This window comes from Onychostoma macrolepis, chromosome 13, assembly GCF_012432095.1.
Source record: "Onychostoma macrolepis isolate SWU-2019 chromosome 13, ASM1243209v1, whole genome shotgun sequence".
NCBI lineage: Eukaryota > Metazoa > Chordata > Actinopteri > Cypriniformes > Cyprinidae > Onychostoma > Onychostoma macrolepis.
Window position 1 is genome coordinate 5,621,526 of NC_081167.1, and position 144,179 is coordinate 5,765,704.

At 38.9% G+C, this 144,179-nt stretch overlaps 1 protein-coding gene across 2 annotated transcripts; it reads right to left on the reverse strand.

Annotated features, from left to right (window-relative positions):
• Positions 1 to 44,881: 44,881 nt before the first annotated feature.
• meis1b (Meis homeobox 1 b) lies at positions 44,882 to 107,413 on the reverse strand. Of its 2 annotated transcripts, XM_058794814.1 has the most exons (13): positions 106,758 to 107,413; positions 105,142 to 105,362; positions 103,863 to 104,004; positions 103,587 to 103,637; positions 103,100 to 103,150; positions 102,035 to 102,181; positions 94,028 to 94,139; positions 78,936 to 79,081; positions 62,314 to 62,390; positions 51,186 to 51,244; positions 50,195 to 50,284; positions 49,602 to 49,695; positions 46,006 to 46,146 (listed from the first exon to the last, which is right to left on the reverse strand). In XM_058794814.1, exons 1-12 carry the CDS (start codon positions 106,767 to 106,769, stop codon positions 49,637 to 49,639), a joined length of 1,167 nt encoding a protein of 388 aa, XP_058650797.1. In that variant the 5' UTR covers positions 106,770 to 107,413; the 3' UTR covers positions 46,006 to 46,146; positions 49,602 to 49,636. The 2 variants fall into 2 exon arrangements, with proteins under 2 accessions (XP_058650796.1, XP_058650797.1); XM_058794813.1 differs by lacking the exon at positions 49,602 to 49,695 and having other exon boundaries at positions 44,882 to 46,146; positions 106,758 to 107,412.
• Positions 107,414 to 144,179: the final 36,766 nt, after the last annotated feature.

Here is a 144,179-nt window from a genome sequence, read left to right on the forward strand (position 1 = left end):
TTTTAATAGAGATAGAGAGAGAATAGAGACAGTTTGCTGTTTTAAGTTTTGAAACAGAGCCAAGGTCTTGCGATTCTTCATTTAGTAGTCTACCTGTTATTACCTCGCGGTGCATTGTGCACGTTGGGACGTTTGCAGTCTGATGTTTTCACCAGTTAATCTGAATGAAGCATTAAATCGGAGAGCCTTCCGCCATCCCCCAAATAACACTGGAATTATTGTAAAAGCTCTCTGGTAATTGGATCGGATGAGGCAGATAATCAAGACTGAAGTTTTTTGTTTGTTTTCCCTTGCTGGCCAAGTAGCGCAGTTGTGTTACAGCCTCCAGTTCGGCATTTCAAAGATGAGAGAAGAAAAAGCCTTTGACGTGACACTCAAAACCCAGAGCGTGAGCTGCCAGCATTGACAATGCTAGCGTGCTCGCTGTCTCGCCATCATAAAGCAGTTTGTTGATGGGCTACCTGCCCTAGTCTGTCTGGTGCAGGACCGTAATACAATCTGTCTCATTCAGACAAGAGGAGACTGCCCCCAGGCATCGTACTATGCCCTTAATCACGACAAAAGCTAAGATGGGACTTAGATAGCACATCAGCCTTCCCTCAGATTGCTAATTATGATATCATTTTTCAGCCACGGAGGCTGGAATGGGCAGTTCTCTGGTGGAAGAAGAGATTCCGAGCTCCGGGGGAGTCTGGGAGAAAAAGTTTACGGTCTCCAGCAGTGTCGTGTGCTGCAAATTATCCTTTCAGCGTAACCTGCGTTTGCCACTCGTAGTCGGCAATAGTCCTTAATCTCCCAAAGAAGCACTCGAGCCCTGACGTATTTTAGCTGCCTTCGCATGCGGCGCGGGGCTCAAAAACTCCCTGGAAGTAAGTCAGCCTCTGTAACACAAGCACTGAATCGGCCTTTGACAATGTAACCAATGTTGTTGTAAGAGGGCCCCCCTGAAAAAATGATTTAATCATTTTTCTCTTTCTCACTTATTTTCCCAGCATGGGAGCTGAGCAGCATTCCAAAACAGTGAGGGAAAGACATTACAGCAGCCATTTCCTGAGCGCAGGGGAGGAAAGCTCTTACAAGGCACTTCTTAATAGGATCGCTGAGCACTGAGGCCTTAAGCAGACTACTCGTCTCCAAACATCTTCAGGGATAAAATACAACCTTGGTTTTAGATGGCGTAAAACATCTTTCCATCCCCTTAGCAACAGAAACAGAGATGTAGTCAAAAGAGTAAACTGATTTAGATTTGTTTCAAAGGGAAATGTGTCATTTTTCAATGTTAATATTGCAGGTTTAACCAAATAATGGAATATTTGTTTGAGAAACCTGTTTGCTCTTCCATTTGCCACGGCAACACAGAAAAGGGCTAGTTCACCCAAAACTGAAAAATTCTGTTTTTTTAATAAAAAACCCAATAAAACCCTATGGATGTGTCTCCAGGGGACATTATCTGTACACTGAATGGAGAGGTAGGACAAGCTGTGCTGAACCTGGAAATAAAGATCAGCCTTTGAGGTCCAGTAGCGTCTCTATTCTTCTTCAAGCACATATTGTCTTATATAATCCTGCCTCTGTCAATAGCTGACATCCACTTGAAATCTTTGAAGTAGTGTGTATATATGCCACAAGTGGTCTTCGTGTTACAGTAGATCGCTTTACCCCATCCCATTACTTACAGGTTTGACAGGGCGACCTGCATTAGTCCAGAGCCGGTGTCAGGGTTTGAGTGGCACATTAATAGCGGCCCCTGCATGAGACTTATTGTATTCAGATGACTGCAGAAACTGAGTACTTATACATTGTAATTATACACCTGATGTTGATGGACGACGCCAGTGTTTAAACAGGAGAAGAATTTCCTTTGTAAATTAACACTGCTCTAATTGCATCGTCCTTAAAATAACTGGGGCGCTGACCCTGGCCAGAAGAATCCGGCAGTGTGAAACTCTCACTGATTTAATCACTTTGCCCTTAATAAGGTCTATTTTTAGAGGAAGGGTAAGTGTATGCATATGGAGGGTTTCCCAGATTCATCAGTCATAGAGATATAACGGCTCAAATGTATTCAAATATATATATATATATGTTAAACTAGGCTAGAGTTCTGAATTATACAAAAAACTCTTCTCAGATTTATCAAAGTAATAACTATTGTAGAATTTATTTTATGCTGATTTTAATACAAAACCTTTTATTCAAATACATAAATCAATAATTTTTTTTCAGTTTTCTTAATGCATATAACATATAATGAATTATATTGCAGTAATTTGAGATTAAATCTTAAATTGAGCGATATAACACTTGCAAAATTTGATATAACAAAAAAGTACTATGGTATCATTATGTTTTTGGTAATGATGCCATTTTTGGTATTCTGTTAATAGCATGGTACAGTGTGTGAATATGGTAATCACTTATTACTATGTTATTACCATTTGAAACTATGACTGTCATCATTTTTAGGTTACACTTTATTTTAAGGTGTCCTTGTTACAGTGTACTTATACTGTACATTTAAGAACTAAGTAGTATTAATTAACTAAATGTTCTTACTATATGGTTAGGGTTTGGTTTAGGGCTACTTGCATGTAATTATGCATAGTTTATTGTTATTATAATATTAAGTACATGTAACGTGTAACAAGGACACCTTAAAATAAAGTGTTACCCATTTTAATAACGAACTGTGTGAGTCTTGAAGTGTAAACAAGGGATATGACGCATTCTTTGACATGGTAACTGATTTGCTGTTAATTTTAATGGGCAAAGCTGATTTGCGTATTCATTCGGCATGTCTCATCTGTCTCTCCAGCATTCTCTGTGTCTATCCTGTGCTCATATAACCTGCATGATAATTCCATCAAACATCATTTATGCAAATGTAATTACTGCAGAAACATGATAGCTAGATGCGGGAAATTTATTGCTCAGAGGGGTTTGGCTCTAAACATTCAATTAAAATATTACGTTTCGTCAGATTTAATCAAAACATAATAAAATACAGAGGACAACTGGTCTACCAAGGAGGAGACGAGTTTCTCTGAGAGATTTTCCTGAGAAGTGAGTTTCTGTGCAATTCTTTGGTCATGTGCCATGTTAACTGGGGTGTGCGCCAGGGGACCGTGCCAGCTTTGGCCAAGGTTGACACAGATGTACTACAGTGGAAACCGCTGGATTCAGACGTAGATCAAAAGAAAAGACCTGAGATCAGATTTCATACTCATTCTGTCCACCTGCGCTTGCTTTTATCTAACAGCATCAAAGCTGCTTTAATTTTTCTTAACATTCCTCAATGTTGTCACAACACAAGAACTTTTGCAGCTGAGCAACAAACAGCTTTGCAGGCGCAGATGTAACTTTAAATTCGTGAGATATCTCTTCCCAGGCAAATAAAGCAAACACAATTAGGCAAGCCAACTGGTACCATAATTAAAGGAGAAACGCACTTTATTTACTTACTACATACACCATTTCTGGATGTTTAACACACCAGACTCGATGCTTACAGATGTGTTTTCACTTTGGAAGGTGACGCGTGCTCAGAGGCAGGGGTGCTTGAATCACGCTGTCATATACGCAGATGTCTCGGAGGCAGAGACCTGAGGAGGTGGAGGGCATGAAGACCCCGACCAACCCCCCTGTTAACAATTTACCAGCACCGAGAGGTGAACCATGCCACCTTTTTAATTACAATAGCTGTTTTTCATAGTACATGCAAAGCAATGCTTTGTAAGGTGATGAAACAACTGCAGAGTGAGAAGAGAAAAACAATTTACCAAGTTACCCCCTTGTCAAGCGCTCCCATATGTACCTTCCCAGGAGTCACTGCTGCGGTGTTACGCATGTAATGTAAGTTCAACTTCTGAGTAACAGAACAAAAACATCTATATTCTGCTTTTCAGTGTGCATTTAATGCTTTTTCATTTCATGACCCGTGACTAATTATGTGTATTTAAGGTTGAAACCCAATCTCTGTCAAAATTGTGTTATTAGTTTGGATTGCGCTGTATTGTTGCTGTGAAAATATCAATATGTTATGTTGATATTAGGCTGAGATTTGGACACCAGCAATGTAGTAACTGGTGTTATTCTAATCAAAAATCTAATTTAACATGCATGAATCAACCTGGCTTTTTTGGATTATTGAAATAAATGTAATTTCAGGTATAAATCCCCCCAACCGCGTAGTTTCAGCTTTTTTAGAAAAACACATTAAGTGTGTGACTTAGTGATGTAAGGTATAAATAATTTATATGTTTATAAATAATTGTAAAGTCTTACAGTAGCATGATTCTAAAGTGTTTTTGGATCATTTTTGCATTTTTTTCTTTCCACCAAGGAGATAAGTTATTCTCATTCTTCTTGTAGAGGATAATGAGACACTTTGTCCTAATTTCTTAAAATTCACATTTGAATTGCGTCTCAAAGGACAATTCATCTAAAATGCAAAAACATTCAATGTTTTATGAATACTGTTTCATACTGATTTGTGAGTCGTTTAGTAGTTTCTCCTCCTTTGCATTGTGAGTCTAATCCAGGAACATGACCTCATTTCTGTAGTTTTTATTCCCTGTGCTTCTTTGCAGCGTTTTCCACATTTAGAGTGCACCCAAAGCCCAGAGCGCACAGCTGAATGCAAAGATCTGCGGCAAAAAGATGGTGTATGGTGGGTGAATCCCATTAAAATGATGTAGTGTAGTGTATTTTAGGACATGCTCACTATTTATTGCACTTCTTGCTTTTTTAGGATCAAGTGGTCCGGCCACGGAAAACGAACAAGAGATTGCGGTGTTCAGTTCTAGATAAAATGTGAATATTACCATACTAAATCAATGGTTCTCAACTGGTGGGCTGCATACACAAAATGGGCTGTAGGCCTCTTCTAAAGCCCTGAACAGCAAGGAAAAGCAGTGCTAAATGTAAATAATAAAATGCACCTAACGACATAAATGTGTATATACCATATAGGACAGTAATAAACTGATCAACCTATCAAAGAGTCAACAGAAGGCCTATCACTGAATGTGCTTCCTGCACAGTACATCAGTGTTTCCCAGCCCAGCCAGCCTCCCACAGAGAAAAACAGTCGTTTTCTTATTAATGATCATCATTTCCTGTCGGTTGTGTTCCAGTAACCTGAGTGCATCGCAATAACATTGATCTGAAGATCCTTTAACCGAGCACTTGATCCCCTGCACTGCGCTACTGATAGTCAAATCATGTTTTATTCATCTCTAATTAACTATTTTCATTTCAGATCATGAAACTATACACTACAGGTGCAGACATTATTCAACCAAAGTAAACCACAATTTCTTTATTTAACAGCACCCATAAGGTTTAAAAAGTATGAAAGCGCTGATAGGGTATTGTTTTTATCTTCTTTTTTTTCTGAATTAATCAATAAGATTTGATAAGTATTGTTTTTCCCAGTTCTTTATTCAGAATTCTTTATTCATGAAATTTCAATTGTAATTTAAAGTATATTGTACTTTCTCTGTGATAACCTGGGTCATTCCCTTAAAATGGTACCATTTGTAGCATTTAGTTAGTTAGCTTAATTAACATTTTTATAGATGCTATTTTAGTTCAGTTTTAGTGTTGAATATTGATAAAAGCTTATTTTCTTACCTCATGCCCCAAACTTAATTTTACAGCATTATTTAAATCTTGTCAAAATGAGTTAAGAATTTCATAATGAACACATTATAATGAAAACAATGTTACTGACCTATGACTTATTGCTTGTTACTTATTACTGTTATTTATTTATTTATTGCATTTGAAATGTCATGAAAAAAATTCAGCATTTTCTCAAAACAAACAAAAAAAAAAAAACATTAAAATGTTAATGAACGGTCATATTCAAATTGTCTCATTTTAAAAGTCAAAGTTCTTTTGCATTGCATCAGATCATTTCACTAACTTCTGTATCTTGCAAATATACAAATATATCAGTATTAAGTCAGTACAGAGAGAAACATACACATATGGCCCAACCTCCTTCCAGAATAAAAAAAAAAAACACTGAGTAATTTTCAAATAAAAAATGTGAGCATCTGTTTTTTTGGGCGGGGTTTTCAAGCCTGTATATGTTATGTATATGTAAAGCTGGCTTAGTATGAATAAAATGTATAAAAATCTCTGAGGTGTGCATACTCGTTTCTCACATATCCAGTGCCAATATCCTGTGAATTGCAGATGCCTCACAGGCTCATTGAGGTTTGACAGGCTGGGATGTTCATCAAAGCAGTGGGGAAACTTCCATTTCATTTCAGTCTCTGCACACGTCCTAATTACTCTGCCACCACTAATTAATTTACATCACCTTGCAAGTTATGAAACTTCTTTATAGGAAACACCATACCTGAAGCTCAATATGAGGTTCACATTAATATAAGACCACACGCACACACAAAATAACATAAAAGTAAAAATAAAAACACACACATCCCAGACCAGACCTTAAAATACCCAGGGTGCATGTATCTCAGTGCTCAGTTGGTCTGCAGGACGCCCCGGGCGACAGACAGGCTTGCGTGTGTCTGGGAGTGGCGTGGGGTTATGGGGTTGAGAGCAGTAAGGCCCGTGTCGTGTTGTGTCAGCAGTGTGGACGCACCATCTTCCTGTTTTTGCGAGCAGGTTCACAGCACAGCAGGAGAATGTGCACACAATCTCCACCTATCACCCTCTTTCTCACACACACATATCATTAGCTACTACACTTTAAAGTAAACGGCGGCAAAAGGCGTCGACACTTTAAATTCGATTTAGCTGTGCATGTGAAAATGCTCTTTGTGCACTTGCTGCTTGAATAAATGAATGGGTAATTGTGCTGTCTATGTCGTTACGGAGAGGTTGATGGCAGCGCGGCAAAGTCAATGTCGAAACGAGGTCGTTTTCGCATACGGTGTCGTTGCTTGCGTTAGTCTGTCTACGAGATCTGTCCACACCTTTGCAGTCTTTTTGCGTCGGTGCCAAATTGCTGACACTGCAATTAATCACATCCTAATGAACATCCACCTCCCACCCGTGTTGCGTCGGCGAGCTTAATGAGCTTAAAATTCGGAGCGCATAAGAAGGATAGTTTTCATTTTCCCTCCTGTAAGCAGCGAAATAAATGATGCTGTGTCCACCGTGTTCTATTAAATTTCTCATGACCTCTTTTCAACGAGCCAAAGCCACAGCGCCGCGTTATGAGCCAAACAGGAGTGGCGAAAGGACGTTGATAGAGCCGCGGGTTGTTCATCTAGTGACACCCGGCGTGTATGATTCAGTGGTGTGGTGTTAAACACACAGTCCTCCACATACTGAGACATCCGCAGTGGCTCCTACAGGGAGCCTCTATATGGGATCTGGCTCCACTGTTGCCCAAATAAGGCCCTGTTGGTTGGCGAGGCCGTGTAACTCATTGGTGTTTATACCTCTGATGTGGAGATGGTTTTACCTGTGCCGGCTCATTTGCTGTATTTCATCCTGAAGTTCACTTCAAAGCAGTGATGACGGCTGGAAAGTAAGGAAGTCACTGAGTGAGTTATGCTGAGTTATTAAAGCACCTCCCTCATAAACACTGTGCTCATTTGTTCCTTCGATTCACTTTAAAATGGTGTAGTATGATGTGCTTGTTGTAATGACTAGCCTGTTAAGGAATAGTCCACCCGAAAATGAAAATCCAGTTATTTTTTACTCACCTTTATTGCGTTCCAAACCTGTACGCTCATTTGCAACACCATAGAAAATATTTTGAAGAAAAATAGATCAAATGACCACAATGCAATGACCACAGCTGCCTAGATTTAAAAAGGATAAAGCACCAGGAAAAAAGGTGCATGTGATACACTATACTGCAAGTCTGTTGACTGATATGTGTGAGGAACAGGCGGAAATGTAAGTTGTTATTGACTGAAAATCTCTCAAGTTTCATTCTGCACATTTAAACTACTATGGAAGCCCGTTTCCGCCACTGAATTAAAAAAAAAAAAAAAGGTTATTGCGACTTATTGCAATTGCGAGTTATAAAGTCAGAATTGCGAGATATAAAGTCAGAATTGCGAGATATAAACTCACAATTCTGACTTTTTTTCTTGCAATTGCGAGTTTATATCTCGCAATTCTGACTTTTTTTCACAGAATTGTGAGATATAAACTCGCAATTGCGAGTTATAAAGTCAGAATTGCGAGTTATAAAGTCAGAATTGCGTGACATAAACTCGCAATTGCAAGTTAAAGTTTTGAGGGGGGAAAAAAGACTGATATGTTCTCAGAATTGCGAGTTTGTATCACGCAATTATGAGAAAAAAAGTCAGAATTGTGAGATAAAAAGTCACAATAACTTTTATTTTTTTTTATTCAGTGGCGGAAACGGGCTTCCATAAACTACTGCATTAAGATATGTGAGAACTTATGTTGCTCCCACTTCTGAAGTTATAATTACGAGTTTGTCGTGTTCGAGTGTTTTGTTATCAGAAAGAACAGGACCCAAATTGTATTAAAGCCTAAATATATGATGTTCAACCAATATCCAATAGATTTTAGAATGTACTGTATAATCTCATTTGTTGACAACCATATAAACATTACTTGTGCTATTGTATTACGTTCACCACGCTGTTGGTAGTCATCTTGCTGACAATTCTTAGTTTCAGTCAAATAAATGCTATTTTAACTGAGTAAAATACATAAAATATGTATCAAATGATTATCAATATACATTACTATGGCAACACAATGTAATTTATATGAAAAATACTAAAACTTTACAGTACTAGAGTGCTTCTCTTCTATGCCATGTTTACAATTTACGGCCCGCCCAACTCAGAAACTCACCCAGTCGTGAATACAACGTAAGATGCCGTTCATGTACAATTTTTTAACTAGGAAACTTATATTTAACATAATTCCGATAGCACACGAAGGCAGCACAACAAGGCATCAGTTTACTATAGGGGACTTGACTCGTTGCATCTTGCAACACCACATCCAGTCTATAGTCTACATCGTGGATTGTTATAGCTTCTATTGGCTTTTGTCACGTCGCGCCACTCGCATCGAGAGCAGACACGGTGCAGTGGTGTTTGGCAATGTGTTTACATGTCCTTTTTTAGGTCTGTGCAAAAAACTGCATTATTATTTTACAACATTATTATTACCTGTAATCCAGAGCCTAAGGAAAACCGGGAAATCAGATTATTTTCTGCGAACTTGTTTCCATGAACATTTCCATGAACTGGCTCAATTACTTAGTTAACGTAATCACGCAATGACATGTATTATTAAATTTGATAAACGCGGATGTAAATAAAGCAAATGAAGTGAATTGATTAGTCTTCATCAGCTCACCAACAATGAGAAACCTTAAGAACTTTCATTTTGCCCCTCTATTCAAGTGCTTGGTTCACGCATGCGCATATCACCCACTCATCAGTCTTCGATCCAAGTTGGAATTGTTTTCTCAGTGCAGTGACTGTTGAAGTAATCGAATCACTGAAGGAGTTGGAAAAACCAGCATCATAGGATCATATACACTGGTATATTGGCTCATGTCGAGTCGGAATGACTTTCTGGCAGTTCAAAAGTGAGTTTTGATTGAGTAACTTGTAGATTGAGCCGTGAACTCTTTCAGACGTTTCAGTCCGATTTGGTGAACTGGTTCAACCGCTTAACTAAAAAGAACCGGTTCAAAAGAATGATTTGGACATTACTCTGGACTATTTTCCTGAGGCTATGGATTGCAGTTAAAAAATGTAGTAAACAATGTTCGGTTCCCTGCACAGACTGATCGTTTCACTTCTTAAGACCGCAATATATCGTCAGTAGTCAAAGGTATTAATTTTATGTTCATCTTGTTTCCTTTTTTAATAGTATTTATTATTTAAAAAAAATACTAATAAAATAATTTATAAATTATCTTTTTTTTTTTTTTTTGTGTTAAATTGAATCATTTATTTGCACGTGTAACTGGTAATACTGTACCATGGTTTAAAGTGACTTGGAGTACTGTGTAAATTCTCTGGTATATGAATATGTTAACACAAGGTAGGCTATATCAGGTTACTTGGTATTACCATCTGACAGCATCACTGTACTATATTGCTCAGCCACGAGCCCAGATATGTGTGTTGTGATGTGCAGGGTCACACCTGCAGCGTTCTGATTCTATTTGTTAAGTGCTTTTCACATTCTTTCCCATTAAGCTGATGTGAACAGGGCCGCAGGACTGCCAAAAGTTCTCCCTCCTCAAGCCAACAGAGCAAGGGTGCTGTCAGCTTATCTTGGGCTGGACTTCAATTAAAACTCAGGAGGGCTGGCCAGAAATACGCTCTTGTGTCAGGCTAAGAGAAATCTGAAGGAAAAAAAACAGGTGTGAAATGTACAAGACTCTAACCTTCAGTACCCTTGTGAATTCATTTCGGTGAGATTTTGACAGTGCTGGAGTGATGCAGTGTGCTCGCTGTATATCTAAGCATATCAAACAGAGCTGCATGTGGCAGAAATCTTTCGTGGAATGGCAGCACGACCCTTGAACCGCTACAAAAACAAACGTCCCTTACGTCAACTGATATGATGTATATGCAACGTGATTATTTTTTTTCTGTTAGACTGAAGTGGCGCGCTGAGTGTGTAACTCCACTGATGTGAAAAGAAAAGCAAAGTTTACCTCACACAGTAGATGGCTTTGAGTAAACCTGGCTGTCTTTTGGTTTGTATGACGCAACGCCACACTTTTCCTCGCAGTATAATCTTTTTATATTCAGTCTCTATTGATTTTAGGTTTTTGTTGTCCTTGATTATTCTCCAAAGATCATGAAGTGTGCCCTTTTCACAGATCAGGTTTTCTAATTATATACTGGTCATAACCAATTACAAACCTTTTAAAAACCTGATAACCTTTCGTGTATTTTCTGGTTAAGTTCAGCTTGATCTTGACGCCTGACAATTAAATTGGGCCCTTTCATTAATCTCAAGTTGTCGTCTCTGTTTATGCAGGTTGTGATGATGGGTGGGGGTTGAGTGTGTGTGTCTTTATAATTGCATCTGCCACCTCAAAGCTAGATGGAAACCCAAGGCATTACCTCACAGTGTCCTTGAGATATTTTCTGAATTGCTTTGAAATGTTTTTAATGGCAAATCACAGGCACCGTAATTATGCCTCGATGCAGAATAATCATGATTGTTTTAAGAGCAGATCACTTTGAGTGATATTTCTTGCGAGGTTTTATGTTATAGCTGGTCTCTCGATATTCCTAATGTGGTAATGGTGTTGACGTCATTTCTTTTTTTTACAGTCGCCTTTTTAATCTCTCCTACCTTCAAGTTTTCCTTTAAATGAATTAGATTTTCCACTTTCCGAACATATCTTCTTTCAGCAAAGCAGACATTTTTGGCTTTATAATCAGAGCGTACTTATAAACCGGAGGGTTTGAGGTGAAAAATCTCTTTGAACAGAGAGACTAGATAACTGTGCGAGGGAATGGCCCTCTCGGTTGCCACTCTCAAGGGCTCATGGGTAATTATCAGCTGTCATCATTTGTCAGATCACCAGGTATTTCCTATATTAATCTTGTCTTGTGCCCTCCCACATCCTCTCTTTTTGGATAGGTGCTCAAAGTGAGGAATAAAACGAATGGGCCTGACATGCTGCCAGTGGCTGAGACGGATCTTCAGCGGTGACCCCCCGCCCCCTCGCCCCGGCAGGACGGGGGGGATTCGTCACTGTGCGACGGCCCTGTGCTCCAGGGCTGCTGCATGCTAATTTGACCTATTGTTTCAGGGTGACTGCTTTCCCAGTGCCTCCGAACAAAAGGCCTTTGCGTGGATCTCTGTTTCGCCTTGTTTAATATTTACATTTGAATATTAGCCTGGCTCCAGTGCAAGGATATCAAAGCTGCTGCGAAGAAAGGAATTTTGCTTTCTGCTTTTGACGGGAGGATTTTGAGAAGGGATTTGTGTCGATGTTTTGAAGTTTGCGACTCTGCACGGATTCTCAATAGCGCCAACAGCTAGTTTGACATGAACGCAGGGATTATTTAGTTGACAATGATTAATTGTAATTTATGAGTCAAAACTCATATATGTATATGCTATATATATTATTATTATTTTTTTTTACATTTCTGCACTAGTAAAATGTACCTTAGTCAAAGACACCATATTAATGGTAAACACAAGTTAATCATGAACTTTATACGTTGCTAAAAATTGCTTAGGACATAACAAACCAACACACTCTTGTTGCAATTCATAACTATTTCACATTTTGGTAAATATTTGGGAAAATTTCTACTATAACGTGCAATGAAAATTTGTACATTTTTTGTACAATCTGTTCACGCCTCACTGAGAGTTAAGTTTAGGGGTAGATATTGGGGTTAGATATTGCTACTTTTTATTGCTACAAATTGGTATTGCTACAGAAAAATTGAATCAATTCGGGTGATTTTGAGAAATATTTTCAATTGATGTGATCCAAATCTGTTTGTAAACATGATTTAGTAGTGTAACTTAAGCTAAAGTAGTGGAACAGAAATGACATAATTTACCTTCAACCGCTGATGAATTTGTTCAGCCCTATCACAAATATCTTAGACAAGTACTATATTTGACATTTTTGCAAATTGGTTTGCAAGAATTTGGACTTTTTTTCTGAAAATTGTACGAGTTTGAGAATAATAGTTCACATTTATCTCAGATATTGAACATTTTTTGAAGACTTGTTTGCATAAATGTGAACGAATAATTTTTTTTTTTTTCAAAATTTGGCAAATCATATCATTGGTTGTTTCTTTATTGGGCTACTCAGAAAGCTTAAAGAAACCGAACGAGATTTTGAAAAGACTGAGCAAAAAAGTGCTTTATTTCATTTCTTTTTACAAATAAAATCTAATTACAATCTACTGAATCCATTAAAATCCACTAAAATAAACAGGGACATTTATAAGCAAACACTTTCGATTTTGAAAACTGATTTAAATTGCTTCAAAACAATCTTTGTATTCTAATAATGGCTCTCAAGGAGGATGAACCATGTGCATGGCTGAATGAATCTGACAACAAAGTCCCATCTGAGGTTAGTTACCCACAGCACAGCCCCCTCGCACAAGCCCCATGTTAATTAACACAAACTCCATGCATCCGCCGTGCCGCGCTGCTGCGGACAGTACAGTGAACCCTACGCCATATGATTGCGGCGAAGCTGGCTGACCAATCGCGGATCAGAATTTGTGCGTCTGGCTTCTTTAGGTCAGTGGGGAAGGAAAGGAGACGTCTAGTAATTAGGAGGCATCCACTATAGATACGTCTGCTGTCAGGATGGGTGCATGAGGGTGGCGCGTGCCATGGAGAGGAGTGTGTGGAGGCCTCGCTGAAGCGTCTCTGTCATTTCTGGAACGCGTCCCGAGGAGACAGATTCGTGGCGGGTAGCTGTGCGGTAATTGGAGATTTCTGGTGATTAAAATTCATTTTTTTTGCATTCTCTCGCATCTGCATAGCCACAGGAGAGCCCCGGAGCTGTGCGTCTGTGGGTTTGGGACATGTCTGAGGAATGGGTCACTTACTCCCCCCCTCCCGTCTTTTATCTTCCTCTTGAACGAGTGGAGCAAGACCAGACTTGCTGTTTCATCCGAGGGCGGATAGGGGTCAGAGGTCACTTGTAATGGCTTGTAATGGCAGAACTGTAAGAGAGCACCGGGTGCCGATCCACTTCACTACACTCGCTGTTCTTTATGCCTGCTGCCCTTCTCACACAAATGACCTGGGCTGGGCCTGCGCTCGCTAATGGAGGGTGTGTGTTGGTGAAATATAGAAAGCTCAGATATTTCAGGTGATGATCAAAGCTTGATGTCTTCTTGTTTGTTTCCAGCTGTTCTCCACATTTGTGATGATATTTTAGAAATAGATTATAAAACTTTTCAAGCTTTTAAATATTACTAGTTTGATATTGTTGAAATTAGTAGGCCAAAGAAGGTTTTCAGTACAGATATCCAGAGAGTGGGCTAGCCAGTGGTCAATACAACAATATAATGCTGATATGGTAACACTGTAGATTAGGGAACATGTTTACTATTAACTAGAGTTTTCCCTCAATGAACTCCTAACTACTGCTACTGCTAGGTAAGGTAGTTGTAGTTGTGTTTTGGTATCGTGCAGAAAATGTGTGCTTTATATCTACTAACAAACAGCTAATATGCTGGTAATATGCATGCTAATAAGCAAGTAGTTAATAGTGAATAGTGTTCCCTAATCTAAATGTTACCACTGGTATATGTGTTCATGTGTTGTTATGACTGTTCAAAACTTTGGGGTTGATAAGATTTTTGAATGTTTTTGAAAGAAATCTCTTAAGTTCAGTGTTAACAGAGGCTGCATTTATTTGATCAAAAATACAGTAGAAACAGTAATATTCTAAAATATTATTACACTTTTAAATAGCTGTTTTATTGTATTAATATTAACTGTTTTAATATATATTAAAATGTAATTTATTCCTGTGATGCATAGCATAGCAATTTTCAGCATCATTACTCCAGTCTTCAGTGTCACATGATCCTTCAAAAATCATTGTAATATGATGATTTCCTGATTTTGGTAGCATAATCACAGTTGAAAACTAATTGTGCTGCATGAAAACTTAGAGTAAACCACATGTGATATAAATTTATATATATATATATATATATATGTGTGTGTGTGTGTGTGTGTGTGTGTGTGACCAATAAAGACTTTGAAAAACTACTTAGAAAATGATTCAATTATTAAAAATTATTTAATTTAATTAATCACACTTTAAACTGTGATTAATCATTGCTTAATCCACTAAACATATTTGAAAAGAGAAGGTTAATAAATGACTATTATTTAAACAATAATTTATTTAAATTATTAATTTCAATCATTTAATTATTCAAATGTATTAATTAGCATAGCTTAGCATAGCAGAATCTGAAAACTGAAATTGTAATCACGGAAGTGTGATTTAATGTAGTGAAAATGTTTTCACAATGCACTTTTTCACAGCAGTTTTACATAAAATCACGATGTTAATGTTTAGAATGTCTTAATATATTCATGTCTTTGAGTCACATATAGCAGATTAGACATAAATGTCAGATAAATGCAAATTCAAGCATTTATTAGAGATCCTCATCAATGCATCATCCTATAGCCAGCATTTTTGTATTATTCTTGATTTTTTGAGGATGATGTTAGCATGTCTAATTTGACTGAATGAATTTATGCCAAAGTAGTATAATGTTAGATTGGACGTCACCAACAAAAGATAAAGCATTTGCAAATATGCATGATGATATGATTATTGCATTTAATTATTATTTGTATTATTTACTGTTTTTAGCTGCCATCCAACAAACACCTACTAAGCAACATGCTATTGTATAATTGCTGCAATTGTACTGATGTCCTGACCAAATCAAATTATCCAAGCAAACAACAATTAATGTCAGAAACAGCATAATAGCCTCAACTGCCCCTAAAAGCGATGTAACGCGCCAGATTCCTTTCATCCTACTGAACACTTAAACAGTACAACCCTACATAAGTAGAGTATGTTTAGTGCTCTCAGCATGACGTCTGTAAGAGTACACAATCATGCGTCCTGCTAACGATCTGCACTTGGCTTTCATCATGACATCCATCATGGCTTCATACAGTCAGTAGCAGTGTGTGTGCGGATGTGTGGCTTGTCGTGGTGCAGCGCTGTGGTGAGTTGTGACCGTTGCTGCCTCTTTCCTCTGTGGCTCGGAGTCAGGAAGCAGCTCTTCATCACAAGGCTAAGGAGAAGAAGATGACTAGAATGCCAGCCGTGAGAAATGTGCTCAGCTCTTCTTCACAGAAACAAAATTAATGTTGTAGGTTGATATTAGAGGCCAACTTCAACATTTAAGCACAGGATCATGTAACTGGAAATATATGCATTGGCCTTTTAAAAAAGTACATGCAGTGATGATATCAGATGCTAATACTGTGGAACTTTGATAATCACTGTGATACATTCACATCCGTATATGTGATTCATATGTTACGCATTTTGAAATATTAGCTGTAGAAAAGTCATCAAAACACACGTGGATGTATGAGAATTATTTAATAAACAAAATGTTTAAGACGTCAAAAAAATGCATTTATTTATACTGAAATAAAATAAATAAACAAATGAATGAATGAATGAATGAATGAGTTTTGTACAGAAATTGCATGATAATAAAAAAATAAAATAAATAAAAAAACTGGTTATATGGTAATCATTTAACTTAGCTGTAAAATACTGCTTACTCTGGACATTCTCCAGAACTAACTAATTGACTGACTGTCTAAATAAATAAGTTTTGTAAATAAATATAAATTATTAATTAATACTATTATTTATAAAAAAAAAAAAAAAAAAAAAAAAAACATGGTAATATGGTAAAAATGGGTTAGTGTAATCTAGCTGTAAGATATTGCTCACTCTGGACATTTTCTCAAGCAACTAACTAACTAACTAACTAACTAAATAAGTTTTGTAAAGAAATTACAAAATATAAATTACAATTACAAATCAATGACTATATTTAATAGATTATTCATTAATAAATCAAATGATTAATTAAAATAAATTATAAATTATTAATATTATTTATTTCTAAACCCCAAAAAACATGGTAATATGGTAAAAATTTGTTAGTGTGAATAGCTGTAAAATACCGTTCACTCTCAAAATGCTCTGCAATGCTTTAGCTTTTACATTGCATCTAGTCTAAATAACCAATTATACATAAATAAATTAACAAACAAACTGATTTTTACAAATTTCATAAAAAACAAATGCATAGGAATGACATTTAATAAATTATTAACGCCCCCCAAAAAAACATGGTAATATGGTAAAGGTTTAGTTGGTGTAACCTAGCAGTAAACTATTTTTTATTGAATGAGAAGAAAATGCATTAGGCCATTCAGCAGAGGACCGCTCTTCCCAGCATGCTAAGGGGGCAGTGGTGTGTTGATCCCAGGGGAGGCGGGTGTGTTTGGGGGAGTGAGTGCAGTGTTGTGGGATTGAGTTCAGCTCTGGCGCAGGAGGTGTGCTGGAAAGAAAGGCGATCCACATGATGCTGTTTTATTTTCCTGCGCAGACAATGGCTGTGGCCCGGGATGCGCATACCTGCTGTCTCGCTGATGGGAGTAGACATGACCTCCGAATGTGACACCAGAACCTGCTGGAAAAGGGAAATTTAAATCTGCAATTACAGCAGTCAAATCCAGTCAAATATGCAATGCTGTAAAGAACACCAAAACATAAAGATCCTTTTACTAATCTCCTGATGATGGATAAATGAGTCCAGTGACTGATCATGTGTATCAACTATGTCTTTTATCATCCACTTATGCATGTTAATTATGTATTAATACACAAAGTTGCACAAGTTAAACATATTTATTTATTTACACAAATAAATAAATAAATAAATAAATACAGTGCTTGCTGAGCCAAGCATTACTATTTTACATTATTACACTTTTATTGGTAACACTTTACAATAAGGTCTCATTTGTTAACATTAGTTAATGCATTATGTAAAATAAACTAACAGTCAGAAATATATCTCTAAATCTTTTACTGATGCCGATTATTGCTAGCAAATAAAAATATAGTTATGCACTTGTTGTTCATGTTAGTATATAATGCATTAACTAATGTTAACAGATACAATGTTTGATTCAAAAACATATTGGTAAATGTTGAAATTAAATCATCATTTAATTAAATAATGTTAACAAATAAAACCTTAATGTAAAAATTGAATGTTAGCCTTTGATTTTTAGGGATCTGAACAAACAACTAACTCTAAAACCCTAAATATTAATATACTACAGACATGAATGAAATATTAAATCATAAATCATCTGAGAGATGTGGAGATACATTTTTAAGTGATTGCGGATAAAGGTGAAAAACGTTTTAACATGCAAAGTAATTGAAACATATGACAAACGAAATATTAATTGTGATTCATTATGCAAATAGATGTATGAAAAACACAAATATGCAAATATTATGATAATATCATTGCGGTTAATATAATTTTGTCAGTCAGTCAGTGGGAGATTTTCAAACTTTATTTGTTTGTTTGGTTATTTATTTGATCAGTTTAAACGTAAAAAAAGAAAAAAAAAGAAAAGAAAACACAATTTAAAAGTTTGAATAAAAAACAAGAGAATTAATCGCTTAAACGTAACACCAGCAAATACATGTGGTTAGAAGATAAAATAATAAACTTAAAGTGTACTTTATTTAAAGGGACTTGCAAGTAACTTAGCAACCATCCAGAACACCCTAGCAACCGCATAACAATGCATACACACACACACACACACATACATACTACATTTGTTCTGGAAATGTAGAAAAATGTATTAATTTTATTCTGCCATCTTAAGTCTGTAATACAACATATAATTTATAGTTATTTGATGTTCTATTAATTATATCAGTGTTGAAAATGTATGCGGAGTACTGTAACAACACTCATAGGTCGTTGCCTAAAAAGGACAGCAGTCTCTTCATAAGGTGATTTAAACTTCAGTTCCAGGTTCAAGGTCTTCTAGTGTGCTTGAATTAAAGCAATTACTTTTAGACAGTTCCTCTCTCTCTCTTCCGGCACTCATCGCTCAATACAAAGTGGTGACCTTGCTAACTGTGTGAATACAATGAATTCTAATGAGCACATTACAGACATCACAGCCTTAAAAATATGTGTGTTTAAAGATCCACCTCTTAATCTATAAATGACTGCTGTATCGAACTTTATGCAGTGGAGTCAATATTTACTTAAGTGTATATTTTGGTAAACAGTAATTACTTTCCTCCATCATTTCAAGCATTAGTTTGGGCCTCTGATTGGTCTGATACCGTGTGTTGTGTGAAAACATTGAGGTAGTGATGTCGTGACAGGAAGGCTGTAGGGGGCAGCAGGGGCTTTGTCTCATACACAACAACAGCAGCAGCTCTCCGAGAGTGTTTCACATCAGGTCAGTCTTGGAGAAATCACAGATGCATCGTGGCAGTGAGTGAGATGAGGCAGCGATGTGCCAGGAGACCCTGTGCTATGTTTTTCTAATTGATAAACACAAAAGACATTTTTGTTCAGAAGTTTATTTTATTTTATTTTATTTTATTTTATTTTATTTTATTTTATTTATTTATTTATTTATTTATTTATTTATTTATTTATTTATTTATTTATTTATTTATTTATTTATTTATTTATTTATTTATTTATTTATTTATTTATTTATTTTTCAAGAAGCAAACACCCATATACACATGAAGTACTCATGTAACAGAATATACATATGATCTATTTATTTGTTTTATGTGTGCATTTATTTATTTATTTATTTGTTTAATTTAATTTTATCATTTTAGTTATTCATTTATTTATTTGTGTGACTATTAGTTTACTTTATAAATTAATGTAATAATAATAATAATAATAATAATAATATAAAATAAAATAAAAATGTACATGTGCTTTCTAGTTTAAATTAATATTTTATTGATGCTTATTAATGCTTAATTTATATTTGATGTTTTGTGTGCCAGGGTAACATTAAAGTGCCTTGAGATTTTGTGCATTGTACAAGAGACAAAGAAAGCCCAGGCAGCAGGTGATGTTTATTTGCACGGTGAATCCAAACAAATGGTAAGTAAGAGAAGGAAAACAAAAGAAAATCAATTAACGTTACACACTGCTCAACAGGTGCATTTACAACTTAGAGGGAAAAAATAAATAAAAATGGAAAAACAAAACAATTGTATTTCAAAGAACAAACAAATTAACCAGACAATAGTCAAGGAGAATCACATTTGTTTTGTGAGGTTTGTATTTCTGCGATGATAAATTATATTAAAAAGAGTATGAAATAATGGCTTGCGATCAAACTGGAACTGTCACAGCATGTCTTAGGTGAACAAGGATGCCAAATTCCCCTCTGAGCAGTGAAAACTATGACAAAATGCTTTTCCATTTATTCACTTTTGTATATGTGCCCTTGAGAATACACAAATTAATTTAAGAAGCTGGGAGTTTTACAAAGCAAATAAATATATTCCCCAAAAGAAGATAAAATCCTTATTTCATATTGCTAGCATGTTGGCTGTTTATTAGTACTTATAAAGCACATATTAATGCCTTATTCTGCATGACCATATTTTAGAGCCCTTAATCCACCCCATACCTAAACTTAAAAACTACCTTACTAACTATTAATAAGTTACACTTTATATTAGGTGGCCTTAACTACTATGTACTTACATCAAAAAAATAAGAACAATGTATTTATTGTATTGAAAAACACTTTTACTGTTATTGAGGTGGGATACGGGTAAGGTTAGGGACAGGTTTGGTGGTATGGGTAGGTTTAAGGGTGGGTTAAGGTGTAAGGGATCAACAGTGTAATTATAGATGTAATTACAGAAATTAATTACAGATGTAACTACATATAGGTATTTTGAAAAATATAAGTACAATGTAAAAACAGGTATGTACACAATAAGTGCATTGTACCAAATGATTAATTTAAATATATACGTACATAGTAGTTAAGGCCACCTAATATAAAGTGGGACCCAATTTATTTATTATTCATTATTACAAAGATTTGCCTTCAAAGACATATTTTTCATATTTCTTTTTTAAATCATGCAGCATGTGTTTTATGAATGAAGAAACTAATGTCCTAATAGGCTGCATGAGAGAAACAGATAAGTAACTTGTACTGTTAACACAGTTCGGGTCATGTTTGTGGGTTTGGGGGCGGCTTGTGGTACAGTACATTATATGTATGTGTTCGTGTATGTGTGCGTGTGTGTGTGTGTGTGTGTGTGCGCGCGCTGTAATGGCCATGTGTAAGAGACGGCAAGCACTGCACAGAGAGATTTATGGGTTCAGGTCTCTGCCTGTATATTTACAGTCTCACGACCTGAGCAGATCCGCAGTTCAAGAGCAGGGCTCTAGTCCTCCATATACACAAACAATCCAAAACCAAAGTATAAACCTTTTTGTCTACAAATGCTATTCATATAAACAAGCCTCCATGCTAATTTTCAAAGCTCTGGGTCTATTTGTCATCATTTGAAAGGTCTGAATAATAATATCGCTCAGTTATATTCGTTTCAGTGATTTGATAAGATAATGCTTGCCATAATGCCTATAAAGTATATAGGCTTTCTGAAATGCCAATATACTAACAGCTGTAGTATATCTTTATTGTGTGTTCGAGGGCAATATTCTTGCAGCATTGTAGAACAAAGAAACAATTATCCACATGCACACAAAGAGATATTAAAGATAAATAGATTTGCATTTCTTGAAGTAAACATGACTGTTTGCAAGGCAAAAGTGAAAATTATAAATAAAGAGTTAATTCAATTATTTAAAAAACAGAAAGTGAGAAGGCGAGATGAATTTTTAGTAACATTAAAAGTAATGGATAATCAAATGGAAAAAGAAAGACTAATTGCGAATCATTATGCAAACTGATGTGCGAAAGAATACCAGTATGCAAATATTAATATAATATAATTGTGCTTAATACAAATTTGAATGCTGGACATTCTATCAGTCAGGTGGAGATTATCAAACTGTATTTGTTTATTTGGTTATTTGTTTGATCAATTTAAATCTTAAATAATAGATAGAAAACATGAGTTTAAAAATATGTACAGCAAGACAATTAATCACCTTTAAAACACTATCATAACACTAGAAAATACATGATGTGGTTTGAAGTTAAAATAATACATTTTTAAGGTATACTATACACTAGATAAATTAGCATATGCATACCTTCCCATATTTCAGATATGCGACATACCTGTTGAAAATTGAAATACATTATGAATTATATAATGTGTGTGTGTGTGTGTAATCACAATTATATTATAATATAATATAGAATATAGAAATAAAGTTATATATTATATAAAAATTAATTTGGACAGTTTGGAACATATCTCAAAAGTATATAAAAGCAATATAAAGGCAAAAAATAAAATGTGTCCCTGAAACCCTGAAGAGACGTGGTGACCACTGACACTGAGCAGGGATATAGAGTCTGTCTGACAGCCGCTCTCCATAATCCCCTAATACACACAAACTCTGAAAGCAGGCACACAGGGAGATCCAGCTTACATCTCTATTTCTTTCATACGTTTACTCAGACACACACATCCAGAGAGTGATGGATTGCCGCTATGCTAACAGCATTAGCTGTCGTGCTGAGGGCAGACGGGCGACTGAGTTTTTCAGCGCGAGTTGCGTCTGGTGAAGCCTGCAGACTCGGACCCAACAGTTAAGACACAGAGCATTAAATAACACAACAGATGCATGTTTATTTATCTAGCCCCCAGGCCAGCTCGACTGGTGAGTGAATCAACACCAGGGCCATTTCCATGCGAGCAAATGGCGCATGTCATGGGTGGAGCAAACATGAATATGGCTGAGAGGGTTTTTTAATCAAGAAACAATGCTTGATTTTTTTAACCCAAACCCCACACCCCCCCAATTGTGCTGGAGCCTACTGCCTTTACATCTGAAAGAATCTGAAAGTGACAGTTTTTACTCTTAGTGTGTTTACCTCAGAAGTAAGCTATCATAGAATTTCCTTTTGGGGGCATTCTTAATTTGCATAATGATTCAGATATTGAATAAGGTTACTTTATTACATTGTAAATGCACTGTAATTACAATTTACTTAATTTTTTTATATATAGTTTGTCCCCAGAAGTAAGCTAAATATGACATTTTATTAGAATATTGATTCAAAAATGGAACAATTGAATGAAATAAACAAATAAATAAACAAGGTTACAGTGTAATTACAATGTAGCTACAGTCTACTTACTATGTGGTTAAGGTTGGGTTTGGTTTAGTAGCTTATAATTATGCACAATTTAATGTTATTAGCCTACTATAATAAGTGCATTTAACATGTAAAGCTGTTCCGTGTTAAAATAGAGTGTTACCAAAAGTAATTCCTTAAAGTTTAGTTGAGAATTAATCTTCAGTATTTTTAATTAGCTTAATTTGAAAATGTATGTGTGGGTCAGATTTTTCCCACAATGGAGGTCCAAATGTCTCCATAAGGATAGTAAAATCTGAAATCAACTTCAGACAACTGTCCCAACGAGAAAAACAGCTTAATAAACACATAAAAAAATAATAATAAATGTCTTAATAAAACTTGTAAAATGCAAAAAAAGTTTAGGGGATAGAAAATATATTTATCTCAGTGTAAAACAATAGAAGTCTGTGGTATGTCCTTATTTAGATAAGTAAACGTGTATGTGTGTGTGTGTGTGTGTGTGTGTGTGTGTGTGTGTGTGTGTGTGTGTGTGTGAAAGTCTCTTTCACGCCACTAATCATGCCGTCGTATTCATGGCTTTCCTTTTCTTCCCACCTCTCTTCATGCCAGTAGAGCTCCAACCGTGGCCACTCACTGCAGCTTTTCACTTTGCAGACAAAAAGAGGCGACACGGCGCGGCCACGAATAATGCGGTCAAAAAATGCACTGAGAGGAATTGCTGTGTTTTATGAGCCATTAAAATTTTATTCATCCCTCCACTGAAGCAGGTTTTGGCCAGGGGTCGTCATGCTTTAAATAAGCTCAAGTCGCTCCAGCACTTCACCCCGTATCAGCATTTGCCCATGCCTTCAGACTCAATGGACTGTTTATTAGTGGTGTTTGCTAAGGCAATCATCAATATTTCTCGTACTCAGGGTTATGGTTAAGAACAAACCCTTAACGCTAAGAAATATACTTTGGTGTGTAACTTGTCCCACACCATATGGATGATGCCTCGAATTATGTGTGCTGTTAGTTTTCCAAGCAATCAGACTTAGAATTTTTGACAAAGCATAGCAACAGTAAAACCGTATTATTTGGTGGTTTGAAGGATTGTCTGCTTTTTTTGGTCTTTTAGAGTCACAAACCTCCCAAAAAAGCCAGTGCTGTCCAGTCAGATAGGTATCCCGTTCGGTGCTCGGCTTGCATGTTGTGCTGCTGACCCTCCCCTCAACTTTGACTCTTGACCCGCAGAGGTATCTGTCATGACAGGCGGCTACTTAACACAAAACGGTGCCCGCTTCCAAGGGAGAGTAGAAAACAAGGCACAAACACACACAGTGGATTCCTTTATACCAGCCCTCGGCTTTTGTTTTGGACTGAAGAACGTGTTGCCTTTTCCCCCCTCCCTTCTGCTTTCTTCCCCTCTCCTTTTTCTTTTCTTTTCATTCTTTCTTTTTCTTTTTTTTTTCTCCTGCGCCTAGCAGTGTTCTCGTTCCGCAGCAGGTAGTGGCTGGGAGCAGCAGGATTCTGGGAGATTGTAAGAGAACGCCTTAATGAGCTGAAGGCCTCCTCGGCTGGAAACAAATGTATGCAAATGAGATGCACAACCCAAAAAGGATGGTGGTCCAAGAAGAGAAGACGAACTGCAGCTGACTGAGAGAGGAGTGAGTCCCCCCCCCCAAACCAGCACCAGGATGAGCTCTACTATCTCTCTCATCTGAGAACTGGTAACAAAAGCACATTTTCTCATCCTCCACTGTAGGCAAGGCTCTTACCGGCTTTTGTTCAATTACACCCCGTGGAATTGTGCTTAACTAGTTCAGTTAATCAGAAGTCAGGATCTTGATTCCTCTAGATATATTCAATCAGATGTAGTTGGAATAATTAGAAATGTCAGGAGTATTCTTGTGGATAGAAATGCTGGCAGAAATATGATTGTGCTTTGCTGTATGTAATCTGCAAAGCTTTGGCACATTAATTTTGTACATTTAATTCTGAGGCCAGTGTTTACAACTGTGAAATTGTTACATATCTTATTTTTATTAGCTGACAAAAATGTGATGTTACAGATGTGTTTTTCTCATTTTTGTACACTTGATTACTTATTTATATATTTTGATCTTTACACAGCTATGCATATATTTATAATAAATGCAATAAATTGTATTAATGCAATGTGCATGTTTGATGCCAATATATTTGCTTACGTTTATGAAAATTAAATCAGTGTCGTTTTATAACAAACTCATTGATTTCCCCTTCCTTTCTAAATAAGGGCTTTAATTTCTCTTCTAATTGAATTTGTGGAGAGTCATCAACAGTTTTCTGAAGCGTGTGGTCTTCTCGTTTTGATCCTCTGCCTCTTTTAGTTTTCTGGGCAGTGGGCAGATTTAAATCTTTTAACTAAAGTAATATTTGCATTCCCGTGCGTATTTTTTTCGTTAAACATAATTTTATCATTTCTATGATTTATTAAACGTTTTGGAATCAGGTGAACTATACCGTTTTCTTAATACAAATGTTCGTTTAATAAATTCAGCCAAATGACCGAGGGCAGATTTAAACTGTAAATGAACCAAAAAAAAAACAAATCGAATTATTTAACATTAATATCTCGAAAAGCGAGAATATGCTTTACGTCTTGACAAGTGACATTACAGGTGACAATCATGCCAAAGTCTATTACAGTATATATCGTAATATATTTAAGATATGTTTTTATATTATTATTATTATTATTATCACTTATTAAAGATTTGACCCATCTTTAAATAGAATAGAACAGAATGCTAAATTTACAGAGACAATATTTAGTAAGGTACATACGGATGACCATTTTTGGATATAGCAATTCAGCCCGGAGAATTGTGTCATTTGAAAGTGTGTTTGCCTTCAACAACGTCGATGGTCATCGCGACCGCTCCCATTATTTCTCGTTAAGCATCTGTCTTATTTGACTGCTGCTAAAAGACAGAAATCGAGTGTCGAGTGAAGGATTCGTGAGCTGGTGTCCACAGAAGAGCTGCGCGCGCGACAGAAAAACAGAAATCATTAGAGCAGAATCTGATTCCCACGTGCCCGCGGGTATAGACACACAGAAAGAGGAGAAAAATGCAGCCTTTTAGTGAGAAAGTGAGAGGCACCTGATGATGGCGAGTTTGACATGTGTTAATTGCTCAACAGCTCTCCTCATTAGGGATTTTGGAATTGTTGAAGTGCTGCAGGCGGAGAGCTGATGTCTGTCCGCATCAAACGCGCTGCCAATACACACGCTATTATATCAATCACTTCACAGTATTTTACAGTAACGCCGATTGTTTTTAAAAAGCTCAATATCACTAAACATCAGAACAGATACAGGCTATACCCTTACGAAAATTAACCATGGTTTTTGGTGTATTGATTACCATTTGTACAGTTTTGCTACAAATACCATGGTTAAACTGTGGTTAGTGTAGCAAAACCATGGCTAATTTGTGGTTACCATTGGTTTAACTATACTACAGTTGTTATATTTGTAAAACCACAGTTACTTTTCGTAAGGGTAATGCTTTAATATGGTAAATACTGCTAACATATGCGATTATATTAATATTATCTATCTATCTATTTTTATTGTGTTGTAATGTGTGGTAATGTTCCACAGTACGCCTTGTGCACCGGTTTAACGTGTAATTTTTCTAATGGCCGAATTCCTGTTTCTTGTTATCAAGTATGTTTCCAGTGCCTGGCTTTCATTTGCCCCGCAACAATGAAACGTGTCATGTATTGGGATCCATTCCTCTGGTAAATTACTTGTTACCTGCTGGCATTTATTTATGTGGCTGTGAATTATAAAGCTTTGTTATTGCTCTGCCTTGGGTGAATTGTTTATGACACCAGTAATCGGAGTAATTGTTATTGTTGAAATGACCTGTCAGCTGGCCCTTGCAGCAGAGCTTGTCCTACTGACAGATAGTGACAGCAGAGAGGACTCCTGGACATGCACCTCTGATGAGTTCTCCGCTGATAATAAGGAGCGCTGGGCCCCTGATAATTCGCCTGTCAATGCTGCCTGCACATCCCAGATCCTCAGCCAAATTGTTGTCATTCATTTTGACAAAGACAGCAAAAAGAGAGAGAGAGAGTGAGGCAGAGAGAGATTACCAAAATAAATTAATTTGTTCACACTTCCCCCATCTCTGCAAGGCTGCTCTCCAACCTGACTCGTAAATTGCGCTTGTCTGCTTGTCTCGAGCTTAACGTCTGCTTCACCTGCGAATGCTTTTGGAGCATATCTGAGCATTGTCAGACTGATTTAAAATCTCTGTCGGCGCAAACCTTCGAAAATATTGGCAGAAATAACACCAGGCGGAGTGATTTTACCACAGTGCAGGCGGTAGAATTTGACCAGAGTCAGATTTCCTTTCTACCCAGAAGCTCTTACTCTAGACATATGGCATTAGCAGGTCAGCCTGACTGTGCTGGCGGGTAGATCGACCTCAGAGAGGCTGAAAATCATAATCAATGTCATCGCAGTCCGAGTGGTGCTTACAGGAGACATATCAGTCTGCGTCATATCGGCCTTTCTCTGTGTTAAAACAAATCTGGAGTGTTTATGTGTTAAATTCAGTTTTCCGTTCAGTTTAAGGAGCGTGTCACCGAGCTTAAGTGGGAACTGATAGTTTGACGTAGCCTAACATGTCTGCGTCTTGCATTTCTGTTTTTCTCGCAGCCAAAGCTCACACTCATCAATAGTGGATAAAATCACAAGCCGTGTGATCCATCACGTTTAATTAGGCCTCTGAGTTCCCAGTAATAATCTTTACTGCTTCCTGGACCTATGAAAATCAAGGAAATGTTATTTACTTTGTTGTCACTTCATTTGCTTTGAGATTCCCTAGAAGCTTGCATTTTTTGAACAGTTGCTCTTAAAAGTCACCTAATCCCATTTTTAACAATATGGTTCACCTCAAAGAAAGGAATATTCCACAAAATCTGAAATGGAAGATTGTGATTAATATTATTCACAGGGTTTCTGTGTGGAATTAGTTCTGCACAGATGAAATGATGATATGACATGAATAAGGCTCAAATGGCAGGTGATGACAGAGGCTTGATTGCGGCAATTTCATTTATTTGGGAATTCTAGACAGAGTGATGTCAGTGCATGAAATAGCTTTCGTATCCCATTTTTATTTTTATGATTATTGAACTAAGATTTTCATGTACTAAGAATGCCATTACAACACACCCATACTCAAAATAAGCGCAAACACGGCACAGATTGCAACTCTTTTTCAACACGCACACAGTCCCCTCCTACTAATATGCTTTTTTTAAGCTTTCATTTTTTATTCAAATGATACCATTAGCAATCTATTCATTTATCAAGGATGCAAAAATTAGGTTTTAAACAATGCCATTAATTATCGTTTCCAGATGCAGCACACACAGCAAAGTTGATTATGGTGATTTGAATATAACACAAGCCCACACAGATGGGGAGACTTTGGGAAAGAAAAGCCTATTTGAATAGGTTAGCAGACATTAATGGCAATAATGATTTATCCGTCCGGTCTGGCTTTTAATGATATTGTTATTCCACAGAGTTATGATGCACATATCCAGCAAATAAACTCTCCCATATTATATGATCTCTATCGTCTGCGTAATGATTTGTAAAATGATCATAGTGTTTGCACTATATACATATATATATATATTTTTTAAGATTATGGAAAATAAAAAACTGAAATTCATGATAGTATTCATATTCTTTAATTTAGTGAAGTACTAATTTCTTGAATTTCAAGCAAAAGAAAAAAAAAAAAGATACAGCTATTCATAAAATCGTTATTTATCATTCGGGTATAAAGGTGCTGAATGATCACTTTCCATAAAGTCCATTCAGTGTGTTTATTAACTTTTTTATTAATCCATATAAGAAGTATTCCTTCATTGTGAGAATCTGAGGCACATGTTGAGTGCTCGACTGCGGTTGTCCATGTCCACATCTGTTTTTTATTAATAACACTATTTTTACAGAGAAGCCTCTTCAAGAGAAAAGGCCGAGCTGCGTAGGTGAGTTTCATTGTCTGATGAGGCGTGGGGTCTCCACAGGGTCAGACACACCATGACACCTCCATCCCATCACACACACATGCACATTACCTCCCTCTACCGCTGTACTGTCCCAGCAATACGCTATTGCATTGTGAGAAATAAACACTGGTATGCTTTAATGCAGTGTTTATTCCTCTAATCCATCTCCACTGACGTTTTCTGTGGGAAGAACAGAGGCTGGTTAACCTTCGCTGATCGCTGTTTAATCAGCGTGATATGGAAGTGAAGGTTGTATTGGTGAGAGTTGGCCAGATGCTGTCAATGAGTTTTGCTTAGGGCAATATTTGGTGAGATTACTTAAATGGTCACCGCCACAGTTTACATAAAGCAAAAATTCAGTGTTCACATTGCAAAAATTGTAACCTGTGGTAAATAAATTTTACACAAAAGTTTGGGATAAGTAAGGTTTTTTTTTTTGTTTTCACTTATGCTCATCAAAGCTGCATTTATTTGATCAAAAGTAAAGAAAAAAAAAAAACAGTAACATTGTGAAATATTATTACAATTAAAAATAATCGTTTTCTATTTTAATATAATTTTAAATATAATTTATTTCTCTGATAGAAAGCTTAATTTTCAGTATTATGACTCCAGTATTCAGTGGCACATGATCCTTCAGAAATCATTCTAATATGCTGATTTATTATCAATGTTGGAAACAGTTGTGCTGCTTAATATATTTTCTTAGGTTTCCTTGAATAATAAAAGGAACCGCATTTATTCAAAATTTAAACATTTTCTAATTATATAAGCATTTGCTTTCACTGTTTATCAATTTAACACATCCTTGCTGAATAAAAGTTCAAATTTCGGTAACACTTTATTTTGATGGTCCCTTTTGAACATTCTGTTGACACTAAGTAATGTTGCTCATACTCATAAGAGTATTAGTAGACTGTCTGCTTCATATCTACTAACTCCTTATTGTGTTGGTCTCCCAACAGATATTCTACTGACTATAAGTAACTTTGCAAGAACGTGTCAACTTAATCTAACCCTACCAGTCAACTAATACACTACTAACACTCTAATGAGAGTCAGTAGAAATGCAGGTGCAACATTACTTATAGTCAATAGAATGTGTTAAAGGGACCATCAAAATAAAGTGAAACCAAAATTTCTTGCGAAAAGAAAAGAAAAGGAAAATGCGCACCCAAATCTTTAAACGGTAGTGTATTTTAAAGTATATTAAAATAGAAAACCACTATTTTTAATTGCAATAATATTTTACAATTTTATTATATATATATATATATATATATATATATATATATATATATATATATATATATATATATATTTTTTTTTTTTTTACTGTATTTTGATCAAATAAATGCAGCCTTGATGAGCATAAGAAACTTCTTTAAAAAATCTCACTGTTCCCAAACTTTATATTTCTACCTAATTAAACCCATATAATGTAGTTAATGTATTAAGGTCGACTCTGTGATATTAGATAATATTTCTGAGTTGAATATATCTAGTTAATTTAGATTTTACCATTAGTGCAGATCAAAATGGTGCATTAATAAGATTTGAAACTTTGAGATTTGGTTCTTGTGGCCATTAGATATTAATAAGATTTGACTGTCAGTAAATAATAAGTCAATAATAATAATAAATAATAATAAATTGTGTCTGTTGACAAAGACGGAGGGTGAGTAAATGCTGACATTTTCAGTTTTGGGTGAACTATTCTTTTAACCACCATCATTAGTTTGACGGTGAGAGGCAGAATGAGGGCGAGGAAGACTGCTGGCATGCTTCGTGTGGGAGCAGGTGCCAGAAGAGAGGCTAATAAACACCAGCTACAAGCTGGATACTCACTCCAAATAATGTATTTTGGCCATGGCTGAGCTATTGATGTAACAATCCTGTTTCAGTAATGACGCCCATGTTGGGCATCAGTTACAGATCTCTCTGCTGTTGGCATCGTCTTTCAGTCGTTCTGCGTCGATCTCACTTTGTTGTCGTTTTGGCTCTTGCCATTTCTTCCTCGTTCTCACCTTGCCGTCTTTCCCTCTTTCTTCTCTCTCGTCGTCTCGCTTCTTCGCTCTGGATGCGATGCAGGCCAGTTGGGACTTAATCAGAACCAGATGGACACGGTGTCGAAATTGTCCAAAAGGGTCTGAGAACGTGGGGAGCTGTCAGGCCTGTGGAGAGAGTGGAATTCTTCAGTAATAAAACGTGGATTTATCACCTCTCTACCACAGTCATAGACCTTTCTGTTAAAAGCCGATAGAGAGAGGGAGGCCACTGTCCATTATTCTCACAAAACTCCAGTGCAGCTCCTCAGCAAGGCCCAAACTAGCAGCCTTCAGAGAAGGCGCATTAACCGAGAGCTTTCGCGTCCCCTACTGAGTCAAATGAACCTGCTAAAATAGCCGCTTTTCACAATAGGCTGTGTAATTGAAACCAGAATGTGGAGGATTTGATAAATTGCTTGACCCTGTAGGAATGTTAGAGCCGTAAATTTTTAGTGCATTTTGGCTATGTGTTTGGGTAAATGCATGTCTGTTCATGTGTCTTTCGGCGTGTGAGTGCGTCTGTGTTTTTATTATTTTTTAATAATAATGGCTTTTCACTGTCGTTTTAGTGAGGGCAAGCTCACATACACACACACACACACACACCAAAATCATTGTGGGCCTTAAAGCACCTTTCCATTCTAAGATCAAATGGTCCATAAATCTTCAGAACTCTATGGAGTTCCTTCACGTACTTGCTGGTTTACATTAAAGATCGAAAAATCCTTGGAAGACAAACCATCCAATGCATTTTGGGGCACATTCATGCAAAATGAAAATTGCATTGCTCATATTAAATCTATGAGATTTAAAAGTAAAATAAATAATGTTCTATATCATAAAAACAGTCATTAGGAATTTTAGGGATTCTAAGTGACAAAATAAAATGCTGAGGTAAAAAAAAGGGGGCTTTATCCTTACGTTTGTGAACAAAAGGTAAGTTAAGAAGGTAAATGAAGCAAAATGAAAATTAATTAATGATTTTTTTTTTTTTTTTAAATATGATATATGCATGACACACACACACACACACACACATATATATATATATATATATATATATATATAATTGTAAAAAATCCTAAATTAATTCTTATTTTTCTTAATTTACCTTTATACTATATATAGGTCATGCTTCCTCCATGCCGACCAATCCCGTTCGGGCACTGTGAGGTCAGCGCAGTGTAAACACAGAACACGGCACGATTTATGGCGTTTGCTGCGGCTACAACCAGAGGTCTGTATATTTTCACATCATAATTGCTTTTTGCAGCTTTTCAATCACTGAGAGCTCTTTTTGTTTTGTCTCTCACCCTATTCTAAGGACTGAACCATACACAACGGCCCAGGGGTATTTTCACCTCATTCTTAATTCTTAATTTCACCTCACGTCTTAATTTATGCCGTGTCTTTCTTTTTTTCTGAGTCAAGTGAATTGTGCAGCCCTGTTAAAAGGAGCATATCACACTTGAGAATTCGTACCGCGGGGTTCCTCACTTGTTGACAGTAGTTACCTGTGCCCTGGCAGACCCTTGGCCCTAGGATAAAATGGCTTCTATCATGGGCCAGACACATAAATATTTCCCTTTCTATTTTCCAAAATAGCTTTTAATTTAACAAGTTTTATGGCTCTAATATTAAGTGCATGTGTTTTACAAGACACCGTGTCCTCTGAGTCACCCCTAGGTTTTCGGCTGCTTTTTTACCTTATGGAGAAGAGGAAAAGGGGGGGATATTTGACTGGGCCTCTAGCAGACACTCCCCCCTACTCCCCTTGGCCTGGGCCTCTCCTTCTGAGGGACGGCCATGTAGAGAGTCTGCATGGGATTAGGGGACGGGCAACTCCCTCTGTCCGCACTAGTGTGTTCTGGCCCGCTGACCTCTCCCTTGGGGTTCTGAAAGTCCAAAAAACCTCTCAATCACTGAAGGTCCTGCACGATGGGGATTCCATGTGTAGAGAGCACTTTAGCAACAGAACGGGGTCTCGAAATTGCAATAAATAAGATGTCTCTTGATTTGAGCTATGGTTAGCCTTATGTTTATAAAATAGCTCCCTGGTTATGGATTTATTACTGGGGCACAACATTTTGAATGAAGGGTGGTGGGGGATTTGCGTGTGTGTGTGTGTGTGTGTGTGTGTGGAGAAAGAGGACCTGAATACTCTGTCTGTCCCCTCTAGGGACAAATTGATGTCAAGTTGTTCTCTCTGTCAGGATTAAGTGTCTGTTTGCTTTTTGCTCACGTGCAGTTCAATGACCAAAAAAAAAGCTCTTTTCAGTAAAAGCATCTCAACGTCATTGCTGTTTTATAAAAACTACTTCACCCAGTAATGAACATAATGAACGCCTGTCATCATGTTCTCATCCTCTCAGTACAATTCCCTGTTTCTTCCTGGGAACACAAAAGGAGAAACTTTAAAGAGTTGTATTGTCGCTGTATTGTCCATAAATGGTCAAAGGATGCAAAAGCACAGTGAAAAGTATTATAAAAAACAGTCAGGATGATTTATGGATGATTTATGCGCTGTAAGTCTTCTTGAGCCATGCAAAAGGTTTATATTAATTAAATAAACTGTAATAAATTTAATAATTAGTGACTATTAGAGTATATTAATGAATCAATCGTCTATTAATGAATCATACTGTTTGATCCAGGTTACAAAACCAGTCTGAATGATTTGTTCATGAGTCAGTTTGAGTTGGTTCTCACACTAACAGTAGTGAACAGCTCATTGGGGTTGAAGACTTTTAGGAAATATTCTTTCAAATTCGGTCTGTTCGTCTGCAAAGCTACCAAATGACTTTAAGAGACTTATACAATATATATATATATATATATATATATATATATATATGTACTTACAATATGGACCATGTTCAGTGTACAGGTGTGAGTATTTGCTTGTTAGTTTGTTTCATTATTTGTGATGGAATTATCTGTTTTGTTTTGTTTTGTTTTTAATAAAGCAACATGTTTAAATTATGCTGTCATTGTGTTATTTGAAATTATTTATTTAAAAAATAATAATAATAATAAATAAATAAATATATATATATATATATATATATATATATATATATATATATATATATATATATATATATATGTGTGTGTGTGTGTGTGTGTGTGTGTGTTGATTTAATTTACCTTTATTTAACTATGCAAAACACTCACTGACCTTGCCTCGAAAGCAGCGAACAACACAAAGCAAAATGTTACAAACAGATAACAAAGACTACCTAAGGAAAATGGTTGTAAATAAAAAAACAAATAAATACAAAATATAAATAATTTATAAATAATGCAGTTTACTATATAATTAATATCAGTTTATATATAACAATAAGCTGTAAATGCATTATGAGATGGGGTTAATTTCAAATTAATCAGCCATGCTCCATATACTTTGTTTACATTAAATATTATGAAATTGATAATAAATGATAATCCTCTCTCTTGATATAGAAATCAGTGACCCTGCTCATGCTGTGACCTTGCAAGTAAACAGTGCTAGTTTCAGCTCAAATAAGTGTTAGCAGTAACTATTTATTAGAAAACTTCAGAACAAATTTTAAAAACAAATGCAGACAATTTACTGCAAGTTCAGCATATCTTGCATTTATTAAGCAGATATTCATTGCTTTTGTTAATGGTTTCTTTAGTTTTTGTGTTTAAATGAATCCCATTTCCTAATATATTAATACATTCTTTTGATTTTCTGTATTTAAAAAAATAAAAATAATAAAAATAAAAATTAATAATTGCAATATTCATATTTTATAAATATAGTGTCTGCTGATTGTAAATGCATCATGAACCTAATTTAAGTGAGCTTGCAATGAGATTTTCAACATGCTTCAATTTCAATAAAGCATTTGATCATTAATATTGATTTTATTTTAAATCAAAAATAAGACTCTTGGCATAAGTGAAGAAAGGATAGATGCATTCATGAGAACATAAAAACCTATAACCTGTATACGATAAGAATCTACATCAACAGTGGGCAGATGAAGAATAAACAATAGAGGTTTTCTTCGGGGAAAACAAACACCCTCTCTCTCTCTCTCACACACACATCTCCAGTGTGCTTTTTTTTTTTTTTTCAGCTTCTGAAATTCAGCATGTCATAAATCTACCCCTCTGAATACGCCTGGCATGTTTTAAGGTTGCTGTGTCCATAATACCATATAACATAAGCACACTGCAGTTGATTGGTAGACATAAACATTGACTGCGGCCCGGACACAGTTTAGCACCCTGCTACAATTCATCGGTAAACTGAACTGCTGCTGTAAGTGAAAAATCAAGGTCTGTTGTCCCAAGAGTGGACACGGACTACACCATCACAACAAGAGAAGGGCAGAGAGACATTTCAATTCTAATTTTTATATTATAATGTTCTTTTCTACATATTTTTGCCTAATGCATCAGTCTAGCTACATTTCTTAAAATGTTTCTGAAAATAGGCTTCTAAGCCTGTATTTTCCATAATGTGGATTGTGCAATGGAAAAGAAAACCTACACCACAAAGACTATAGAGTACTGGCATGAAATGCTCATGATATCATAATGTGGTAAACTTAAACTGTAAAAATATTGGTATCCTTTTGCCACGTATAGGAAATTAGCACAACTCACAGGTGAAACTGATGAAGATGAATGATAACACAGTCAGGGAAGAGAAAGCAATTTTTAATACAACGTCAGAGCACCACATAAATCTAGAACAAAGATGCACCGTATTAAAATAAAATATAACATGACTCAGGCTGATGGATGTTGTTTTTAATGTAAAATCCAGTCAAAAACACCTGGCGGCATGAGAGCGGTTTGCCTGTCCTTCTAACCCCTAAGCCAACACCCTTCACTTCAAATAATGCTTTTATCCCGGATCTGCGGAGGTGCAACTCAGGTTACTCATTTAAAGTGCTTATTATTTATCTTCGTGTTGTGTTTTACCCATTGACATCCCATTTAGTGTCGCTGACCCTGCTTATACAAACTCTAATAAATTCAAAAATGTTATAGCATGTAACACTAACATTCTTAGTTGGATCTCAGGCTAATCCATCACAAAGCCTAACAATAGCCTGCCTCGACTGTGGCACGGCGCACTAAAAGCTTTTATGCTAAATGTGTAGCCTTGTCCAAAGTAAAGTGTGAGGGGTGGGGGCAAAGGGTCCCTTATCAGATGCATTTGTTTCCTTTGCATCTAAGTGGAGAGAGATTTATCTTGGACATAAACAGGAATGGAGGTGGCACATCTTCGAATCAGCTCAAATATTTGGGCGTTCTGTTTCACACATCAGTGAATTTGTCTCTTACTCACACTTCAGCTAATCCTTCATTGCGCTTTCAACGTATTGCCACAGGTAGACGTTAAATTACTGTGGAATCATGGGAAATAATACTAGTTTTATAATACTAGGTTTATTATTTTAAAATGCATAAATATGGCTTTTTTAGGGAAATCAATCACTATCAAAATATTAAATGAATGAATTCATTAATTTTAGAAACTAAAGAGCCATTTTAATTTTTCTTCTATGCCCAAAACTGGACAAGCAGAGCAGAACAACATATAGTGGCCATGTCACCCATTTTTCATGTTCTCCTCTGTTTTTCAGTTTAAAGGGCTAGAAGAGGCTTTTCCACTTCTTTTAATGTTTAGTTTAGGGTAAGTAGCCGATGGGCTTCCCGCTGTTACCTGAAAACCTCCACAGCAGAGTGAGTACATTCGTTCTAACTGAATCTCTTGTGCAGAGGCAGTCAGCCAGTCTGATAGACTACATTGCTCTTTATAAACTGTCTATGCACCATAAACTACACAGCAGAAAGCGTTGCTTCGGGTTGTGCAAGTTCAGGATTTAGACCTCTGGAAGCTTCTCTTACTATAAGCGGGTCACTTTCTTCACATAAAAGACACACAAGCAGGTTATTTCAAGTGCTCCAAAGTATATTCTTATTACTCTCTTACTCCAGAATATTTTTATGCACCCCCCCCCCCAGCTGTTCCCAGTTGTGTGTGATGATGCCAGTATTTTGGCATCAAGACACCATGGCAGCTAAGTTAGTAAGTACCAGCCAAGTGCCCATCCCTGTGTTGCCTGAATGGGTGCGCCTTAAAATGCTTGTGTAAAATAAACAGTCCTACTGGTATAAACTTGTGGCCTGTCACATGGTCTAACGCCAGATTCACAGTCAGACAAAATATAAGTCTTGTACCCATAAGCTTACAGGGAGAGACGGCTGAAAAGAAAACAAAACAGATGAATAAATGGATAAATATAAAGATTTTCTAATGGATGTAAGAAGCAGCCAGCAGGATAATCTATTCTGATGCCTCTGTAATGACAGAATCTGTAGGCTATATAATGAATGAGCACTGTCAATCATGCTAAAAAGGTAATAACAACTTGAAAAGGTTAGAACAAGATTGTACGGTCTTTGTTGGATGTTAATGATTTGAATCTGCACAAAGAAATATAAACGTTCATATTTATGATTGTTTTATACGAGTCTCGTGTTGAAATTTGTCTGTTTCACCCTTGAGGAATTTGCATTCTCTCGAAATAATAGTTTTCCCGCGCTTGCACGGTGTTTACAAGTGATAAAGTGTGAAAATGGCTCCCGTTGATTAAAACTAGAAAACAGCTGCATACCAAAACTTATAATTAGATTTACTTAATGAACATTGCGAATGCATTTATGATACCATCCTGTGGATTTGCGCGTGCTTCTTCACTGCAACAATAACAAAGTATTTGTGTCTGATTCACGCACTACGACTTCAGGGTGGGAAAGTGAAAACACGCAACTCAGAAAAACTGACAAGGTGAGAGAGCTTCTTGCTGACATTTTTAACCCGCCACGGATGTGTGGCTGATAATTATGCGCGCTGTAAGGAACAGATACACTCTGGGTGTTACTTTGAAATCGCTACCGGATTTAATTCATCATTAGGAAATGGTTGTCTTAAAACGGAGCTTGATGTGTGAATAAACAACTGTTTCATTTACAGCATTACTAGAGAATCAGCCCGGAGCACAAAGACGCCATTTGCACAGAGGAAAAGCAGATCAATGCTTCAAGACAAACTAAACGCCTGCTAGGACAAATGCATGCAATTTATATATAGGCCTATAGGCTATACACATGCAATTTTTTTTTCTTTCTAATTATTAAACTTTTTGTTGTCATGTGACAAGAATAACAAACAAACAAACAACAGGAATTAAATAAAACGTTAATAATAAAACGTTCAAGTCAACTGGACTAATCACGAGTACACCATTAATGAGCATTATACTGTATTTGTTTGTTTGTTTTTACCTTGAAAAGAAATATTAGAAAACTTTGTAGTAATAATGGATGTATAGACCCAAGTGTATTAAAGGTACAAGATTAGTTTAGTCCTTTTTATTATTATGGTAATTCTTTTAGTAGGCCTATATGCTAAATAGTACACTTTATTTTAAAAGATGCATGAAACCAACACAAATAGAATACAGATTCTAAAGGCTTGACACACATTTGAAACTAGGCTAGATTTTTATTATTATCTCATATATCCTTATTTTTCATTCACCCACACACATCGTTCGAATTTATTTCCAACTCTCCCCATATACATGTTTCATTTTTGGTAAACATTTGAACAACTTCAGATATGTACATTCCCAAATCTGAATCTAATCATGATCTATTTATACGCATCACCTGATAATCACAGCTTAATTCTGTTTTGTGTTTCTTTGATAAAAGTTATTATTAGTAATGAAAATGTTGCACATTATTATTATTTTCATACATTTTGATAAATCCGCCGATATTTTAATACACTGATTAATTCCATAATGTAAGGTAAAAGCTATTATAATAGGCTACTGTAATATTGAATGTTTTTTTTTTGATGTATCGGTTTTTTGCCATTCTTGGCTCGTTGTCCATCAGATTCTTGCAGCAAAACTGGCACATCAAAAAGAAACGTTCCCATAGACCGAATTACAGCCTCCGAAAATAAATAAATGAGGAGGCCACTGGCCTCGGGTCAGAGGTTTATCACTCTTCTGCTATGCGAGTGGAATTTGTGACTCTCTGCCTTGTCTCAACTTGCAGCTCACATATTTACCTAAAGCAGTCGTGACCTTTTCACCTTCGGTTCCCAGTCACGTGACACACAGGGGTTTTCTACTGTATCAAAAGTTTCTCTTTAGACTTAAGACGTCTTTGGTTTTGTACATATTTATAATGGAATTAATAATAATACGAATTTTGTTTTCGTTACATGATTTATTTTTCTACATGTATTGCTTTGCATAAAGCAATTGCATATTAACACTCTTTAAATAAGTATTTCCAATTTTGCCATTGTGATTAATTTCCTCACGAAGGGCATCTGCATATTGCGATGAACGCAACATTATTAGGCTACTAATTAAATGTCAGATATAAAATAAGCTAATTTTCAAACGCATTTATTTTAAAGAAAGTAGATGGAATACATTGATTTAAAATCATCGTTAAGATTATTAGTAGCCTGTGCTACTTTCAACACTATATACGTTTCTAGGCTAGCTGAATTAATAATGCATGCAATTAATAGCCTTTAATTATCCTAAATGTCTATTTTTGTTTATTTATAATCGAAAAAACGTTGCTGTTTGTAAAATATTGTATTACTTTACTTCCGTGATCGTGCAAAAGTTCTCATAACTCGATAGGTTCTTTTAGTTTTGCTCTTTGAATGTGTGTTGCGTTTATCTTTCGCCCCTGACAGCAGATGCATCGTACTTCACTGTCTCACCGGGATCAAAGCGACGAGAGAACATAAGTGGTTATTGTAAGCGAAACATAATACCTCATAACATAAAAGAGAGCGGAGAAATGATGCTGCTGAGTGCGTTTTGGCATTCATCGGGACTGTTGGGCAGGTGGGGGTCGGTGAGCTCTCATTAAAGCCTAACACACAACGGCTATTATTGGATCGGATCTCACCAGGTGAAGATGGGAGCCGGGCTGGCGCACCTTTCACTGACATCCGAGGCTGCTTCACCGGCTCTTGTCCTTCGTAAGCCGCGGCTGTGCTGACCTTGATAGTGATCGAGGGAGAAAGTGAGAGAGAGGTTCAGAGATACTACGCGGTTCTGTTGCACGATGTCCGAACTGTAACATAGCAGCGGTCCTTCTATAAATACTTTTGCCATCTAAGCAATCAAATAAGTAGCCTATACCGCATTTTACATGATTTGATAATAATAATAATAATAATAATAGCCTAATAATTGTGTAAATAAACAATAAACACAGAATGTGATAACTCCTAGAGACACACACTGTTCCAACATAAGCATTATTGTACTATTTGCAGGAACAGACTAACAAGCACGTCTTGTGGAATATCTGCATTCATATCTGACGACAGCAGCTCTTCTGTGCCATAACAGAGCTAAGAGCTCAAGTTATGCATCAGTAAATAAATAAATATATCGATCGTATATTTTCAGTGCTGTAGCTGCAATTCAAAACACTTAACAAAACATAATGACAGTCGCTTAGAAATGATTGAAAATTTAAAAAAAAGAACATGCATAGCCTATTTAATTTTTATATATATTTTTTTTACAAGGCATTTGGTGTTTACTGGCTTTTATTTAAAATTATAGATTGCATTTTCTGTTCAATTATTAGTTTACTTATTTATTTACTAATTCAATGCTTTGCTGTCTTTATAGGGATACGATGAGCCATTCTAATTTCTCTTAATGCGTTGCTGCATCAGTGGAAAAGCTCGTGTTGTCCGTCCTTCACGGAAAATGGCGCATTTGTTTTATTCGTAGGCTCACCAACTTCCCTCTGAAAGCTGAAACACGATATCATTACTTAATGCGTGCTTCGTTTTGGACTCAACTTCTTAAAGCCACCAAGAGCAATTTGTTTAAAAAAAAAAAAAAAGTCACTTTGTATTATTCGGGTCTGTTCTAGCACAAACATTAAGTAGGCTACATATTCTTGTCTTTAGTCCTCATAAACAGTCTATTCCGAACCTTATTACTTAATTTAATTTTGTGCTGATTTGCACGCGATATGTCTTTTCATCCACGTAAACATGTTAGAATTTTTTCGAATTATGTGACTTAATTGTTGCTGTTTGCTTCCACGAGATTACACAAAAACACGTTATTTCCCTTTACCACACCACACACATACATAAATATAGCCTATATATATATATATATATATATATATATATATATATATATTCTGTAATTGTGAAGTACGAAGCTGTATAATAAGCGCTTGCTGAATTGAACGGACAATAAAGCAATCCTGCATCCTCTGACCCCAGAATGCAGCCCGCTTTCATTGATCACCCCCTTATGAGATAATGCAATTACAAACATCAATAAGGAGCTGCGAGGGGAATCATTACGTGGTGACAGTGATAGATGATAGTGCAGAAAATAGCGCGTTTCTCTCCAACAATCCTGGAGCCCAGGGGCTTTCAGGGGTGGGCGAAGTCACCAAGGAAACAGATGACATCCAAAATGGCCCTGCAGTTTTGGACACTCCATCTCTTCACTCCAGACTTCTCTCTAGTAGTCCACCAGCTGCCACATAACATTATTCTGTGTGGTAACACGCTTGCGTCCTTAGTGAAACAAAATTGCACTTTTATACAGGCATACTCGGCATCGGTTTCTCACAATTCCGTCTATTTATTGGTCTTTCAATTTTATATAAGTCGACCTGGCTGTTTATATTCATTTATTTAGGCTATGTTTTATTTGTTTTTAGGTTGGCCTGGTGTGCTTGCCGAAATGTGCATTCATTTGTCTTCTGAGCTCTTCAAAACAAACAAGAAAGAAGAAGAAGAAGAAGAAGAAGAAGAAGAAGAAAAGAAAAAAAAGACAAAGCGGAAAAAGTAACATAGGCTATTTACTTTACATATAAGCTGTAAAAAATTAAAATGAATGCTAAATATTTTAGCTGAAATGTTGCTTAGGTTATTAAAACACTTTAATTCTTGCATTGTTTGCAATTGCATAATTGCTTGCAATACTGTAAGATAACGATTCCAAATATAGGCTAACTTCAGTTGTTTATATTCTAGCACCTTCCACCAAAATCATATGGTCTACAGTGTCTGTTCTGATATATTTGTAAGTGTACAATGATTTTAATATTGTTGTTGTAAGTAGCCTAATACATTGTGGGAGTATGCAAATGTAATGGAATTGTGTTTTGTTTTGCAGTATTAAAATAAAATAGTAGCCTATTCAAAAATAAAGAAATAAATTAAATAAAACAATAAATAAATGACAAATCAATCACACACACACACACACTTCACGGAGTGGACATAACCCTCTAAAATATGACCAGCGAATGGAGAGTGGACCACATTTGCATCTGCCACTGCTACTGCCGCGGCGTGCTGCGAAGACACATGACCCTTTGTGAAAGTTTTCAAATTGAAGCAAAACGACTTGAATACAGAGTACAGATGACAGAAACATGCAGCAGCACAGCCCATGCTGCTCTTTATGGGAGGCAGAAAGTCCTGTTTGGGCACCTCTGTGCTTATGGAACAAATTTCTTTCAGTCATTACTCACAGAGTTCAGTATGTGGTCAAAGCCAGATAAAAGCTTTCTTCTTTCTTCTTAAACAACAGATGGAAAAGGCGTCGTCCTTATATGTCTTTTACTGCAGATAAATGAAGAAAATCAATAATCATGTTCATTTGCAAAAGTCACGAATCGCTCATTAGGAAACTTACCTACTTTGGGAAGTAACAGAAGAACTAACAGAGAACCGATTTTTCTAAACTAATGTTCTGTGTGTAGGCATGCTTCCTGATATCTTTATTAAATTACATAGATTTGATAAAAGCTTTAGCTTTGCATTGGCAGTATGAAAAATACACGCAATGCTTTATTACACGTAGCCTATTATTGTTACACATTAGCCCACGCATTAAAATAGGCTAGTAAATTACAACAGCAACAAACAATGCGTCCTTCAAAAAAAATAATTAAATAAAAAGATTAAGACATAGGTTGTATAGCATATTGTTCATTAACATTAGCAGCTGATAACATAAACACAGTAATATAAAGCGTGACAAAACACTTATTTATTATTTAGCGATTGTAATTATTATTATTATTATTATTGCATACAATTATCAAAATATTTAATGCATTTTTAGTAGGCTACTTTACTATTTCAGTCCATAAAATAAATAATAAAAAAAAAAAATCTGCTTAAATTTCAAAATATAAAATATACATGCCCCTTAAGGACAGTTTCCCAGATCCCCTAAAGATGGCAGTCAAACATGGGATTTATCTCCGCCCGTGTCTCCAGAGCACCGAATGGCGAACGGTTGAGGAATTCAAATCTGAGGAGCTGAAACGGAGTCATTAAAACGTCGCCTGTGTTCCGCGTTGCTTGAGAGCAAAACATTCAGAAGAGAAGGTAATAAAAATACAATGGCGATAGAAAACCGAGGGACGGGTTTAAGAATGGGAACTTATTGATTTATTATGGGAGTGTAGTTTAACCTGGCATCCCCATTTAGTTATAAACTGGGTAAGTTTTTCCAACATTCCCACAAGAATATACCACGTTACCCTGTCGTGGTCGTACCGAATCCATCGTAAACATACATTTCGATTAGTTGTGTCTGATTTAGGATTATTTAAACGCTCGGTTTTAGCCGGTAGCTTGGAAACAGTCGTCGTCTGGATAATGCCGTTTCAAGCGCTCTTGACGGAGCCATTGAGTGAGTGAAATAAGGCGTGAGGGGGAACTAATCTTCCCATTTAAGTGTTTGTGGCAATTTTATCTAAATGAATTTTAATGCTAAACGGGGGATAATTCTTCCTTTATCCGCCCCTCCACCTCATCTAGCCCCCCGTTTGAGCCTCCTTCGAACGGGCCGCACATTTGTTGCACATTAGCAAACGTACGAGAGAAAGTTGAATATGCAGCATTTGGACAAACATTTCAGTCTGCTTGCTACAGGTTTTTCTCTCTATAAATGATATATGCTGTCCTTTTCTTATAGTTGGACTCACCTTGTGCATTTAGAGCCTCATGTTCAGACCATGTTCACACTTTTTTTCTTGCAACTCGCCTTGCGTTATTATAGGCTAATTAATTAGCCTACAACAAACAATTTGTAATTACATGCAACTTATAAAATAATAACTTCATGTTAATTTGTGTTATTCGGAATTTAATTACTCTGTGGACACTGCTGAAAGGTGTGACCCAAGAATTTTTAGATGGGATAAAGGTGTAGGTCTAGTTTATAAATGTCTCAAATTATAATCTGTAAGTAGTTTATAGACTCATACAATTTGTTTTAAACAACTACATAAGATCTAGGTTTATGGTCTTGATATCTCCAATTTGAACACCTCAGTTAATTATTTTGGAGAATTAGATTAGGAGGTTTAATTTTGAATTCATTACTAAGGGTGACAAAAGCATGTAATGCATGTTATTAAAATTGACAGGAAAAAAAATCTGCAAATCAAAGTAAAGTGAACATTGGCTAATGAATAATAGAACCATTTAGATTTTTTTTTTTTTTTTTTTTTAAGATATAAAAAATAAAAAATGTTAGTTATCTAATGTTGGATAATGATTTAAATAGTAGGTTAATGAAAATGTGTTAATGAGAAACAGAGTGCCACACTGTTATTTGGTATCTGAAAACATTGTGAAATGAAGTTACCCAAAATATTTAAAGGATTTGTAGTATTTTGTGAATGACAGCCATAAAAAACCTAAACGTTTGGGTCAATAAACAGCCTCATATAATGAACCAGTTCTATGTAAATCCAAATCAGGCCTGGAAACTACAAATATATGAAAAATAGTTCCCCCCTCTTTTTACACAAAATTTATTCATTTACAATGTATACATAAACTCTTCAAAATTCAAACAAGTGATAGCAACATGTTAAACCAATATCCCCAAAACAGGTTTGCTTAATCAAAAGCATATATGAATCCCAAATCCCATTTATAACTTAAACGTTGAAAGTTTGATGGGTTGGCTTCACACACACACACACACACACACACACACACACACAAACTCACGCTTGTTCTTCACATTCAGCTTCTCACACATCCAGTAAAGGTAAGTGAAAATAATTTGATTTGGGGGCAGTTCTATTATGATGTACAAATTGGGAATGCAAAATGGAGACCTCCTGAAAGGCAGGAGGATGTGGCTCAGACAGGTGGATAGCACTCAGTTTCTTCCTAAGGCCATGATGGGTCATGGGAAATCCGCCCTCCCGTAGGACAAAAAATGGCCTGGCAAACATGTATTCAATGAATTATTGATTTATTCACATATATTTTTTTCTCGTTTAAACGCAAAGTGATTTATGGAGGAGGCCAAAAGTCTATGGAGATGGCACACACATAGTGTGGAAAGAAAAAAAGTTCACATCCTTTTTTAAAAAAATCTATTAGAAACAACATAATATGCAGAACAATACGATAGCATTTACAATACTTTTTTCCCAGTTCTTATGAAAGTCCAATGCAATTTTACAACAGTATACAGTATGTCCTCATCCCTCCCCTTTAGAGGCTGATATAGTAATAAATTCAATCTTTCTTTTTCTCTCGCTCGCTCTCTTTTTGTGTCTAAGCAAAGGGCACCTCCTTTTAAAGTGTCCCATAGTATACAGAAATCTGGCTTTTTTTCTTGGTCCGAATCTATAGCCAAGATACAAGCTCCTCAGTCTCTGTAGCAAGTCAGTATGTAATCGGTGCTTGGCAAGCCTCAGAAAAACCAATCGCAGCTCCTCGTCTATCCGTAGCAGTCATTTAAAGAATCCGTTTTAGTAAATTACTGGGCATGGATGTCCATGAATTGTCCTCCCATGGTAGGGTCTCCTGGATTGAACATAGAGGGGCTAGAGGCTGACATGGGCATGGCAGGGTGAGGTGGTCCTCCGTGCATTAACATCGCTGGGTGGTGGGGGTGTCCAGGGATGTAGGAACGCATGGGAGGGCCGTGCCGCAACTGAGCAGGGTGGTGGGGCATCTGGGAGGCGCCGTAGCCTGGTTGCCCCATAGCCATACCCACCGGGCCACTGTGTGACAGGTAATCCCCTGGCATGCCTTGTAGTCCTAAAGAAGAAGAAGGGAAAAAGAAGAAGAAGATTAAAGCGATTATTGATGATGCATTTGGAATAGTCAGACATAACACTATGTATATTATATTTTGGAAGGTCATTAAACCAATCATTTCCTTTACAAGGAAGGTTTGACTCTACAATCACAGCACCGGAAAGCATATGAGTCATGTGGTTGTAAGGGAAGCCTTTGAGAGAGGACTGTCCTCTGTAATGAATGGGAAGAGACTAGAAGAGGAATCCTTGTAGTGGGAGAGGGTGGCTCTCTAGGGACTAACTTACGGGCCTGAACATAGCACTTTACTGCTGCTTGCACCAGGGATCTGTACTCTGTGTCATATCCATCAGGTCTGGAATCCGCCACAGTCATACTCGACTAGTCAACCGGAAGGTTGTCCTTCACTAAGGTCAACCAGAAGGTCAATATGTAGCTGTTATTAGGCTTAATTTGCTACTATTATATTAATCTCAAAGAACAATGCTGTGATGAAATCTATATAATTGGCTCCCCACTGGATAACCGTGACTATGATGTGCTTCTATTCTAAAAGGCATTAACTTTATTGATTGATTTTTACAACAATAATTTTTCATCGATAAATCTTCTCTCTCTTAGCATTTTAATCACATGCTAGTAAAGGTTGTACTTTCGAAATGATATAAATGAAAGTCTAACACTAAATGGCACATAGGTGGAAATGAACTGCTGTGTGTCCACGAGCCAAGTCTTTATGCCAGAGAAGCCACAACAATGACAAATGAGGTAAAATAAGCCATGCCTTTATTCTACGTTCTCCCTTCACTTATCTCACTTTAAACACAATGAGCAAAGGTCTGTGGCTCGCTCTGAGAGCCCCTCAGAGAAACGCCACTATTGTGCTTAAATTAAAGACGAAAGGTGAAAATTTACAAAGGCCGTCACTTGAGAGGCCTCACCTGGGTGCGTGCACGTGCCACGACCAGAAAGGCTACTAACCCTGTGACAGCGGCAATTCAAAGCAACAAATCAACCTCAAGTAAAAAAAAAAAAAAACAGCTCTTTTGTTATTGCCCTGGTTGTAGGTCTTTAGGTTTCAGCTTCAGAATGGCACATATAATGGTTGGTGTTTTGCACTAGCACTGAAGCGGTAATCTGTATGCCCCTGCAATTATTTACCACTAAAGGACTGACCCGAGCTTTTGAGGGGTCATCAGCTGTATTTGATTTCAATCCTTGAACACGTTGTTTGGTGATGAAGGAAAACATCCACTCTATCAGAAAAGCAATGCTTGGATGTGAAAAGGGCAGACGTTGCAAATGTGGTTTTTCACTTAATAAGTCAATCAATACATTGAGTTCCTTGCCTGTCTATTTTCTGAGGTGCCATGGGACCGAATCAACAGGGGATGTTTGACATGGACAATACAGGAGCCAAATCCCCGAAGACCCTTTCCCCCCTTAAAAGTAAAAGTTCAGAGCAGAAAAATGGGTACCTTGACCCTGCAAAAGGTTAACAAACTTCTGCTTAATGAATGGGAGGAATGAAATTTCAGACAAAGGAGTCTCCAGCAGAGCTTCCAGCTCACCAAAGCATACCAGCTGCGTTCAAGTATGGACGGGGAGGGCGACATTTTTGTCCATATGCCCATAATTAATGCTCTCTGCGCTCACTATTGTCTTGAAATTAAAATGAAAAAATTTTGGCCACCCTTGGCTAATTTTGTTGAAGAAACACAAAGAACGGTACGGGGGGAAATGGTCATAAAACAGTCGTTCCCTCGCTTATCAAAGGCTCGCCCTCTTCTGCTTGAGTAGCTAGGCTTTATCCACGCTGACAGGTGTATTGTTTCGGAGAGCTATAAGCTCTATAATCGTCATGGGCAGAAAGCATAACGCTTTGCTAAGTAGGTTTAATTGGCTTTGGTTTTAAGTAATGTTGCAGTGTGACTGCTTGGAACACCTTAATTTCAGGTCTTGGGACTTCCCAGCAAATAACTGCTTAATCTCGCCTTGAGGAGAATTCCTCAACTAATGAAAATTGCTTATAAAATATAATGAAGCCTTGGTCTCTTAATCAAATAAGATAACGTTTTTTGTAATAACCTATTAATTTAATTGGTCGCGAAGTATAAAACACATCACTTGCATTTAATTGACCTAGAAACTATAGTAACAATATTTAAATTAGACAAGCTAGGAAATTTCAGCGATGAAGCCATAAAGACTAGGCATTCTTCACCATGGCGACATATTTCTGTCACACTCTGCCTCCTTTTCTTTCCTCATTTCCCCCTCTCGCTCGCTCTCTTTTTCCCCTCAACCCATCTCATCTAAGATTCCACACGCGGCCCAATTACAGAATTCGGCAAGCAAATTGAGGCTGTTTAAAGCAGGTTTCTCTCGTCTCTTCTGGGAACTACGGCAGCTGCTGTAAGCAGCCATTTGGACACCGGGAAACACTCTCAGTGTTTAGATACGCACACAAAGCGGGGACGTGACGTTTGAAAGCACAGAGCTTGTGTTATCAGCCCATGTCTCTCCGTTAAAGACAGTGAGGTAGAGAGTCTCTTTGACAACAGAGGTATTCTGTGCTTGGCTGCATTAATGATCGCTATTTTTGTATACTGAATAAGTCAAATCCATTTGTCACACCGCTTGTGATGGCATATTTAATTTGGATATAGTCAATTAGGCTGGACTAAGCTGTGTACCCTGCTGTGCACACCTCCATTTTGCACTCCTTCATCTCCCCTGCCTTTGCCATTAGTAATCCTATTAGGAAAGACAGACAAGAAAATAGTGGACCAAGTCAGGGTCGATAGAAGCAGCTCCACCTAAAACATTCCACGCAAGACTGACATAATTTCCAAATGTGTGGCTATGTATTTGGCTGCAGGGTGAGAGAGCGATTCTTTGTGCGTTGCCTCGCAGGTTGGTGTATAAATGTAACTCATGCATCAACTGTAGGGAGACAGATTTATGACACTTTGGGGACATGCACTTTTCTCTCCTTGCACTGCTGCAGACTGCTTACATTTTGCCAATCAGTCTGTTGCTATGGTAACACACCCCTCCCCTTCTCCGACCAAAACCCCAATCTCAATCCCCCCACCCTCCATTTGCCTCTTTCCCCACACAGCTATTCCTCCTCCTCCTGCTCTCTCTCTCTCTTTTCACCCACACTCATTTCCCCTTTTTATATATGACTCTATGCACTGTTTAGTAACATGGTCAAAAATGTTCAGAAAGGGCAGCACAGATCGCACACATACACAAGCACACAAACTCTTGATCGGAGCTCGTCACCCACAAGTACAGGAAATATTAGTATTGGTAAGCAGGAGAAAGCAGCTTGTTGTCTGGAGGAAAAGAGACATTTGGTTTCTCCCATTTCGTAAAAGCAACTCAAATTAATCGCTGAAAACATGTCAGAAATTGTGGATGCTTGGTGACCCTGCTTTTGTACTTACTTCCCCCATTGCTTTGCGATTGGTTAACTAGAAGGTTACATGTAGTGCCACTGTCCCTCCATGCCCATATTCATGCCCATCCCACTCATAGGCCCTAGAAGGAGAGAAAACAATCGAAGAAGAAGATGCCGAAAGATGAGAAAATAAACAGACCACAGCTCAGAGACAGGAGGTCAAGAAACAAAAGCACAATTCCCCGTTTATTAAAAGAAAAGAGAAGAACACCATATGGTACAAATAAGATAATATAAGTAAAAAAACAAGTAAATATTGCATTCAAAGGCTAAAGGTTGGAAGGAAGCCTGGCTTTGGATAAATCCTGCAGCTTAAAGTGGTGGGGTGGGAGGGGATGAGAGGTTAGCAACAGTGACCAGTTACACAGGTTGAAAGAGGCTTAGATTCAGAGAGAAGAGCCAATTCTGGGAAGATGGATATTAGAAACATGAAGGGACAAAGGGGTGTCATGCATTAGACCACACCTGTGCAAACCAAGGGTCTTTGAATCAGACTGAGAAGGAGGTAGTGAGGAAGAGAAGGAGGGGGCTTGTGGGAAGGTGGGAGATGTCAGAGGAGAAGACACGCCAAGGTCTTACCAGGTGGTCTGATTCCCATGTGCTGCTGGCCGTCCATCACGAAGCCTCCCATGGGTTGACCATCTGGGTTGTAGGGAGCTCCTTGACTTACTGCAGGAGGGCATGGTGAGGGAATGTGGGGGAAACGAACAGTGGTCAATTAGTGCTTTTAATTAAGTTTAAGTCGCAGGAGAAACATCATCTGTTAACACACATGCAGACTTCGGCATTTCACACAGTTTCTTTGGGTTTCATGAGAGATAAAACACTTGACAGAACATGCCCAATGAAGCTTAAGTACTTGGGAACAAAGAGCTAAGCCTATATTCTGTAATACAGGAAACATTTTTAGACAACCCCAAAAAATTAATGAAAAACCAAAGTTATCTTTTTTCCCCCACACAAGCTAATAGAGTTGTACTTACCGTGAGTTCACGCTTTTCAAAGTGTGTGTGTATGTGTGTGTGTTGGGGGGGTTATGTGGTCAAAAACAACAGCTCAACCCCAATGAATGCCTTTGAACTTTACTGAGTCCCTAATGCAACCCTGCCCCCTGAACCCTATTACAGGTAATAAAATTTACAGCAGTCCACAACAAGCCATGCACCGGGACACTGTTCACTAACAGGAAGAACTGAGCTGGGAGGCAAACATGGCCACTTCAAAATGAAATATAAAGTTAAAAAAAGAAGATTAATATCCTCTGTACTTGACCGAACAACTCTCCACTGTTCTCCAGTATAATAAGTTGGATAGAGAAGATCCAGTTGTAGTTATTGTTTCAATACTTTAATCCATCGTACGTGTTTGCTCGCTTCTCTTCGTCACTGGGTTATATAGTGCCCAAGTCAGCGTGATTAGTGCTTTGGGTTAATTGGATGGATTTTAGTGGTCAATCATTGTTGACATCCAGGCTGGGCTAAGTATTTACCGGCAGGTGGGCCTCCGGGTGCATGGCTTGCAGGGGGCTTTCGCCTGCGGGACTTGAATACAGAAACTATGGGGGACTTGCCTGCTCGGTTGGACTGGTCGATCATGGGCTGCACTATTCTTCTTCTTGCGTTAATGAACCTGTAAAAAACAAGATGCAACATATGACTGAAAAGTCACTGGAGTTTTAGCTATCTTTTTTCTGTAAACACAGTCACGTCCAAGCCTGCTGCTGTCCAGATCAGCCCAGATAGCTAATCGGAGGGGTAATTGAGGGATTTTTTCTCTAATCCTCTAGTACTCCGGTGGGAGTGTCGGAGAGTTGTTCCATAAAACAGAAATGTTCACAAAGCTTACAACTTGTACAAACTTGTGCTAGCTTAATATATATTGCCTACCAAGCGAAGTGCACAATAGCACTTTGAAGAAAGTGGTGTTTTCCTCTATCTGTGCAGTTCTTTTTTAACAACTTTATTTTAAACCACTGAACCATTCAAACCCTGATGCCAGATGTAACGCAGTTGATATGCACCACAGGAATTAATGTGTTTAGGAAATGTTTGCTAACAGAAAAGTGTTGCATTGTCAGAGAACACAAGTACAAGCCATGTTTTCTTTTTCCTTCTGTCTCCCTAGAGAGAGAATAATGAAACTGTGGGTTCAATGAGGAGATTTTTTCCCCCGCCAAAAAGAACAGGCTGCTCTGCAATTCTGCGTATTGTGCATAACATTTGTGACAAAAACATATTTGGCCCCTGTAGCTTCTGACCCCTTGCCTCTTTGCACCATACATCGGAGTGCTCTGGCCTTGTTGTGCCTAAATCCCCTCTAGTGACCCTGTGACCCTGGTCACCTCCAGGAGACCATGCTCAGGGGTTCCAACTTGATTTATGTCCTCCTGCTGTTACCACAGTTGGACACTTCCATTTCATCCTTTGAGGGGGGAATTAGTAGACTTTTAAGGAAACAATAGCCCCGCTACTCTTTTCAGGCTGAGAAAAGCAAGGGAGGAGAGCTTGGGGTGGAGGGAGAGAGCAAGAAAAAGAGAGAAAGGGAGAGATAAAGAGAACTAACAGACAAAGAAATGTTCACATAGGCATCTGCTAAGCTTCTTCTTTATTAATTATAAAACGGATCATTCCAACTCTAAATTTTAGAAAATGCAACTGTAAACCACCTGCAGTTTGGATAATTAATTATATTACTCTAGATATAATTAATATTCTCAATATAATTGTTATTAATAAACTGAACTATTTTTAAATAAAAGTAACAGTTGAAAAACATTACCCATGGTAATATTACTGTAATAAATTGTCTGTCATGGCATAAAACCTGAATAAAATAAAAATGTTTGTTCCTTTAAATTTATTTTACCACAGATCACAACTTTCTCATATCACCAATATCACTCTACGACATCACCTTAAAGGCTTTAAAAAAAAAAAGATCAGGGGAGGAATGTACTGACATGGCAGTGCACCATCAAATGAGAGAATGTCTGGAGTTTTATCACCAACAGCGGGCTGGAGAGCAGGGGGAGTCTCAGACTAGGCATTCCTTTTACTGCCTTCATCTCAGGCAGGGGTCAAAGGGGGGGCACTGTTGTCTATCTGCTGACCTCTGCCGTTTGGATTTTCCTCCCTCGCTCACTCGCTCTCCCTCTGCCTTTTTTTCCGCTCTCTTTTTTGAATTGTGGAAATGGCTGTTCTTTCTTTCTTTCTTTCTTTCTTTTTTTTTTAAAGGTATCTTAAGCTTCCTCTCTCGTTCCTTCTTATATCTAAGGCCAGATGCGCCAAAAGCTGGAACAAAGGACAAGTGCTACACAATACCAGGCAGGGGGATGGAGAGGTGGTGAGGGTGAGGGAGGGGGTTTAGGAGTGTGAGGAAAAAGAGAAAGAATGGTCATGCTCTGTTCTGTGAGCCAGGCGGACGCCCTGGCGCTGACGGTTAAGAAGGCAATCAAAAGGAGCAGAGAGCCATACGGGCCAGGCTAAAGCTGGAGCCTCCATTAGGAGTAAAAGTTCACCTTTACGCGACCTCTCCGCGCTATAGGACTGCGTTTATGGCCTGTTCAGTTTCTACTTCCCATAGGCACACAATGAAGCCAACTATTCATCCCAGCTTGGGACAATGGGGGGCTATTTTAAAGCAAAACGCCACTAGTGGCACCTCCAAAGTAGGGTAAAAAGAGGAGGGTTAAAAATACACAGCTTTACTAAAAGGATGAGAAAAAAAGACTGAAATGAGAGTGTTTATGAGCCAAATGAACCTAGACGGAGTCTTGGTTCTTCTCATTCTGTTAGCGCGTGTGTGTTTTGTAACGTGTTGGAGCGCTATTGCTCATTCCCGCCTTTACTGACAGTCGATCTGATCTCTGTCGGGTCTGCCAGGGCCTCTGCTAATATCCCACTCTCATTACAAACGCACAGGTGTAGCACGAACGGCACGTGAAATGGCCAATTAAAAGCAAGAAATTGTCTTTTTCATCAGCTGCCTTTGTTGCGTGACCAATTAGGGAATAATTTAATAAGCGTTGCTGGAAAGATCCAGATTGAAGATACAAAAGGTTATATTTCAGTATGTCTATCTAAATGCATATGAAGTACGTCATTTTTCTCAGAAATGCCCCCTTCGTTCGCTCGTTCTCTCTCTCTCTCTCTCAGATGTAAACTGTGTGAGGGGGCGCATGCATGACTACAGAGGACCAAATTCACTCATGAAATCGCATTTCAACACACTCAGCTACATTTACATGTATATTAAAAACCCACAAACAGGCATATCAGTAATACCGATGGAATAGAATGATCTGATGATTCGGATCTGCATCTGTGGCTCTACAGGAATCTCCAGTAAAAATATGCATTAAAAGAAAAGATATAAAAGATGTTATGGTTTTAAGATAATTATCAGTTAAAATGATCAATTTAGACATTGTGCTAACTCTGTGTTTTTGAAGTAACTGGCTAAAAATAGCTACAAACTACATTTTAGTTGTAGTTTTCCACTTACAAGCTGCTTTGTGACTGCTACATTGTCGTTTTCAATGTTGCACTGTATTGTGCACACACATCAAACTAAGTCATTTTCATACATAATGTAATATCCATTGATTTGTTCAATCTAAAATAATAAAAATAAATAAATAAATATTGGAGTCCTTCTGTGACATTTTAGGTGTTCTTTAATATTTAAAAACTATATTTAAATATGAAGCAAAATATTTCATGAAAGCTTATGTTTATTATTATGGAAACGGTTTAAATTAGTGTCCTTTCTGGTTTTTGGCTATGAATTTATAGGTTCAATTTAATGCTGTCACCCTACTGAGATGTTCATTCAGAAACACTCATTCAGTTTTTGTGCCAGTTTTAAATTATATAAATTAAATTATACTTAAAAATATAATTCTAAATTGCATCATCAAATAGTTATACATTTAAAATTAGATTGCTTCCCTAATTAGCTACAATGTAGTTTATGTTTTTGCTTGTCAAAATTATAGCTCAATTGGAGTTTAACAATTTTAAATAATGTGTAGCTTGTATCTTGGCAAACTACATTTTTTGAAGTAGCTTCCCCCACACCAGTTAACTTACTAACTGCTATAATTCAACTAGCTAATCACGCAATAGACCCCTCTGGTGAAACCAACTTTATTATCAGGATCTGCTCCGGAGATCCATTTACTTAAGTAATTAGTAATTCACATGTTGGCATGCCTCAAAGCAAATTTCATAAATACGAGCATCTCATCTCGGCCTAAAAGTCATAAAAGTCCACCCTGGCTCCTCCTCTCTCCAAGTCAATCTGGGGTCAGTCGCTATGGCCTGCCTGTGCTTAAATAAACTAGTCCAGCTGTTTGCTGCACAAATTCCATTTACACTCTTGCCTCCTCCCAATCCACCCGCTTTCACTCACTCACACACACACACGCACACACTTGTACATACATTTACACACATCTTTTAATCAGCACACAGCAAACCCGGGCCTGGAGGAGTGGCGTTACCCTGTCCATTGCTGGAGACAGACAAGGGGGAATGGGGCGTACATAAAGGACCAACTTCCAACACCCGTTTGCATCTCTCACCTCAGACAATTCCATTCAGCCACATCACACCCCTCTTCTTCCCCTCGCACTGCATATTCCTGCCTTTCTCACCTCTCGTCACGTTCTTAATAACATCGGCCTCCCCCTCAGCCCCTCCGCTGCTTCTTTGATTGGCCTGCATTGGTGGAATCCCATAAGAAGAACCCACTCTTCTGGTTCTAGGGAAGCAGGAACCATGAATGCAAACTAGTTGTTAGTACAGTGATGTCATTCTTCTTTAGACACTTACAGCTCATCTGAGGTGTGGTGCTAGAAAATTGCAGAAACATAGGCATGTGTCTTGACATATTTTCAGATTTTGCTGTAGTTGCTTACACCAGCTAATCCCAAACTTGGTGGCTTCCAGGTTTCTTGCATGCAACAGTGAGATCGGCACAGCTATCAAACACTAATTTGGGGGATTCAATCTCACATTTAAATCTAGTCATCGTCCTTAAAACTTTGCAGTGTGTATGTGGCCAGAGATTCCCAGACTTTACCGGGATCACCTGTTCCACTCTAGCAAGGCAAAACAGCTTGCCCAAAGAAAACAGAGGAGATGTAAAGGGGGCTTTTGGGGAAGTCTCAAGTAGGGGCTGGTCTAATCCCTGCTGCATCAGCCCCCCTCCAACAGAGGCTGGCCATTACTTCAGCAAACTCACCCCTGGTGCACCCCCACAAGCTCCTCTCACCAAACAAAGTCGAAACCTTTCCATTAACAGAGCTGTGAAGTCCCCTCTAAAGCCGCTTTTAAAGAGTGGGGCCGCCGCCTGGGGGCTAAGGAACACACTTTATAAACACATAGCCGGTCTGTGAGAAGGAGAGAGGGGTGCAGCAGAGATTGCTACGAGTTGCTCAACAGATCAACGCAGCCAGGAAGACAAATGCAGACTCAGACCAGAAAACCTCCAGCTTGAGGCGAGAGAAGACCATTGCTGTGATCAACCTCTGTTTCGGCATTCAAACGACCACCGAAAAACAAAGCAGAGTGCAACTGCTGCGAGGTGCTGGATATGCTTCAGAGACGGTTCCCCACTCCTCTGGAGCCGGGGACTATGAGGTCATTCTTGGCATGAACATGGCCTGCCTGCTCTCCTCTGATTCCCCACCCAGCCCAGAGAGAGCAAGAGAAATAGAGCAATAATACATCAGAGAGGGAGGGCACCATCGTATGCCCACTTCACAAACACAACATTGGAACACCCTCCATTCCATGCTGTCGTCTATCTCCGAGGGCTCTTCGTGCAGCCTGATGCCGGAGGCAAACGCTTGGGCCAGAGGGCACTGCCTCTCTGTCTGGGCAAACAAACAACCGCACAGTGTTGGGACGTCAACTGGCAGCCGTGTGTGTGGCAGCACATGGCACGTTAGAGAGGAAATGACATCACGGCGGCAGGTTTAATGGGGCCTCCGCCTAGCTGTCACTGTGGTGGTCTCTGCCGGGCGCTGTAGAGCTCATGCTGGCACCGCCAGTTCTATTGACACACATACAAGACCTTACACATAAGCTCTGACTGGCATTACTAACCACGCACCAGGAACCAGGAATTTACCTCAGTAAAAAAAAAAATGTTTTACTTTAACACCTGATGGTATGGTAATTTGAATAACCAGTAGAGACAATAAATGAAAGCTTAAGATTTGTGGTCTGACAAGTTCAGTCACTTTTCTGCTTCAGCTTCCCTTACAAAAACTGTGACGGCACCATGCTGATGTTACATTGGGTATTCTGTTATATGCAGTACCATGGCACTGTTTGATTCATGCACCATTATATTTAATAGGTAAGTTAACCCTAACCTAACCCTAACCCTATGTAAAAAAAAAAATCTGTTTGTCCAACCAATGACAGATAGGAGTTCTCATTATTTTCATTTTCATTTTGTGAAATTTAATTTGGTGAAATTAACAGAGCAGATAATATGGCTAAGACAATATTTTTCATATTTATTCATTATACTTGCGTTATACGTAGAGAATGCATATATGTAACCCTGGACCACAAAACCAGTCTTAAGTCGCTGGGATATATTTGTAGCAATAGCCAAAAATACATTGTATGGGTCAAAATTATTGATTTTTCTTTTATGCCAAAAATCATTAGAATATTAAGTAAAGATCATGTTCCATGAAGATATTTTGTAAATGTCCTACTAAAAATATATCAAAACTTAATTTTTGATTAGTAATATGCATTGCTAAGAACTTCATTTGGACAACTTTAAAGGCAATTTTCTCAATATTTAGATTTTTTTGCACCCTTTCAAATAGTTGTATCCCGGCCAAATATTGTCCTATCCTAACAATCCATACATCAATGGAAAGCTTATTTATTCAGCTTTCATAAGATGTATACATTTCAATTTTGAAAAATTGACACTTATAACTGGTTTTGTGGTCCAGGGTCACATATGAAGTGTTACTCACTCTAGCGTGTATATTTTTGTGGTTGTTGTTGGAGGGGTGAAGATCAGCGTGACCTTGCAATCACTGTAATGCTAAAAGCTCATTAGCTAATCAGTGGTCGGCTCGCTAATCAGCGGTCCAATCTGTTCCTAGATTTATAAACATAACCAATATGCTCTAGTGCCGATCCACCCTCCGTCTGTCATGTTCACATTCCCCCACAAAAGAGAGGATAAAAAAAGTCGAGAAAAGAAGAAAAAATGTAGGCAGTGCCTGGGGCCTGTTGTGATGTAAGACAGAGGGAGAGAAAGAGGGGGGTGCACCCTTGTATGGTTCACAGACTCTGTACGAATGCATGCATACACACACTCACATATCCTACGACAACTTACTGCCAAAGAGCCATCCATGCACATATATCTCCACATATAGAGAATAGAGACGCATTCTCTCCGAAAAAAAGAAACTATTTTAACTGCGCTGGTCTCGTTTACATGCACGCACACACATGCACACACGGCCCAACAAACATTACAAACGACTTCACATGACTAAACGCACACACATGCACACACACACACACACACACAGAGAGAACCACTCCAACTTGTCTGCTGTTGACACAACACAGAGTTCAGGTCTGAGCAAGTGCTGAAATTCCAGTATGGCAGAATTGTTAGCAAACACTTGAGAACAGACTGAGCCCAACTGTGCAGAAAGGCAAACAATCCCTATATCCATCCAGCTTCATGGAGCTGAGCTCTCCACTATGTCTCCATCTCCGCCTGATGTAGCAGGGGATTTTGAGGGTGTAGGTAGGGCCGCATGCCTGCGTCTCACTGGTGTAAATATGTCTTTTGTTTGGCGGTTTGACCCCAGGGTGTGTTGGTATTTTGTTGAAAGGCCACGGATATTCACGCTAAAGCACCTTGACAGGAAGGCTGTGTGAAGGCTGCTTCGGGACATGGGCTATGGCTCATCTCACCCAGACCTGCTTGCATCCTTTGGGCCGCTGTTGCGTTCACACACACACATACACATATGCATGCATGAACAGTGAGACTGACACATATGCACGCATGCTCAGCTTAAGAAAATAATGCACTTCATCCAGAATTATGAATCTAGCAAACACACATACAATCCAAAGGAAGATTTTACTGCCCAGATGTTGCTCTGTGATAGTTCCTTGCTATGTTTTACCTAAGTATCAGTTTGTCTTGAAAATAAACTGTAATTTTTGCTGTGAAGCAAGTCTCCATTTGCTTTCCATTTAAATCTCATCGTGGTGTAGGAGAAACAACTGATATACCACACAGATCTCATTTGTGCTTTTGCTTTCGTATAGGTAAAACTGCCTATCCAAGATACCTATTGGGTCAGGGGTCACATTTTCCCCGAAGCTATAAGAACATTGCCAGATACTACACACGAAGAGCACATAGAGCAATCATCCAGAGCTTTTCTTGAACAAGTTTCAACTTCTCTTGACATGGGCGGACTTGGCTGTCAGAGAAGTGAAGCATGCCAGTCATCCAGTTCTCTCTCTTTATTTTGTTCTCGCTCCTTTTTTTTCTCTCAGGCGCAGAAACCTGATCCAGGGTGTGTGGACGCTGTTTCTCTAAAGTAGCCCCGCCACACTTCACTCCATGCTTTTAAGACTTTCATAAAAGCCGCCTTATTGACAAAACAATCCATCCCTAAGGTTTAAACAGCATCTTTAAAGGGATTATTAAATTCCGTCAGGAAGGGAAGAACGGGCAACACGTGAAACCTGATGACCCGCCCATTGATTTTACATCACTGATCTTTATGGAGTGTTCTGAGAATGCTTTCTCTTATCGTCAAAGGCTAAAACTTTTCTTTCTCTCTGCATCTTTCCTTTTTCTTACTCTACCATCATTTCAATGACAGTTTTGCATTTGTATGTCGAACAACTGACTGTGCCTTTACATCATTATGTGGTTATACATAATCCCTATCAAAGCTCTGACATCTCCCTCCAAAAATAGATCCCACAGTCGATGCCTCCTCGATGCCACGTTCGCTCACCGCGTCCTCGGCTGTCTCTGTGTGCTCATGCGTGTCCACGGGTGCGTATGCGTCTGTGCTCATGTGTGCGTAAGGGTGTCCATAAGGGTGTGACTAAGTGTACGTCTATTGCGTATCGTCCAGATTTGAAGAATAGTTTTCAGACACTCTCAATACATGTTGACTAAACAATGCACCCACCCACGTGGGACGATTGTTAATACGTGGACCCAGATTTCCAGCAGTCCCTCACGTTATGTTAGTGCCAATAATTCATGAGTGATCCGCACCCCACGCGGCCTTTAGCATTTTTTATTTAATCTTCAGCCCGTGGATTCTCTGAGTCCTCATCAATAATGGACACATACATGTGTGTTAACAAGTCTATGGGAGCAGGGCTTAAGGAAGCCATCATTTTCGGTTGATCTCTTGTTTAGCTCCATCTGTTAGCTGTTTGTTTGATGTCACATTGTGTTTTCCACATGTTCACCCTTAAGTCCTATAATCACCAAAATTTTTGTTCAGAGATATGGCTAAATGATATGGACTTGCATGCTAAGCGAATTAAATCTATATGCTTGCATGCTAGAGTGGAATGCTGGAATTTATCTTGTAAATTTTGCACGAATGTTGCATGTTGGAAATAAGCTGTATTGTCCCGGTGCTTTGACTAGTCTGATAAATAGAATCACAGCTAGGGAAATTGCCTCTAAAAATCAGCAGGTCAGGAGGTAACATCACCAGGGGTTGCCATGGAGACACCCAATGGTGAGCTTCCTACTAAGCACAACCACGGGCCTATGAAACGACAGATCCTACTCTCTAACCCCTAATGTGCTGAGCGTCTCTCTCTCTGCCTCTGTTTTCATACACACTTTCCATGTCATCTGCACCCTTACACACATAACCAAATACACATCCACACTGATGCACACAATCTGAGTGAAGGCTGCAAGATCCCAGCATGCAAGGTTTAGCAGCTAATACCGCTTAAATTGACCACCTCTGGCTCACGGCGTACACACTTGCTCAGACAAGTGCTCATTCTCCCGCATCCACACAAACCAACATACACCAAATACACAATGAGTCGGCCCAGTAGCCAGAGTGCTGGGGTAGGACAGGACAGTGTGTGAAGTAATTACCTGTGTGTTCTCTGCTAACTAATATGGCTGAAAGAATTGATCTCCCATGGGTTGTTGTGAGGTCACAGAAATTGATAACCCCAACAAGATTCCCTTGTGTCCGTCAGCCTGCGTCCCACTGATAGGCCACTTTTGTAAATTAATCCTCATTCTTAGTCACCGGTTGTCTCTAAGGTACCGAACCGAACAATGGTAAGGATTATGTTGTCAGAAATTACATTTTGTGTAATGGGTTTTAATACGTCTACCATCTCTCTCGCTCTCCTAACATCTGGTGTACATAGCAAGGGATTGGTTGTTAATAAGCTTGAGAAGCCTGATGGAATAACAATGTTATGTAATCAGGATACAAAGGTATATTGCATTACAGCTAAATGTGATATGTTTAGCAATGCGTTTTGTAAAAACAATGATTGCTAGCGGAATTTTTAATGAATATTAAAAATATATAGCACTACCAACAAGTATTATAGTACAAATAACTTTCAGATGGGCATTCCATAGCACTATCCACAGCAGCTACATTAGACGGTGCCCATTCAAATGACATGACGCTTAAGTGAAACAAAACATTTTTTTTTTTTTTTTACAGTTGCCAACTCATTGCAATGACAACAGCCGGAAAAATACTTTCAACATATGCATACGTGTTTCCTCGTTCTATAAAAATAGCTATGTATATATGTGATCTAGTTTCTTTTGCTTTTCTCTTGTACCTTAAAGTAGTTTAATGGTTCGTATATGGCTATTTGGATGATTAGTCTACCGATTGCCTTTGTGAAGTAATTAATAATTTGTGATTTCTAATTTGTATTGGAATGCGTTTTAAAGCAACTCTCCCATCCCGTGCTGGGAGCGCCTACATCAAGGCCAGTTTATTCAGCAAAATGGATTAGGGCATGTAATCAGATCCTTGGCAATATCAATCTCTGACACTTAGAGAACAAGAGCAGAGTGAGTTTGCGAACAGAGGCCTGGCAAGAAGAAATATGTGGCGAAGGTTGTTCTTTGTGTTCTTACATCAAATGTTCCGTTCTCTGTTCGTTTTCACCTCCCCACTCCCTATCTCAGGCCCTTCATTAGACACGGCTAATAACAGTAAGTATGTGCTGATAGCCATCTCTGGTAACAAACGCACCCCTGTGAAGGTTCTGTCAAACTTTACGGGAACTTTCAACGGTGGAAACAACTAAATCAGTAGCTGTTTAGGCTGAGACATAGAGTCCCGTGTCACAGTGAGCATGGGACAGATACGTTTTGAGAGAGGATTCAGAGAGGCGCAAGAGTAGCTGCTCTCAAAGGGACTCATATTTGAATGAGTGAACAAAAAATAAAAAAGTCGGAAAAATCCTGGCGGCAATATCCCTTTGGGTGAATTGATTTGAAGGGAGATGAGGCGATAAGTGGGAGACAGATGGGAGGGGCGAGCAAAAGCGGGGGGGAGGGGAGTGTATTAATTCAAATCATTAAGAGCCGCTTGCCAGGGGCGAAGCTATTGATTGCATGTAAACACAAAAGTACAATTGACTTACCAGTTGTTCACTTGTAGTATAGTGAGCCCGGTGTCTTGTGCCAGTTGCTTTTTCTGCTCTTCCGAAGGGTAGGGGTGCTGATAAAAGAGAGAGAGGAAAAAAACAACAGGAAATGACATGAGAAATATTGTAAATAAATCAATTAATGAGCGCATTTGTTAGTGAGAGAAAGGTCTGAGGTACAGAAGGGAGACGGTGCTCACACATTTGTGCAGAAAAGTGGCAAAGCAGCTGTTAATTAGTGTGAAAAAGTGAGGTGTGTCTCTTTCTTAGAGTCATTAATGGAATATGAAATCGTGTAATTAATGGCAGCGAAAAAGGCAAGCCAATTATAAAGTTAAGTGAAGTGTGGGAACAGAAACAGTAATTAGAGTGCTGTGCCGTGCAACCCCACTGAAATTTATTCTAGTCATCTTGCTGCCATGAATGCATGATAGAGAATGGATAAGCCTTGTGTGGAATACAGACCACAAATCTGATATATACCTCTTCCTTTTTTAATCGTTGTAAGATTACCGTCATTCTAGAAGATTAGCCAGTTAGCTAAAAGGTAACAACATGGGTAATACTAAAGTACAGCAAACAGTTTTCGATACAGCTGAGTTCTTAAGAACTTGATTTGTGCTGATCCAGCTGTTTAAATAAAGGTGAGGTGAGATTTGCTTGATTTATACTAGGGTTAGTATGAAGTATTGAGCTTGCTAGCTTTGAGTCTAAACAATGTGCTGTTCATGAAAAAGACAAGACAGAGCCTGCGTTGAGGCCCCTGCTGAGCATGTAAAATGGGAGGTACATTGTGCAAAGATGTTTACACCACATTTATACTTAGAGAGAGAGAGAGAGAAAAAAAAAAGAGAAAGAGAACCCTGTGTTTTGGTCTTAAAGCACAGCAATAACCCCTCTACCATTTCTGTGGGACAATATTTTCATATAATGCTTTGTTAACACAATAAGCGGACCTAGACACCTCCAGTATTTGTGGATGGCTATGTGCGCTGTGTGCTGTGTGTCTCACTGTGCCAACAGATTCAGACCTTCTAAGCCCATTACCAAACCTTGCACAACCTGCTAGGGATTAACAGAGACTTTAACTTGGCGTTGGGCTGCAAATCAACCAAAGTGACAACAGATCGCTGTTTAACAGAGAAGTTAGCAAATCATCTGAATGTTTTCTACTAGTCCTCAAACCATAGCGAGTCAACATCCTCGACACTGCAGCAAAGTGACTAGGAGCCAAGCATGTCACAGGGAAAGGGCACTTATGAATATTATTTAGTTTTACTTATGTGATCTAACATATAGCATTGCAAAGGAAGACATTGGCAACTGTGATTCACCCTTTCAGAGGTATAATAAGAACAAGGCTTCCAAATGAACAAACAGAAATGTAAAAATGGTTGGCGCCACGGGTTGTCTGCTCTTTTTTCGAGCAATAATAAATTGGAATGTCTTTCATGTTGCTGAATGCATGTTTATTTACTGGTACTGCCAGAGAAAGCGAGCTGTTTTCCTGTCGCTCTGTCATTTTCATGTGATCCAATTGTAGGTAATTGGAACAAACTGTGGATAATTTCATGCAGAAAGTTATAATTGTAGTGTCGCCTCCAGCCATTTCTAAATAGATTTTAAGATTTTTCTTTTTCTCTTTTGCCTTATCATATGTTTCCAGTGTCCATCGTTGTAAACCACAAAGATGAGGTTTGTGTGAAACCAGGGCCAGGACTGGAAATGTGAGAAAACAACATTCCAGCCTCTCTCACTGTCATCTGATCAGTGATAATTGCTGATAGCAGGCCTTTGAGCATCAAAAATGTAATGGCAACTATAATCATAAATATATATATATATATATATATATATATATAATTATCTATAGTCATATATAATCAACGTATAACTCCAACATCAGATTGATGTCATCCCTGCCCTGTTCTGTACTTCACCAAATCATCAGAGAGAGAACAGCGGTCATGCTCTACATTACAAATGATCTGTGGAGGTAAAAATGGCATTAAGTGTGGCATGATGGCTAGTCAGCCCTGTAGTGAAGTGAACATGTCTGGACAAAAGTATCAAGGCCTCATGACTTTTAAGGGGATAACTGTGCCAAAGGCTATGTGACAGCACAAACACTGACTGTTCTGCTTCCGGCTTACAAAGAATGGTTCCAGCTCTGGGCCGCTGCATTTCCAGGTATGAGAAAACTAGGGCCGGATGAGATTCACACATCGTTGTGTTCTGCTCACTACCTCTCCTGCACCGAAAGATTTTAAGGACAGCAGTTTAAATTCCAGCTTGGTTCCACTCCGACAACATGATTTGGAAACAAGAAATTATCTTTTCGCCAGACCATTTGCATACAAGATTCTTTGCAATCCGCTATTTTGAAACTGTCTCTTCTACAGCTATGTTTTGTCAGTCATTACACAGTCTAAACTTGCAAAGGTATGGGTAACTAAGAGAGTCATTCACACTAAAATTCAAATATTAAATGTCTTGATGAGATATAGAATTAAGAATGCATTGTACTGGCTTCGCTTTTAAGAAAAGAAGTGGGAGGAGGACTGTCAACTAAGGCAACTTGTTAGACAACTTTACAAAATGAAATGTTACAACAATGCACAATGGGGTGGAGAAAACGAGCAGTCAAGTTTCAGCTCAACTTAAATGTAACTTAATCCTATCCTAACTTCTCATTAAATCCTAGAAACCCCACACAAAGACCTGTTCTGTGATTGACAGGTGGCTCCGACCGTGAGCATTTAGCAGTACCCAAACAGGATTCCTGTACAAACGCCAACTGGGTCAAGCTCTTCCGCCCACAGCATCGTACGTGCCTCACCTTTGTTGTCATAACGACCTCGAGGTAGCCACACCTGTATTTGAGTAGAATGGGGCAGCAGTGACTGAAGCCCCATTTACACTTATTACTTGTCATATCCGGAAAACATCCAGATATGATTCATTCACTTTTAATTAATAGCTGCTCACACACAAAAAAAAAAACCTTCTGTTAACTTAAGCCCTGCCTTTTTTCAGTTTATATGCAAGTTATCCAGTATATATTTGTAATCATGACAGGTGATAGATAAATTCTATGGCTAAAATAACTGGGTTATTATTTTTGTTGTTTTGCACCTTTCTGTATGTTAAATGCATACATTTGTAGAATGTCTGACCTTTTTTTTCACATTCTTTACAAATGTTCTTCCATTCTGTCTCTTTGAACAATGTTCTCACATATCTTGTAATACTGATGTATTTCATAAAAGCATTCATAAACTCATGAAGTAGATATGTTCAGAAACCATTTTTTTTTCTTTGTCTGGTTCTCCAAACACCAAATTATCCCTATGTGTCAAAACAGTGTGATTTAGATTCTGGTTTAACTGAGAGAAACCAACAGATTTTATAATAGTCAGAGAGCGACTGAGTATTTTAATCCTCTTGGCAGCAGTACTGGGCGAGAATTGTTTTCTCAGGGTCTCGTGATGCTTTAGTGAGAAAGCAATAATACTGCCTAAAGAACAGATGGAAAATCTCAACGCATCCTCCCTGTTTCCTTTCGCCTATCTTAATGATACGTCTTGTCCAAATATACTACTCCTTTCATCAGAATTTCCAGCCTCTTCTGCACTGGTGGATACCAAGCCAACAATGTCCTCCCCATGCTCAGTTCTCCATCATGTATCTTATCTGTGTGTGTGTGTGTGTGTGTGTCTGTGTCTGTGTCTAGCAGTGCATCAACAATAGTCCCTCCCGGTCTTCCTCCGCGGCCCCCTCAGACAGGGAATGGCGGGGAAGAGCATAGAGTACGTGTCCTATCGGCGAGATAAGAGAGGTGAACAGGTCTCTCCCATTCTCTCGTGCTCTCTCTAAGCCCAAGATTGCTGCTCGAAACCGAACTCAGACTTTCCCCCCTAACCCTTGGTTGACTCTGCTCTCCTTACCCACAATTCCGAGCGATGGCTGAGAATGCTGTTTTGAATACAGCCAAGATATGAGGAGTCAAGTTGTGTCAGGAGACCTTTCCGTGGGAGAGGGTAGAATTCCAGTATTTACTGCACTGTACCCTGAAAGCTGAGAGGTACAACCCAGACTATGAGATCAGAAACATGAGAGGTGTGTACTCTTGGTCTTTATGTCTTTGTCGGGAGAGTTGTGTCTATGTTGAACAGGGAGGAGGAGGTTTGGATGAGCTCCAGCTGCGCTCCTTATCAGGTCCTTAGACAGGATCCTCTGGTTCACTGTGAGGAGAGAACTATTTTGGAAGTTCCTTTCATCTCTGTGTTTTCTTCATCATTTTACTTCCCCCGCAAAAAAAGCCAGAATCCCAGCAGTATTTCTTTACCCGTCAACTCCCAGGGTTGGCTAGGGCCACATACTGAACACATCCTCCCCCCAATCGCTGTGGACACGTCTTTTTGTGTTCCATTTAACCAGTTAATTACAATCAGCCACAACCCCCTTCCCCCCCACTCTGCTGCCTTCATTACCCACATTACCGTTATTATCGTTATGTTCTATTTAAGGGAACATTTCTCTCTATCCTGTGTGATTTGGATTAAAGAAGCTTTCCACACAAGATTAACTTAATAAAATAAGTGTGCGCTGAACATGGTGCTTATTCTTCACACAGAAAAAGAGTGGGGAGGCATGGCACAAAAATGAGGCATGCCCCTTGAGTCGCAGGACACGGGAATTAATCCTAGTGGCTCCATCTGACAATGCCTCCACTACGTGCCTATCTCGCTAAACAACGTGCTGTCTAAATAGTAAATACATAGCAGGGGCGACTCAGGTCAACAGGTCCTTTCAAGGTGAGTATGTATGGGTTCATTTCAGCTAGGTTTCCTACCGCTGCCTCACTTCCATATTCCTTGTGGCTAATCCCCATGGAAGCCAAGCTGCCCCTGAGGAATGCCTGAGGCTTGATCCAGGGGCCATTTTGGCCAAGGTGTCTACTGAGTATCATTTTAACATCCCATCTCAGAACCAGCCACTGTACGTGTGGGCTGCGTCCACCACTCTTCCGTTGATTGGCCCTTGAGAAAACAGGATTAGGTCTGAAGTTTAGTGCTCCACCTACTCCAGCTCTGCTAGCATTAACTGCACCAGAGCCACAGCTTCAGGCCTTCTGCAGATAGGGCCACCTACAACATTCAGCCCAAACCTCAGGGTGGGGGAGGAAGGATTACCCTTGATATTTGGCAAAGAGCATTATCTTCTCACCAGAAAATGATGCACTCGTTGTCTTCATCAGTAAGACATGCACGAGAGAAACAATCACCGCTTTGTTGGAAAGTTATTTATTATCAGAGAAAGGTGTTATTTCTCAAGAAAGCACAGTAAGTCTTGACTTCAGAGATATTTCTTGGCTGAGGAAGAGTTGAGATATTTCAAATTCCTTTTTGTGTACGTGGCACAAACATAAAGTTTTGTCCTTCATTAAGAAAAAACAAAACGTGCTTCATATGGAAAACTGGAGAGAGAGAGAGAGAAAAAAAAGACAAAACAGCAAAGCTTCTGTAACCCAATTTCTTCCTAAGACTGATTCACCAATGAGACAACAACAAAAGAGGGAGAAAGATCTTAGATTTGGAAAACAACTGGAGGCCAGGGCTTAAGATGCCCTGGCGGAGTTGGTGACTGGCTGGCTCACAGAAAGTGGGAGTGCTTCATTGGGAGCGCCACTAAGTTTGTAGCGAGCTAAGTCAACACAAAGCCGGCACATGAATTATTCACATGCAGCGTTTTTAGAAATCCTTGTACTACAACAAGCTAAAGCTGGGGAAATTTCACCCTTGGAAGCAATTTTTTTTTTTTACCATTTAATCTCTACTTTTGATAAAAGAAGATATGTTTAATTTGGTTTCCAGCATTTTAATTAGTCATCCTCTGTTAAAAAACATTTTTTGTTGGTTTAGGGAAGAGGGTGTAACACAAGTGCTTTTGGGTAGGGAATAGGCACTCTCGGTTTGGAGGCAGCTGAGGACAGAATGTAAGTCTAAAATTAAAGGATGGGTGTGGGCTGGAATACAAATCAGATCTATCCATATCTGTGTAAACTTCCAAGCCCACAATGTGCTAAATCAACATTATCAAATTTGAGCTAAGGGCTTTGCATTCAAAAATGCAAAGTGCAACAGGCAAAAGACAAAATAACACATATCTGGACACCCGGATTTGTAAGCCACTTCATTTGAAGACAGTGGCTGGTATTTGAATAGCTTTACATAGAGTAGAGCAGAGCTATATTTTTCATGGGGTGGCCTATAGCTTCAAGCGCCACCAGACACTGCAAAGAGGTAAGCCAGGTTCAGGCACTGATCTAAAGTCAGTCGCAGTAGGGTAAGCAGCCTCTTATTCGGTCTCATTACAGATCCCAGTGGAAGGGTGGGGAGTCTGTGTTTAAGGGGGATGCGTGTTGTTCCACACCTGCTGTTCACAGTCACACGGTAATAAGGGGGCCAGCCTGCTAACACTGACTGGAGCTTGGTGGACTGCGGCTGATGAGCCCGGGCTAATTCAGGGGTGATTATGTAGTTTACTGGACCACTAAACCTCTTTAAGCTTGTAATTACAGCCTATTTGAGGGGGGAACATTCAAAAGCAATTCAGCTGCGCCGTGCCATGCCATGCCGACCGCAGCTGGAGGTGGGCTGCCGGCATTCGGCGGGGGAGTTTAATATCTGCTGGGATGGGGATTTTAGCACAGTCAGTCAGGTAGCATCACAGACAAAGAGGTGCATGCCACCTCGGCCGGCCCTGTTCCAGAGAGTGCCCGCCAGCGGCTTTGCTTGACACACAAAATCAGAGCGGCTTGTGATTGTTTCAAGCTGATAAAAAACCAAATGATTGTTTTAGCTATTGTCAAGAGGGTTGAGAGTGAAATGCAAAGCAGTGCTATTAATGCATGCTTCGGTAAACAAGCTACTCCACCCTCCTGCCTCCCAGTAGCCAAAACTGGGTTTGTTGAAGGTGGGGGCCGAGTGGCAGGAGCAGGAACTCATGGTGCATTAAATGTTAAGAGAATCAGGTTACCATATTGCACCTTGACCAAGGAATCCTTTCCAATGCCTTTACTCTCAAGGAAATTATCCTTTAGCTAATTCCACTGAAATGCGATACTCAAAGGAAGCAATTTTGGACCACAAAAAAATTCGAATAACCTGTGCGATATTATTATGTTATTATCATAATTACCCTTTTGCCCTGGCCATTTTAATTAATGTTCAATGGAGGGCCTGAGGGGGAGGAGAAACCTGGTCACGGTTGGAAAAGAGTTAAAAGAAGGTAAAGGCATTTTACAATTGCTCCCTTATGTCATTTCACTGTCTCGATAAAAGAAGGGCAGAGTGAAGGAAGGAAGAACACAGAAACATATTTCTCCTCTTCTTTAGCCATCTTGTTTTATCTCCTTCTCCTACCTCTTCTTTCTTCCATTCTCTCTCTCTATCTCCCTTTCACTGAGCGGAAGACGGGTCTTTCTCCATCGGTGCACAGCTTATACAAATCAATGACTTAATCTGTCGTAACAAACAAGGGAGCAGCGCCTTGCCTCTGTCGGCTTCCTTTTCCACCACAGCTAAAACACTCTTCTGATAACAGAAAGAAGAATAAAAAGGCCCATGGACCAACACTCTCATCTTCTCTCTTAGTGACCTCACTTTCTATTAACGTGTGAATCTAATCTGATGAAATGTGGTTCAAGACACACATTGCAGATTCCTCACACAGAAGGGAGTGATCCCCTGGCTGCACGCAGCAATCTCCATGGGGACGACATGGATCAGCAGGTGCTCTCAATGCAACTCCCATGCAGCCATGCATCCCTTATTGCGACAGGAAACACCATGCACTCAGCGCGGCAGGAAAAGGTCAAGATCCACTATCGGAGCTAAATGGAGAGAATCCTATTCAATAGTTGAATATATGCCAGGTCCTGGGTAAAGTTAAGGCAAATAAGACAAATCTAAGAGGTTTTAAGTGTCTGAGACCATTTCCCCTTTGTTCATCGCCTTGGGAAATCAATGACAACAAAGACAACGGCACTTTAAAAGGGTCTTGGATTCAGTGCACAGGACATGCTAGCTCCATTAAACAATTTATGCACTTACGCATGATGGTAAAAATAATTGAATTTACCTCCTCTCCAAGCAGCACACTTAATGATACACTATAGACTATAAAATGCTTGCCCTCTTTTTTTTCGGTTTCAGACCACTCCGCTTGAAAAAATGGAATGGGGGAATGCAAAATAAAGCAGTATCAGACTAGGTGTGCATGATACTGATGTAGAAATGCCCAGGTGAAAAACAAGTACACTTCCATAATGTACTTAAAATTCTCTATTTTCACACACTAATTTTGTACTCAATATACTAAAAATGATCCTTTAGTACTTCTTAAGGTCAACTTAAGATCATCTAAGTGTACTCAACTGTGCTATTTTGAGACACCATGAATATGAACTAAAATGCACACATATTATCTTTGTATTTAAAAAATGTATTTAGCTACCACTTGTAGTACACTTAAGTGTACTAGTGTATGAAAAATGGGTTCAAGTGTAATACAAGTCGTAACTAAATACATTTTTTAAATACAAAGATAGTATGTTAAAAGTGCATTTTAGTTCATATTCATAGTGTCTCAAAATAGCACAGTTGAGTACACTTAGATGATCTTAAGTTGACCTTAAGAAGTACTAAAGGATCATTTTTAGTATATTAAGTACAAAATTAGTGCGTGAAAATAGAGCAATTTAAGTACATTATGGAAGTGTACTTGTTTTTCACCTGGGTGAGCATGTGTGTTTTTATGTGTATATACTTTTTTCCAGACACATTGCCAGACAATTATTCTGTTGATGCCCTGTGACTTCTTCACGAAGGGGAAAAAAGCCCCATCAAGTAGTGCCTTTTCCTCCTGAAGAACTGTTTGTCCCCAGATGAAAAGCACAATGAGCTCAGAGCGGCACGCATGGCTGAGATTACAAGTAGGAGGAACCGAATTGATAAATTAGTTCAGCAAACGTGCAAACTGATTACCGCGTCTTTGCTGCCATATAATCCATCAGGCATACACTGGCGAGCACATGCACACAAACAGAGTGAGCCAAGAGTATCTGGGACAGACTGCTGGAGCTCTGCTCTGTGGGGGAATGCTCTGCAGTGGCTGTAAGTAAAAGGTATTGAGCTGCTGACTGCAGGCGGAAAGATCCCTGAGCACTGACGATTACAGCATAGCTAGGGTAATTCAGCAAAGCCTGGTCTGAATCAACACACGTAGCGCCATCTAAAAACACCAATGGACCTTTACCAGACCATAGCTGAACCCTGGCCAACTAGATACCTCTGATTAAGATGGATTACAGAACAGAGCATGCTGGACTGACACCCAAAGTTTCAAATTGGCAATGCTGTAGAATATAGACTTGCACAGACATCCAAACATTGTTGTCTCCACTGTCCTTATGTCACCTCAGGTTGTACCCTCTGCCCTTCCCAGCTTTGACAGTTGTGGATCAAGCACCTACCATAATCCCTGATTAACATCCTCCCTAAATGCCCCATAAGTCCATCCCAATGACAACTGAACTAACACTACTGTGGTCACCAACACTGGGTGCTTAGTGGATATCTAAATGGAATGCACTAGACTTCAGGATATTTATACTTTATTTCCTCAGTTGGCTTCTGAATTTCTTTGACAGACAGACTGCTCAGGAGGTGGTGAATATTAGAGAACCTAGCATTACACCTGAGCTTCAAGCCTCCTCGGCTGAGGAGTTCATGCTGACAGTGCGTTTTAGTGGGATTTACACAGAAACTAAAACTGAGAGCACGCTTTCCCATGTTAAGGCAATGGCTGGTATGCAGACAGGACACCATGCAGGCCTAGCATGATCTCACACTAAACAGACGCTAGCTGCTAACTCTTCACAAGTAGCTGATAATGAAATACAATACTGTTATAATATAGCAGGTCAGCGTATAACTTTCTCTAACTGACAACGTAATGAAACTGCCCAAGAGTGCATGTTCACAAGCTGCATGGATGGAATTCAGTGAGGCCCACCTGTGTGCTTGTGGAAAATGGAGTACACGAACACTATCTTCTCCGATGACGTGGCTGCAACAGTGGCTGGCCCTCTGGGCATTATAAACTTGTCAGGTTCTTGAGAGCAGTGAGGAGGACTGATGGGAGAGTAAGACTGAGGGACAGCTCTCATCTGGACCAGTTATGCTTCAACAGTTCAGAGGTTACATGAAGTAAAACTTAACTGCCTTTCAGGGACGTTACAGAGGAAGGGAACCAACTCACCGCGTAGGGACGCAGAAAGAGCGAGTGGTGTCAATTAAACACGGCTCTTTCTTTGTCCAAAAGTGCAGCTGATGTTGGGGACGCCATGGTGGGCTTGGGGAGAAAAAGGTCTACTGATGTGGTACTCATCAATCATGGCACAGATGGCTTGTGAAAGGCCGTGTCAGCAGTGACAGAGCAGCGTCCATCCACCTCTCCTTGCACCATGTGGAGTTTACCAATTCGATCCATTCTGTCCATGACACACCAATGCCTTTTACGCTGTCACTCTGGAAGCCTTGCCAATGATGGATATACAGTCTTTTTCCACCCTCTCTCTCTTTCCCTCTCTGGAGGTGAGGGGTGGGGGTGCAGGGGGTTGTCTATCCACAAAGACCAGCCCCAAAGAGTTGCCTGCCCCACATCCCAGGGGCCTGTCAGTGGGGTAATTGATGATGTTTTCATTACAAGATGTGGGAGCAGGGGGGCGCATCCTGCCTCAATGGGCAGCCACAGCCCTAAGATTGACTCAGCTGCCTCTTCTTTGACACCAACTTTTATAAAAAGCATCAAGTCATTGCTTCCAAATGTCTCACACACATAAATAAACATGTATCCTCTCTCTCAAACAAAAACACCACGGAGACCAAAACAGCTACAACAGCTGATGTAGAGTCCCAGTTGGCTGCAGGAAACATAGTAAAATGGCAAAGACACAGTTCAGAGGAACAAAGTACAGAACGAGGCAATTGTTTTTTTAAAGATCCACAAGCCTTGATCCACACTGTCTGAAGAATTCCTTGAAGCTATTTCAATTTTGTGGCGCCTCAAGTACTCACTGCTACTTAGATGAAATTAAGAAATAACCAGCGACCTTAGGCTGCTAAATTCAATTTGCAAATATTAATCTGCATGGACTTTCTGCTCTTGTTAAAAAAAAAAATGAATGAATGAATGAATGTAAAAACAATATACACTCAGAGCTCCAATTTCTTAGGAGTGACTGGCTACGGTCATTTGATTTGTGTTGAGGATTGTAAAGGTGAGAGAAGGCTCCCTACCAGGCCGAATGCAAAGTGCCTCACTGGGGTTGCCATGGGTGTCCAGTGCGCTGACACCCAAGGGCTTCGGTAACAAACAACCATGGACTAATGGCATCTGAGGTCTGGCTGGCCTCTGACCTCTAATGGCTGGGGTGGCTTTTTTGACAAGGCCATTCAGAGTGGGCTGAACTGTTACCATGCCTAAAGTTTGTTTACAAGGACGTCAGTCTTGACAAAGGAATCTCACTTGCAAAAATGGCAGCCGTGTATTAAGGTGATACAAAATGCAAGATGCTGTGATGTTATGTGTTAATGATGTTAATGCTTTTATGTTTTTTGGGTGGACTGTACAAATGCTTGTTACCTTTACAACAATGACTGCTGTACTGTCACATTTTTGAAAACTACCAAATGATAATTCCATGGTATTCTTTGGGTGACGTGTAAATATTATGGCATACATAACATCACTGTCCCATTGTACAGATTTTTCTAAAATTTGTATGTTTGGCAATTCGTTTTTTATGCGTTTGCTATGGGTAATTCAAGTTATTTTTTGTAGAGGTGATAACATGGTAGCAAGCTAGCAAGACAACCAAAGGTGGTCAGGGCAGCATATCGTCTGGTCCGAACCCTTGTGATAAGCTTTGTCAGGGCACCCGGTTGCTATGGCGATATGAGTGGCAGGGTCTTACTGTTTGAACAATGTCAACACACAGCAGCACTCCATTTCACAGACAACATTTAGGATGGTATGTAATGTTAAGCACTATGAATAAGACTGCATTTTTATTCAGCTTTTAAAACAATGTGGATCTGTCTTTTGGTCATAATAACAGAATTACAAAAGCTCATATTTAGCTATACACTACACTTACACCACATATATTCTTCTGCCCTGCACAAGTTCCTAGATTTTGATTAATGTGGGAGATATGTGAGAGTAAATTAACTTGACTTAAAAAGTGAATTAAAATGGACATGAAGGAAAATTCACTGCTTTGTGCCAAATGTACGACTCCCCGCCAGTGTTGTTTTAAAGTAAAACCGAGAAGTCCAGCCTCTTGAAAACCCCTCTGTGCTTTCCAAGCACTACTTTTTGAGGAGGTCATATGCTGAACATCTGTAATTTTGCCCAGGAAATCATCAGCAGGCCAACTCCAACCCGACTCTCTCCCCCCGACTCCAGCCTCCAACTATGGGGCAACAAATTCACCCCAACTCCCCGAAGAGGACACAGCCCATTCCCCCTTCAGCTCAGGACCCTCTACACGATTCAGTCCATCGAGTGCAGAAATGAGTTATAGCGTTTTTCACACCTGGTTCTGCTCAAGATGCAGCACAGTTGAGGTTTGGCAAAATGTGCTCCCAGCGAGCAAGAGAAAAACAAGAATGTTGCCTCCACCAGAATTGTTACATGTGTGTGAAGAGGGTGCTAAATTGCAGCCTAATTGCATTAAAAGCGATTATGCCTTCCAGTTTCATTTTGAACACGAGCAGCACGTAAAATGGGGGGTGGGGGGAAACGGGCGATTGCATATTGTGCTGTGGTTTGCTTTTTACGAGCTGTGATGGAGGCTCCCTCCCGTTCTCTGGTTCTGTGTACAAACAGAACGAAGCCCAGAGCCCGGCGTGCCAGCCTAATAGTCGGCTGTTCCAGGATCGGTCCTCACTGCGGCTGCATAGCAACAATCTGAAGCCTGGCTTTCATCTAATTACTCTATCACATAATTTTGCAAATTGCCCTTTCACTGGGGAGCTGAGTGCAAAAACATAAGCACAGCGGGATTTGGGGCAATGGCTTCCATTTATTACTCATTTCTTGTTAAATTAAACAAGAAAATACTGTTTGTGAGATAGAGGGTGAAAATCAGGAGGGAACAAGGAATGGGAAGGAGGGGGGCAAAGAGTCCAATTTCACGGCCACAGGAACAGGAAAGCTGCTCAGTGCACCCAGCATTCCTCTCCAGGATGCCTGGCACAATCACACTATCTTTGTTCAGATAAAATAAAGAAAACAAACAACAGTTAAAGCAGGAAAAATAACAGAAGTTTAGGGCCTTTTGTTTTGTTTTTGTTGTTTTTGTTTTTGTTTTTTTTTTTACTTCACCACAAAGTTTATTGGAATGTGTTCACGCCGGCTTTACAGCATGCTAAAACACTTGTGAGTGGCAAGTAATTAGCTAGCATCTCTCTCTCTTTTTCTCCATACTATTCTCAGACCTGCAAACGCCCGCTTCCACTTGCCTCGCAAGCCGGCTAATAACCGGGGACTGAAAACAACTGATTAAAGAGCAGCTTCAGGGTGTAGTTACCCCATAAGCCTTCACCGTCTCCTCTGTATCTCTCTCCGTTCCGCTTATTGTTTTCCTCTCCTCCTCTCTTCCACCGAATGGCTCGTCAGAATAATCTTGTACTGCCACCCACTTCACACTTCCGTCTCGGCACAATGGCTTCGCTGGTTGATTCATGTGACATGCAAAGAGTGCATTCTTGCTGCGGTTGGGCCGTGAACTGCGAGACACATATGTAATCTATATTTCTCTGAGACAGAAGGCTATCATCTGTGTGTGTTGTTTGTGCCACTTGCTAATTGCCACTGTCTTTATCTCCAAGGGCCAGACCGGAAGACTGTTCCTTCACACATCAATTCAGAGGAAAAGGGACATCAGAGGTTCAGCAACTACCTCTTCCATCAATCCCGTGCTCTTACACTTTCTCCCACATCTTTGTGGCCCCACTCGAGACTTTCCGACGTCCTTTGAGTAAAAGCCAGTTGGAGACGGAAGGCGAGACGACTGCATTGTCCGTGAGGTCAGTCATCCGTGCCTCACGTGCAGTGTGTTGTTTTGTTCCCCACACAAATGCTGAGCTGTCAGAGTGAAGCATTCGGAGCAGGGAGTGAAATGAGTCTAATTTCCCGAGTTTGCTGTAAGGAGCGCTGTGCAAACCTATTTACGGCAGAGACTGAAAGTGTTTCCATTTATGTTTCGATCTGATTCTCTGTCTCTGTATTAAAGTCAACGTCCTTTCTCTCTCTTTTGGTCTGTCTCTCAATATATCCCTCCTTTTTTCTCACACTTTCTTCTCAGACACTCTTTTAGCAGGAACTCTGATGCCATGTTATTGGTTTCTCACGCTTACGAGTTTTAAGCAACGTTTACCCTGTCAATGGAATGCACAGCAATAATAGTCAAAAATAGTTCAACTTTGTTTGAATGAACATGGATGCAATTCTGCCACTATTAATAGGATTTCAGAAACGGGTCTGCAGCCTGATACAGTTGTGTACTACAGTCAAGTAGAAACGTCTGCAAGCAATCACTGTCATTGTAAATACCCTTTTACTGCAAAAGAGTTCTGTGCACTCGCCGTCATGATACCAGGCTGTTAGGGGTGTTTTCTTGTTCATTGCTATGTGGTTGTTTGCAAAGGTGTTCTAAGTGGTTGCTAGAGCACTGCCAAGTGCTTGCTAGGATGAAAAAAAAAATACTACGTCTGAGTGCTTAAATGTAATAGCACATCTTTCCTTAACAACCCACATGATTTAAGATATGCAAAGCATGAATGACAAGTTACGTACAAGTTATTAAGGTTTAAGCAATAGTAGGAGTACTATTCTAAGCCTTACCTAAACCCTAACCATGCATTACATATATATATATATATATATATATATATATATATATATATATATATATATTGTATTTTAGCATTTATATAGTAATAATAAAAAAAACATTTACTATTTATAAATTATTTTTTACTTTCAAGCTATCCTAAAAAGGTTTTGTCAGATTTAGCAAACTTCCTTGTGACAACTTTGTCCCTAAAGTATAGTTAAACACAAACACTTGAGACAGAACAAGCCCTCAATGACACAATACTGTCCACCATATTGGTCAGCCAAGACAAACAGGAAACTAAACTTCCATCAGTCTGTGCTCTTGTGGGTATTCCACACTGTTGTTTGTGTGTACGTGTGTGCGTGCCTGTGTGAACTGGCAAATGGCTTTCTTTTCACACACCTTTCTCCTGGGGCCGCTAAAGGTGGTAGTTGGTGGGAGTTTGAGAGTGTGTATGTGTGTGTTGGGGGCGTGCTTGGGGCAGGTGAAGTTCTGGGGTGCTTAGGCGCATTTCTGTGGCACAGATGTAGGAATGGAGGGGCCAAGGGGGAGCGAGCATGTGGGGGCTTTTGGCACCGATCAAATGGACTCCCTTTTGACTCCAGTTTGGTTAGAAACACATTTCCTTTCAACACCTAAAAATACACGTTGCTGAGCCGTAATAGCTACTTCAGTCATAAAGCGTAACGCAAACAAGTCAAGGCTTAAGTAATATGTTTATTGAAAATACACCTATGTGAACATTTCACTGTCTTTAATTAAGAGACATTATTATTATTATGAGTTGTGCAGAGTGTGCATGTGTGTATGTGAGAGAGAGACAAGCTGGCAGAGGTGCGTAAAGCCTGTGAGAAGGGTAGATATATGGAGATAAGTGGTGTCTTGACAGCACTCCGATTACTTTGTGGTAAATGAAATAGAGGAAGTGAAATCCATCAAAGCAAGAGGAAGAGCCAACCACATCAATGGCCCATGCTGCTCTATCACTTCTCTATAGCAGGTGTGGACAGCCACAGTAAGAGAACTAACCACCAGTCCCCAAAACACATTCAACTAACCAGCTAACTCAGTTTTGATCATGTGACCTAGATGTACAATGGTCCCAAAATTAGTTAGATGTTTACACCACTTGGTTTAAAATGTTACTACAACTACTTTAGTCTTCATTTTGAACATCATATAATTTTTTTCCCCACACCCTAACAAATTTGGTTTTGATATTTTCTTATATAATTAAATGACATCCCTACATCTTGAAATGTCGCAAATATTTTTGGGACCACTGTATGTACCCTATCCCTATCTCCAGTCTTTAATACGGATAATTCCCTGACAAACACTGCACAGAGATTTCCTAAAATTATCCACAAATAAAAGTAGAATGAATGGAAAACGACAGTTTTCTTCTGCATCACCTATCTCTGCTATCTTTAGCTTGAGGCTGTTTTTTTTCTTTTTTTCTTGGCTTAAAACTTGGTGGTTAAGGCTAGGCAAGATAAAATAAATTGTGTGTGTGAGCAAGCATGTGCATAGCATTAGCACTACATTTGACCATTTCAGTGGCTTTGAAGTGCAAGCATGCAGTATTGGCTGTAGAAAGCTCAAAGAGAAGCAGAAAGAGGAAACGTCACTCTATTGAACTCACCGTCAAGTGCTGGAAGAGCCATGCCCTCATGATGTTGGTCGCCACTTTAGGGAAGATACCACGTTTTTTATTCCTCTTCTTCTCCTTGTCGGGATCGTCATCATCTCCTGTGCTGGGTGACGCCACACTGTTGTCCAACCCGTCACCTGTCAAAACACACACCACATACACACATGAGTCAAGCAGGCCTTGCATTATTTTTTGTTTTAAGTTTTCCAAAAACTAGGTAACAGGGTAAGTTGGCAACAACAGTGTTTCAATATAGCTTTGAAGCGTCACATCTGAATGCATTCATTTTTAATACTTTTATAAATAACCCCCCCTTTCTCATCCCCCACACAATGCTCAGAGAGAGAGAGAGAGAGAGTACAATGGACTTGTAAGGTCGCATTTCCCCCCTGCCTTCCAACACAGTGAGTCACCAAAGAATTGAGAATGACAGAGAGATTTAGTCTTCATTATCCCAGGGAAATATTGATTGAAGCTCGCCCCGGTGTCTTTTTACCTCAGGTGGGGGAGTTACACACTATGAAAAAGAGGAAGGAGGGGGGTGAATATGGCTGCTGCACAAAACGGCTGCTTTTCAAAGAGCTGCATTTTAATAACAATGCTGCATGGGTGCTTGCAGCAACCTGTGGGTGCTCGATAAGGCTTTATAATGGGCAGTTCAACATACCAGAGCAGAGGAGATGGCTTACGTCGCCTTTTCAGCTTCATGTTGCCGGTTTGCTTGCGTACGCTGATTTTATTCCGATCCCCAATTATTGTACGCATTCTCCCTCAACGAGAGCCCAAACACACCACCGAGAAGACTTCTGATAATTGTTATTATGAAGCCACGATTCAGATAATAAGCCATAAAAGAAACACGAGCGAGGCAAACAACCGCACACTGCAAGGGTTTCAGGAATGGAGAGAGTAACTTATTGATTACGTATAAAGCACTTCCAAAAGCCCCAGTGCTATTCGTACAGAGAGATTATGGTGGGTTAACTCTTTCTCTCACTGTAGCTTTCAGTCAGCGACATAAGGCACCTGTATCATTGATAATTAATGGAAATGTCTGCAGTAATCCGGTTGGAGATAATTTTTTTTTTCCCAGCTCCATGCATCAATAGAATAATCAAGGGTCTAAAAGAGTCTTTGCTCCCCATTACCTCAGGCAAAAGAATTCCTGAAAGCATGCCTTGCGGGCACCTGAATTATATACGCCATTAGGAGAGCGAAGGCTTTCTACATTCCATATAAAACACTCTGCCAGCCCTCTCCGACTAGGAGAGAAGCCCCAGAAAAGACTGAGACTTTTTAAGTGAAGACTTATGTAGATACAATGGCTTTGCCTTTTATACAAGGGCACTTTCCCTCAGTCAGTCACTTACTGAGAAACTGACCAGAGCCGAATTGCCCTCCCCCAACACACACAGACACAAGAAAAAAAAATTCTATAAGACGTCAAAGGCGAGTTTCGATTACATCATTAACTGATGCCAAAAACAGCCCTGGCTTAGAGAGCAGTTTGTCTTCCGACTGTTTTTAGGCAAATAGAACTTCCCAGCTCCCATCTGGGAAGCCAGTGGCACCGCTGGTTTGTAATCTAAGACACCATTTTCATTAGAAGCAAATGCTCCAAATCCGGTGTAAAGACTAGTTCGTGTTCAGCAAAGCCTAAAATAATAAACCCAGGGCTTGTCCCATGTGAGTTAGCAAAACAGAAGCAAACACTGGATATCAGGTCAGACGGAGGAAGAAGAAGTGGGGGGGGGGGGTACGACAAAAGAGTAAAAGAGGGCAGGGGGCGTTTGAGTGATGTCTGAGGTAACTCTGTTGCGTGTGTGCTCTCTTGAGCTTTTGTCTTCCGCCTCTTCCAGCCATTTTGAACTATTTAACCTCCCTTCCCCAATATTTTTCCTTAAAAGCTGACCTCTGATGGCCTGGACCTTCAAGGCAAACGAGGGGGAGAGAAACGAAAGCTGTCAATTTTATTGGGATTTCCAGTTTTGACGCAATTTGATACAATTCAACTCGAGTCTGGGACTCATTTTGCCTGTTTTTTGCCGTTGTTAGCACATGGCAGTGTCTATACAGTTACGGTTTTAGACAATATGTTCATATATATGCTATGAAAAAAATGATTGGGGAAATTTTATTCGTTTTGCTAACTTCCGCCATTTTCCTCATTTCAACACCGCTCTCCAAAATCATTTCAGCAAAGTCAAACAAGCAAAATGATTTACAGGAAAAGAGCATTGGCTAAAAAGCTGTCTCTCCCCTGACTCGTTTCTCGCTGTTTACAGAGTCTAGGGCCTATCACGGGGATGTGGGTTTTCTTGGGACACCTATTTTAGTGTGTCAGGAAGTAGGATGTGCTCATCGCTGTCAATTTTATTGGTTTTTCCATCTTCGATGCAGTTCACCTTATTCGTCTAGGGCTAATTTTGCATCTATTTTAGCACCGGAGTGTAGGCACAGGCATATGGCAGTGTCTATACGGCACTGTTGTGTCAAAATGTCAGCCCGTTGCCGAGCTTCTGCACTCCTCCCGCGCCAAATAAAGACGAGCGATGGCGGCGAGACTGAAAAGGTGGAAATAATCATAAAAATGATGCTAGTCCATAAACAAGCTCACAGCCTCATTAGTCCAGCAGCAGGCTCCACCGGCAGATTTATGCGCCTTTTCGCTGATGCCATGAGGAAATGCCACGGGCGAACTTTGGCCAACTGCTAATGGGTTATGACAGCGTCTTAGCAACTACTGCAGGGAGGGGGGACGCTCGGTCCGGTTCGCCACTGACAGAGAGGAAAATGTCATCTCATCTGGCCATGTGTGGTGGAGTCTATGCAGCAATTAGAGAGCAGGCCAGTGACTGGAGCAGGCCAGAGGCTGAGGAGGATGCCCCGCGGCTAACCAGGGAGAGAATTTTTTATGACCCCCTCGTACACACGCACACACACACATCCACGCGTGAGATCAGCCTGTGACGCTCTAGCTGCCTGGCTGCTGCTAAAATCAGGTTAGCTTCCCAACATGCCTTTGTCAGCCAGCTCTTCTGATTGGCTCATCTGCTCCATCTCTATACCTGTCTCTTGCTCTCTCGATCTCTCTAGCCGTTTCTCTCTCTCTCTCTCTCTCTCTCTCTCTCTCTCTCTCTATCTCCACCACTCTCTCTTACTTACTCAAGGCGCTTTCTGACATTATCAGAAAGATGTGGGCTAATCTGTTATGATCTGATTACTCAAAAAGGACACTACCTGTTCCTCTCGTCTTGTGCATCCAAAACTCCAAAGTGTCAGCCATTTTTCTGCTGCTTTACAAATTAGCAGAATGGCACTTCCGATCCATCGAGCACATTTCCGTGTCACTATGTCAAGCGTTTATTTACATGCTACGAAGAAGCTGACATGACGTTTTTGAGATTGAGACCCACCACCAGCTTAGGCTGGTTGGTTAGGTCTAGATGGAAGCTTCTATAGATCCTATAGAACTTGCTGGTAATAGTGAAGTATGCAATGTATGTGCCAATAGTGGCACCAAACTGGATTACAAAAACAACAACATTGGATAAACCAATAGTGTGAGTTTGGGGGTGGGGCTATCTGTTTGTCCAAGCAATGGAAAACAGAGGAATTATTTTTGCAATTAAACAAATCAATACAGAATGAACCTTAAAATACTATTGAACTATAACAGATTTATCCAACATTCTCGTTGCAAACTAGGGAAGATGCTTGGCACGTTATAGGTGATTCAAACTCAAAACACTTGCAGAGATGAAGTTTGTGTGGAGCAGCAGTGCTGTTGATAATTGTTCTAAACCATATCACATTCTCATGCATTGGTAGAAATTAAGTTGAAAAAAGAAAGTTACTGGCGAGTAGCACCAACGCTGATTTTTACTTGCATTTGGTGCTTGGCGAGTGTTAATTTTAGGCCCTGGTTATAAGTCAGGCTGTCATAGCTCATGCAGTACAGCTTCTTGCCCAATTTTAAGAAGTGTTTTGACAAAATTTTATTGGCCATGGTCTGATGGATGGGTCCAAGCTGTGGAAACAGATTGGCTTTTGCTTTACACCACATTTGGTCCATGGATGATTTCTAGAGCACCTCTGGCCTCTCCCTGTGGAGGGAGTCAGGCGACCTGTGTTGCTCTCTCACTCTGCCTTAGCATTCAAACCCACCCTGTACTATGGCTTTCCTGGTCCTGCAAAACCTCAGCCTTAAGGGCCCGCCATCCGCCTTTTTTTCACTATGCACACATTCACACACGTTCACACACTCTTCATTCTAACACACACACACAGAGTCGCATATAAAGAGAGTGGGCGAATGGGAAGAGGGGAGGGTCGGGGAAGAAAAGATAAAGCCGGGTTCATTGTATTCAGGCCATTCACATGGTTAGAATGGACCAGGCAGCGGGGGTTCCCTTTGCATGGGTCACAAGCGCCTCCCACCTCAAAAATATTCTGAACATGCAGGAATTCCTGCGGTATGATTCCCAACAAGAGACACTCAGATTAGCAGGGAGCTTGCCGTGCACGCTTGCCCCACCATACATTTTCTGTTCCTAAAATACATACAAACATTAGTAGCGGTCTGCTGACTGCAATCACTTGCTCCTCTAGCAAAATGGCCCAAGCTCTTCTAGTTTCTGACTTGGAAGGAAATATATAAAGGAAATTCGAGGGTTTAATGAGATGCGACATGGTGGCAATGTGGCAGATCTTTAGTTATGTAGACTCTGTTTGCCTCTTGATCGCGTGTGTCTTGTGATATTTCCATGCACAGCTGTGTATATTTGTGTATTTATGCTGAACTTGCTAAGATAACTAGTTTTCCGATTTATAATTATGTAGAAAAAAATAGCTCTGTAAATACTAATCTGCGGAGAGTCATAATTACAATCCGTAATTACCCGGGATTCATTTTAAATAATGACAGTAAATAATGACAGTTTTAAATAACTGCAGGCATCTTAAATAATGACGGTTCTTCTTTTCCCTCTGTTCTTACGCATATGATGACAATGACAGATCTGTAATTCATAATTTGTGGGGAAAAAAGAGTGTAATTACAAGTCTTTCAGCCGTACCTCGTGTGTCTCTGTCATCGCCTCGCAGCAGGGCTAACGGAGAGGGTAATAAGTGCATAATGTGGCTCATATTCAGTGTTATAATGCCTCTAATTAAACAGAGTCACCCGCGTGAGTCCTAGCTCAGAGCTCCTCATGCATATTCCCAGGTCTCGGGGATCAGGCCGCTGACATACCCACAGGTGATGGCAAAAATGTCATTGCAAATGTTACGGCTCTCTTTCGTCCGTGTCTGTGTAGGGGTCACTTCCACTGAAGCCCCCCGACACGTTGGAAAGCGTACTGAGGCCCAGGGGCACAAACACAGCATTAAACTGAGGTCTCTCTCACTCTCTCCCCTTCCCTCCCCTCCTCCTCTTTTCATTCTTCCTCCAGTCCGTGTGTCGAGGGGGGGAAACGGTCAAATGAAAGTGTAGGGCCCTGAGTTTACCCTTTCATGTCAAGCACTTTTACTGTGTAACTATTGATTTTTCTCCTTTGTAATTTTTTTTTTTTTTTTAATCTGAAGATATAAGGCGGGCAGAAAAGGCAGGCTGGTGAGGTTCAAACGGGAACACTTTAAGAGTCCTCTGATTCCACTGAGGCAACACACACACTCACTCACTCACTCACAAAGAGTATACATACTCTATTCTCACTCTCTCTCTCTCCCTCTCTCTCTCTCTCTCTCTCTTTCTCTCTCAGACAGCTTTTGACACCTTCTCCAGGGCCAGCTTTGTTCGATATCCAGGCAGACCGGATGGCTGAGAGGAAAGTGTTTTTTAAAAAAGGAACATGGCTCGCAACAAAAGCTAAGAGCCTTCGCTGGCTTGCAACAACAGCACTACTGCAGCAATCTGCCCGGAATTCAACTCATCTGAACGCTTTTAAACCTCTCATCATCTACTCTAGGTGAATCTGAAACAATACACACAGATAAAGAGATGACACCCATCCTTTGACACTGAAATATGAAATTCATTTGTGCATAGCAACTTTTCAATATGGGTAACAGACAGGGGCCTGGAGACAAACTGTTTTGTATTGTTCCTTTGTGTTTTTTGGTATATTTTGGTAATGAGCGAAACGGAACCAGAGCCGTGTGGTTAACTGCGGCGGTCTTCATTATTGGCTTCTGGCAGATAATTTTCCACATGGCAGCTATCTAAATGACACAGGCTGAGATAAGTGCTCTAATGCACAGGGATTTTCCCCAACTACGGCGTATCGCCATCCATTGGGCTGTAGTACAGTAGATAATGTGAGGGTATTTCACTTCTAATAATAGCCTGCTTGGCTTCCCCTGCGTTTGTTAAATGTAGTTAACATCGAGAGTGAATTGTATGGCAGAATTACACACAATGAGCCCCGCTTATAAAGAAAAGGGTGGCACTGTTACTACTGAAAAGACGGAGAAATAATTAAGTCATCCAAGTGAACTGTAACATCAAATGGCTTTTCTATCTTTGATAGGCTGTTCTTCATTCAGATTGGCGGATGCATTATGTCTCAAGCAAAGACCCCCGTTTCACCCAAGGAGTTTATAAAAGCTGGAGGAACCTAATAGTTAGCACTGCTATTTATCTCAATTGCATCTGAGCCAAAAAAAAAAAACTGTAAAAAACATCTGTAAAATTTACGGTAAACAAACTGGCAGCTGTGGTTGCCGGATTTTTACTGTAAAAAAATACAGTAGCAACATTTTAAGTTTTACAGATTTAACTTAAAATTTGCATTTAAAACCCATATTTCATTGACTGATATAATGTTAATATTCCAATCTATTGAAGTGCTGAAATCTGTTTAGTACCTTTATAATACACTGATAACCACCAAAAGCAGGTGGTGATGAGAAAGTCACATGATGAACCAAAGCTCATCACAAGCAGCTCTTCCACAAGCTGAGTAGGAAAATACTAACAAATATAGAAGGTACACAGTGTCATTCATATAAATACTAAATACCATCATGGTAACACACATGAAACTGAAATAATGCAATAAACATTCTTTTAACAACATTAGATGTAACATACAACCCTGAGAAACAAAACTAAGAAGAAACAGTTATTTCAAAAAAGTGCAGGATACAGAAATATATATTATATATATATATATATAATATATATATCTGTATTTTTGTGGAAATAACTGTCAGAATATAAATCCTATGTTGATTGGCTCTCAGTAGAGAAATAGTGTAGTTACAGTATCTACAAGCAGGGGTTAACGGACTCATACTGACAGCCAAACCTTGACCCCTTGGTTATGAGTAATGGTTAAGAATAAAGACATTGGAAAAATAAAGACATTCAAGGATGAACTGTAACATCAGGGGGCATTTCCATCTTTCATATGCTGTCCTTCATTAAAAGTGGCAAATCCATTATGCATAAACATATTGCAATCTAACGAAGGCCTCAATTTCACCCCTGTCAAACATGCTGAGGCCACAGGAAGTGGAGCAGAGGGAATGTGGGGGAATTGTAGTTCTATCAGCTTGGGGTGAACTAGGGAGATAAGGCTCAGGGCTGGAAGTGACGGAAACAGAGCTGGGCTGAACGTCTGCTTCCTGACAGCAACAGAGCAGGGGCGGCTGGACGTGGGCGATACCATTACATCTCGACTGTGCAGTCCTCTATAGAGACCATAAAACACAAACACACACACGCACTTACACATATATTCACAAAGAGCAGGAACAATCCTTGGGACGTTTTTGGCATTTTTCGGTTATCAACCTGGGAATCTTTCTGGTTCCTGCCATTCTTTGACTCGTTTGGGCTCCTAGGGCATGACTGGTGATCAGGTTACCTCTTGCAAAAAAAACAAAACACGTGCATGCATGCTCGCACACACATGCATTCACTCTCTCTCAAGCACACATTAAGGCAAACACACCCTCTCTCCATACACATACACACCCTCTAAAAGCATACACACTTTTGTTTGTTTGTTATCTTTCTTTCACTCCTTAAATCTTAAAAAAACGCTTGAGGAGGTCTTTATCTTTTTCCCTAAATCCCTTCAGCATGTATCCATGTCAAAAGACCAGGGCTGGGATCTGGGAGAGGATTGTTTAGTAAGGGTCAGTCCTGGGTCAAGCTTTCGGCCTGTTGTTAACACAGCCCTCCCCCTGGTGCTTTTTGCACCGGTCTCCATCTGCACACACCTTCGTCCACCGTCACTCCAAAACTCCAGCACCCCAGCAAATAATCCCTCTCTGTGAGAAGTCTCTGGTGACAAATACAAAGGTCAAATAGCTTTAGCACACAGTGCAAGGGAAGCCAAATTCCCCAAATATGGAGCTTTGGTGGTGTTTGCTCGCATGAAATTGGCTTTCTGGGGTTTCTCCAAACAGGCCTGGTAAATTCCTTCGTTCTTTGTTAGGCTTCATGCATTAATGGTCTTTGTGATGGAGTTCTGACGTGTCCAAATTTAATTATTTGGTCTCAAGTGGTGTACAAAAATGCTATTTATCAGGGTAAATTTACATGTCAGGGAGAACAGCAATTGACACACCAAAGGCTCTGGAAAAGTCAATAAATTCGAAGAGGATGACATATGGAAGAATAAACTGACTGTCAGAGAATACAATTTGGTCTGTCAGTACAATTTGACCTGCTACCAAGCATCTCCTCGTCATATCTCTTCTGGACAGCTCACGTATCTTTGTAACAGTCCCAGGACCTCACACGCACTGTCCCAGTCGCTATCGGCAGGAAAATATTCCTCACGCAGTATTATCGGTAGGGCAGCATATGGCAAACTAGCAGCAGGCATCTCATCCTCATCCTCTTTAGAGGCTAAAATTAGCACAATACTGTTTGTGGCTTTAAGCTGGACTCGAACCCACTGTGATACCGCTAATAAAAAGACTGGCCTCCTGCTTAGAGAAAGAATGTACATCCCTACAGATCACGGGAGGATTATCCTGCTGGGATAATGTTTTTTCCTGCGATGGCTGCAGAAAGATTTATATTTTTAATCTAATTTTATTTGGAAACAATCTATCAGGCGCTCATGATGGTTGACTAGAATAGCTCCTACAGGTCAGTGGGGATATTGTAGAAGAGAATCGTCAACAAGAGACATCTTTTTGGCAGAGGATGACCCCAAAACGAGATTGTGAATCTCTTTATCAAAGCCCTAAATAAACTAAGGCGAGTGCATGTGACACAGCCACACAAGAGCACCTGATTAATGAACAAAGAGTTAAAGCCTGTTTGTTTACTGTCGCTCACTGTTCTTCAGACACCCTTCCCAACATCCCCTCCATCCCTCCCTTCTTTTCCCTTCCTTTTCACCTCCCTCCTTGGCCTTCCTGCCCTCTCTATCAGACGAGCCAAGCGGCGATAGCATATCTCTTTGGGTTATATCAGCTCTTTCCTGAAAAGTTGGATGTGTGTGTATCTGATAGTTGCCCGGTGGGTGCACACTGCTCCTCCCAGGTCGTGCTGAGTAATGTTCACTCCGGTCTTCTACAGCAGACCTAATGCGTTGTGACACGTCAGTGATGAGCTGCGCTGATTTCTGTCAAATTCACATGAACCTCTCCAGCACAGATCAGATGAAGGGGCACGGCATGGGGATTTTTCAGATGAAGCAAAGGGGTTTCCCAGCTATTAAGAGGCAGATCGGGAAAGGCAACATAAATTGCGAAACATAACATGACCCCTCTTAACAGTGACCCTGCATCTGACGAATCAACGATGAATGAAGTGGACAACTCAAGTATTTATTAGAAAAAGAGCTCTTCTTGCTAGATATTTCAATAATTATCACCATTCTATCAATGACAATCTAATAGTTCTACAGTTGCTCTGATCTTACAGTAATGTTTCTAACCAGAAAATCTAATGAAGAGAGAAAAGAGATAAAAGAATTTCCAGCTTGAGAATGTGCAAGCAGATGAGCGACGCTGACAGTGAGTGGCTGTAAAGGGAATATTTAGCAAACACCAAAAATCTGGTTTTGGCAAGAAGAAAAGGATCGGTTTAGAAGGACTTCCTGTACACATGGAGACAGATGCAAAGTGTCTACATCATTAACACACCACAATTATAGCATTTGATCTAAATTTAACATCTTCTTCCCACTTAAACTGAACATCACATAGCAAATGAGTCCAACCAGAAACTCCCTTTCCCTGGGGCTAAACATCCTTAAAGGTGAAGACTGTCATTTCTGCACTACTAGTGGTACCATAGAGAATTGCAAAAATGTTGACATGTTTCAAACACTCCCCTGTCTTCCATTGTTAGAACAAACAAGCAGTCCAGCCCCACAAAATAGCTTGAGACAATTTGGGGTTGTTTAAATAAATGCAATTCTTTTAGGTGCCACTAGAGGCATGTATATTGCCCACTTCAAAATGACAAGAAGAGATGCAACACTGTCACATTAAACCAAACTCTAATATCAAAGAATGAAAGAAGAGTGGATATAAGAAGAGAAAGATGTCAACAGTGCTATAGCCAGCCATCTCCCAGAGTTCACATGATCGTGGGTGGGGGGAGAGAAGAGAAGAGAAGTACTTCAGCAGTAGTTAAATCCCAGAGCAAACAGAAGAGCAAACACAACAGTGACACTTTATCATACCAGCTTTATGAGTATTATCTGCCCAGAGACAAGGTGCTCAATCAGGCTATGAAAGCTAGTTAAAAGCAATGATTAGGAAAGCAGAAGAAACAGCTGATATATGGTGAAAGGAGGGGGGCAGGTTGTTTGCTTGCACTTTCTCACTTTTCACTCTCCTTTTCCCACATGACACAGGACATCAGCCTAATCCCAAAGGCAAACTGCCCCTTGGTGTGGGAACCGGCGGCGTTTCCCCTTTTTTCACCATGGGACCACAGTGCGTACACAGAGTCTTATCAGGAGTGGGCCATAAAACAATTGGCGCTGATCGTATTCGGAGAAATAAGTGGTAGCTTGTTGGTTGTGCCATCACTACTGAGATTCAGTGGGGTCATAAACACGCCAGTGGTTCGGATTCCCCTAGGTTCGCCAGGCTAGATCCTTCCCTTAGGTAACCTAACAAAACTACCAAGTGGCTCTTGAGGACACGGCTCCATTCGTGCCCCTCACTGACACCGGCTGGCATCTCCTTGACTTTGTCGTAATGGCTAAATTTAGCCATTTGCAGGCACAATGTGAAATTCATGAGAGCATCATGCAAAGGGGCTTGAAAGAGAGAACATGATGTGTTGTGTGAAATAAAAACTGCTCTTTGATTTCATACTTCCTGTCAAGCACATGCATTTCCAAACACTTACTGGAATTGGCACGTTGCTCTCTTTCCTGTGATCCCTTGCTTTCTCTATGCTTTCCCCCTCTCTCTCTCTTTCTTCTCTGCTCCTTCTGTGGGTGTGCATGATGTGATGTGTGATGTGAATGAGAGAGAAAAACAGCAGGGGCTGCTCGGGCCGCCCGGTGCCGCTCTTAGATCCCTGCACTATAAAAACCGCACACCTTTTATCAGCCATTATGCCTCTGATTTAACCAGATTACTCCACCAACGTGCTGCCACTGATACACGGGGAGCGCAGAGAGCATTCAGCCTCCCCCTCCTGTGTGCAGCACTTTTGCATGCACAGAGGAGAATCTAGTGAGACAGGAACAACCACTGACTGACTACACCTGAATGACAACATAGAGCTCCGATTGCTCTTTGAAGCACAACACTCGCACACACCAGGCACGATTAAAGCAAAAAAACAAAGTCAAAGAGCGAGGGCATCCAGACAGCAGCAAGCGAGCGGAGAGGCGTCCTCTTAACAGCTCAAAGTGACTGAGCTAAACAAAGCCAGGACCCTGCTGTAAAATCAAAAAGGAAAGTGATCAGCATTGTAGTGCACTCAGCAATTGAGGAGAGCACTGAAAATAGCGCATGAGAAATGCAAAGGCATGCAGGCGGCACTCAGAGACAGAAAGAAAGCGCGAGAGAGAAAGGGGCTGGGCTCTTCCAGTCTGCTGGACAATCGTTGCAATTAACGGGTGACTTTGACAAACACGTGAGGCGGGGGCTCGGTGGGCGGATCCAGGCTCCGAGGTTCGTTGGCATCCTGTCAGAGGCCGTATCTGCTGGTCAGTCTCAGATGCCAGCCAATCGCAGATCAGAAATGGTGGCCGGGAGCCAATGAGAGCTCTCGCTCAGACTGACCTTCACACAGGCCGGTAGCAAACTGACCATTAAGTCAATGATGACAACAGCACTCACCACAATCAATCTAACAAAATAATGATCAGTTTGATGCATGACGTTTAGCCTCAGCTGTTCTCTACACGAGTAAAAGCACCAGACGAGTCCATGTAACATTACAGCAGAATAATTTTTCAAACATTTCAGTGGGTTTTTACTGTACATTGACCTGTTTACACCGCAGCCGAATGGTCACATTCGTCAATAGTCATTCCTGTCGAGTTCGGTCGAAGTAAATGAACTTCTTAACTCGCTTTGAGTAACTCGCTGGAGCTCTCACTGGCTCCCACAGTCTTACCGCAGTACAGTTTTGGAGTCCACGGCTCTGCATGTAAATTTATGCAGACAATAACAAGAGCCTCACAGGAACTATTTGACTTGGCACACATGGGGCCTTTCACAAATGGGTCCTGGTAATTGCTGATACATATCTGACTCCTGTAGTCATCACCTTGTTCCCAGACCCTTTGATGAGGCAGAGGAAACCCAAAGCCTTTCAAAACACTCAGCATGATCTCTGTGTATGAGAGAGCATGTCATTTTCCACGCGCCCTGCCCCTTTTTGGTAGGGGCTCATATCGCCTGCGTTCCCGCTCCAGCCCAAGGGTGTCTCTTTTAATCTGGGTGGGCGCTAGCCTTGCCAAGAGTCAAGAACGAGCAATACTCAGCAGTCCATAATAATGATTTGTTTTCTTTTTACCCACTGAGGGTGGACGCTCAGAAAAGATGGCTTCAAGATACAATTCAAGAAGATGTCCCCCGAGAGGTCGGCTGTTAAGCAAAGGCGGGTGCATACGAGCACGCTACACTAATAAATGGGGTCTAATTAGAGATGGGCCGGGCTGAGTCTCTGCTGGACTCCACTAAGAAAGTTTCTGTGAGCGCAGAGAGGGAGGAGCGGGCTTTATCCTCCCCCCTTAAGGGGACACTCGCACTTTGAAGGGTACAGAATCACGAACAAGGAAAATGCTGTCCTCAGTCATACTGAGATGCTATTTAGGTGCGGTATGGAAAACATGGTGCGGATGGCAACCACTAGAACCATCAGCTATGGTGCCAATCTCTACGTTGATGGGTTACAGATGTACTATGTTATGCATGTGGGTACAATGTTCCTATGCAGTTCGAAGGCGTATCCTTGTTTGTTATGATGCCGTTTCTGTATAGAAGCCATTCTCATTTCATTTTTTTGGTTTTAAACAGCGCAGTAGCAACAAGAGCCTTTTTACAGAAGTTGTACAAATATTTGTAACAAAGATAGCTTGTTAATGCTAACTATAAAGCATAAGCACATAGAAAGAAGGGGGCGAATAAGTCTGAGCGTGAGTGAGGGGACCAGTTGGGGACATATTGGCAGGAGTTTCTTGGCCAACAGCAGAATAATGGTCTTATTGGGATTATGAAGTCACTCCTTACAGAACATGCTAATACGGTTAGCTGCACTGCTTTACACAATCAGCAATTAACCCACATTAACATAATACTTCCACTAAACCTCCACTGGCGTGAATAAGACTGAAGGGGCTGAAGTGCTTGGGTCATTTGTTCACGCTGAACACACTCTGCATACGTCCAGGTTTATAGCTCAGCCTCTTCCCGCTAGCGTACGACACAACAAACACTCATCCAAAACACTGGGGTGAGGGAACGTGAGGGGAGGAAGGAGGGGGTGAACATTAAAAGCCTGGTGATAATTGGAAGTATGTGAAAAATGACGTGTCACTTTGGTCAATAAAGAGCAAAGGTCACCGCAAGCAGGAGCCCAAACTCGGCACAAAATGTGCTCATTAAGGCATCCAATCAGAGTGCGGTGAGCAACCGGGACATTAGTCATTGGCCATCTGACCGTCTAGGCCAGGCCGGCCTCTTTCTTATTGCTCTCCTGCTCTGTGGAGGGAGAAAACCGGCGCTGGTATATAAATCGTTGCTCAGTCATCTGGAACATAATGTGGTCCTTTCTGCTCTCATCCTGCTTTGCCTGCTGGCTGTGCAGCCCTCAAACTGCTGCCTTGACATCCCTTTCAATAATAAATGAAGTTGCTTTTTGCCTACAGTTTGTTTGAAACCCTCCTCCACCCTTCCATCTGGCACCTCCCACACTGGTTCTGATTGGCTAAACCACAGAACTAGCCAATCACAGTGTCAAACAGTAGATGACTCAGTTTACAGTTGAAGTGAAAGTTGGCTTTCGTTAGCTTTTACTCCATTGAGAGAGAAATCCTACCAAGAGGATACCCAGGAGAGTTTTTCTTTTTTTGAGAATATTTCATTTCTCTTTGAAAATTCCAGAATCTTCATCTGGAATATAACAGAACGCATAAAGCTCCATCAGTGTAAAAGCTCTTTTGTTAGACTGTCATCACCAGCGGTTTCTTCAGACACCCTGTCCAGATGGGCCCAGAGGAAGGTTCATTAATGCAGTCTTATCACAACCAGCTGATGGACCTACGCCATATGACCAGCCAGCAGTGGCCTAAACATCTGCTTTAACTCTCTCCATACACATGCTCGGCCTCAGATGGTAAGCTGGACACATCTGCATAGTCGGTGACATTTCCATAGAAGCATACTTACTACACTGCTCTCTGGAATACTTGACTCTGATTGGTCGATGCTTCAATCAAGTATCATGCAACTAATCGTTCTCCCATATTTTCTCTCTAACTGTGCTAGTTTCTGTCCTATCACTCTGTGGTCTCTTTAATAAACTAAAATCAATATTCCCTGCCCTTTTATTTATTTAATTGATAAGTAACTGTTAATGACAGGCTGACTGTACATTATCCCTTACATATGCATCATGGGGTGTCTCAGATCCTTACCTTGTTCGCTGCTGTTGTCACCGCTGTGCGATGTGTGTCCTCCGCTGGATGGTCCTGGTGTTCCTCCGGAGCGTGTAGAAGCTGTATCGTCATGGTCTCTGTTCCATGAAGTCTGTGCGGAAAGGGAGAGAGAGACAGAGCAGGAATAAGGCACACAATCAGGCATCAGATCACAGAGAAACACACACAGGCTACAGTCCCATGCTACAAAGACAGCTGGCTTTATCAGATGTTCCTCATTTTATTGTTTTTCATCCTCTTTCCAGGCCCTACAACCTCACACGACAATTCAGTCAGCACAGTTTACAAGAACGATTGAACCAAACCCTGTCACTGAGCATTTTAATGACGCCACACAATCGCTGGCTTCCTTATAGACATTTTTTTATTTCACAGATCAGAATACACAATTGCACTATTTTAAAGAACATCAAAAAAAAAACATTGTATTACCAGTGACAGGATATCCATAGTCCAGAAATGAAATATAAAAACAAAGAAAGAATAATTAGCAATAGCAGCTAAGATGTGCATGCCTGTCCATACACATGCACTAGCTAACTTGAGATCTCTGAATACAACAAGAGCCAGTCAGTCACCACTCTTATATCCCAGAGCGAGGGAGGGTATAAGTGTGTGCGTGTGTGCCGGTTCGCTGGCCTAGCGAATCAAAATGAAATCAAATAAGAGCCATTCTCCTTCAAGTTGGGAAGAGGAGGAAGAAAAAACAGAGAGAAATCCTATTGACAATTAAGCTTAGGTGTATAATAGAGCGAAAGTGTCAGCTGTTGGGCGGATGGTATGTGGCAAATGGAGCAGACATGGGGATAAAGAGAAGTGGACGGAACAATGGCGAACCGGGGCCTGCACACACTCAGCCCCATGCAGGGTCTACTTGTACTATAGAACAAAACAGATGTTGCCTCTTATCACTGGCTGCCTCCACAAAAGTAACATTAACTGTGTGTGGAAAATATGAGATGAAGGCCGCAGCATCTTTTCTGGTGTAAAAAGACGCCTATCAGAGAGGAGAACTCTCAATAGCAGGCCCAGGAAATATATTTTGTGTTTTTAAATGCAGGTTTTGCGATGAATATTCACAGTTCTCAGGATTTAAACATGAGCTAAATGTAGTTAAAATACTGTATTCTTACTGAAAATATAATCAAAATATTACATAAGCAGATGAGTAGAACGTTGAGAATTAATTGCTTTCCATTTCTGTGGAAATCTATTAAGGGTTTTGCTCCACTGATTGTTTATTACTACACGTATGCACAAACATGATTGTGAAAAAAAAAAAAAGTTCCATTATTATCCTAAAAATATGTAACGAATGTATAGAGAAATGTGAAGATTCTTGTCTTTTATTTATATGGTACTCTTTGAATTAAAAACACTCAAAATATGTATAGGTAAAAAATAAAATAAAAATAAAATAAAATAAAATATAAAAATCCTAAATTCTGAAACAATCCAAATTGAATTTTATAGACTTGCCACAAGTCTCCTAGAAACTTCAGGCATAATAGTGCCAGCCACTCCAGATATGTTTTTTTTTTTTTTTTTTTAAATATCCAGGGGGAAAAAATGGTGTATTCTGCAGCATACCAAAAGTATGCCGTAAGAGGTAATCTAGAACACATGCCCAGGGAGCAAACAGTTAAAACTGAAATTGCCAGTTTCTACAACCCTTTGTAAAAGAAAGAGAGAGAGAGAGAGAGAAAAAAAATGGAGGGAACTTGTTTATTCAGAGCTTTGTGGAAAAGAATGGTACAGCACCCTGGAGACCGAGAACCCCAGAGCCTCCACACGTAAAAGGATGTTTTTTTACGCACAACAAATCCTACTTGAAAATATAATTAGAATGAGAAAATAGCAAACTATTGCATTAACTGTAATTGAACAAAAGAGCAGCGGGGCTTGTGGGAGGCTGCCGCTCGGCCCCATGGGAATGGGGGAGGGTCTCGGCTGAGGGTGAGTGACATCTCCAGGGTGCACTCGAGTCTATTTATAACTGCCCCAACAATCTCGTCCACCACAGATCTAACAGCTAATTAATAACAACAAAAAAAATGGCCAAAACGCAGAGCAGTCCACCAGCTAGCAGACACCCGGAGGAAACCGCACAGGCGCATAAGCGAAGGAGTAAATATGTGGGCCAAAATGAACAGCGGGTGGAGGCGGTGTGGATGCAGATGGTTACGGGAGAGATGAGTGCCGTGGCAGAGAGAATGCTGTCCTGCTGCACACAACAACACACTTGATATATTCACTGTCCCTCTAATGAGCTAGCTAGGATTTATTCAGTCGTGTTTTTTTGGGGGGGGGGGGCTTCGTCCCCTCCCCCTCCACATGTTTTCTCTTCCCTTGCTCCTTTTCTCTCTGCCTCCTCATGTCCTTCTCTCTCTCAAGTGCAGGATGTAGATTAATTCAATGCTTAATTGTTTAGTAAATTCAATTTTCCACATTCTATTCTGCATAGCTTTAGCTAAAGTTCTTAAATCTGCAGTGCGTAGCCCAGGGAGCAGCGTTTGTCATCTGTGCCTTTCCCTTTTTTTTTTTTTTTCATTACCATTTTCTTCCTCCACCACTTAATTCGCCATGAAAAGATTTTCCTTGCTGGAAATTCTGATTCTGCTATGATCGGTGAGGCATTCCAATTCATTGCATTTTCATTGTGTTGGGTCTTAGATGGAAGCTCTCTTTCTCTGCACATTATACACGCACTCATGCAAAGAATATTGGGCTTCCAATTCATTTATAATAATAAAGAAAAATGTTTCAGGTTACTGTAGACTTCACAGGGGAAAGAAAACTCATAAACAGTATATGTTTACAATTTCATGCCACAGTGACTGCTCTCTCACTCCCTTTTTTTTAATTTTTTTTTTTAACACAGACCCACCAGTGTCACATTGTACTATTTTTGGTTCTGGCTTCATCTAGATAGCACAACAAAACGGACTGAGAGAGAGATACACACACACACACACACACACACAGAGAGCGAGAAAGAGAGAGAGAGTTTTTATATGCCTCATCAAACAAGATTAGCAAGGACACTTGAACAAGCTCACTAAAATACTCAAGCTCTGCTGGGAAATACTTGGGAAGCACAAGATTCACACATGAACTTTGCCCAGTGGATTGCAACCAAAAACTAAATCTGTTCAGGACACTTGTTTATTTGTTTACTCCGGCTTGTTGATAAGGCTGAGATCCTCAATGTTGATAACAGACCACGTGGCTGTTGGTTCAACTCTGTGCAAAAACATTAATGCTTCTTAAATGAATGGATGTGGTAATGGCATGCACAGAAACAAAAAAAGGGAGGGTGAATGCTAGAACAGTCCAATCCCCCAAACACCTCCTTTAACAAATCTTACAAAGCAAAATGGAGCAAAATTGGGGAGGGGGGAATAATTGCTGAAAAAAAAATCAGCTTGGATTTGGTCTACAGAGAAAGCGAAATCTCTTAAAATGGCCTGTGGGTGAGATCTCGTTTAAAAACCAGTAGAGTCACCCTTGACGGCACTGTAGGATAATCACACATCTCCTTTAATTACAATAACTTTCACATCACTGATTTAAAAACAATTTGTAGTGCGATCCTCAAGCTTAATTTCTTTAAAAAATACAATGTTGACCATTCTCTTAGAGAATTTAAAAAATATGGAATTGCAAAGAAGTTTAACTATGGAAAACTTTACACACAAGCAACAGTATATGTTTATAAATAGTATATATATATATATATATATATATATGGCTAATTTTTTTAAACAAATTTCATGAACTCAGAGCACTTAGAGCAGTTAACTCGATGCATCATGCCTGTTTTCAATTTAACTGATCGAAGTAACCACAATTTGATATTCCCGTGCCACTTCTTCAAAGGGTAAAATAGTCACATGTTTATTCTTTATATCACTTGTTGAATCGTTGACAGCAGCCAACAGTTGTCAAGATACAGAACGAGGGATCTCACCTTCTCATTACTTCAACAAAGACTATGATTATAGCACAGTAATAATTTCAACATTGCCCTACTAGTGTACTATCAAAAGAAGCAAATAATCTACTCTTAAAAAGACAATACTTTGGGTTCACAACAAAAACGAAAGCACGTGCCTTCAATTAAAAACTTCAATTAAAAACAGAGTAAATAAAAACAGATTTTGTACACTCCGTTCTCATCCAAAAGTGCAAAAAGATGTTTTCTTGAGCACAAGTGATACATTCAACAGTGAGGTTATAACAACAACTAAAAGAATCTCTCATGACAGGGAAACAGTGACATTATTTATGCAACCCTTTAAAACAGGCCCATATATTCTCATTCACTAAAAGCATATTACAAAAAAAAAAAAAAAACTCATGCAAAATGATATTTTGTATCACAAATTATTAAGCACAAAAACAACGTAACTTCTGGGTGGCCTCTATGCAATACATTAATAGCATGGCTTACTCTATAATAACACCCTTAGTTTTTAAATTGGTCCTGAACAAAACAGAAAGGAAACTGCAAACAGAGAAACTATTCAGCATTTCAATTATTTCAACCCCTCTTCAGGCCGCATGGAATAATCTAAAGAGCCCTCGAGTACTGAAGTCTTAAGCACTGCGGAGGTTTTCATGGCGTTGAGTTCATTAGCAAATGGCAGTGACTCTCTGCAATTAAAGACAACTGTGCAAACGCTGCAGCCCATGGAAATGCATTCAGACTCTTTACTTTGCCTTCAGTGAGCGTCAGCACGGAGCAAATACGTCATAAACAAGTTACCATGAGCCAGCCAATCGGAAAACAAATTAGCCTGATTTGCACTGAGGCACAAGAAGGCAATAAACATGCCGAAACAAAAGATAAAGCCATTACTCGGACGACAATTAATGTATGTTGGTAAATGTTGTATCAAAATCAATCATTCATGACTAATTTCACTTGCAACACAGCACACTTTTTTTATTTTCAAACTAGAATTGTAAGTTAAATATATATCATGAGAGTGATTCTTTAACCAGGATAACTTTTTTTGTCCCCTAGAATGAGAAGAAAAGAACTCAAATATTTTTAAGAAAACTATCTTTCATAAGTTTTTTTTTTTTTAAAGTCTTTTTAACTTCTTGATAATAAATGCATAAAAAGTGTTAAATCAAGGAAATTCTACTTTGTACCCCTTCCTAAGAACATAAATTAATTTAATAATTCTAGTTGATTTATAATCTCAGTTAACTTAATGTTTTATAACAAAGAATGATTGTCTGTTCTGTTGTCATTAGCATCACACAAATCATTTTAGAGGTTTTTTTTATTTATTTTTTTCATTTATTTTGTTAGCAGTAGTAGTAGTAGTAGTAGTAGTCATATTTTACCATAACCATGTGTTTTTACCAATGCAGTAAGTATTTTAATTCAGAGATAACTTATCCAACTTTCTCCAACAAGTCAGTAAAACATATTATTATACATTATACCAAAATACACTTGACGGTTGATCAAGCTTGTGATCTTATAAGTATTCCAGCATGAAACATAGTTTTAAAAAGTTTAACCATTATATAGCCTATTTTTATATTTACACACTTTACAGTAGCGCTCATATCGTTTAATATTATACTATACTTAATACTAGATTCATATACTACATGTAAAACCGGTTTTTTTGGGGGGTTTTTTCAGTAGTGTAATAATTACTTAATGTGACGTGGTAGCTGTCAAACAACCAAAAACTTCAACAAGATTCTCCAGAATGAAGACCGCAGTGAAGGGGTTAACTAGCTGCTAACTAGTCCCTCCGCTCATATGGCACCTGAGGCTCATATGGCCGCGCGTTTATCAGCGCAGTACGAGGAAAACAACGCGATCCAAACTGGCTGGGCCGCATTCACCAGAGAGAGAGAAGAGAGAGAGAGGCTCTGACTTTTTCACCCCTGAGCTCTGCCCCTCTTTCTCTTCACTCGATACTTGCAAAACAATGCTAAGCTGGAGTTGAGACATTATTGATACGATGCTTCGCTGCACGGAGGACGAAAACACAGCACAGCGCTGGACCACGGAATTTAATAAATTCTATGTATATTCCTGATTTTCTTATGCTGCAGTATTCCTGCTGGAATAAATTGGCCTTTGAATAAATGAACCGCCTCTCTCCCTCTTGTTAACATTGTTGAGAATTTGCACAAAGGAGATTTTTTTTTTTTTTTCCAGTCCAATTCAACTTTATGCCCGAGGGCATATATTAAAAATACATATGGAACGAGATAATGCATGAGCGACGCAAATTCGTTAGGGATGTCACCGCCTAGCAAGCTCAGAAATGTAACCACAAAAAATGAGATGTAAAATACATATAGGACCTAAAGTCAAACTTTAACTCTGTAGCTGTTAACCAAAACCGCCCATACGCATCTATAGTTATATTAAACTTATTTTTAAATTTACTTTTATTTAAGTGTTATAAGCTCTCTTTACTGCTCATCCAATTTTAAATGAGTACAATCCTAACCAGCGGCATTTCTTTTAGGATTCACAATAAAACAAAAACAGACTCTACCTCGCATTAGCAAACTTCTGAAAAGTTGGTCAGCTTACATTAGGGAATCAGACTTTCATGAAGATGTAAATACTTAATACTAACCCTAATATTTAGGTGTTACACGTCAAGAAAAAAAAATATATAGGACATGTCTTCATCTTAAAGTCAATTAAATATCTGTATTCGTGGCCTCCAGCAAAGCATAAATTGCTCTTATCAAGTTATATACCTGCGTACCCAGGGGTCTTCATATAAGCCAAATTTATTTTTATCGCTTAAATTCATCTCTGCTCAATAATTCATTTATTAAAAAAAAAAAAAACAACAAAAAACTGACACGTGCTCTCTGATAGAGTTTTGTTAAAAGAGTTATAAACACAATTGGCATTATGCTGTTTAATGCTTCCTTTGAATTAGATGCATTATCTGTACAGATCCGCTCATTAACATGATCATTAATACAGCAGAAGTAGAAAAGACTAAAGAAGCCAAAGGTCGTTTTATTGGAGTCCCTGTTTGGTAATGAATGGGACAGGGTTTTCTCTCCCTCATATAAAAACTGGTGGCCGACGCAGTCATTGGAAAGCTACAACTGGTCAATGCTTTATTCGATCACTCAGCCATATGGAAGATGACGGATTTAAATTATTTAGCCTAATCGCTTCATTACTTTTTATGCTGGTGAATCTGCTAATCCCCTTAATATGACCACTTGATTTTTTTTTTTAGAATTGTCTCTCCCAAATCTTCTATCATTATACTTAAAATATATAAACATTACGCAGCGTGTCCAGATGAAAGCATTGAAGAACGCGTAAAAGTTTAATTGAAAGTGCGTTAGAGCTGAAGAACGTCAAAAAGGATCCACAAGCACGAACTGCCGCATATTCAAAAGGCACAGAGGAACAGAATTCCACACAATTTCCTATAAACACAAAATACTGCATGGCACAGTACTACTCAAACACGACCGCGCTGCTTATGCCATTCAAAAGAGTGGCTGAGAGTAGAACGCTGCGCGTAAGCATCGCACGCACTCCTCTGAGGAAAAACACTGACAAGGCAACTAATGAAGCGTGAACAACAGCAGAAAACCAAAGCACCAAATCTCTAAATGCCTACTATAGATATGTCTCCATTTGGTTCTTGATAGTAATAGATACCACAGATAGCCCAACCGTTTGGTTTGATTAAAAAAAGGCGGGCGAGAGAAAAGAAGAGGGAAAGGGCTAAATTAAAATCGACAAGAAACAGGTCAAGTTTATGGCAATGCTTTCACGAGCTAATCTCCTCGGGTCAGTTCCGGGATCAAACCGTAATGAAGCAATAATGGGCCACATTATTCCAAATTTTTCAATCCGATGGAATTTAAAAGCCTTAATCGTATGCAAATAACGGCGAGGCAGAGAAAGTGACCCAAAAGACGAGCTGAATGGCCAGAAAAGAAATGGACTCCTGCACGTACCTGATCAAGGGGCCCCGATGATCTTGTAATTTCTTCACTGTCTGATTTTGATCCTCCTTCTCTGTCGTCTATAACCAAGTCGATGGGCATCTTTCCCTTCAAACAGCTGATGTACCGATGACAGAAATTGTCACAAAGTTCATGTACCTATAGATACAAGGGAAGCAAGGAGGGGGGGGAAATCACAAAGGGTCATCACAGCGAACTGACAAGTGCATCCAGAACTCCTATTGACATGGAAAACCTCTCCCAATGGCCTTCTCTGATAGCTATCAGACGCATCCAGAATGTGAAATAACTTTACTCCCTCTCAAAATAGAGATATCGCCGAAAATTGACACTGACAAGACGACTCACGGGCTACACCGTATTCAACACCCGTGTTAAATTCATCTGCTCCCGGGGTTGTGGCCATTAGAGAGATGACCTGCTTGACTGACATTTAAGGTAAACTGTTTAATTTCGTCTAGTTATTTCATTACCACCTCTTTACAAGGGAATAATATGGTGGATGACATTCAGTGGCGAGGGGAGAATTCTTCATTTATGGCTGAATGCTCAACCTATCGCTTCGCCGTGTTATCTCAACACATATAACCCTAGAGGCTCATGCAAATATCTGGAGATTTGGAGCCAATGGTTATTATGTGTATTCAATACTGTAAAACTATATGGTTTGGCGATAAATCACTTGATAGGCCCACTCTCGACGTGGAAACAGGTGTTGATAAAATTCCTCCAAAGTGTATTGCTGATAACAGATAAGCGCGCAAAACGTGCCATCAACGAGTTGCGGAATAACGATAGTCAGTATTATAGAATAAATGAACAAAAAATCGCTTACGACAACGTTAGGTGGCACAGCATGCAGAGAAACATTGAAATTACTTCTATGAAATAACCGTGGCCGTGGTAGCAGGTTGCATTGTAATTAAACTCGGAGGAGAAATAGGCAGCATGATTGATTTTGACACTAATTACAACAGACCAGGAAAAATACATTTATGCAGATGAGGCCCATAGGTTTGAAGAGAGGACCGGCCAATTGGGGTAAACTTTGATTACCTTTTCGAGCTCCAAAAGATGAAACCGTAAAACTTGAATGGCTTGTATCATCTGGGGAAAATTGACAATGAAGAAAAAAGTTCACTTTAAATGTGACGAAATAAACAGGCCCAAGACAATTACAAACAAATTAAGTGATTTATGACATTCTGGATCATTTCTGACTAGAGATCACTTTCTAGACAATGCACTGCAATTAAGTCAAATTATACTTCATTTATGAATAAATTATCACTTTAATCCATGTTTTAATGAGAGGGACGTGTGTCCTCTGCCAACATGCTTTAATGCTTAAAAAAAAAAAAAAAACAATTTGCATAATAAATCGAACTCTTACAAAACACATAAAAAAATATCCATAACGATTAGCAATGCCATCAAGAAATCAGACAATTGTGTCTAAAGAACACTTTCTGAATATGTTATAAAAGTTGTAAATTAAAATTATTGGAGGCAAATACAAAATAATAAAAATTGTTGCACTCACCAAATTATCCAGCTCGGGATTTGATGAAAATAGCGGCTTTTCTGCTCGAATCTGAGACGATATGCATGTAAATAATTTTAAATTGTGAGAGAAAACAAAAATACAAATCCTTCAAAAAAAGTATTAAATAAATTTAAAAGCATTAATTAGCCCGTTTTTGTTTTTGTTTTTTTCGGGGTTTTTTCTCTCTCATTTAAAGTTACAGAGAATACGTCAACGCTGCAACTACACAATTAAATATGCAAAAACTTTTTGCGCCATAAAACAGTTTCTGACCTGTTTTGCAAACACTGCTATATCCTCATTGAAAGACTCTGATGAACACACATCCCCTCCAGCCACACCGGGCTCTCGAGGTGTGCAAGTGGCTAATTCACATTTCTCAAAAATCAGTGCTAGAAGTGGGAACAGAGGGTGCCTGGAATAAAAAACACAGAGGTCAGTGCGGGGAAAGCTCTGGATTAGCACATGACATTTTAGAAGAGTTTACAACTCCTTCTCGGTGTATAAGCGGTCTCCACAGAAAGCATTTGCAATTTGAGAAATTTACATTTACTTAGGCTAACTAATTTTAATTTGTCACCAAGCAAAAGTACGTGCATACCACTGCGCCACGAACATATAGATATGAAGTGTTTACTCGCACGTTTATGTCGATTATTGTGTTGTCACTTACACTATAACGAGCTTGTTACTTGTGTTTAATACTGTCAGATCACATGTAACTTGGATTCCTGGACGTATTATCGAAGACAGCAGTCAATATAAACAATGGGCTACGAGGTCACAGCATCTAAGAAATGCTCACGTTGAGTCTAGGCCAAGCATGCAATTTAACCATGGCCTATATCTTGTGTAAATGTTTAGGAACGTTTCTAATTCATAACGAATGAGAGTAAGTTCTATGGCGTGTTTCTGCGTATAAATTGTTGTTTTGAACGCAACAACATTTATATACAGCGCTGTGATGAGAACTCTTGTGCTCGAGCAGCTTTTGTATGCTAGGCGCATTTAGAGTAACTTCGCACGTCCAGATATGTTTGCACATTTTATGACCAGAACAGATAATCTATGTGGAAAATATCCTTTATGGTTTTGTAAGAGTGTTCATTGTAATTTTCACGGGAATCACTTTGCGCAGCTGTCCAAAAATGCATTTCATACATTTAACTAATAACTAGGCCTGAAGTTTAAACAGTTCAAAAGTTTTAGCATACACAACGATGTTTTATGCGCAGTCGTGTTTTTTGTATTTTTAAATTCAGTATTTATCAACTTTAATTTTGAAGTTTAAATCTCAAATATTAGTAAGATTTTTAAAACAAACTAATTAAAAAAAAAAAAACGATATCTGTCACAAAAAGAAAGGCAAAACGAACAGTCAGACGGTGAACTAATATAAAAGTGAGAGAGGAGAGCTTTTAGAATAAAAGGACTTTTAAACATTTATGGCGCCTTAAGTTCTCAATATGTTTTACAGAAACTATCACAGGTCAAATAATGTGTAACTGGCAAAGTTCATCATACAGAATATGTCTTGGCTATCTACACGTACCCGTAAATGGCGTCTTTATCTCTTTTTAGAGCGTCATTGACGGATGAGCCCATGCTGGGCGGCATGGCGTTGGTGTGGGCTGTGTGTGGGTACTGGTGGGAGTGGAGCTGGGGCCCGTGGTTCAGGTGAACAGCCTGCATGGATCTGGCGGCGTGCGGGTCCCCGTACATCGTGCTCGGGATTCCTACTCCGTCCATCCCATAGTGGGGTATATCTTCGTACTGCACACACACGAAGGGCAACATACCCATGTTGTCACTTTTACCTCTTACACAATATATACATAGGGAAAACACTAAAAGAAAATAAAAATCGGATGTTCTCGGACGAAAAAAAAAAAAAAAGTATAGCTTTTGCGAAATGAAAACACTTTGTTCTGGTATTACAAAGTAATTAAATATATCAAGTGTACATGCAGACTATCCCGTGGTTAATAAAACACTAAATGCAAAAAATGTTGCAAAACTCATATGCTTTAAAAAACAGACTGAAACAGACAGACTACAGCGTCGGACACATCAACATGGAGTACTGAGCTACAGCTTTATTGAGATCATCACAAAAAAAATATCATATGACTGAGCAGTGTTGTGCTGTGCCACTTTTTATGCGAATTTTTAATTTTATAAACGCAACTGAAGTAATAGGTAATGTCATTTGCATGTAATAACTGTGTATTATATAGGTTATTATACCCTACTGTTGTCAAACTAAATTCATTATATACACTAGTTCGAATAGTAACATACGTAGCACTTTTAGAATTAGTCTAATTAAACACAAATTTGCATTGTCCAATCGTGCCTAACAGTTCAATGAAACATTGTATTAGCCCGTTTAAAATAATCTATCAGTGACACTGATAATTTATCATAATTATTATAATTTCATGTTATTGTGGTGAAAGTGCGATGATGAGACCATAACACATTTGAAATCTAAATCTATAGAGGTGTACGCAAGACAGCAGGGTGCTGTTGTACTTCCACCATCAAAAGCAAAAGGTCGGAGAGTTGCGATGAAATCTACTTTGTGATTGTTTACATTTGATTACAAATGAAAAGAAAAAGTGGCCAGCCCGTAAATGTCAACTTTACGAGTTAAAGCGCACAACTATGTTTCATTGTAATGCTGTTTGAAAATAAGACTATTTTGTATAGAATATATAAACAATACAGCTGAGTTGAATTTGTTGAACTCCCTAATAATATTCCTGCACAATGTATTATCATAACATGTATAGTAATAACTTTTAGTTATGAGAGTTGAACTATTCCAATAGTTTTAAAGTTTTTTGATTATTTGTCCTCGTGACGAAACTAAAGAAACTTAAACAAATGCAGTGCATATAGAAAAACTATGGTTTCAAAAATTATGAATTGCTCCCTGTCAAACGTAATTAGAGAGTAGTCTGTTTAAAAATGGTTTCTGTGTCTCAAAACTCTATACAGAGACACATGCATGAATGTGAGCGATGTAAAGTTGAATGTTACAACAAAACTGGTAGGCAAAAGAAGAGAAAGTTTAACTGCGAGTCTGACTGTCATCGGCCACGTTTCAGTATTTCCAACTGCATTCAACAATACGGACTCGAAGAAACTTTTCGGGATACGTACCCTCTGCGCCATCGCCCTCCACACTCCCTCGGCTTCCTTTAATCAAAAATATATCCCCTATGAGGCCAGGGTGAATAGGAAATAAGCACGCAAATTCCAAACGTGGGATTATGTTTTCCCAAAAAATCCAACTGCCTCTTTCAAGCGAGCGATGAAGCCAGTCCTTCACCACAAGTTCAGCCAGACGCGTTCAGCGAATAGGTCCCCTTCGCTTGCTTTCCCGTAGACAGCGACAAGGATCGAGCAAAATCTTCTTTTCCAAAGCAGTATGAAAATAACCCCTCAAACAAAACTAGCGCATCTCATGGCTTTTTGCCACTCCGGCTGTCAATCAATCAAACGCGAGCTTGTCAAAGTGCTGAATGAATGATGATCCTCTGCGCGCTTCCACTGGTTAGCACCCCTAACGAGAATACTACTCAAATGCACAAAAATGAAGCTCTCTCTCGTTTCTTTGATCACTCTCGGCTCCTGAGTTGATTTTTTATGCAATAGCTTCTAAATGAGATCAAGAGGAGGTGGGCTGATAATTCTGGCTTAGTTTTTCTTAAAGGAGCCACGATCGATGCTGCGAGCTGCCTTTCCCCGTTTGTGTACAATGAGTGTGTGTTGAACGCGGCTCAGCAGCTGAATCTGGACCAGACTGCTGAAACCCGGAAGTAGTGGTGGCCATAACAGGTCGCGTCTTGCACAATGCGATGGGCCACATCAAGTTCCAACCAAAGCAGGGGGGTGAGATGTGTGGGACGCAGAAAAGGCAGACCACCACTACCACGATTCGACATGAACCGAGCTCTAACACGCAGAGACCGCGCTTTGCTTTAGGTTGCACTGCGTTCGTTGTGCGTGCCAAGCCACGCCATATATAAAGCCATGTAGGTGTTTATACACCAACAATGCTTTAAATATAGCTACAAATGGAACGTGGGCTCTTTCACGTCAGGTCACTCTCTGCACACTGTTTATTGTCACTTCTGATCGGAGTATCCAAATGGGAGAGCGCTATTTACAATAGTCGAGAAACTTGGAAACCATGTTCAGTGTGCGTAATGAAGTTTTCCCGCACGCATGTGTTTTACGCGGAAGCCTGTAGAAATGAACTGCACTAATAATACGAAATATTGTTTTTGCCATATGCATGTGTACTTTACATTTCACACAAACATCATTATTCAGAAACAGCATATGCTGCGCTTCAGCAGTGCTGCGTGCGCTCTCAGCCAAAACACCCCCGCCATTTGTGAATGGGCTCATCCACTTACTGTAGGATCTTAGGAGTTTGGTGCAGTGTCCAATGAAAGCGCGCTACAGTGAATCAAGTCGTCTATTGGTTCAAAGAATGATCAATCATTAATTTATCGCTCGATATGCTTCCATAAATGAAGAAAGGGTGGAATGAAAATATTGTAATCTGGAGGGAAAATGTAGCCTTCGTATTCTGTGTTGTTCTAATGCTACTCTCTCCCTTTCACACACACACATACACACACACATACACACACACAGTCTCTCTCACACACTCAAACACACATAATAGCCTACTCACTGAGAAAATAGCATTATTATTTCTAATATATAAACTTGACTCTATATTTACTTATTTATTTTTGTAGTTAAAAGGAACACCGAGAATGTTTTTGAGATTGTATGCTACAAAGTTTTTGTTTGTTTTGTTTTTTTTCCTCTTACAATAACTCTTTCGTGTCATCATATTCCTATTCCTATCACTCCAAATCGAGGATAGAACTTTTAACAGGCATTCCAGTAGTTTCAGAGTCAGTCTGAAATAGTGCAAAATATTCAGATTTACAATTTGGAGAACTGCTTTGTGTTCTGGAAAATTTAAAATACACCTGCCTAAATAAAGGAACCTCTCTGTTGATATAAATAATACACATTCCATAAAATGCTCAAATGAAATAGCTGAATAAGAGGCTTTAGACACACACTGACTGCTGAAGGCTGAAGTGCACCATTGTGGGCAATACAACTGACCCGGTGACAAGGTGTATGAAGTTTGTCTGAGGAGCATCTGTCATCGATCAGAAGCGATTAATGCAAGGAACAGTGTCTTATCAGCTGCCGTGAGCATCACACAACCCTCGCTTCCCGCGGAAGAGCAGCGGTAGGATCCGCCGCGCACATTTACAGGCATGAAATTACTATCAAATCCCCAAAGCGCTCGGCAAACGAAGGGTGCGCGTTGCGCGGGCGAGGGATCTGATGTGGACTTAAACTCAAATGAAAGGAGGATTCATGCAACAGATAGAACAGATATATGCCTAACCCGACGCCGTACAACAGATAAACACGCTCGCGTTTAGTGGTAAGTAGGCTTTAATGTCTTTTTCGAGTACATCCTATGACAACAAAGTTTTAGTTTGTCTAAATTATTCTTTTAAATTCAGTTGAGTATGTACCGTATATTAGAGTTAGTTATTAGTTAACTCAATTGTTTTATTGATGTTTGTAATCTCAACATTAGTTTTGTGTCTGTCTCAATTATGTGAGAAGCAAACGGGATGACATGAAAGCTGTGCTTACCCAAACGCTTAACTGCTGTCACAGTACCAGAATAGCATTATAAAGTAATTAAGTTCCTTCAATTAGCATCTATAAAAGCACGCTATAGAGCACAATGAGGGCAAGGACTTTCACTGTTTAGGTTGCCTTTTAGTGAGGGTCAGTAGATTGCAGCACGCATCAGTGAGTTAATGCCATCATTTCGGATAATTTGGGTTTAGAAAGAGATGTGAATCTTTCGAGATGAAATTAAATTGGGAGTTTAAAAACAAGTCCGACTCTTTACCAAGTAAATTGAACTGGGCGCCTGATGCATTATCAAATGAAAAAGATAAAGCATATCTTTGCATGACAGGCAACATTTGTACAACTGCGCGATGGGGTTGAGTGTGCTTAAAATATTTTATATAACTTCATTGAGACTTCATTTATTTTGTTGATTCAAATGTATGTATATAATTAGGAAAATATCTACTAAGTATATACACATATGTATTTAGTATGAAGTGGCATATATAAAAATAAAAAAAGCCTATTTTTAGAACAAGGGGCCTCTAAAAAAATCGACAGCTCCATCTAACAGAAATTAATTTTAGTCCTAATCTTGAAAACAAGAACGTGTTGGAACGCATAAAGTCATTTGGGTGTTTATTACAGGAACGATCCCATTCTGCCTCAATATTTGTTATTCATTTGAATCTTTCTCTGCCTAAGTCGCTATTGAAATCAACATGCCGCTGTGGTTCAGAAGTCAAACGGAGGTCATCCTTTATATTCCCCGCAGCAATCTGCGACCAGGGGCCAGTCAGCAGTGAACCCTGCCATCTCCACTCCTGACAACTGCCTCAAAGTTACAAGACTATCGGGAATGGGTAAGACGCGCTGGGATAAAACAGCAGGCTACTAACTTTTTCTTGATCTTGCCACTGCCTGCTTATAATGCTCTTACAGCGTGTTTCAAGTGCTTGGCAATTATGAATATTCAAATAATCGTGTATCTATTTATTTTAAGAGATGCCTTACCCAAGCGCGCAACAGAGACGTTTTAGATCATTAGCAGCTAATAATAAAAGAGAATGAGTATTTGCTGATCGTGAGGAAAATGAAATTCATCGACTTGACATGATTATACATAGCTATAAAATGATGACAAAACTGTAAAACTATACAAAAAACTTTGGGCACTTTGGATAGTTCATACGTTTTTTAGGCTATAAGTAAATTAATCGGATACGTGCATGCGTCCGGGGATTTTAGGTACGATTAGTCTGAAGGAAAAACACACTGGCTAATATATATATATATATGTATATATATATATATATATATATATATATATATATATATTGTTTTACAGGTGTAGTTAAAATGATTAAATTTAGCCTTTACTTACATTTTATTAATTGGAAAAGTTAAAAAGAACGCGTTGTTTTGACTGAGCATTTATGCATTTTAATGTACATATTCATAGGTCTAATAAAAATGAGAAATCAGTGTGTTTTTATTTTATTTGGCGTTGTGGTTTTATTTAATTTAACTGTGTTGTTGTATTTATGCTTGCTTTTATTTATGCTTAATCTTATCATTTTAACAAACTTTCTTAATTGAGAAACGTACTGCAGGCCTATTGGATTTGCAATAATGTAAACTACCACACAGGATCCAAAAGAAAAACATATTTATCATATGCAAAGGCTTGCAGTGTCCTGTATGCTTGATCATGTGCGCCTTCTACTGGAAACATACAGAATTTTCTTTCTTTGTTTCTTAATGAGACGCAATGACTTTTCTGACACGCACAAAAACAGGCGAAATGCAGTCAATAATGTCGCGCTACTCTTAAATAATTGTTAAAACACTAATTCTTAGTTTAATAATGATGATAATCAAATATGACGATTTAGGACGCTGTATAGGCTAAGTATTAATTAATGTTTAAAACTACTTGACAAAGTATTTGTTTGATGACGGATCATTGTGACAAATATGGTAACTTAAAATCTAGGCTTAATCATCTTTACAAAATGTTTATTTTTCCATTAATTAAAAAAATATATATAAATAAATCTGCATTGTTTATCAAAGTAGTATGAGATGGTACTGATGTGCTTTTGGATAATGTTTGTTAAGACGAACGCTAATGACAAATCAACAGAAAATGTCTCACTTCACCTTTGTTCGCCTTATTAATAGGCTAAAGCTAAAATTAATTAAATAAATTGCCCGATGCCTTCTTGAAGTTTTCGGTTGTAAATTATGTTCTAGGAATGAAGCACAAACAGTAACATTAAATTGATCAATTAAAATAAATCTAAATGAACATGCAGATAATTATAATGTCTTTCATCTACACACGGCTGCGTCAAAATTAAAAATTAGAAACCAAACAACAGAAGAGTCGATTCACTTCACAAATTATACGACAGCGTTTACTTACTTTCCTTTAAGTTTTAAGTATTATAAAAGGCTGCATTTTATTTGCTACGGATTGTTATTGGATTTTACACTAAGAAAGATGCATAGCGAAGTTTTCAATAAATATCAGTGGATTATTGTCAAGCATAAAAAAGCACTTGTGAGATATCAGTATGTTGTTACATTATAATAGCACTGTTAAAACAACATGTTATCAATGAAACTCACTGTCAATGTCTTGAAAATGAGATTTCTATTAAAACAACACAAATACTTGCACTTGAATTTGTGTTTTTATTACTAACATCAAGCTTTGGAGATTTCACATAGGATGATTTCTGAATTTGTCAGCTTGCCCTGTTGACACAGTTGGGATTGGAAAATACCGTGTCTGAGTCTCTGAGAGCGTGGTGTGCTCTCTCCCACCCTTTCTCTTGGTCTATCAGCTATAAGTGCCAAAACATTTGTCACTTGAGTTATTATTTCAGGTGTGCTAATGGGCTCAGAGCCACGAGAGAGGAGGAGAAAGTGGGAGAGAGAGGCAGAAGGAGAGGGGGGAGTTTGATTAGTGTGATTTCATTTGACCGAAGCCTGGCCACAGGCTGGCAGAGCCCAGAGGTGAAAAGAGTAGGCCGCTGCCCTCAAAGAGAGATAGCGCGAGGGGGAGAAAGAGAACGGGAGCGAACGACGGAGGGTTTGTGACGCCTGAGCCAATCACAAAGTGCAGGGATGAGTCTCACACCTCCAGAGGAGGCTGTGAATTGATCAGCACCTTTGAGAGAAAGAGAGAAGAGGGGAAAAAAGAAGCGGGGGGGACGGTGGGTGGCGAAAGAGTGCTTTTGCAGAGGACGTGTGAAGACCCATATATTCGTGCAAGGACACAGGGAGGGCCAGGCCTGCACTCAGAGTACCAGCACACTCTAATGAGCTCTGTCTGTACACGCCGAAAGGGTGTCTTAAAATTAAGACCATCCTTGAGGGCCGGGCCAGCGCACTTCTTGTTCATCATCACATCTGCCTCCTTACATTCAGCGCTTTTGCATACTGAAGACATAGGCCATGTTTTTGGATGTACTGTACTGTACAGCCCCACCAATGCCAACTACACTGTAAAAAATGTCAAGGGTTTCAACTAATTATTATTTAGTAACAAGTTCCACAGAAATTTTATGTTCAGTCAAGTGTTATCTGGATTGTTATTTTTCAGTTGGCTCAACCTTTAGTGAACTAGTTTTATATGTATTACTAAGATTTATTATTTGGGCATCATAAGAAATTGCTGGGGAACTACATAAACATATTTTTTTAGTTTAAAAAAAAATATTAAAAATGATTAACTGGTGTTTATCAATCACTAAAAACACATTTTACAACACATAATAGCCTTTATTTAATAACAATCTCCATTTATAACATTTTTCATACAGACTAAACACATAGGAATGAAGAAAAAAAAATGTCACCTATATCTTGGATGGCCTAAGGGTCAGTAAATGAACAGAACATTTTCATTTTTGGGTGAACTATCCCTTTAAAGCTCCAGTTGACAAACATTACATCTGTAATACAATTGCGACATTCAGTTTAAACTTTGTTTTAATGAACTAAGAAAAAACTAAAGCTGAACAAAATGTTAGCAAACAAGCATTTACAAATATTATTAATGTTCACAATTATATCTTTAAAATGAGGTAGAAATAAAAACATAATAAAATGAACCAGGTGTCACAGTATATAAAATCAAATCAAGTCACCTTTATTTACATAGCGCTTTATACAATACTGATTGTGTCAAAGCAGCTTTACACTCAAACAGGAAAATAGTTTGTCAATAATGCAAGAGGACAGTAACAAGTAATTTTTCCAGTTAAAGTCAGTTCATTGGTGATTCAGTGTTGACATCGTCCAGTTTAGCTCTCTTCCAATAATGTCTGTGCAATCAGCCAAGCATCCCCAAATAAGCAAGCCAAAGGTGACAGCGGCAAGGACCCAAAACTCAATCGGTGACAGAAATTGAGTAGAAAACCTTGGGAGAATCCAGGCACAGTCAGGGGGCAGTTCTCCTCTGGCCAGACAAAACCAGCATGGCGTGGTTTAATTCTAGGCTGCAACACATGTCAGATTGAGCAGAGGATTGTCTGGTTCTCGTGATCTTGTCTCGATGGCCAACGAGGTCTTTGGAGGGGATCTGTCTCTGGAGCTCATCTAGCTGACATGGTCTCCACTGACATTCAGGACTGTGGAGGTCATCTCTAGGTGCTGATCCACCATCTGATCTGGATACGGACTGGATCTGGGTGGCTACATTCACCTCGGAATAAGAATGAAACAGACTAATATTAGTGTAGATGCCACTGAGAACAATAAAGCACATTATAATTGTAGTAAAAACTCTAAACATTTACACATATCACCTGGAATGAAAACAATAAACTCCTAGTCTTGAAAGGACACACAGTATGTAGTTGCAGTGGAGCGGTCTGGTCACGAGCCAGTGTTTGGTGCCTTGGAAGAACTGACTGGGTTGCATCTGAAATCCTGCAATGATGATAAAGCACCAATGAAACCTTTGGCCACACCCTGATGGAGAAAGAAAATACATTTTAAGTTCAAAAAATGAAATGATGCCTTTTAAATTATTTGCAATGTATCAATATCAGTTGATTAAATTTTTGATGAAACAGAAGTTGCAACCTTTTTTTTTTGGCACAAATTCATTCCACAATCCACTGCACAACAGGGAGCACTGACGTTGACTGGATTCAGTTGTTCATTTTCGTTCGGAACGACGAACTTCTCCGAAGCGCATTCACGAGACCAGAAACCATGTAACGTTAATCCGCCCTGTTTGAGCAACATTTCACTGTGGCTTGTTGTTAGTCACGTTTAATGTCGTCTTTTTTACTTCACTGGACAATTGCAAAAGTTTACACACGCAAAAACCCATTCAACACGCCCATGTTAACTTCAAATGAGCGCATTACTGTGGTTTACATTAAGTTAAATGTTTCATAGATTTCAGTTAATGGCTTATAAAAGAAAGAAAGACCGAGCGATCTCTTCATATCTTTTCACGTCACGGAAACACAAAAAAAAAAAAAAATTCATACAACACGCCAAAATGAGCTGAAATTCATTATAGTAACACAGCTTTTGATATTAAGTGTTTTATGGATTAAACAAGGTGAAAGACCACATTCCCTTCACTTCAATTTCCCTCAGACATATCGCTTATTCGATGTTTTTATATGTGTTGTACGTTTGTGTATAAATACATACGTTTTGAATAAAACATTTACACCTTTTAAATATACGTTTTGATAAATTCAGTCTAAGGTTAAGTACATAATACGTATTCAGTGAAACCCTTGACTTAACTTTACCTGACGCCGGAACTTGACATACACTGTCTTATATCCACTTTCTTCGGATATACAACTCATAAAACACTTTCTAAATGTCCACTCAAAAAAAATCGAATATGTTACATGATTTTCTCGTTAAATTTAGTCTAAAGAAATTACATTTATTTACTGGAACTTACCTGATGCGTGAACTTGACAAGATGGCGGGGCGTGCACGTGCAGAATGATCTCAGTGTTGGCTGGATTTGTTTTTATTAGTTCAGTCAAACATTGGCATTCTGAATGTTGGATTTGAATAATAACCATTCATTTAATGGTTTAAAAAAAAAAAAAAAATGTGTATATATATTTGTGCAGACTTAATATAATATGTCTTCTCAACTAAGCCCAAGCAATAAAATTAGTCCAACTTAAATATTTTTTGCCCTTCCAACATTTTGTTAATTGGAATGTTTACAGTCCCTGCTGAAAAAAAAAAAACCTGTCCAAAACACAATAGAAAATGTAATGGATTTAACCGTTATAATGGGAATTGTATTGGTTTTAATGGAAACTATAATGGTGTCTACTGGTATGTGATGGATTCTATTGGTGGGATGTTTAATCCTATTGGAAAAATGCCCAAAACACACTACAAAAAGGAATTTTGTAATGGTTTTACTGGAAAAAGCTAATGGTTCATAATGGTATTTTAATGGAAACCACTGGAATTTCTGTGATGCTATTGGGCTTGTATTGTTTTTTTTTAGCAGGGAGTGTAAGGTTATACATGAGCATGGACTGTAAAAATGAGTATGCCAGTTCAATCAACCTCATGAGGTTACACTATATCTGAAAACCTTTGGCTTGATGAACATAGTTTTCCTTCTAGCATTGAACAATGTTGAATGGGCCTTTCCCTTTAAACAGCCAACAGCCTTTCATTTATCTCTTAAGCCATACTATGCTGTTTGATATCTAGAGTGCATTTTATTGAACAAAAATTTGGATATGCACATTGGTGCAAGAAGAGTCATTAATATTATTTGAATTATGTGTAACACTTTACAATAACGTGTCATTTATTAACATTAGTTAATGTATTAACTAACATGAACAAACACTGAACAATGCATTTATTACAGTATTTATTAATCTTTGTTAACGTTAGTTCATAAAAATACAATCATTCATTGTTAGTTCATGTTAGCTCACAGTGCATTAACTAATGTTAACAAACACAAATTGTGATTTTAATAATGCATTAGTAAATGCTGAAAATAGCATTAACTAAGATTAATAGATGCTGTAGTAGTATTGCTCATTCTTAGTTCATGTTAACTAATGTTGTTAACTACTGTTAACTAATGAACCTTATTGTAAAGTGTCAATCCAGAAGACGGATATTTGATAGATGCAGAGGCATTGTGCCCATTCAAAGTGATTCAGATTTTTGAGCCAAGTGGATTTTGAATGCAGCTTTCAAAAGACAAAAATAGCCGATTAATGTTTTCTATAGGCCTATTTAATACAATCAGACAGGTGTGATTAGAACGTTCAGTGCGTCATATCAGCTGCTAAATTCAAATCTGTGTTCCCTGGCTGGCACTGAGACAGATACAGATGCGTTTTTACAGCACTGCGCATTATAACCAATCACACACAATGCTGTTGAGCTTATGAATGCAATGACCAATCAGAGGTGTTCAGATGAGTCATCGCTAAAATGGGTGTTTTCTTCACTCGCTTGCTGACTGAATACCACTTTCTGGCGAATTCTCTGGTAAGAAACAACAAAGTGCAAATGTGTGTACAAATATGTAAGTAAGATATTAATTTCATAGTGTAAACAGCTTCAGTGATTGTAATGGGAGTTTCTGAGAGTGCTTGAACTCTAGACTGTCAGTGTGTTCTTTGATAATGTAAATGTTCTTTGGTCTCTTTCTGTACAATGAAAGTGTTTTGATAAGTAGCCTAACTTACAATGTTTTTATTCACATTAACTTTCAATGTTAAATTCACATTAAATATAAAGTATAAATATAAATATATTAAATATATGTTATGGCATGACACACATATCTGTTAATTAAGTAAACAGACAGGTTTTTATGCATAGTTAATAGATTACATTATTAGGTTACTTTGACCATCGCCCACTAGATCAACTAACATCATCTATAAAGGTGAGAATCAAGATATTTCATGATATAGTTAATGCTTTGGGAATGTTTCGAATAAAAATAAAAAATAAATAAAACATTAGTGCTGTTGTGGCTGCTGTGTGTCACATGATTCCCCCACCCACCCACCCAAACTTGTGCCCCCTCAAAAATAATGAGTGCATGACGCCCCTGGATAGATGGATGAATGAATGAATGAATGAACATCAACTTCTACAATTTCACTTTAATAGTTAAGGTTGATTAATGAGTTGGCTGGTTAGAAGTGAAACGGAAGACCTCATCTGTGGATCAATACAAGAAAAAAGGTAGCCTTCAAGTCAACCACGTACTCAATCAAGCAAACATCTCTGGAGTTGGTCATTAGCTCTTGAAGCACTCAAGTCCCCAGGCTAAACCTCATAGCTGTGCTGTGTAAAGGAGGTTGGTGAGCTTGTGTCTCTGGGGGCCACACTCTTGCCCTGGGGTAGGCCACAATCACTGAGGCTTCTGACCCAAACACTCCACACTTTGATTGTAGACGCTCTCGATTAACAATAGACTGAATGGGGTCTGACGCTGTGGGTCTCGCCGAATCCCTAAAGGAAACTTAAACCAGAGAGTGAGAGAGGTGCTCCAAGGCGAAACGGGCTGCATTCAGGCAAACATTAGCTTGGCCATCGCTGGTCGTGTGTGTGTGTGTGTGTGCTGATCTGTAATCACATTTACAGTTTATAAAATTTATGAAAATAAACATTAAAAATGAGTAGATTTGAAATACAAAAAGCACTATAATGTTAACAATGAAAGTAACTGCAGAGAAGTACATTAAAATCAGTAAGAGATTGTTTAACATACAAGTCAAATTACACAAACAGGGCTCACCAGCAAAGTTATTTTCACTCTCAAGGTGAAGCTCTCATGCCACGGGAAAGCAGGATTGCATTTGTGAACAAATGGTCTGGGAACAGGAGCGCTGAGCTGGGCCACAGGGAATGTGGTTTACACTGAGGTGCTGCTGGAGAGTGAAGTTTACACCACTGTCACATGCAGCACCCCGTTAAATGAGTTTACAGCTCACTTCAACAAAAAACAACATCAGATAAGGTGATAACTACAGCACGGTAATGCCACAACACCCTTTAAACATATACAGGAAACTGACAGCTGAGAATTGAAGTTATAACAAGACCTCAAAGAGTTACCGTTCAACAGTTTGGAGTCGATGAGATTTTTAAAAGCTTTAAAAGTTTCTAATGCTCACAGAGGCTGCAATTATTTGATCAAAAATGCAGTAATATTGTGAAATATTATTAGCATGTAAAACAATTTTCTAGTTTCATATTTTTACAAATTTGTAATTTATTCCTTTGATCAAAGCTGAATTTTCAGCATCATTACTCCAGACTTCTGTGTCACAAAATCCTTCAGAAAACTTTCTGATATGCTGATTTGCTGCTCAAGAAACATTTATTGTTATCAATGTTGAAAACAGTTGTGCTGCTTAATATTTCTGTGACATTATAATCTATTAAAATCTTTTGTAACGTTATAAATGTCTTTACTGTTACTTTTGATCAACTGAATGCATCCTTGCTGAATAAAAATAGTAATTTTCCTTTCCTTAGCCCAAACTTTTCAAATGCTAAAAACATGCATTGCAACAGATTACGTACACTATCGGTCAGAAATGTAAACATACTTTAATTTATTTTTCTCATGATCTTAAAACAGATCTTTATCTGAACGCTTATGCTGTAATATTACTTGTGCTTGTTTGCTTGCTGCCTGATTGATTGATGGATTGATTGATTGATTGATTGATCCATTGATCCATTGATCGATCTATTCATCCATTCATCCATCTATCCATCAACAAATTTTAAAAATATTAAATTAGAAAAATTATTTTACATGCTAATAATATTTCACAATATTACTGCATTTTTGATCAAATAATTGCATCCATCCATTCATTTAAAAAAATAAACTAACAATTAAAATCAAACTGAACAATGAAAAACTAATGAAATTAATGAGATTAGTGAAATGAATGAAAATCAGTCAACAAGTGTCCAGCATGGGATCTTCTTCAATACTGTTAAATAATGCATTCTGCCTCATAAAGTTGTTTTTATTTATTTATTTTATTTTTGAGTATTTTATCATTTCCATACTTCCACTTGTGAATTTCATAGACATTTCATTACAGATTTTACTATTACTCTAAAACGTGCAAAATAGTAATAATAAACAATGAGTACATGTGTCCCAACTTTTGACTGGTGGTGTATGTGATCTGACATGGTGGAAAGTAATCTGGAGCGAATGCTGGACCACTTTGGGGGGGAATGGAATACAAAACTCCAGTTCAGGTGCAGGCCACCGGTCCGTGTACGACCGAATTTAATTATTGATTTTCTGAGAAAGTGGCATCAGTTACCTCAGCAGTTACCTAAGCCTGCCTCTTAAACAGAATAAAAGGAAGGTCAGGGCATGTGGAGGTCATTCTGCTTTACTGAGGAGACGGCTCAGGTTGGTAGTAATCAGGGCGAACTTTAGCCATTATCAGTTACACACATTTGTTCTTTTTTTTTTTCTGTTAAAATATTTCTCAGCGGAACATGTGGAGACGACAATTCTGGTTCTATTAAAACACAAAAATTCCTGTTTAGAAATTATTATTTAGAATTCTTTTTTTGTGATAGAATAACACATTTTGCCTTGAAATTATTGAATTTGCCTTGGAGTCACAAAGTCATAACATCAAAAAATTCTGAAATAATGTGTTTACTGTATATCTATTTTACAAGCATAACTCAGATGTAAACTCAGCAAAGACCTAAGATGTTCCTCCATCAACAGAACATGCATCTTCTGTTGTTTTATTTCATCCAAACACCTGGCCGGGCGAATTACATTGCGCTGGCATCCTTGTGCCTTACTAATTGAACTGTAAACCCGTGTGCAGATCCATTCATTTTCCCCCATGGCTCCCAGCGGCTGATTTATCTCTAGTGATGGTGGTGTGCATCAGCTAAAAGCAATCCTGTAAATCACAGGCCTCTCCCTCGCCGCTTTCATCACTTCATTAATTTAAGATATCATTACGGCCACTGGTGACATAACTCTGAACAATGGTACACGCTTAAGATATTAATCTGCACGCTGCAACAAAGAGCCTCTCTGTCTCTGGCTGATTTAGCCACTGCTTATTTTACGCTGCTGATTTACATTGGGTGGGTAAGCCGGGTTGATTTGGCTTCTGTCACTGAAAGATAACAAGCTGTCAGAGTTTTACACCCCTATAGTGTTTGTGTGGCTTTACAAGAAGGTTGTTACGGGCATGAGCTAGCCGTGTTTGTCATCTGTGACTTTGTTGACATATAGATGATATTTTCTTTATTAAAAAACCTATGCTGGGGATTTTTGCGGTTAATAAAAATATCTATTCTAAAAAAAAAAGTCAAATACAATTTTAGCCTGTGTGAATGGCACTTATTACGACAGGTTGTTATTTTTTCATGAACTGATGTGCCTCACGGATATTTTATTGAACTGTGTCATTGAAGTACTTCATAGACTAAAATAACAGTTCTGTTAAAAAAAAGAAAAAGGCTATCGTTAGCAATGGTTGATTTTATACAGTGTTATTTTAGTATATTATTATTAGTGTTATTATTTTGAATTAGATTTTATTTTTTATATTTTCTTTTATACTTTCACTTTAATTTTAGTTAAGGTTTTAGTAATGTTTTTTTATTTTTAGTTATTTTAACTAAATGAAAATGACAAATGCTGCCTTTGCAAATAAAATTATATTTGAAATATCTGAAATAAAATAATTTTATTATTAATTATTTGATATTGTTTGTTTTATTTATTTATTTTTATAGGGTTTTTATTGCTTTAGTTTAGTTAACGATAATAACCCTGATTTTATAATGAATTAAAATAAAATATAACCTCCATTATGTTCACCACCGTTTCATACACCATAGTGATGGCAGTTAATGCGGTGTAGCCATAACCGGCCGACTGGCTGTGGTGAGAGCAGCCGTTGATCTTTACCATTGGAGACAGTGTTCATAAACACACCCCAGCAATCTCTCAGAGCTCCAGTCTGTGACAACAAAAATACACATTTGAAGTCATTTTGAAATTTGGGGCTCCTACCTAAATAGCGGGGGGAGTTCAAAATCACAGGATGGAGAATAAACATTTTAGAGACTGACCCCTGACCCTTCGGTGTTGGTGTAATGCCTGGTGTGGGTGGGGGCCCTGGAGCCACAGTGAGGGCCGTTTGTGTCTCCGTGGGCAGGATCAGAGTTCCCAGACAAGCATCCCTGCAACATGAGATCCCTTGATAAAGACTCATACCTGCATTTACGGCACAGTAAAACTACACTCTTGTTGTTCTGTCACTTTACAACACTATAATTACACTTGAACAACACATGGGTTTCATTTGTCCCACCAGTGATGATAAAAACAGAACAACAGACACTAGGCTTTATCGCTGAAGGGAATTAATGTGTAATGTGTATATATATATATATATATATATATATAAAATGCAAATAACATATATGATACAAATTGAGAATTTCATGTTTCATGTTGACATACTCTAGTGGGTATAATGCAAAGCTGTGTTTCAAATAAATGTATGAATTCACTTTCACTGTTTTTTTTTTATATATTATATCACTATTATATTACATATTATATGTTATTACCATAATAGATACACTACAGCTTCAAAAGTTTTTTTTTTGTTTGTTTGTTTGTTTTTGTTAATGCAAGAATGCATAAAACTGTATTTCTGATCAAATAAGTGAGACTTCATTCAAAAACATTCAAAAATCTTACAAACCCCACACTGTATTTATTATTATTATTCATTTTTGATTACAATTATAAATGTAAGATTTGTATTTTTCGTAAGAAACTTAATATTAAAGTTTACAAATCCTATATTATTGTTTGCAATTCAACTTTAAAATAACAGCAGTGACCTCATTGAAACATCTGCACACCAAACGCTATTGGTCTTCTTTATTGTGTTTATTTGCATACTGAATTGTGATTGGTCGTTTCTTTTTTGCATCTTTCTATGCATCTATAATTGCCTTTACACCGCAAAGAAGGCATGTTTATGTCTTGAAAATATGTTTAACTGCCATGCCAACAGAAGCAAAAAAATATATGAATGGTCCTAAAAATAGGCTTATTTCTTTCTTCTTATTTTGACATGAAATACGACCTGGACATATCCTTGAAAGGTTTCTTGTCAGGACATTTCCACAAACTAGGCTCTCACAAACATATATTAATCAAAAATGCTTCACTTATACCAGACAATAGAGTATCTGCTTGGGTTACTTCTTGATCTTGCATTTCCTGCTTCAGCTCCTGATAAGGAACATATAAACTAGCAGGCTACCTTAAGATGTTTACAAAGTTTTGTCTGAGTCTAATTAAGCCACATCTAGTCGAATAGGGTGGGCAACTGCCAAAAGCACTCCAGTTCACCAGAGCAGACCCAGCTCTCTCCACAACGGCCTGGCTAACAAGCCCCAGAAAGACACTATGTAAACACTTCCCTCCAGTGCTCTCCAGAATCAAATGGTTTGAGCTATTTGAGCAATGCTCTCTTAACGGTTTCACACAGCAGACAACTATGCCTTAACAGTGTGTTTAGGAACAGCTGTCCTCAAACAGAGCCGGGGGAAAACGCTGGCAGATGTCATGCTGCTATAAAGCACGCTACAAAACGAGAATGTAAGGACATATTCGAGTTTAAATGGGATAGAAAGTTCAAGAATAAACCGAATATTACACTTACAGAAAAAAAAAGGATTTACTTTGAAACGACTGGTAGTAACTTTCACAAATAATGACAGTCAATGTAAAATTTTGAATTATAAAGACTGAAATTGTGTTTTTTCTAAAAATCATTTTTACAGTGTAGTGAGGGAGTTGTCCATCTCAACGTCTATGTAGTTTCTACAAAATGAGCCAGGCTATTTTTCAGTGAAAGAGAGCGGCACTCTTTTTTTTTCTGTAGTGAATAGAGGAGCAGAGGGGAAGATTCATTAACAGCACTCCATTAAATTCTTGGGGAGGATTGAGCCTGAAGGGCCGGGGTCGCAAAAGAGAGGAGAAGGGCACTTTTGGATGCTCTTGACTAAAACCTAACCGTGTCTATTTGGCCTCTACAAAGGCCATTTTAGGGAAAGCTGGACTCTGACTCCACGACTTCAGATTAGGTGGAGTGATAGGATTAGTCCTTAATGACTCGGACTTTGAAGACAAAGAGAGCCTCAGCAAAGAGGCTTAGATATGGAAGAATTAACAGAGCTCCACCAGCGCCCTCCTCTCTCCCTCTCTCTCCCTCTCATCTTTTCTCTTCTCCTGACTCTCTGTTTGCTCTGCAGTGCAGGTAGAGGTCAAAGAGGGCACAGGGTGACTGCACAAAGCAGTGGTCTGTTTCAAAGCAGCTGTGAGCGTGTCCACTAAATACTACACACTAAAGCTCCAGAAACATTTACAGATGGGCCTGCGCTAATAAATGCAAGCAGCCGAACTCCACTGCATGTCTCAAATGTTGCACTGTGAACGGCATGTCCTTTACATACAGTGGCCCCAAAAAGTCTTTGGACTTCATAAAAAAGATGTGCGTTGGTTTTAAATGATAAAATAGTACAAAAGTATTGTGAAACGCATTTGTGGTTGTCAAATGTTAGTGGATCAGGTAGATAGTTAATGTGATTCTCTACGCCTGTGGTTACTTTGATGGACACCTGTGTGGATTTGAGGAGAACTGACTTCATACATTCACGAAAAATTACCGAAACACCGGTTGATCAAAAGTCATTGCAAAAAAGCTCAGAAAAGTCATCTGTTGCATTTGTGTGTAGATTGGTTTGATATTCAGACATTTCTAATACTTTTCGAGCTACTTAAATTACAACATAAAGAAGTTTGACATGATCCCAAGCCTAACAGTTGTAGATACTTTCTGTTTTACTCCAGATTGTGAAGTTTAAAATCATCAGAAATTAGCAGACCCACAAGGGAATTTGTACTTGCAAAAAATTTCACTACAGATTTCCAGAGAACTGAGTTGTTATACAAAATATTTGGTCACACTTTATTTTAAGGTCTAATTCTCGCTAGTAATAAACTAGGACTTTTACCTCAATAAACTCCTAATTTGCTGCTTATTAATTAGTAAGGTAGATGTTAAATTGTTAGTAAAAATGTTTAAGCAACCTAAAAAACAAGGGGGGGGGGGAAACAGAGAAGCAAAATTGCATGCAATTGTAAAAATTTAATATGTGTGTTTTGTCTCTATACAATTTTTAAAGATTTTACTGTTAGGAAACAAGACAAAGATAGTCATTAAGAAAATGATTGTATGCAGCGTTTAGCACTTTCAGCTCATTTAACAAATTGTGTCATGTTTTAATCTATTCCGCAGAATTGAGCAGATTTTTCACCTAAAACGGCAGACAATGCAGAGAGAGAGAGAAAAAAAAACTCTTCCAATAAGTCATTGTGATAGTGATTTTTCCCAAGGAAGGTGTGAGCGTACCTTATGATAGTGTGCCTCATCATTTACCACTTTATTTCATTTCATCTGACTATAGCCAAGATTAGTTATTGATTACTGAGCTTTTAAATTATTCTAAAGCAAAAGCCAAATAGCACAGTCATTATGGATCCACTATTGACATGGCTAGTATTTCATTCCATTTTCTTGGCCATGAAGCCATCAAGTAGAAATGATAATAAGATGGAGGATTGTTTTATGACTTCTGCACACTGTCATTAGCTTTTGCAGTCAGGAAAGTAAATAATAAATGCAGTAAACATCCCCCATCTCAAGCTTTTGAGTCGGCTGTGACATCGATATTTTACAATGGGTTTGCTTTTTTTTGTTTTCAGTGGTATTTTTGTAGAGATCATCTCCACAACTCCAAACCAAAAACTGCATGGCGAGCTCTAACAACATTTCGAGCCAAAAAACGGCATGTGCACTTATCAGATTGGTTTTGCCTGCTTAATAGGGCAAAAGGCAGCAGGGCTGGGTCAACACTGGGGGTTTAGTACCCAAAGTGGCAGAGAGCCTCGGGTGAGTTTATCAAAGTGTAAAATGCTTAAACCAGCAGGGCAACACAATCCTTGCTGCTTAGTGTATAAATCACCATATATTCTTATTTACAGGGCTGCAGCTAAGCCCTTGTTATGAGTAAATACATCCGCTGGCAGTGATTGTATCAGAGTCCATGGGAGAATTAGACAGCAAAAGAAAGTGGAAAGTGACTGTGTGTGTGTGTGTGTGTGTGTGTGTATGTGTAAAACAAACCTCTTAGAAGATGCAAGCAATGATCTGGGGAACTAAAGCACTTGAATACAATGGCACTAAAGGATTTATCCAAACAGATAGAAGTCTGTTCTTTTTTGTTAAAGAGCACAAAGTTAAGTTTCAAGTTATTTTCTTAACCCGGATAACAGGATTCTAGTATGTCCAAAGGAAACCGTTAACGGCTGGTATGCCCCAACACTGCTAACTTTGCCAGCCATCTTCATAATTTACTTTTTAATTAAACGCAGTTATCCAAACACAATATAAACCCTTTATCAAACACCGTGCGAAACCACAAAGCTGCAGGTTTTCATCTCACACCGAGTTAGTTGTTGTTTTCAGTTGCATCTATCTCACATGTGAATGAGACTAGGGGAAAATAAGAAAAAAAGTGGAAAAGTTACATATTTCTTTAAACCTCAAAAGTGTTGGCAAACAGAAGAGAGGAAAAGTTGGCCTTAATTCCATCTCACGCTGAAGACTTTGCATTTTAACTTAGTGGGCTCAGTTGGCTGAGGTCCTCTCGCCCGTAAATTGGATATTAGAGGGCGATATAAAAGAGGCTATGTGTGTGCTCCTAGCAGGGAATTATTGCATCCAATATCCCATCCGCCTGTGCAGATCCTCATCTAATAAAGGCGCAACTATATTGGTCTTCAACTTTATGAAGCTCCATAGTAACACGCATACAATGGGATTTGCCCGGGTCTCTCAAGCAGGGGTTTAGGACAATGCAGATATCATTGCATTCCCCTGCTCTTTAAAGCCCTCCGCTCCAATCTAAATACAAGCATCCAAACAGTGCAGTGGCATTCTGTGGATCCGACTCTATGAAGAGCTCAACTGTTTTAGAGCGGCGTCCTCAATCTTCATCTTTTGCATTGGAAGGGCTTGAGTGGCCCCCTCTGTCCCAGACCCTGACCCAGCCCCCACCCTCAGTAATCCTAAAAAGGGGCAACAGCATCAGAGAGTGTGAAATTAAATACATTACAGCATTAGGGATTAAAGTGTTTTATGGGCAGTTGCTCATCCACATCAGACTTTAGCTTTTTAAACCCTAACATTTGATCTGGGTTAGGAACCAATGGCTGAGAAAGGAGTTGGACTGTTTGTAGGAGCCACAAAAAGAGGGAGAGAGAGAGAGAGGGAGAGGGTGAGCGAGCTATAGAGAGTGTGTGAATCTGTGTAAAAGAGAAGCCATGCGCACTCCTGGGAAGAGAGTATTTACGGCTGATCCTGTTGCTGGTGGAAAAAAGCGAACTGACAAAATCTCCTGCAGGAGACCGGCCTCGGTTAAGCTGCGCTGCTTTTCATAAGTGTGTGTAACTGAGGGGTTTCCTTGCCACTTCTGAAGAGTAGACGGAAAAGCCGCTCACCAAAGAAATGAGTTTTTAAATGCAAAACTTTTAAAGTATATATATGATAATGCAAATAAATGCATTTAATATATAAACATATAAACAAATCCCAAGTACACTGTATTTAGACATCATAGTTTCAGGTTTACCTGTTTATTTTGTCATGTCGTTCTGTATGACTTCCTGTTCTGCTCTGTTCCATACAAGAGATGAAAATTAGCAATCACACCATAAAAGTCTGTACGACTACTTTTGCAACATCTGCGCTGTATTTCAAGTCTTCTGAAGCCGTTTCTGTGAATGAGTCAAATCTCATTCATGCTTGTAAGTATTCAAACACAATGCCTGAAGATACAATTACAACTCAAATCGTGATATGACTTATTATCAAATTGCAAAGGCTGTGATTGAATTAAATAAATATATGTGAGTGAACCGTGTTCTTTTATCTGGTGTTTTTATAATCTCAAAGCAGTAAATGCTGTTCCACAGAACTCATCTTTACATATGCTTTCAGTCCATGTGTTTAAGTTGCTTATAACGTGCATTTGGGAATGTAACATGAGCAAACCTTCTTCCCAAACTTGTAATGAGAAGCACTTAGAAAGCAGCAGTTACTTGTAGGCTAGTAGTATCATAGTCATATTGATTTATATAATCACAAATCCAAATTGTGCAGCCCTGGAGCTTAAAAAGATAAATAAATTCACATTTTAAATGGAAATAAAAAAGAATTTGTGAAAAATTGCCATTAGCTTTTTTTTAAGCAGCCAAAGTTTGATATCAATGATGCCAAAAACCATTGTTTTGCTCTAGTCATATAATAAACACTGTACTACCAAGTTTGAAAAAAAAAAAAAGTAATGTTATCATCTATTTTTCTTTTCTTTTTTTAACCCCTCAATTTAGGTTTTTAAAATCCAGTGTTGGGAAGGTTGGGAAGGTTACACTTTACAGAGGTTACAGATTACAAATTATTCTGTTTAAAATGCAATAAGTAGTGTAACTATTTCAAACACTTCATTAAAGTAACATAACTGATTACATTTGATTATTTTTGATGAACTGTAATTTAATTACATTTTTTTTTCTCTCAGTAACTGTAACAGATTACAGTTACATTTGTTTTGTAATTAAATTACATAATGTTGCTCCATGTAACTAGTAACTCTCCAACGCTGTAAAAAAATCTAAATGCACTCCTTGTCTCAAGTGACACAAACAGCTATAACACATTTCCTCCCAAGCTCAGTAGTTTCAATGGCCACTTCCTGTTTGTTTGGAGAATGACCCAAGATGGGAATAGCTATCAATATCCAACAAACCTGTTCCTCTCTTAAACTACCCTAGTCAGATTACCAGCCATCATTAATCATTCCCAGGAAGAAGCACATTTGTCCTTGTCTGACAACGTCATGTTCCGAGAAGAAACTGAAACTTCGTTTTGCTCCATTCTCTCAAATCTTAGATCCCAAAATTTCTACTGAGCAATTGGGTTTCTTGAACAAATTTTGAGCTGAAATGAACTGTTAGATGTTCTCTAATGTGCTGAATGGGGCTGAGAGGAAACCAGAGGAGAGAAATGGCAGCTGTCTTTGAAATAGCCGTTCGGCCTTCTAATGAAGCTCTTGGGACTCAACTCCAAACTTCATTAATTGGTTTGGACTCTCATCAAAAGGCTCAAATCAAAGCCTCAAATGAAGGGTCACATTGTTTACTTTGATCATCAATATCCATTTACACATCACATATAGAAGTATCCGTTTCCAGCTCAAGCTGAAATGCATGAGATCCAAGGTAATGTCATTGTCAGACCTTCAGTGTAGACGACACACAGTATTCTGTTCAGACTTCACTGTCAGTATTTGATATGAGATGGGAAAACGTTTTAAAATAGCTAAATGTCACATGCGAGATATCATGACCCTTGAGGGCTACATTAGAAGCATTTGATTCCACGGATTACAATGCTTATTCAGTGCACATGGAGGGAAAATATGAGATGGATCTTTAATCTTCGCTCTATGGTCTCCTGCCGTTCGCTGCTGTCTCCGACAGTGGGATTTGATTTCACCTCCTCCAGAGCAGAGGGCGGTCTCAGTCACTGAAAGACCAGGAGCCAGGGCACACGGGGGCCACCCACTCAAGTAGAAAGGCACTGGGAAATTGTGTAGCAGGGAAGGCTTAGATACCTTTCCCTCAGGAGTAATACAGGCCCATGGAAAGGCCTTGGCTGAGATCTGCTTGGATCTGAGCCCAGGCTTGTGGTCCAGAGTAAAGGATGAATGATCCACCAAGAGTCCATGTCGTGTGAACTTAAACCATTTCGCTTTCTCCGCTTTCTCTTTCCTGCCGTCTGCCGATGACATACTGTTTTGGGAATTGGATTCTGCACAAGCATTTTAGTCAGCAGAACATGCTCAAGGAATCTTCTAGGTTTGGTACAAGATAATCATTTGTAGCATAATGTTGATTCGGACTCGTCCCACATTTTCTTATTTAAAAAAAGCTAAATAAACAATGCTGTGAGGAGCTTAGAATGAAAGCGAATTGGGCAAATTTTTGGAGGATTTTAAAGCTGAAATGTGAAGCTTATTATTCAACCCAGGTTCACTGAAAATTCAGAATTCAAATGTCTGGGGAGTGTCGCAAAAAGGTTAATGCTCTATCGTGTTGGAAATACACCAAACTCAACCCTAAACCTACCCGAGAGTGTTAACAATAGCAATAGTGATATAAAAACACATTCACTGTTGCAACCGTGCTATTTTAACTTCCTTAAATGTGAGTTTGAGCTGTTTTGTCGAACCGTAGATTCATGGGATTCGTACCGGTGCGCTTCACCTCACAAGAGTAACGCTGAATCATGTGAGCTACCAGGTAAATCTATCGCATTAGAAAACCTACACATAGGAAGCTGGATATGGTGACACTAACATTCAAAAGTATCAGTTTTTAAATCTCGCAGCATGTTAAAATCGTTTTGAAGTCATAACATAATATTGTGCAAGGAACGGTGTGAAAACTAGGCTTTCTTATTTGAAGCTCTGGCCCTGTAAATCATATTTTGTGTGTAAAGGTGTAAAATTTGTCTGAGTTTAACTTCCTCTAGTGTTCATTTCAACTGGAAACTGAAGCGATTTGTACATATAGATACTTTTTTTTGTGAGTTTTAAAGAAACATCGCCACAAGCACGTGTTTCCAATGAGCCTAGGTAGCTATTATTTTAGAAAAGCATTGACATTCATTCTTCTGTAAACTTGTATTGTTTAATCTGTAAAGCTATTTTAGTGTTCATTTTAGGATTTTTTGTTTATGGCATTGTCATCATGGCAAACAGTGTTATAAATTGGATATAACGTTACACATGAAAGATTAGCGCACAATTTTCATGTTTCCAATGATTTAAATTCACATCCATTGAAAGTCTGTCACAGTAACTTGTACTGAACTTAGAATATTTCTTTAACTCATGCGTACCTGTAGCAGTGTGTTAAGTGCAATAACAACAGTCTGGAATACCTTGGTGTCAGGTGGGTGCACTGCCCCAGGGACTTATGGGAGAAAGTGCAAACAGGGTGAGTCCCCGAGGATTAACTCGATTACTAGACCGAACAGGATTACGGCAAGCCAACTGCAACACGTTTTGCTGCTTTCACCTGACGGGAGCATAAACAGTATGCAGCTACGTTGCCAAGCACAGCTACAGATTTAAACCCATAAGCAGGTTTCTGCAGGTGACAAGTCAATTATTCTCCAATGTAAACATGATTGGGGAGCTGACATCTATCCACAACTGAACATGCAAGCAATGGCAACACAAACAGCCCAATACACACAAACCAAAGTAAGAAAGAACAGATAAATGAAATATCAACAAACAAGGCCTGGGTCCTGGCACTGCCTGCTGGAGAAATCCAAATGAGACTGTATAATGTGGGCCTTCATGGGCTCCATCCATGGCATTCCCCTTCACATTCCCATTCTTCCTGTTAGAATTGAAGGATTATGGGAAGGAAGTGCTTTGATTAAACACAATGGGCATCTATCCTCTGTTGATTTGAGGGATTCGGGAGGCAAATCCCTTACACAACCCGATACAGAGACTGGAGGAGGAGGGGGTGCGAGAGGAGGAGGAGGAGGATGAAGGGGTTTGAGGTGGGTTAAGATGCTCCTCTATAATGCACTAGCTCCTCCAGCTCTCTCAAATAGAGGCTTCAGATCTTTATTTCTCCCACCCCGACCACTTAAGCTCAGGTGCCAAGTGGGTGAGTTCTGCAATATCCCATAAAATCCTGTATTGCTTATCGCAGATTTGATCATTATCGAGTGGCCATGTGGATATGATTCCATGTACAAACCCGATCAGCGAGTTTATGAGCTGGTGATTGTTTCGACCTTGTGGTTTCGTGCGAGTACCAAATAATCAAATAACATGCCAACAGGGAATGCAGCGTAGCGAAAGAAGACTGATATCAAAAAGGTGTTACTCATAAACAGGGTCTGTAAGACATAATGACTGTGTATACAAAGGACGGCACCATGCAAACAAAACCCTTGTCATTTGTTGTCGCTTGACACAAATAAACACATCAAGAATCAAGAACAGAATGCATTCGTTTATTTCAGTCGATTTTCACATTATTAACTTCAAGGGTCAATAATATGACAATCTTTTTTTATCTTATCTATTAATTTACTCAGAAATACATAAAAATGAAGTTTATACATGCACGATGAGCATACATTTCATTTATTAATTAAAATACAATTTGTATGCAATTCATATGCAACTGTCCTGATATTATACAAAATTAAATAAATGCATAAATAACTTTTTGAAAAGAAAACATTGTCAAGTACTTTTGCATAATCTTTTGGTAAATATATAAATTTTTTAACAAAACTGCTTCAATAATTATTACAATTTCAAAAAAGTTAGATAGAAAACAAATATTAGTGAATTATTTTCATTGTGCAAAATAACAGTGAAAAATCAGTAATGATAATTAAAATAATTAAATAAAAACAATTAAATAAAAAATAATTTAAATAAAATAATAAACATTATATATCATTATTAAGATATTTCAAGGTGTAAGGAAAACATGTTTGAAGTTTTCACTTGATTGTCACACCACATAACATAACTCATCCATTTTTTTTTTTTTTTTTTCAAGGAGTACACTAAATTAAACTAGATTTTCTCTTTTCTTTATTTTGGACACTTTCATATGTCATTGATCATATCTCATTTGCTCTCTTGAAGACATTTAAAAAAAAAAAAAAAAAAAAAATTGGGTTCAATCGTGTATCACCCCAAACCAGGCAAACCCTCTAAAATCCCTCTCCCATTTTCAGGATAAAGGTAAAAACAGGGTCCAACAAGTCCAATTATTTCATACTAGTTACCTCATGTCCTCATTAAAGACATTTTTTCGACCTCGGTTTTAGGTTACAATCTTTGCAAATAGTGACCCGGGTCTTGCCTTGTCAAGCCCCCTTATCCCAAATGAATCATGAGGTCTTGTAAACATTGCAGTGATCCAGTTTCTTGAGACAGTCGGGCTGTAAGGGGGAAAAAAAGGTCTGGGGATTTGCAGTGGATTTACACATATACAGTTTCAGCTAAGTTCCCCAAGGTCGGCCTGCGAGACCTTCACCCGTCAGTGCCTTAAACAAGGCGTTTACCACCCAGCCTCTTCCTGACCATACCACATACGGAGGGCCAGTAAGGAGGGGGAGTCCCACACATCAAACGCGTGTTCTCATTTAAATTCTTCTATGTGGGCTGTGGGATTTCATTTAATGAGCTGAGAAGCGCTGTTAGACAGCTGACTCCAGAGTTGCCCGACGCGGGCAGACGTCTCTCACCTCCGAAGAAAAACGTACGAGCGCAACATCCTCATCCGTAAAAGATCTGAATTCATCGTACATCTAGAGCATCTCGAGAGAAGAGTCTCGTTTCATGACTCTGGCTCTGATTTGTGGCTTCGCTGCTAGCCGTAGTCGCCGTACCGCACAGTAAGCACAGCAAAGCGGAGCAGACCCGATTCGAACGCGGAGGAGAGGAGGCAGGCCGGTTTCTGCTGGCAAGGTGAGCACAAAGAGGCTCTTCTGTTCCTGCGGACCCATCCCGGGCCCCTGCCAGGGCACTTTGGCAGCTTGGTGCTTCCCTGGGGCCGAGCACCGGAGCCTGCCCAGTCTTGCCCTACCACAGCAGCTGCCAGCGCTCGGCCTCACACACACACACACACACAGACTCTCCGTGGAAGCTCCAGTGCTTTTCTCCCCACACATTCAGTCTCTAACCCCTCAAATCTGAAAACTCTGTTTCCTGAGTCTGACACCACTAAGCCTCCCTTTGGCGAGGGCTTTTTTTCCTTCGCCGTTTTCTCTTTTTTTCCCCTCCTTTCCATGAACGTCATCTCTCTGCAGGAAATGATACCCCACATTCTTGACTGTTTGGCTCCAAACAGAACTGTGCAACAGAAGGAGAAGCAGAGTATGAGAAGAGACAGTGTCTGGGAGAATTGTCTCTTTTTCATTATCTCAGCGTGTCTCTCCGTATCTTCCACTCCATTCACTGTCTCACACACACACACACACACACACACACTGTATGGAATTCCACAGGACTGTGAGAACATACTGTTTGTCAGCAGCCTGTTTTGCATATAGAGAGCTAAACTGTTAACAAAATAATTGCTAAATAATTTCATATATAAATATATGCTACTGTTCAAAAGTTTAGGATTGCTACGTTTTTGAAAGACATCTTATGTTCACCAAGGCTGCATTTATTTGATCAAAAATACAGTAAAAGCTGTAATATTGTAAAACATTAAATATATATATATATGTATATGTCACATGATCCTTCAGTAATAATTCTTTTTTTTTTCTGTTCTTTCATGAACAGAAAGTTCAAAAGAACAGAATTTATTGAAACACAAATTATGTAATAATACATTTACTGTCACTTTTCATATGTTAATGCATCCCTTGCTGAATAGTTGCTAACTTCATTCAAAAATTATATAATAAAATTAATTATAATATAGCTAATGTTTTTAATGTTTTATGTTTTTAATGTCTTGTTCATTTTTATTAGATTACTATAAAAACTCAACAAACTAACTGTAACTGATTGTACCTACTTTTCCCATTGATAAAAAAAAGGAAAAAATCCCATACATTTCCAAAGAAAATTTTTCTTTCTCTTTCTTTCTTTCTTTCTTTCTTTCTTTCTTTCTTTCTTTCTTTCTTTCTTTCTTTCTTTCTTTCTTTCTTTCTTTCTTTCTTTCTTTCTTTCTGTCTTTCTTTCTTTCTTTCTTTCTTTCTCAATTGACTAGCAATGCCATAGCATCAACCCAGAACACTGCCTTGCAACAGCGTTGCAAACAGTCCTTACACCTTATGCTACTGTCTTAATTGTAAAAGCAAATATGTTTTCCAAATTGCACTGGGAAAAGGAGAAGTCTGTGAAACGATGGAGTCCGTGTAGTGTTTTACTAGTCAATCTCAGAAGCTCTGGTGTTAATCTCCACCCTGCAGGGGTGAAAAACATTCACACCAGCTCCAACTAAACACTGTTCGTTAGCCTGATGTGTGTTCCATATTAGTTGAACCATGAGCCACAACCAAACAGTACTGACAACCTCCAAAAAATATATACAAACAGAGCATTATACCTTTATGGCAATTTTTGTGGGGCATGAAGAATTCTTCATGCTTGAAGACTACAATATTTTCACACATGAGTATCCCATTTTTTGTGAACCTAAAAGTGATCCGAATAGTCCTTTACATTCTCAGCATGACCTTAAAACTGGGCTGAGATTCTCATTTTGGTCCACTACAATAGTTTTTAAGTTTACTTTCCATTCACATTGCTGTTTTGTGTATTTTTAGACCAATCAAAATTACATTTATTAAATCAATTCAATCAAATTACATTAATTTTACTTTTGACTTGGTTCAGGGCATTCACATATGAGACAAAATTATTGCCAAGCTCGTCAAACCCCTGAATCGAATCAACACTCTTAGATGGGGTTTCTGGTCATTATGCTTTTACAGTCTGAACACCTACTGAGTGAAAATAAACATATCATTAGCAGATACAACAACAGTTCTGGATAACAAGAATCCCAGAATGCAGCAGGTATGAGGAGGGAGAGAGTTGGCAGCTGTAAGACTTAGATTTCAGGACATCTGTGTGTGTGGGTGCTTGTGTGCTCATTTGTGTGTGTAAACACACGGGGTGAGGGTGAGTCTGCTCTAACAGTGTCAATAAAGGGACATCTCTATTGGGCTGCTCTGTTATGCACTTGCTAAACAGCTTTCTGGCAAAGCCAGCACAGATTCCTCAGTGATGACTCACGTACAGGAAGCTATGGCGTGACATTAGGCTACAATTAAAATCAAAATTAGAATCAGATGATAAAGAAGGGAGTTTGCATTTTACAGTGCGCTCGCTGAAATGTGGCTGTATGAGAGAAATACAATGACTTGCGGCAGATGTGACGGGGATATCTCCATTTATGACGGTGAAACATCAGGGAAACAGACATGATTGCTGTTACCGATGTGAGAGACAACAGTGAATTTGACCACACTTTGCTTTGGCTTGAATGTTTAAGGAAAGACAAAAATCGAACAAAATATAACAAAAGAGAAACTCGGCATTCTGATTCATTCTAAACCAGTTAGGCTTTTTATTAGAACAGATGAAAATAGAGATTTTCAAATAATAATAATAATAATGATGATGAATGATGATAATAATAACATTCTTATTCTTATTCTAACAACAAAAACAACAATTATAATTAACAGTATTTTTTAGCTCTTCTACTAATAAGCTTAATAGTTAATCAAGTTTATTTTGTGCTAATCATGAAAAAAATAGAATGCTAATATTATTTATATTAATAATAATATCAACTCTCTCCAACCTTCTCCCTCCTCATACCTGCTGCATTCTGGGATTCTTGTTATCCAGAACTGTTGTTGTATCTGCTAATGATATGTTTATTTTCACTCAGTAGGTGTTCAGATTATTATTATTATTATTTAGATAATTCGATGTTTTTATTATCTATGCATTTATTTATAATTAATTAATTAATTAACTAATTAATTAATTAGCAAGTAAGAATAGGTAAGAAAAAAAAAAGCCTGATTTTAATCCTTTGTGTTTCCTAGGGTTTTCTTAATGTTTCATAAATGGCATTTTGGTGTTGCAATATTCCATCTGGTTGGCCAGGAAAAGAAAGTTTCAGAGGCAGCTCATTTCATCCTATCCCAAAGCTACTATCCTAGCTCCCTCTGGTGGCAATTACAAATTAGTGAGTGAAAGTCTTTACCTTCCTGTTCCCCATTACAGCTCAGTGCACTTTGTGTTCATTCTGATGTTATAACTTCAATAATACAACTAATTCCTAGTCACATCAGACACATACATCTGAGAGACACAAAAGTTATAAGAACTACCGATAATATAGTGCAGGGCCAAAATGAAATCACACACTTTGTACTGGCGTTTGATCTGATTGCATCTACATACAAAAGTTATTCATTATGGCATCCTAAAAAAGTCTCTTTAGTGTTTAGATTGAGCTGCAACTCACACAGCAGGTACAGGTCTGTCTGGAACAGGTCTCTTTCCCTGGAGGGCAGGTCACGGTGGTGCTCCACACCTCCTGCATCATTCAGAGATTCTCGAGATCCAAATGCCTTCTGACGAGCTCCACACAACACACACAGCTCCGTAAGATCACAGGAGGGAAACACGTGTTCACGTCAGCCTAAAGCCCTGAGGAAGACTCTGACAACCTTTTAACCCGTCTCCATGTGAAATAAACACACACGAGGATGCTCATGCAGTCTCCGCTGGCCGAGCCTGAACGCTGTGGATAATTCATAACAATTCGCATTCAAATAGTCAAGTCAAGTCACCTTTATTTATATAGCGCTTTTACAATACAGATTGTGTCAAAGCACTTAACAGTATCAAATTGGAGGATAGAGTGTCAGTAATGTATAATGATAAGATTAAATCAATTTTCAGTTAAAGGCATTTTTAGCAAATAGTGTTACGAATAGGACATTCTGGGGCTAAAGCTCCCAAAAAAAGCATAAAAACAGATGTATATACTGTAAGCGTAACGTATGCAGAGATGCTTATGCGGCACTTGGCAATTCATCAGGCTCAGGTGGCCTGATGTGTTCGGTGTCAATCACTTTGATTGGCAGGCATATGTCAGAATTGGAAAATGTCACATGGAGAAAGAGACAGAGGCTTTGCAGCCTAGCACCAAGGTATGGCCTATTTTAATATTTCATCTAGCCAGAGAGAGTCTTTCGCTCCATAGTTTAAATTCTAATCTTGTTATGGCAGAGGTGCATGTAGTCTGCAGGCTGCAGCACCAAGCAGCTCTAATTCCCTCTGTTTCTCTCTCCAGCTAAACAAATTATTATAAATTCCATTATTTTTCCATTATGCATATATGTTTTGGTGGCAGAGCCACTCTGCAGAGCTCTCTCCATTAAGTGGTCTGGCTTTTCCTCATCAAAGGCCAATACTTCTGGCCCTAAACACAGCTGAGTCCTGTAGGATCCTCGAATAGGTCATCATTAGTATATCATTCGAATGCCGTTCATTCGCTAATGTGGGGAATTATATCTAATAATGGCATCTCTGGTGGCTTTTTTCCCAAAGCTGCTCATAACCAAGGCCGTTTCTATCACCCGAGCCTTCCACGAAAGATATTTCTTGGTTTTCATCTCTCCTAATAGATAATATTGCCGATATATAAGCCTGTGGAGATTTTTCCAGAGCGTGAGAGACATATGGGGAAATATCTATCGGTCTGATCGATGCACCACACTTTAGCCTTGGACAGCGGGCCGCAGCGAGTTATTTTTGGCAGGAGGAGCTTCTGTTTTCGTATGTTTAATAGGCAGCGTATTTAAATGTCATCATGATTTCATTTTTACTACCTCGTCCGAACTTCCTCTTCCATAAATCCCGGGGTCAGTCCATAATGGAGATGAGTTCATAACTCTCTGCGCGTGTCGCTGTGTTTGCACTCGGTTTTGAGCTTTTTTTGATGCATCTTAGATGAAATGGTGATTTGAGCACGTATTTTTGTGTGCGTCTCCCTTCCTGTAACCCACACAACTGACAACTTTAGAGCAAAAATACGGAGTTAAATACATGCCAAAACGCGTAAATCGCAAATGAACATCTATCGTGTACAATTGAATTTGACGAAAAGAAAAAAACTACTAACTCACGTCAAATGAGCCAGCATAAATCTACACTGGAATTGCTTTTCTTCCTGAAGTGGTGTCATGAAATGCCTGGGAAAAAGCCAGTGGCTCATTCATCTGACTGGCCGTGCAACACAATCATGCTAAACAGCTAATCACTCACAGTCTTTTTTTTTTTGCCACAACAATGTCCTCTGTAAGCCGACAAACAAATTACCAGCAAGTGAGTGAGGCGACACAATAAATCCATGTGTTTCTTTTTGTGAGTGTGTGAAGCTCTTTGTGTGTGAGGGAAATGGGGTGTAAGACACACACAACACATAGCAATTATCTCACAGTGTCCCTGAAGCAGTGTAGCATTACCCTAGACTCCTGAGTTATGCTGTTTAGCTCACTGCTGTGTTCGCCTTTGTTTTAATAGACAAACACAAAGTTTAATTCCTTCTGGGTCAGACAAGAGAACTCAATGAATGGGCTAGACCTTTAAACACACACAAAACGAGGGACTCATTTAGCGTTAATTACTCTTTGTCATTTGCTGTCTATCCAGCAGCGGCACAGTAAAATGTCACCGCTGAAATTAGCCTCGGAGCCGGGCAATTTTCGCAGCTAAATTGCCGAATGAGTATCGCTCCGTAATAGGTAGCAATCTGCGGTAATATGATGAGATCATTTGGAAAAAGTCAGGGGGACTGATCAAAAGCAGGCATTATCCGCACTGATGTGGTGACCCGAGGAACATGTGGACACAGCTGTAGTGTCATGTGACACAGGGGGGGAGCAGGTGCCAGTTGGCAAAGGCGCAAAGGCGGCGAGCGACCGAACAATTACTGTTATTCATAACAGAGCCGCTGCGCACTCAGGACCAGATTCGTGAAACAGTTTTGTGTCAGACGCACCCAAAGAGTAGAAATACTCTTAATCATCTGTCAGTCCGTGTCTGGTGTGAATAGACACTGGAAGTGTAGCTCATTATGATTCATAAAAAGACAGAAAAAGTTTCTAATCAGGCCCACATGGAATCCGGACTCTGATTTCCACAGAATTAGGGCTTTTGTCATTCACAGAGTTAGTTTGAACATATTTTGGCTAATTTGATCAGCGACTCTCAGGTCAGTTTATCACTTTTAACCATGTTTAAATTCGTTTCACAGAATTCTGCAGAACATTCCGTCTGGTTAGAATTCAAGAAAGGGTGGGAAGGAATATTAGAAAGAGTATCTGATATCGGCGGTTCAGTGTGTAACGCAAGCGTAAGGTGTGTTCGCATAGGGCTTTCTTTGTCTCAGATGTGAAGTCTCTACAATTTCTTCTAACCCACTTTCTCTTCAAGTAATTGTTATTAAAAGAATAGAAATGGGGTCAGAACTGGAAGCAGTTCTTGCTTCTCGCCCTGCGTGTAATTAACATTTCACAGCGCATATCTCATTACAGAAGACAAGGCCACTTTTACCGAAAAGAGTCTGATGCATTAAGATTTCACCAGGCTATAATCTGACTTGCTATCATTAAAGAATAATGTAAACCTTCAAGTGATTTAATTGGATGTCTATAGAGACATAATAGAAGAGTTAAAGTCTTTGTTTAGTATTCACTTGAACTGTCTGACTCTCTCTCTCTCTGTCTTCCCGTTTCACTCACAGATGAATGAAGGCCGCAACTAGCACTATGGCAGTAGATATATTTATATTTACTTAGATATATTGTGTTGTTAGGCATTATACAATGTGGAATTTAGCCATGATGCAACAATGCAACTTTGTCACATTAATATATAATTCATATCATGGGGACTTAACATTGGTGACTGAGAACTGGTTATACTTATTTTGGTAACACTTTACTTAAAGCATTTAAAAAATAGTTTTAATGCATTAAATTTGCCTTATAATGCACCTTATAAGGCATAGTGTGATGGATAATTGTAATCACAGTTATAATACATTATACTTATCTATTCATTGTTACACAGGAAGTATACATTGAAGTATGCATTAAAATACATGACAAATTAACCTTCAAATATTATAATGCATTTTAACTTTGGTTACAATTATTTATGAAAAAACAAAGCAAGGCAATGTATATTATGAATTCCTTTATAAGGCATTATATATAAAGGCTTTAAATAAAGTATCTCCATTATTTTAAATAGGGTTACTATGATATACCAGTATTGACAATAACTGGTCGACACTCCAACATAGTAGGTGGCGGTATTGCGCCTTAACGCTGGTTGCTGGCCGTCATAAAATGGAAAAAATGACGCAATGTAGCTACTATTGCAGCACAAAATTGGAGGAAAATGAGACACTCTACCCGCATCTGAAAAAAAGCTTTACAGTGTGGAAGTTTTCTGGATTCCAAAAAAGACGTTTAGCAGTGTTTGGTGAGTAATCGCGAAATCCAGTTATTTCAGTAGGAATCCACGTAATCGGTAATTTCACATAATTTCATGAAAGATTTCCCCACACAGATTTCACATTGGTTCAGTTGGTCATGTGAATTTGCCGCATTAACAAACAGAAAATTGCTTGGTTTGAAAGTGACTTTTTGCTTTTGCTTCATACACACCTATGCTAATGACAACTGACCATTTTTGCCTGCAAATTTTCAATAATGTTAACACGCCTTTAGACAGTACAAGCTATTTTTATTTTTTTTATGGGGTTTTATGCAATTTTATGTTATATTAGGATAGGACAGTAGAGAGACAAGGACCTCGAGACAGGAATCGAACTCTTGCACAATTGTGCTGTATGTCAACGCAGTAACCACGAGGCTATTGGCGCCAACAAAATCAAGCAATTTTTATACAGTTATGGCTACAAACTATCTTTCCACCTCCCTACACTCAAACACTCAAGCCTTGTTTACACTTGGTATTTAGATGCGTTTTGGTCGATCAGATCACAAGTGGACAACAGAGACACATGCACGTTTACACCTGGCATTTTAATCTCTCTTTTGTCCACTTTCAACCACTTCTATCCAGATTATCCCCATAGTGCTGATTACGTCAAGAGAAAAATAAATGGGCAGATCCCTCTGTCGTCGTCAAAACACGAACAGGAGGGCTAAAGTTATCGCGCACTAATATTGCGTCTGCTTGTACTTACTGCTGTTGTTTCTTTTTCGTGTTATCAGAAAATAATACTTCTGATTCGGCCTGTCAAAGTTTAAATACCGTCTGATAAGCGGACGTCCTTGTACGTCTCGCAATGATTACAAGTGTAGGCCTATTAGGTCGTAGGCGGAGAGTAGTGGCTGCTCGAACACATTCGACCACATTCGTGTCTACACTACAAGCGCAATCTGAATGCATTTTCGACTACTTCTGGAAGTGGTCAAAAGTGGACGAGCTCAAAACGTTGTAGATCCCGTTTACACCTGTATTTAGCATTTTCCACTTGTGATCCGATCAACCAAAATCGCATCTTAATACCAAGTGTTAACAGGGCCTCAGACATTTTTAACATCCATTTTTAAGTGTTTAAGTGTTCTTTTGTCCATGATATTCATGTAGTGAGAATCAGATATTGGGAAGATATTGGGGGACATACCTGAACATTATTGTGTTCTTGTACGTGCATTTGTCTGGATGGAAAACCATAATAAATTTCTCTGGCGCTGCAATACCACCACTCAATCTACAAGTGCTAAAGGAATCACTAATAGTGGTGTTATGAATCATTCTTAATGTGAATAATTAAAAGAAAAGTAACCAAAATAGGCAGATTTTTTAATGACTGCTGTGTGCATCATGTGTGTATATCTTCTATTTACATTGACTTTGAATGTGGCTCATCCAATCAGATTTTAGAGTCAGAAGTATTACTGTAGATTTATAATACTTCAAGATTTCTGTTTTCAATATAATGGGAAGATTTTTTGCTGATGCTGAATTATAATTAATTTAGACATTAATGGTATAAAATCGCCAATACCATGATATAAAATTTTGCTTATACCAGGCCCACCACTCATCACAGCCATGCTGGTTTGCTTAACCAACAAGCGGTTGGGACCATGATGGGAACTTAAGGCACAACAGCTTGTTTTGAAAGACGTGTATGAGTGAAAGAGAAAGGGAATGGAACCAAACCGTGACGCTCATAAAGTGAGAGACACTCATATGCATCCAATTTTCTACGAACACATAACAATCTCGCACGCGGGGTTAAACGAATCCAGGACTGATCCTTTGCCACAATAAAAGCAAGTCAAGGCTGCTCGAGATTTCCGCGGCCATTAAGAGAAATGCGGCACGGATGGCTCTAAGCGGCGCGACGGACCGCGCTGGGATCATTTCCACGGCAGGCTGGCAAGGAGGGAAGTGTTGATGGTGGCAGACAGTGAGAGAAGAGACGCGGAGATATGTGTCAAATTAGTCATGCCGTTCAGGGGCTTGCGTGGCTTTATCTCAGGACAGTCTCACATACACCCACACACCCAATGCCCTGGGACACTCGGGGTGAGAGCGCCGTGAATACCTTACATACACACACACATACAGCTTCTGCAGCTGGAATCATGTGTGAGACATTACGATACTGAGTATAGCAAAGGCACACCATCTACAGCACCACGTTTGTAAATGTACACGCCTGTGGTATGTTTTTATTTTCCTCCCAGTCGTTCACACCTCCAGTGCGGGAGCAGGTTTGCGATGAACGTCAAGACCTCACTCAGTCTAAACGAAAGATTGTTGGCAAAACAGTGGGTTTTGCCTGTTTCTGTTTTGTTTAACTCTAGGCAACAAGAACAAGACCTTCAGGAGTCATGCCAGACTACCCACTAACTACATCTGAAGGAGTCTCATATAAATTAAAGGGAATTTTACCAAGAAATAAGCTTCACTGTCTGGAAGATCTGAAAGGTGTCCTTTAGGGAGAAATTAGCGCGATGGCTCTCACACGTCGGAGCCCATCGTCTGTTTTATTTTGCTCCCTAACGAGCCGGCGTGGCCATACGTGATTGAGATTTTTCATTATTGCCGCACACAGATGGCCATTAGTTAGACGCTACCTCAGCCAGACACGGGCTGTCTTTGTCCTACTGAGAAATACTGCACATGTCGTCTACTGGGGCTCTCAAACATTCAGCCTGCGCAGCGACAGTCTCAAAACATGAGGCGCTGTTCAAAAAAATATGGATTGCATCCCAATTAACAAACTTTTCTGCTTAAAAAGCTCACTTGCTTTTTTTTTTCTTTTTCTTTTTTTTTTTGGAATGTCAGTCAAGTGTACAAAAACAAAAAGACAGTAAATCAGTGTTAGAGGAAACTACTGTACCCAGAGCTTCAAGCTAGTCAGCATTTAAAGTAGTTCAGCTACAGTAAATATACTGTGCTCCTTTAAAAGCTACTCTACAAGCTACCAACAAAAATAGCTAATAACACTAAAGTTAAAATCATGAAAACAATGACATTTTTTTTAATGTTTTTAAAAGAAGTGTCTTAAACTAACCAGGGCTCTGTATTTGATTAAAAAAATACATTAAAAAGAGTGATATTGTGAAATATCATTAGAATTTAAAAGAAGTGTATTTCATTGAATATATTTTAAAACATAATTTATTTCTGTGATGCAAAGCTGAATTTATCATAACTCCAGTCTTCAGAAATCATTTTAATATGCTGATTTGGTGTTACATTTCTTATTACTATCAATGTTAAAACTTTATTTATTTATTTTTTTGCCACTTAATAGTTTTGTTTTTATAATAATTATACTTTTATTCAGAAAGATGCATCAAATTGATCAAAAATGATAGTAAAGACATTTATAATGTTACAAAAGATGTATATCTCAAATAAATGTTCTTTTGAACTTTCTATTCATCAAAGCAGAAAAGCCAATATTAAAATAATTAAATCATTTCTAATAATTGACGACCAAATCAGCATTTTAGAAGGATTTCGGAAAGAATCATGTGACACTGAAGACTGGCGTAACAATGCTGA

Bases quoted from the DNA above. Each gene is read 5' to 3' on its own strand.
- meis1b (XM_058794813.1), bottom strand. The intron at 103,638-103,862 runs GTCAGAAACTGT...ATATCGTCTCAG, and splicing joins TAGCAGTGTTTGCAAAACAG to ATTCGAGCAGAAAAGCCGCT. The intron at 62,391-78,935 runs GTGAGTTCAATA...CTCTTTTATCAG, and splicing joins GGCTCTTCCAGCACTTGACG to CACCCCTACCCTTCGGAAGA.